The sequence below is a fragment of the Chiloscyllium plagiosum genome, unplaced genomic scaffold, assembly GCF_037043375.1.
Source record: "Chiloscyllium plagiosum isolate Xiang-an unplaced genomic scaffold, Cpla_swu_hap1 HiC_scaffold_22, whole genome shotgun sequence".
Taxonomy (NCBI): Eukaryota; Metazoa; Chordata; class Chondrichthyes; order Orectolobiformes; family Hemiscylliidae; genus Chiloscyllium; species Chiloscyllium plagiosum.
This window is the reverse complement of record NW_028270160.1, coordinates 14,201,470-14,345,648: the sequence shown is the minus strand read 5'-3', so window position 1 is coordinate 14,345,648 and position 144,179 is coordinate 14,201,470. Positions and strand designations below refer to the sequence as shown.

Here is a 144,179-nt window from a genome sequence, read left to right as displayed (position 1 = left end):
ATCACCTTCCTCGAAAGATGATATACTTGCTTCAACATATAAAGCTGTAATATTGAGTACTTTAACATCTCAGCTCTCTCATCCTTACAGCAACTTGCTTCAGTTTAGTTCCTCTCTCTAAGTGACCAAATCCAGGCTTAACTAGTTGTACAGAGCTGAGCAGTGAACAGTCAATGGACACACACAGTCAAACACAGAACCATGGAAAACCATGTTCATTGCTGAACTATCAGAGGATCAGACTTTACACCAATCCCGTTTGCCTGATCAGCAGGAGACTGTTAGAGGTAGCAAAAATGTGTTATTTTTCTGAGGCAGAGCGGATCTGCAGATGAACATTGTACATGCTGGAGGCCAGTGTCAGCAAACCTTGTACAAACGAAACAACATCAGCGAGGCTGTGGGGTTAGAAGACAGGGAGGGGACAGCCTGTTAAGGAATGGGGCAAAACAGTAGCAGGCTCGGAGAAGATGAATTGGCCCTTGGTTGAGTGAAGGTGGCATTCATGACATTAGTACACACAGCCTGTGACCGAGTCCAAAGGGACAGAAGATAACTCCAGGAATTCCATGCCTGGTATTGTTAACTTGCAGTCAGTTTCAGAGGGACGATGATGACAACCACTCACAACTCATCAAACATCCCCTTCCCTGTCTCTCATAAAATCTATCCCCACAACAGCTGAACATTTTTACACAATGGTTGGCAGTTGCTCAGCCAGTCCATCTTGGGTTTAGGTGCCTCTCCAGTGACCTAGGCATAAATATCTGGATGGACAATGCCGGTGTGGTACTGAGGAAACGCTGAGGACAGTGGTGGATGCACTGCCTTTGGATGAGACATTAATATGAGACACCATCTTCTCTCTCAGGTGGATTAAAAAGATTGAATGACCACTAGAGGCAAGATAGAGCAGGGGAGGGGGTTTCCTGACCTCCTGACTTTATTTTTAATTCCTCAAACAACCTTCCAAAAAACAGATCACCCACTGATTATCACATTTTGGATTGTGGGACCTTGCTGCGTCTAAATTAACTAACGTGTTTCCTATGACAATGACTACTTCTTCAAAGAGCACTTCTGAGGTAGCCTGAGGTTGTGAAAGGTGCTAGACAAATTCACACTCTTTCTTGCTGCAAAGTCTTCCATTCGATCACCTCAACATCTCCTTGTCAAAGACAAATCCAACTTATTTACTCCCGCAAACTCAAATGATCAATGCCTGAATGTTTACAAGGAAATAATCAACTAGGAGAAAGTGAGGACTGCTGATGTTGGAGATCAGAGTCGGGAGTGTGGTGCTGGAAATAATTCCTGATGAAGGGCTTATGCCTGAAACGTCAAGTCTCCTGCTCCTTGGATGCTGCCTGACCAGCTGTGCTTTTCCAGCACCACACTCTTGACGAAGGAAATAATCAAACAGATTAATTATTGGTGTTAATGCTGAGTTAATCTCTGAGAGGCACATGCATCAGGCAGTCAGTGTTTCATTGGAATAAATGCCCCAGATCTTTATGCTTCCAGTTACCAACTCCCAGGGCTGTTCATTATCACTGTTCATTCTCATTGTTTCAATCAGGGTTTCCTGCAGCCACATATGGAAATTACCTTTATTCCATTCAGAATTTCATTCATTAATTTCATCCTTTGGTCCTTGTGTTTCATGTTGCTCATCTGTTGGAGTAAAAGATCAGGTTAACATTTGTTTTGCAAGTTGCCATTGTTTTCAAAGATTCGCCCAACACTAATAATGCAATGATCATTAGGAGTGATTTAAGAATGATTTTTGTTTTGCTCTTGTTTTCACCATTTTTTATTCGGATATGAAGTCTTGCATCTACCAAAGCTGGTCATTCTATCATATTGGTCCAAGCTGCTTTGATGCTCTCTTCCAAACCTGTCTCACCCACCTGAGCAAGTGACCAAGTGACCCTGAGCAAGTGAATACTGAACACCTCACATGAAGAAGAACTGATTATTCTAATGGTCAGGACAGTATTGCCCACTCAACTGATACCACAATAACTCAACCCAGTTACACGATCACTAACAGCAGGAGATTACTCAATTCCTTGAGCCCAGAATAGGACAGAAAACCATTCAACTCATCGAGTGTGTGCTGTCTCTTTCCACCCTGTCAAGACTATTCCAAGAACATTAACAAAGCTTTTCATCAAGTTGCCTCTTATGCTTTTACCAATGACCTTCAATCTGTGCTCTCAGTTGATCCTTAGAGTCATACAGTCATACATCACAGAAACAGACACATCAGTCCAACTCGTCCATGCCTACAAAGTTTCCCAAACTAAACTAGTCCTGTTTGCCTGTGTTTACTGCTACTAACACCTACACTTCATCTCAATTGCTCCTCTACTATTAATACGTACACTTCATTTCTATTGCTCTACTATTAACACCTGCTCTTCACTCTATCACTCCTCTATTATAACCCTCTAAACCTTTCCTATTCAAGTACCTGTCCAAATGTTATAACTGTACCTGAATCTATCACTTCCACCGGCAGTTCATTCCATACACGCACCACCCTCTGTGTGAAAATGATGCCCCTCAGGTCCCTTTTAAATCTTTCTCCTCTCATCTTAACATTATGTCCTCTGGTTTTGATTTCCCCTGCCCTAGGGAAAAGTCCTTTGTTACTCACCTTAACCTGCCCTTCACGATTTTATAAATCTCTATAATGTCACCCCTCAACCTCCTGCGTTCCAGGGAAAACGTCCCAGCTATCCTTATAGCTCAAACCCTTCCAGTCCCAGTAGCATCTTTGTAAATCTTTTCTGAAACTTCTCCAGTTTATTAATACCCTTCCTATAGCAGATCCTTCAGACAGTGGAACCATTTTCTCCCTATCTGAACTGCTCATGATTCAAACAACTCTCATTACCTCTCAAACATGTGTTATCAGGTTACTGACTCTCACGGTCAGTGAAGACATTTCTCTTCATCTACTCAATCAAAATTTTTAAATAAATCTCCTCTCCCCTCTGAGGAGAAGAATCCCAAACTCTCTCTGCACAATTCCTCCAACAAGACACAAACAGCAACTTGTGCATTTATGTCGTGCCTTTAACATGGTTCAAGGGGCTTCCCAGAAAGATTATCAATCAAATTTGAGACCAAGCTCCAGAAGAGGCTGGGATGGGAGACCAAAGCTCAGCTGAAGAGGTTGGTTTAAGGGAGGAGAGTGAAGCAGAGGGATGGAGACGTTCAGGGAGGATTTTCCATTCAACGGCCTCCTTTGTATAGGTGAAGTAAATCTTCACTTAATCTTGTCAGCTCTGAGGAAAACAGTCCCAATTTCCCTAGTAATAAAAGCAAGATACTGTGACTGCTAGAAATATGAAATAAGAACAGAAGATGCTGGAGGAACTCAGCAGGTCTGGCGGCAAATGAGAAGAGAGAAACAGATTTCACATTTTGAGTCCAGTGATCCTTCTTCTGAACTGAAGTGACTGCAAAAATGATGGCTTTTATGCTGACGACAAAGAGGGAGGAGGAGTAAGTGGAACACATGCTGAGAGTGAAAGACAATAAAGTAGAGGAGCGATAGAGATGAAGAGTAGGTGTTAATAACAGCAAGTAAGGCAGCTCTGCTGGTCCCAAGCCTAGTAAAGAAGATACTGTGAGGTGGGGAATGGAGTGTGATCAAAATCATCCATGTGCTAATGTTGGTAATAGATCATTCTTCTGTACCCTCTCCAAGACCCTTTGGACTAACTTTGGTAAAGAAGGCTTTGAGAATTGGCATCTCGTTACCTGTAGGTTCTTGATTTTGCTCATCAGTACCCCATTGATGGGGATCAGTAGGATCATGATTGCCAGACCGGCCAAGACCGAGGGCCCCAGCTCCTGCCACAGGAAAACAACCCCCACCAAAATCTGCAAAGGAGCCGACCACAGCAGATGGATGAAGTTTGTGACATCGTTGAATCTCTGTGCATCCACAGCCATCAAGTTCACAATCTCGCCCATCGTCGATTCCTTGCGGGCTGTGTTGGATATTGTCAGGGCCTGTCGGAGATTGGGAGAAAGGTCAGTTCCAATGTTTACATTGTGTGAAGTTACACTCCCCTGCTACCCATACCTCTTCTCACCTTGACCTCCCCCAGCACAATCACATTATTGTCGATCTGTGCCGATTTGGGCCCTGGTTGATGGAGTGATTGGACCTCCCAGAATCTGAGTTCCCTGACTGGGGCTGTTAACCGGGTCCAATCAGGGATCCCTGGCTGACGGATTTAAACAGGAGTGTCGGGGGTGGGGGGGGTTCTGCTCACTCTAGGAGCTGGTTCTGTCCTAGCTGGGCCAGTGTCATGTCCTGTGCATGTGTAAATAAGAGGGTGACCTGGTGACGGGATACCAGACTCTGTGGAGTTATTTCCGATGTAGGCTTTCTGGGAGCGAGCAGGTAACAGGCTATTTATGGAAATGGTGTGACATTCCCAGAAACAGCTTCAGAGGAAACCAGGAATCATTCCCCTCCCCCCCACGCCCCGATACCACCCCCTTCACCTGTGGAGAAGGCTGCGGAAAGGGGTGAGGGGTTAATTTGGTGGAATTCCTTCAAACAACACTGGACATGTTTCTGGACAGAGAGAAGATCACATTTCACAGGGGCTTCAAACAGTATGGTATAAGTCAGGATCAGAGTGTACTCCTGCATGTGTGTAGATACTGTTCAAGGATTGGGGGACAGGGTAGTGGCTTACTAAGAAATGTTTCCCATTGATCTGCTCTGATGTTTTAATCTTTAATCAGATCATCCCAGTTATCTGTCATTCCCCCCACCCCTGCTCACCTGCTCCCAATCCATCAAAAGTCTCATAGCAACATAGAAAGTAAGGCCATTCTGCCCTTCCAGCCTGCTCCACCATTCATAATGATCATGGCTGATTATCTAACTCGGTGCCCTATTCTTGCTTTCACCCCACAAACTTTGATCCCTTTAGCCCTCTATCAGTAAAACCCTCATCTTCGTTTTCAAAATTCTCCACCCCTCTGTGCTCCCTCCCATCCTGCAATCCCAATAATTCTGGATCGTTCAAGTCCTGGCTTTAAATTTCAATCCCACGATTTCTACCGTTCGCTATCCCAGTGTTCTCAGGTACGATACCTTCTTGTAGACAGCTGCTATGATTGCCGTCCGCACTCGCATCCCCAACAGAAAGCAGCACTGGAAATACTGCTGCAACAGGAGAGACTGAAACAAGGCAACGATAAACAGCAGCACGGCATACAGATACCCCATCCACTGGTAAACCGACATGTCCTCAGTAAAGGAAACCATTAGCCTGTTCATTAAAAAGAGGAACAGAAAATATGGGGGTTTAAAGTTGGCAACTGAAAGAGAAACGCTGAGCATTGTTCTGTAATTCACCTCCTGACTCCCACAAAGCCTGTCCACTATCTATAAGGCACAAGTCAGGAGTACTCCCCACTTGCTTGAATGGGTGCAGCTCCAACAACACTCAAGAAGTTTGACACCATCCAGGACAAAGCAGCCCCCATTCATAAGCATCCACTCCCTCCACCACTGACAATCAGTAGCAGCTATGTGCACTATCTACAAGATACACTGTAGAAATTCACCAAAAATCCTTCGACAGCACTTTCCACACCCACAACCACTCCCATCCAGAAGGATAAGGGCAGCAGATACAAGGGAACACCACCCCTTGCAAGTTCCCCTCCTAGCCACTCACCATCCCGGCTTGAAAATATATCCACATTCCTTGAGTGTCATTGGATCAAAATCCTGGAATTCCCTCTCTAACAGCATTGTGCATGTATCTGCAGCACATGGACTGCAGCAGTTTAAGAATATAATAAATTCTGGCTCAGCTAGCAACGGCCAAGTGCCAGGAGAGAATAAAACAAAACACAATTGTCTGTCTATTGCTAAGCACCAATTTTAATGTAAGAAATGTCCCTTCCACAGGAGACTATCAAATAAAACTTAGAAAAATGGAAAAATAGGAACATGTGTAGACCGTTCAGCCCTTTGAGTCTGCTCTGTCATTCAATATGATCATGGCTGATCATCTAACTCAGTCCCCTGTTCCCACGTTCTCTCCATACCTTTTGATCCCTTTAGCCCTAAGAGGTATACACTTAACGGTAAGGTCCCAGGGAGTGTTGCTCAACAAGGAGACCTTGGAGTGCAGGTTCATAGCTCCTTGAAAGTAGGGTTACAGGTAGATAGGATAGTGAAGAAGGTGTAGGGTATGCTTTCCTTTATTGGTCAGAGTATTGAGTACAGGAGTTGGGAGGTCATGTTGCAGCTGTACAGGACATTGGTTAGGCCACTGTTGGAATATTGCGTGCAATTCTGGTCTCCTTCCTATCAGAAGGATGTTATGAAATTTGAAAGGGTTCAGAAAAGATTTACAAGGATGTTGCCAGGGTTGGAGGATTTGAGATATAGGGAGAGGCTGAACAGGCTGGGGCTGTTTTCCCTGGAGCATCGGAGGCTGAGGGGTGGCCTTACAGAGGTTTATAAAAACATGAGGGGCATGGATAGGATAAACAGGCAAAGTCTTTTCCCTGGGGTCGGGGAGTCCAGAACTAGAGGCATAGGCTTAGGGTGAGGGGGAAAGATATAAAAGGGACCTTAGGGGCAACTTTTTCACGCAGAGGGTGGTACGTGTATGGAATGAGCTGCCAGAGGAAGTGGTGGAGACTGGTACAATTGCAGCATTTAAAAGGCATCAGGATGGGTATATGAATAGGAAGGGTTTAAAGGGATATGGGGAGAAAGTGAGGTCTGCAGAGAAGGCCTGAAGAAGGGCTTATGCCCGAAACGTCGATTCTCCTGTTCCCTGGATGCTGCCTGACCTGCTGTGCTTTTCCAGCAACACATTTAAAGGGATATGGACCAAGTGCTGGCAAATGAGACTAGATTAGGTTCGGATATCTGATCAGCATGGGCAAGTTGGACCGAAGGGTCTGTTTCCGTGCTGTACAGCTCTATGACTTTATAACTATAACTAACTCCTTCTTGAAAATATCCAATATTTTGGCCTGGATTGCTTTGTGTGGCAGACAATTCCACAGGCTCACCGCTCTCCAGAATGAAGAAACTTGGGTCACATTAGGAGATGTTGGAACAGGAGACCACTAGCTCAGCCAAGGAAGGAGAAGTTTTAGGAGAGTCTTAATGGAAGTGGGGGGGGAGAGGGAGAGAGAGAGAGAGAGACAGAGAGAGACAGAGAGAGAGAGAGACAAAGTGATTTAAGGAGTTAATTCCAGAGCTACAGACTCAACATGTGAAGGCGTTGCTGCCGATTGTGGTGTGTTTATAGATCATAGAACATTACAGCACAGTACAGGCCCTTCAGCCCTTGATGTTCGGCCAACCTGTGAAACCAATCTGAAGCCCATCCAACCTAAACTATTCCATTTTCATCCATAAGCCTATCCAATGACCATTTAAATGCCCTTAAAGTTGGCGAGTCTACTACTATTGCAGGCAGTGCATTCCACACCTCTACTACACTCTGAGTAAAGAAACTACTTCTGACATCTGTCCAATATCATCATCACCCCTCAATTTAAATCTCTGTCCCTCATGCTAGCCATCACCATCCGAGGAAAAAGGCTCTCACTGTCCACCCTATCTAGCCCTCTGATTATCTTGTACAATTGGGAGATGCAGAAGAGAAGAGAATTGGAAGAGATCTCAGAGAACTGTGGGTTGGAGGTGATGAGAGATTGGAATCAAAAGGTGAGGCCATGCAAGGGTAAACAAGGATATGAAGTTTAAAATCATTTTAAATTAAAACAGCTGCCCAGGCCAGAGCTGGGGTGTTGGTCAATGAGGATGGGGGTGACAGATTGAAGGGGTTTGTCATGAATCAGTCATTGGACAGCAGACTTTTTGGATCCATGGATATTTATGGAATGTAGTCGGGAAAGAATTTGGAATTTTCTAGTCTGGAAGTAATAAGGTATGGGCTCGACAGAAGAGCCGAAACACAGAGGTTTGGAGAAAACAGTGAGAGACAAGGTGTTAGACGTCCACAAATGCGAAATCCCACTCTCAGATTCCAGCACCAAAAATCCAAACTGACCCTCCAGTTTGGCACTGAGGGGGCTCTGCATTGCCAGGGTTGCCATGTTTGAAAGGTTGGCTTAACCAAGCTCCCATCTGCCTGTTCGACTGGATGATCCCATAGCATTATTACAAAGACAGCAGAGCAGATCTCTCTGTCCACCACCATCATAGAGCATCTAGTCATCATCACATTGCTGTTTGTGGGATCTTGCTCTGCACCAGTTGACAGTTGTGTTTCCCGTAGCGCAGCACTTCAAAACGTGTTCCATTGGCTGAGCCATCCAGCAGTCTTTTGATCATTTCCAGTTTTTGGCATCTTGCTCTCTTGTGATAAAGGCCAATATTCAGGTTCTTAAAGAAAAGCAGGTTCTGAAGAGGGGAGATGGAGAGAAGATGATACCAGCTTTTAGGGGAAACTGAAGCCTAGAGCTTGAAGACAGTCACAAATAAAACGAGCAGTGAATTCAGAAGCACTCCCTTTACCCAGAGAGTGTGAGAATACAGAGGGAGTCGTAGGGGTGAACAGTGCTGATTAATTGAAGAGAAAGCTGAATTAACACAAGAATGAAAGGATATGTGGATTGGGTGAGATAGAGAGAGATGGGAGCGGAGGTTTGTATAAAGCACTAACAACAGCATGGAACTGTTGGGCTGAATGCCCTGTTCTATATCTGTAAACACAGTGCGACGCCACTCACTTTAGCAGTTGTGGATTGACAAACATTAGTGTGTCATGGAGCAGTTTAAAAATGACTCCCTTGATGAGGATGTGTCGATAATTTTTAAGCATTGACAGCACCAGCCACCCCACAGGCACTGTTGGTGTGGCTTTCAGTTTCTCAGGCTTTTTCTTTTTGTCTTTCCTGGTCTTTTCTTCCTAAAGAGAGAGAGAGAGAGAGAGAAAAATAGTTCAAGGTGCACTTAGAATCACAAAGGTGTTAACGCAACCGCAGGTCTGGTGCTCCTCACAGACAGAGGTACTGAGCTTCCAAGCAGAATAGCAATGGGTTCCTTCAGGAATACGTCTGAGGATCTGGGCGGTGTGCTTACTCAGCATAACCACACAACCATTCAGAATCGATGCTTAAACACCAGTACTGAAACTCATGATGAAATGAGGTTTTGCCTGATTGATTGATTGATTGATTTACTGTCACGTGTGTCGAAGTACAGTGAAGAGCTGTGTTTATGAGCAGTACTGGGAGATCACAGTAAACAAGGATGCACAGATCAAAAAGACTTAGACAGGGACATGCAGGTTACATGGTTTATCGAGGCTAGTGAGTCCATTCATCAGTCTAATAACGGCCGGGAACAAGCTGTCCCTGAACCTGCTGGTCTGTGTGTTCAAGCTTCTCTATCTTCCGTCTGTAATGTGATGTCGCCAATAGAAATGGCTACAGATGGCCACTCATCACTGCCAGTTCCCCACCATCCTGACCTGGAAATCCATTGCAATTCCTTCAGTGTCACTGGGTCCAAATCCTGAATCTTCCTCACTGACAGCACTGAGGCTGTCCCTGCTGCTGAAGGACTACAGCAGTTGCCCACCCCCTTCCCCAAATCAATAGGGATGGGCAATAAAGGCTGGCCCAGCCAGAAATACCCACATGCTGTGAAAGGACAGAAACATTGAAAGTACACAGTGATGGGGCTGGATGAAGAGCACTGAGAGGAGGCTATCTCTTTGTATTCTTCTTACTTTTGTTCATATGATGTGGGGTCCATCCCTAATCGCCCTAACTAAAAAGGGTGTGTGAGCTGCCTCCTTTAACCTCTCCAGTCCTCGGGGTGACCCACAAGGCTGTTATTGCAGCCATAAAGTCATAGAGCTGTACAGCACGGAAACAGGCCCTTCAGTCCAACTCGTCCAGATATCCTAAATTAATCTAGTCCCACTTGCCAGTATTTGGCCCATATCCCTCTAAACCCTTCCTATTCATATACCGATTTGAATGCCTTTTAAATGTTGTAATTGTACCAGCCACTGGCAGTTCATTCCATACATGCTCCACCCTCTGTGTGAAAAGGTTGCCCCTTAGTTCCCTTTTAAATCCTTCCCCTCTCACTTTAAACGTATGTCCTCTTGTCCTGGACTCCCCCATCTCAGCGAAAAGACCTGATCTATTTATCCTATCAATGCCACTCATGATTTTATAAACCTCTATAAGGTCACCCCTCAGCCTCCGACGCTCCAGGGAAAATAGCCCCAGCCTATTCAGCATCTCCTCATACCTCAAACTCTCAAGGTAATTCCAAGGTTTTGACTCAGAGACACTGAAAGAACGGTGATATATTTCCAAGTCAGGATGCTGGGGTACATAGAGGAATGGTGAGACAGTTCCAGGTCAGTCTGGTGTATACATAATATTATGGAAAATGTTTTGCTCTCCTTCCAACACATTTAGGACAGATTGTTTCTTTCATTGATTGGCTAGTCAGAAATGCAGAATTAAAAAGCAGATTTTTTTTCTAGGAGGGGCCTTTGGTCAAACTTTGCGTCTTTTTTTTTAGGAATCGAGTATTGGAAGAGATCTGTACAATCGCAGGGAAGAGATGTCTAGATATTTCCATGGAGTCAAAAAGGTTCCGTTCTTTTCTCAGGTCATGAGGATAAACTCCACGGATGTCTGCTGTCTTATGATGCACTCCCCAAAGTGGAGAAGATGTTTATTTGGATTCAAACGCAAGGTTTGCTGGAGAAACTCAGCAGGTCTGGCAGTATTTATGGAGAGAGAGAAAAATAGATAATGTCTCCAGTCCAGTGTGACTCTTCTTCAGAACCTTGTGTTTATTTTAGAGATCCTGCATTCACAGGATTTTCGGATCATTTATTAAAAACCACTGGTCACCTGTTTAAGACGGAGATAAGGCAAACCGTCTTTCTCTCTGACAGTTGAGTTTTTGAACTCTCTTTCTGTAAAGGTGGTGGAAGCTGAGTGATTGAATCTCTTTAAGGTGGAGGTTCTTGTTAAACTAAGGGGGTGAAAGGTTACCAGGGGCTGGCGGGCATGTCAATTGGATCAAATCCATGATCATATTGTCTGCTAGAACAGGCTCAAAGGGCTGAAAGGCCTATTCCAGCGCTTAGTTCATAAGGTGTGGAGTTCTGGATTTATGCTCAACATGATTCCAGAGGGGTCTCCTGCCCTTAAGGTGATTCTAGAGGGGTCTCCTGGCCTCGAGGTGATTCCAGAGGGGTCTCCTGCCCTTAAGGTGATTCTAGAGGGGTCGCCAGGCCTTGAGGTGATTCTAGAGGGGTCTCTCAGCCTTGAGGTGATTACAGAGGGGTCTCCCGGACTTGAGGTGAGGCCTGGGAATGGTCTGGAGTCAAAGCCCAGTGTGGGTTGGAGGCTAGATTCCAGTATGGACTGAGTCAGAAGAACTGTTATTCTGAACTTTTTACTTCTCTATTTTATAATTTATTCCTATGATCTGGAGTTTTTAGTTCTTAATTTTGGTCATTGTTTTTTTGCCTGAGAACTTGTGCTGAAAATTCTGTACCTAGGATCGAAAATGGCACTATAAGTGGCGACTTGTCAGCTTTGCTCTGTACTCATGCAACAATGAAGCTCTTTCAATTCAATTCAATTCAACAATTGATCACTGAAGACACAAATGAGACAGACCTTTATGAACACAGTCTATGTCACAGGATAAACTCAGATGGTTCTCCTTTGGGCACAGAAGGTGAGGGTGAGAGTTATCAGAGATCTTCAAAATTACACAGGGTTCTCATGAAGTAAAATGAGGAGAATTTGTTTCCACTTGAAGAAGTGTTGGCAACCAGAGGATACAGTCAAAATCAGAGCGTCACAGATTCATACAGCAGAGAAGGAGACCCTACGGCCCAACCAGTCCCACCAACCTGCTCCTGACCCTTTTCTATTCATGTATCTATCTAAATGTTTTTTAAACGTTGTATTTGTACCTGCATCCACCACTTCATCAGGAAGTTCATTCCACATACAAAACACCCTCTGTGTAAAATACTTGCCTCTTATGTTGTTTTTAAATCCCTCTCCTCTTAGCTTAAAAATGTGCCCCTTCGTCTTGAACTCCCCCTTTCCAGGGAAAAGACAACTAACATCAACTCTACCTATACCTCTCATTATTTTATAAACTCCTATCAGGTCACCTCTCAACCTCCTACACTCCAGTCAATCGCCACATGAACCAGGGGGAGATGAGGGGGTTTATTTTATACAGTGGATTATGATGTGAAACGTACAGACTGATGGTGGAAGTGGTCCAACAGGGAGACGAATATGGATTTGAAATTGCAAGCAAGGCTGTGGGAGGGTGAGCACTGCAGTATAGCCTGCAAAAGACCAATTGTTTCTCTCGCTACAATCTGTCATATCAATGAGAGCATCCCAGAACCATTCGCTTTAGTCTTACACTCAGCGGTACACGGTCTAAACGGGGTCTCTGTGATAGGACAAGTAACACTGACTCATTGCCAGTCACACACGCTGGTTTTAAACAGGGGTAAGGTTGACAGGAGAGCCCTGCTCTCACCGATGCACCCACATAGTTGGTATTGTACCCCAGTGTGCATTCCTCACCTCAGCTGACCAGCTAAACTAGGTGAGAGCATCATCAACTTCCTCTGGTGTTGATAGGGGATTCTCCACTCACTGAGCGCACGGAGTCCGATACAATTCAAGAGGCAGATCGTCCCAGTTAGAGGACACTGGCTCTCAGGATGCATCCAAAGCAATTCTGTGACAAAGCGGACTTATGTCAGGTCACCTCACAAAAGCAAGTAACATCCCATAATAAGCAAGCCTTGTTGCAAATTGCTTATAGTACAAGTGATTGGCACAACATAGAATCCCCACAGTGTGGAAATAGGCCCTTCAGCCCAACAAGTCCACACCCGACCCTCCAAAGAGCAACCCACCCAGACCCATTTCCCTACCCTATTATTCTACATTTACTCCTGACTAATGCACCTAGACTACACATCCCTGAACGCTATGAGTAATTTAGCATGGCCAATTCACCAAACCTGCACATCTTTGGACTGTGGGAAGAAACCAGACCATCCGGAGGAAACCCATACAGACACAGGGAGAATGTGCAAATTCAACCCAGACAGGTGCCTGAGGCTAGAATCGAACCGGGTCTCTGACACTGTGAGGCAGCAGTGATAACCACTTAGCCACCGTGCCGCCCAACTGCACCTGATTCTTGGCACTTTTAAGAAAACATGTGTCTTCACCCATGAGATCAAAACGATTGCACAATGTAACACTGCATGCTATGTAAGGTGAGGTCTTGTATGCTACCTACCATGACTAAGATGTCCTGACTGGTGCTCCTGCTAAAGCCATTCATCTGTTCTGTCTCTTTGTGAATTTCCTTGTTCCGCTTTCCTTCCATCTTCCTCTGTGCCTCCTTCAGGCCTTGCATCATGTGTCGCTCAAACTTGGTGTAAATCGTTTGCGGTTTATCAACATCATTCAACTCCCACAGATGTTTAGCCTCCAGGGGTTTTCTGTATCCCTTCAGCATCATGCTATTGGTAGATGTTAACATATTAATGTAATGCAAAGTTCAAAGCATGATAAAACTCCAATGTCTGGATGCATTTCCTGTGTTTACCAATTCTCTTTCGAAAGATACAGCTGAATTTGTCCCCTACCAATGTTTAATCCCAACAACTTTTGCTAACAATGTGATCGTCTTGTATTCCTAAAAATTCCCAGAACCTAAAATTTGAAGGGTTTCCCTTACCTGGAAAACCAGTGGAATGTTATTTCACTGAGGAAGGATGCAGATAACTGTGGATTCTGAAAAAAAGGAAGATAATATTTGTACTTTACAGAAGTTGAACTTAAAGACAACTCTCAACACATGGCAGCACAAAACAATGAAGGTAGACTGACATTGCCAGTCAGGTGGGACCTATACACCACCAAGGAGTTCAGTGGAAATTCGTCACAAATTGGAAATCTGGCTAATCCACGGTTCCTCTTCAACTCACCAACCTGGATTAGCTCAGTAGTGTGCAGGGAACTTTACTCTCTATCTAACCCCATGCTGTACTGTAGTGTTTGATGGCAACAGTGTTGGGAAAGTCTTACTTTCAATTTTTAAAAAATGGAGGTTAATTTATTCACCCTGTGCTGTACCTGTTCTGGGAGTGTTTGATGGGAACAGTGCAGAGAGAGCATTATTTTCAATTTTAAAAAATGGAGTAAGCTTTACTGTGTATCTAACACACCTGTTCTGGGAGTGTTTGATGGGGACACTGTAGATGGAGCTTTACTTTGTATCTTAACTCATGCTGTACCTGTCCTGTAAGTCTTTGATAGGGTCAGAGTACAGGAAGCTTTACTTCCAGAACGAAGGCATAAAAGCAGTTTTACCTTATGGTTAAAAGAGTAGGGTGAGCTTTACGCTGTAGCTCACTCTGTGCTGTACCTGTTCAGAGAGTGTTTGATAGGAGCAACATAGAGGACACTTTACTTTCAGTTTAACAGAGTAGAGGTAGCTTTACTCTGTCTAGCCTCTGTGATGGGAAACTTCGAGAGCACTAATTCCCTCACACGAAAAGTTTAAAACTGACCTTCTTTGCAGCAGCTTTAACTTCGGAAGATATGTCAGAAATGCAGGAGACAATGAAGGAGATCCACTGAAGACAGTAGGAGATGCAGAACAATGAGAAACGCGGTAGATCAGGAGGGCTTCCCTACAGAGAGGTGAGACAGAAGGGGAAAACAATCAGCAGGTTAACATTGTCGCTGAGAATTGAAACATCGGCAGAGCACACACATCACAAACACTGTTAGTTGCCCCTTTCCCAACCCCCATGTCACTGAGCACACTGTGTAGATGGCCCCTCCATCTGGAACGCAGAATTTACTTTCTTGAGAGGACAGGACGTGGCAGCAGTGATGTTTTTCAGCTGATCCAGACTTGGTGTGCAGTCTGTCAAGGTTGATTGCTGCAGATTTGCCTGAATGCATCATGGAGCTGGCTTCAAGAAGGACACTGGAGTTTGTTTGACAGTTCCTCTCAATTTGGAGAATGCGGTAGAGGTGTTGCTGATGGAATACTTCACGTGCTCTTATATGTCACTGAGACAGAGTCGCACTGCAGTTTGCAAGTGTAGGGGATTGGTTAACTCAGTTGGTTGCTTGGCTAGTTTGCAATGATGTCAATAGCGTGGGCTCAATTCCCACACCAGCTGAAGTAACTATGAAGGACTCGACTTTACAAGCTACACGGTGGCTCAGTGGTTAGCACCGCTGTCTCACAGCGCCAAGGACCTGGGTTTGATTCCACCCTCGGGTGACAACTCTGTGTGGAGTTTGCACATTCTCCCCGTGTCTGCATGGGTATACCCCCCGGGTGCTCCGATTTCCTCCCACAATCCGAAGATGCGCAGGTTATGGTGGATTGTCCCATCGTGTCCAGGGTTGTGAAGGAAACGTGGATTAGTCATGGAAAAGATGGGGTGGGTCTGGGTGGGATGCCCTTCAGAGGGTCAGTATGAACTCGATGGGCCAAATGGCCTGCTTCCAGACTGTTAGGATTCAATGGCTTGCAACCTCCCCCATTGCCTGAGGTGTGGTGACCCTCAGGTTAAGGCACACCAGTCTTCTCTCTCTATCTCTCTCTTGAATGCGAAGGCTGCCCTATGGCTTCTCCTAGTTAGGAGCGTAGTAATGATAACCATGATGCAGAGGCCCCTATTATCATGTCGGCTGGAATGACATGATCGATTGCTGGTTACGTGACTGGGTCGGCAGCTCAGATGGTGCAGTGGCAGTGAGCTTGTCAGAGGCAGTCATCTCACCACAGCCCACGTTATGAACCTCTGCCACTGCCAAACATGGAAATCCCCTTCCCACATTTCAGCCACACTCCCTTCCCCTCCCCCTCCCAACCCCCCCCCCCCACAGTAACCATGGTCATACCTCTCTAATAGCCAGTCTGATTAGAGTCTGCAGTGTAAAGACACCACACAGAACGGACAGCAGCCAGAATACGAAGAGGTAAGGGGAGTTCTTATCATTCGCTCGCTTTCCGCTCTCATGGACGAGCAACACCATCAACTATAAAAAGAAGAAAGGAGTCAATGAACGGGAAGTCCCAGTCCTACTGATAGAGTCCACCCTAGCCCTTTACCCACAGAACTTCAGAGAAAATGGCTGGGCCTTCATTAGAATAATACCCTTCCCTCTCTAACTCTCCCCTCACTGAGGGGTGGTGACCCCCAGGTTTAACCACCACCCATGTCAAAAAGATTGGCACTGGAAAAGCACAGCCAGTCAGGCAACATCCAAAGAGCAGGAGAGTCAACGTTTCAGACATAAGCCCTTCATCAGGAATCATTCCTGATGAAGATCTTACGCTCGAAATGTCATCTCTCCTCCTCCTCAGATTCTGCCTGACCGGCTGTGCTTTTCCAGCGCCAGTCTTTTTGAGTCTGGTCTCCAACATCTGCAGTCCTCACTCTCTCCTAGTTGATTTTAACCACCATCAGTCATCCCTCTCTCCAATGAGAGAGAGCAGCCCCAGGGTCCTTTGGGACTATGGTGACTTTACATTAATTTCACATTCCCACGCAGAAGGAGACTGTTGGATTTCCCATGCCTCTGAATATGCTCTAATTAGACCGACACACCCTCCATCCCTGCCCTTCCCCAACCCTTGGTTTCTCCCACCTTATCCACTTCCCTTTCAAAGTTACTATTGACTTAATTTCCACCATTCCGGGCAGCACATTCCACATCCCATCAGATTCAGTGCTTAAAAAAAATCTTTCACCCAAATAATTTTGCCAATTATCTTAAAGCTGTTTCCCCAGGTGGTCCACTCTCCTGTCAGTGGAGACAGTTTCCATTTATTGACCTAATCATTTGGAAAATCTCTGTTCAATCTCACGTTAGCCTTCTCCACTGTATGACAAGTTCTCCAGTCTCCACATTACTGAACTGGGTTGTTAAGAAGGCGTTTGGTGTGCTGACTTTCATAGAACATAGAAACGTACAGCACAGAACAGGCCCTTTGGCCCATGATATCATTAGCAGGGGATTCAAATTTAAGAGTCGTGAGGTTATGCTGCAGCTTTATAGAGCCCTGGTTAGACCACACTTGGAATATTGCCTTCAGTTCTGGTCGCCTCATTATAGGAAGGGTGTGGAAGCTTTAGACAGGGTGCAGAGGAGATTTACCAGGAAGCTGCCTGGACTAGAGGGCATGTCTTATGAAGAAAGGTTGAGGGAGCTAAGGCTTTTCTCATTGGAGCGAAGAAGGATGAGAGGTGACTTGACAAAAGTGTACAAGATGATGAGAGGCACAGATAGAGTGGATAGTCAGATACTTTTTCCCAGGGCAGAAATGGCTATCATGAGGGGATATAATTTTAAGGTTTAGGGGAGATGTCAGAGGTCGGTTCTTCACACAGAGAGTGATGAGTGTGTGGAATGCACTGCCAGCGGTGGTAGTAGAGTCAGAGACATTAGGAACATTTAAGCGACTCTTGTATAGCCACATGGATGATAGTACAATGAAGGGTATGTAGGTTAGTTTGATCTTAGAGTAGGATAACAGGTTGGCACAACATCGCGGGCCGAAGGGCCAGTACTGTGAAGTATTGTTCTATGTTCTAACTTGGTCAACCTGCCCTGCACCTTCTCTGAGTCATTTCTGTCTCGCTGTTTCAAAAGACAAAAAATGGGTCAGACAGACCTGGAGAGACTGTGCAGCACATTGCAGACTATACCTGAGCAATCATCTCTCTCAGCTCAGAGTCAGAAGGTTGTGCGTCAGATACTAAGCCTGACAAAACTTGAAAGGGTTCAGAAAAGATTTACAAGGATGTAGCTAGGGTTGGAGGGGTTGAGCTGTAGGGAGAGACAGAATAGGCTGGGGCTGTTTTCCCTGGAGCGTTGGAGGGCAAGGGGGGACCTGTAGAGGTTTATAAAATCATGAGGGGCATCGATAGGATAAATAGACAAGGTCTTTTCCCTGGGGTAGGGGAGTCCAAAACTCGAGAGGTCTAGGGTGAGAGGGGAAAGATTTAAAAGGGACCGAAAGGGCAACGTTTTCTTGCAGAGGTTGTGCGTGTATGGAATGAGCTGCCAGAGGATATGGTGAAGGCTGGTACAATTGCAACATTTAAAGGCATTTGGATGGGTATATGAATAGGAAGGATTTGGAGGGATATGGGCCAAGTGCTGCCAAATGGGACCAGATAAGTTTAGGATATCTGGGCAGCATGGACTGGTGGACCAAAGGGTGTGTTTCCATGCTGACATCTCTATGACTCTATGACTAGAGTTGATAATCCAGCCTGAAATTCCAGCAGATTACTGAGGATTCACAGCGGCGGGATTTTCCAATTTGCGATAAAACCCAGTTGTGATGTATCCTTAAGAGGAGCTGTCGGTGCTGTTCCTGTCTTTGAGACACATTACATGTAACACCAGATGCTTCTTACCCAAGTTGCTGTGTAAATGGAAGGGTTCACATACAGAACCAGAGGATTCAGCGTCTCAGGTGTGGGGTCTCTGTAGTCACTGTAGTCTTCCAACAATGTGATAATCAACCCGATGGCGGAGGTCAGCAGCAGCGAGCAAGCCAGGGCCTATTGGAGGAGTCAAGAACACATTCACGAAACATTTAAATATAAACATCTCTGCTCTCAGTTGTGGAGAGCTGCAGAGCCAGGTGCTACAGTGACTTACCCCCCTCCAGCCCCTTGTCCTAGTGTGAAGACACTGAGGCTTGGCCACATCTAGTACCAGAGGCAGTTTAGGAATTACGGTGCCTAGTTTAGTGAACATTCTTTCAAGTGCTTCAAGGAGACGGTGCAGAAATCCCATGCAGTGTGTTCTGGGGACAGGGTAGGTGCAGTTTTACTCTGTATCTAACCCCATGCTGTACCTTCCCTGGGAGTTTTTGATGTGGACAATATAGATGGAGCTTTACTCGGTATCTAACCCTGTGCTATACCTGTCCTGGGAGTGTTTGATGGGGACAGTAACCAGGGAGCTTTAAGGTCAGTCTTAAAGAAGTAGTGGGAGCTTTAATCCATAATTAACCTGAGCGCCATCCAATATCAAGTGAGTTTTGTTGATGCTTGGAGATGTATGTAGAATGAAGTGCTGAATTTTAAATCAATGCATTAAATCCTGATGCCTGCTGCTATTTTATCCCATGATGAAGAGTGACTGCTCCATGTTACAGTGAGGGTTACAGTGACTGCCCAGTGTTACAGTGAGGGGTTACAGTGACTGCTCCATGTTACAGTGAGGGGTTACAGTGACTGCTCCATGTTACAGTGAGGGGTTACAGTGACTGTCCAGTTTTACAGTGAGGGGTTACAGTGACTGCTCCATGTTACAGTGAGGGGTTACAGTGACTGCTCCATGTTACAGTGAGGGGTTACAGTGACTGTCCAGAGTTACAGTGACTGCTCCATGTTACAGTGAGGGGTTACAGTGACTGCTCCATGTTACAGTGAGGGGTTACAGTGACTGCTCCATGTTACAGAGAGGGGTTACAGTGACTGTCCAGAGTTACAGAGAGGGGTTACAGTGACTGTCCAGAGTTACAGAGAGGGGCTACAGTGACTGCTCCATGTTACAGTGAGGGGTTACAGTGACTGTCCAGTTTTACAGTGAGGGTTACAGTGAGTGACCAGTGTTACAGACAGGGGTTACAGTGACTGTCCAGTTTTACAGTGACTGTCCAGTGTTACAGAGAGGGGTTACAGTGACTGTCCAGTTTTACAGTGACTGTCCAGTGTTACAGAGAGGGGTTACAGTGACTGTCCAATGTTACAGAGAGGGGTTACAGTGACTGTCCAGTTTTACAGTGACTGTCCAGAGTTACAGCGAGGGGTTACAGTGACTGCCCAGTGTCACAGAGAGGGGTTACAGTGACTGTCCAGTGTTACAGAGAGGGGTTACAGTGACTGTCCAGTGTTACAGAGAGGGGTTACATTGACTGTCCAGTGTTACAGTGAGTGGTTACAGTGACTGCCCAGTGTTACAGAGAGGGGTTACAGTGACTGCCCAGTGTTACAGTGAAGGGTTACAATGACTGTCCAGTGTTACAGAGAGGGTTTACAATGACTGCCTAGTGTTACAGTGAGGGTTACAGTGAGGGTTACAGTGACTGCCCAGCGTTACAGTGAAGGGTTACAATGACTGTCCATGTTACAGAGAGGGTTTACAATGACTGCCCAGTGTTACAGTGAGGGTTACAGTGACTGCCCAGCGTTACAGTGACTACCCAGTGTTACAGTGAGGGGTTAGAGGACTGTGCAGTGTTACAGTGAGTGTTACAGTGACTGAAAAATGTGTTGCTGGAAAAGTGCAGCAGGTCAGGCAGCATCCAAGGTGCAGGAGAATCGATGTTTCGGACATAAGCCCTCCTGAAAAAGGGCCTATGTCCGAAATGTCGATTCTCCTACTCCTTGGATGCTGCCTGACCTGCTGCACTTTTCCAGCAACACATTTTTCAGCTCTGATCTCCAGCATCTGCAGTCCTCACTTTCTCCATGTTACAGTGACTGTCCAGTGTTACAGTGAGGGGTTACAGTGACTGTCCAGTGTTACAGTGAGGGTTACAGTGACTGTTCAGTGTTGCAGTGAGGATTACAGTGACTGCCCAGTGTTACAGTGAGGGGTTACAGTGACTGTCCAGTGTTACAGTGACTGCCCAGTATTATAGTGACTGTCCAGTGGTGCAGTGAGGGGTTAAATTGACTGTCCAGTGTTACAGTGAGGGGTTACAGTGACTGCCCAGTGTTACAGTGAGGGTTACAGTGACAGCCCAGTGTTATAGTGACTGCCCAGTGTTACAGTGATGGGTTACAGTGACTGTTGAGTGTTAGAGTGAGGGTGTATCATGTGCACACAACAGTGAGTGTGACATTTTTCACCATGAGATTTCTGAACCATGGCATCTTCACCTATTTTTCAAGTTGCCATGATTCACTCCCACTCTGCCCTTCTGATATTCCTCAGCACACCCGCCAGACCTATCTTTTGTTTCTTTACTGTCCCCATTACCTACTCCGTTTTCTCCCATTAGCCTATTTTTCCATTTTATCTAGAGTCCTATCATCATAGAGAGGTACAGCATGGAAACAGACCCTTCGGTCCAACCCATCCATGCCGACCAGATATCCCAACCCAATCTAGTCCCACCTGCCAGCACCCGGCCCATATCCCTCCAAAGGCTTCCTATTCATATACCCATCCAAATGCCTCTTAAATGTTGCAGTTGTACCAGACTCCACCACTTCCTTTGGCAGCTCATTCCATACACGTACCACCTTCTGTGTGAAAAAGTTGCCCCGTAGGTCTCTTTTATATCTTTCCCCTCTCACCCTAAACCTATGCCCTCTAGAGTCATAGAGTCATAGAGATATACAGCATGGAAACAGTCCCTTCGGTCCAACCCGTCCATGCCGACCAGATATCCCAAGTTCTGGACTCCCCAACCCCAGGGAAAAGACTTTGCCTCTTCCCTCCTATATCCCTGTTTCCTGTCTCTGCCCTTGTGCCCAATCTGTGTAATCTCTATCAGTTCTATGAGAGATCACAGACTTGAAACTATAACTTTGTTTTTCTGTTCCACAGATGCACCCAGATTTGCTGTTTATTTCTAACAATTTTTTTGCTTTTCTTTTGTGCATTTAGTTAATTTGGGGTGTAGGAGGGTACAAATATTTATAAAACAACATAGTTTTCTGGGTATTGCTTGTGGTACAAGATTATTTCACCAAATCTATTGTTTAAACCTATAACTGACATTTTAAAATGACTTTTATTGTGAGTGAGACAGAGGGTGAGAGAGAGATGAAGTGAGGTTACCTGCTTTACTAGGTAGAGTTTGGAATTTCTGATCCCTCTCTGTTTGGACTTGAATAAAGGTGGGAGTTGCCATGGTGCACAGACCCAGAAAAATCCCAGAGGAATCCACACCAGGACAGTCTGCTCCAAGCAGACTGGCAAGTCAGGATCTGGTCTGTCCAAGTACGAATCATTCTGAAAGAGAAGAATCATGCCATTATAAGACCATAAGAAACAGGAACAGGGGTAGGCCATTTGGCCCATCGAAGCTGCTCTTCCATCCAATAGGATCACGGCTGATCCGACATTCCGCATGCCCACTTTCCTGCCCTTTCCTTGTAACCCTTGATACCCCAAACTGATCAAGAATCTATTTCAACCTTAAATTACACTAGGGGCAGCACAGTGGCTCAGTGGTTAGCATTGCTGCCTCAGAGATCTGGGTTTGATTCCAGCCTCGGGTGACTGTCTGTGTGGAGTTTGCACATTCTCCCCGTGTCTGCGTGGGTTTCCTCCGAGTGCTCCAGTTTCCTCCCACAGTCAAAACGATGTGCATGTTAGATGGATCGACCAAGGAAAATGCAGGATGATGAGGTGGGTTTGGGTGGAATGCTTTTTGGGGGGGGGGGCCGGTGTGGACTTGATGGGCCAAATGGCCAGCTTCTGCAATGTAGGGATTCTTTGACTCTGCCCCACGGGTCCCTGTGGTAAGGACTTCCAAAATCTCACAACCCTCTGAGAGAAGAAGTTTCTCCTCATCTCAATCTTAAATTGGCGCCTCTTTGTTCTGAGACTATGCCCCTCTGGTCCTGGATTCTCCCGTGAGGGGAAACATCCTCTCAGTATTTACTGTGTCAAAACCCTTAAGAATCCCATATGTTTCAATGAGATCACACCACATTCTTCTAAACTCCAGTGAGTAGAGTCCCAAACTGTTTAGCCTTTGCTTATTAGACAATCCCTCCATACGAGGATTCTTACAGTAGAGTAGGTGATAATATTGAGTCTACAGTTTTGTGACCAGGCCATTCAGCTCCACAGCTCAACTCAAGGCCTCTTTATCTTGCCCTTTCACCCAACGGTTTAATTCTTTAATGCCCCCTCCTTGCGTTTCTCCAGATTGGTTCTAAATGGATCAATGCCATTTCCCCCACCTGCTCCAACTGGTTTCACATTCTCACTGGTCTCTGTAAAGAGGCTTTCCTTAAATACTCTGTTGGATTTATTCGCCATTTGGATTTATGCCTCCAGTTCTGATCTTATCGGAATCGTTTATCTGCACATCTTTCCTATCAGACCCTTTCATTAACCTGAAGGCCTCCATCAGCCCACCCTAAGAGCTTAGAATCATTTCTAAGGAGGAGGCCTTAAGTCTTTCAACCTGTTCCTCCACGTAATGAGATTGTGGGGGCTCCTGAGCACTATCTCTTCGCTCCAAATCCCTTCATATCTTTGGCTAATGAAAATCTATGAACCTCAGATTTAACTGTAAAAGCTGATATCTCATTAACTGCCACTGGTGGAAGAGAGCTCCAACTGCTTGCTCTTTGGCTGGAGGTGATGGGGTTTCGGCCATCAGCTTGTGAGGCACTGAAGGGGCCTGCACCACATCACATTCAATTCAGGCAATTGACAGGGCAGCGGCAGGCCTTTCCTGGGATCAAGGACCCCGGGGCAAGAAGTCCCTCCAACTGAGAACCCCCTTTCAATCAGAGGCTGGCAGCATCATTGGACAACAGCGCCATTGGGGAGATGGTGGCCGCTGCCAGTACAACATCTGCCCAAGGCCTCAGAGTATCAATGGAACCACAGACAGAGGTGGTGGTATTGGAGGGGGTAGATCACAGCAAGCTGAAGGATGAAGACAATAAGGACAAAGGAGTGTCTCTCAGCAGGCTTCCACCTTCCCGGCTTTGGTCCCTTGGTCAGGCACCTGAAAACAAGCAGCCATCACCATACCCATCCTCACAGCCCACAAGTTAATCCCAAGCAGAGTCACTCTCTATGTGATACATTGCTGTTGGGGTTAACTGTAGGGCAGTGGCAACTGGCCACTTGACAGGCCTCAATTGGCAGGACAGCAGGAAGTCAGCCACCCACCTACCTACCCACCTACCCATGCTTGATCTTAAGATACCTTTACCTACAATCTCTAAGTGAAGTTTGCTCTAATGATGTCACTATTACTCACCATGATAAAATGAAATAGTCCCTCATTTGCTAATCTAATTCACAAGGTTAATGACCAGTTAGTGTCTATTGACAGTGTCAATCTGAATGACTCATGGACTGAGCATTAACTCCACCAAACGCTAACGACTCTGGCGGGCTATCAAAGATACACCTTGACTGTTAAATGTGTATATTGGAGCAGTACAGTTAATAATGGAAGTCAATGACACATTTAGATTTGAACTTAAATGATATCACTGTGACCTCACCAGTGATCTCTGTCAATGCAACAGGTTCAGGTCAGAAACTCATTGCAACATTAATGCTCCCTTGGATTAATAGAGAAGGTACATCTGATGGAGGCATTCAAAATAATCAAGGATTTTGACAATGATAAAGGAGATGTTTTAACGTTTGATAAACAAAACATACAGATTTCAAGACAACTGGGAAAGAACGAGAGAGATTCAGAGAGATGAGAGTTATTTATAACTCAGAATGCCGTTGAGGTTCAGAATGCACTGAGTGAAAAGGTAGTGAAAGCAGATCCAAGAGTAACTTTCAGAAGGAAATTAGGTACAGACTTGAGGAAGAATGAATTGTTTTATTGGAGAAATGGGGAGGAGACTGGGATCAACTAGGCAGCTCTACCAAAGCTGAAAATGTGTTGCTGGAAAAGGTCAGGCAGCATCCAAGAAGCAGGGGAATTGATGTTTCGGGCATGAGCCCTTCTTCAGGAATGAGGAAAATGTGCCAAGTAGGCTAAAATAAAAGGTAGGGAGGAGGGACTTGGGGGAGGGGCATTGGAAATGCGATAGGTGGAAGGAGGTTAAGGTGAGCGTGATAGGCCGGAGAGGGGGTGGGGGCAGAGAGGTCAGGAAGAAGATTGCAGGTTAGGAAGGTGGTGCTGAGTTTGAGGGTTGGGACTGAGACAAGGTGAGGGGAAGGGAAATGAGGAAACTGGAGAAATCTGAGTTCATCTTTTTTTTTGGTTTGGTGGTGGGAGGTGGGGTCATGGTCAAGGGGGCAGTAGGAGGAGGTGTCTGCTTTTTTTTGGTTTGGTGGTGGGAGGTTTTTTTTGGTTTGGTGGTGAGAGTTTTTTTGGTTTGGTGGTGAGAGTTTTTTTGGTTTGGTGGTGAGAGTCCATCGTGCTTGCTAGCTCTACCAAAGATGGACTGCTTCTGTACCATAACATTCAATGGTTCCGTACATCACAAGATCTGAGCCATAACCCAGACTGGTATTACACTGTGGTACTGATGGAACATCACATTACATAGGAAACAAAAACAGAAATTGCTGGAAAAGCTCAGCATGTCTGGCAGCATTTGTGGAAATAAATCAGAGTTAACCTTTCGGGTCAGGTGACCTTTCCTCAGAATTGATGGTAGCTCGGAAAAAGTTGGTTTAAAGGCAGAAGAGAGGGTTGGGGGAGGGGGTAGAGAGTAAATGACAGGTGGGGATGGAGACCGAAGGTAGAGAAGAACATTTGGACAAAGGAGGGATAACGATCTGGCTAGGAGGGTGAATAGCTATTAATGGGGACTATTTGTGGCTAACAATGGGTTGTGTGTGATAGCAGACTGTGTGATAACATCAACGAGGTAAAAACAATGACTGCAGATGCTGGAAACCAGATTCTGGATCAGTGGTGCTGGAAGAGCACAGCAATTCAGGCAGCATCCGAGGAGCTTATGCTGCCTGAATTGCTGTGCTCTTCCAGCACTACTGATCCAGAATGTGTGATAACATCCCCTGGTGTGTGGGGGTGGGGTTAGAAAAATGGAAGAGCTGAAGCCTTGAAGCTATTGAACCCAATATTGAGTGTGGGGGCTGCAGGGTCCCCAAGTGGAAAATGAGGTGCTTTTCTTCCAGCTTACGCTGAGCTTCGCTGGAGCACTGCAGCAAGTCTGAGACAGGGATGTTGGCCAGGGAACAGGGTGGGGTGTTCATGTGGCAGGCCACTAGAAGCTCAGGGTCTTTTTTACAGGCAGAATGTAGATGTTCTGCAAACAGGTCACCCAATGTATGCTTCGTTTCCCTAATGTAGAGGAGACCACATTGTGAGCAGCGAACACAGTAGACTAGATTGTGTGAAGTGCAGGTAAACCTGGAAGATACGTTTGGGCCCTTGGATACTGAGGATGGAGGAAATTGTGTTTTACTAAATGGTCTTGTCTTCTTTATCTGGTGGGTGTTGAAGAGCCCATATCAGTATCGCAAAAATAGCCTCAAATTTCTCCTGAATACTGGTAACATTCCCACCTCAGCTATGAAACTGGGATTCACCTCATTGCTATTTATGGGATGTTACCAGGGAATGTAGCTGCTGCATTTTTCTGTATAACATCAAAACACATATCCTCATGAGAAGTACTTTGAGATCTTTCAGTGTGTTCAGGTGAGATTAATAGATTTTACTTGGGCAAGGAGCAAATGGTGTTAAAGTACAAATCAGAGATGATCCACCTGAACAGTGGAACAGGCTCAAGGGACTGTTTGGACAGAGGATCAATTCTTAGACGATCTTGGGGTTTACAAGAAAGTGCTGAAAGTTCAATACATGGACCAGGCCTAACACATTGGGGATAATAGGAGGACAAAGCCAGTAGTTTATTCAAACAATTTACTAATAATCCAAGGATAATCATCTCATCAAGAGGTTGCTGAAGGAAGTCAACGACAGGACTTTAACAATCTAAGTTATAGGGAAAGGTAATAAAATTGTAAGTTGAGGCGACATGGTGGCTCAGTGGTTAGCACTGCTGCTTCATAGCACCAATGTCCCCGGTTCAGTTCCAGCATCAGTCGACTGTCTGTGTGGAGTTTGCACATTCTTCCTGGGTTTGTGTGGGTTTCCTCCCACAGTCACAAAGATGTGCAGATCAGGTAAATTGTCCGTGTTAAATTGCCCATAGTGTTAGATGCATTAGTCAGAGGGGGTGGGTTGCTCTTCGGAGGGTCAGTGTGGACTTGTTGGGCCGAAGGGCCTGTTTTCACACTGTAGGGAATCTCATCTAATCTAATCTAAGTCTGTTTCCCTTGAGAAAAAGTCATATTCCTTCGATTGCTCAGTTAGGAACAGGACGAGACCATTCTGCACCTTGAACACATTATGTTGTTCAATGAGTTCATGGTTCATCTGTATCTGAACTCCATCCATCTGCCATAGCCTCATATGTTTTCATACCCTTGGCTAGCAAAAATATTGGATGATTTCAGATATTAAATGGTTTAATTCTCTTCCTGTTATTAGATGTTCTTTCCTCAAAGAGCAACCCTTTCTTAACATATGCCTTCAGGGAGCTGATTTCGAACATCAGTCAGAAACGACATCTTGAGAGGAATTATCTTTTATTCAGTCATGAAGGACTCAGCTGTTTAGAGGTACATCAAGAAAGACATGGTCTCCTTATGATGTGGAGTTACCACTTTGAGAGAGGTCTCCATGCACAGGGTTGAGTGGGACTCAACAATTCACCATTGGGAGAGGAAGGAAAGTCGAAAGACTAAACCAAATGTTAAAGAGCCACCTTCAATCCTCCTCCAGCTTCCCAGTCAACTGGAGAGCAGGCTGGAGATCATCTCTGTCACACCTTTCACCATCTCAAAGTGCATGACAACTAATCACCCTTTCGATGGGAATCACTGGGCTGTACGGTGGGGAAGTGCAGCAGCTAATTCGCACAAAATTAGGTCTTAGCTATTGAACGGTTAGCCTGTTCCTGTGATGTTCCATATCTGACAGATATATTCATGAAACAGGAGACTGGAGAGAACTCTGCGGATTATGGCATAGCATTACCAGATTCATTTGTGGGGGAGGCTGGTTCCATGGAGGCATTCAAGAGGGGGCATTGGATGATTATTTGGATAGAAATGGCTTGCAGGAGTATGTGGAAAAGGCAGGAGATTGGCTCTAGAGGATAGAATGCAGGCATGACGGGCCAAATGGTCTCCTTCTGCACTGTAACAATTTTGGGGCAGCCACCAACAGCATAGTAAAAGCCATAGGTTCTCACCTGAAAGGCAGCACCTCTGACAGTGCAGCACTCCCTCCAAGGAGCAAATTCAAAATCATTTTGATGAGCAAAGGCTTTTCAGAAGATCCAATGTAGGGTTAGGGTGAACAGAATAAGATTGCCCCCAGTGATGAATGGATCTAGAAGTAGGGGCATCGATACAGGTTTAACCGCAGTGGGACTGAGGACAGCAGAAATATCTTGGCACAGATAGAGTCGCCTGACCATGGAATCACATTGTGTGACATATCCAGGCAGAATCTGTGTCAACAAAGGCACTCAGACTTAACAAGCTGACGAAGGAAAAGGGGAATTAATGGACCTAGAAAGCAAAATGATTGGACTATCAACCCAGAGGCAGAATCAACACAAACAGAGATTGAAATAGCTGGAGTGATATCTTCCCGGCTTGTAATTTTCATGGGCCCAGAGAGACAAAAAATACAAAAACCTGTTTGGTTTCATTTTCCTAAAGATGTAGTGAACAAAATAAATCAACAAGGAATAGTCATTCATTCCAGCAAACTCACTGTCCAAGTACACTCGACACCAATGTGGACCTTTCTCCATCCATTCCCTTTCCCGGTGTGGGCATATGATTATGAAGGAGTTCATTATTAGATTAGATGATTAGATTCCCTACAGTGTGGAAACAGGCCCTTCGGTCCAGCAAGTCCACACCAACCCTCCGAAGAGTAACCCATCCGGACCCATTCCCTATATTTATCCCGAACTAATGCACCTAACACTATGGGCAATTTAGCATGGCCAATTCACCTGACCTACACATCTTTGGACTGTGGGAGGAAACCCACGCAGACACGGGGAGCATGTGCAAACTCCACACAGACAGTCACCGGAGGCTGGAATCGAACTCTGGTCCCTGGCGCTGTGAGGCAGCAGTGCTAACCACTGAGCCACAATGCTGCCCCATATTTGCACCATCTGCAGTGGCAGGATCTGAACCTGGGTCCCCAGAACATTATCTGGGTCTCTGGATTAACAGTCCAGTGATAATACCACGAGGCCATTGTTGAGAAGTAAAGGAGAGGCAAAGTCTAGTCCAGAAAACGAGAACCAGAAAATGCTGGAAATATTTTGGTTGTTAAACCTTTCTGACCGAACACATGAAGTGAAGGGTGTGAGATGGCCACTCAGTTTATCGGGGCCTCACCTGTGTACCCCCAATACAACTACTGATTTATTCAACAACCCCTGAGGAAGGGAAAACCATTGCATATTATTTGTTTTTATTCATTCACGGGATGAGGGCATCACTGGCTAGGCAGCATTTATTACCCATCCCTAATTGCCCAGAGGGCAGTCACGAGTCACCCACATTGCTGTGGGTCTGGAGTCACGTGGTCATCATTAGACTCTGAATTCCAGATTTTTATTGAATTCAAATTCCACCATCTGCTGTGCTGGGATTCGAACCTGGGTTCCTGGGACCTTACCTGGGTCTCTGGATTAATGGTCCATCACCTCCCCTCTACCCCCTGTGTCCAATTTGGTGAACCCAGTATTGAGTACCACAGTACCGAGGGATCATGGCATTGTTGAAGATACCACCTTGCATGAAATATTAAAGTGAGATCCTATCTGACCTCATAGTTAGATGGGGGAAAGAGCATGGGGAAGTCTCTCCATGTGACTATTCAACCCACATCACTAGTACAAATAATCTGGTCATTGCACGTTGTTGTTTGAAGGAGCTTGCTGTGAGCAAATTGGCTGCTGGGGTTCCCACATCAAAACTGTGACAACATGAATCCTTCATTGGCTGGAACACGAAATGTTCTGAGATAGTTGCTGGATTAGTGAAAGGCTCAATGGAAATACATTTTTTTTCAAATAAGTAAATCAATGTAAACCCTGACTAAAGCCAGGGATTGACATTGAAGGGAAACACCAAGTGGAGTCACTTACCCAAAAGGTGGAACCACAGTATTCATCCAGCGCTGATGACATGGCCTGCTCTCTCTGGGTGGCGTGCTCAGAATGAATACTTCACAGCAGCCCTCTCCAATAAAATGACTTGACACCAAAAATAACTGCAAGGTAAACCGTGAGTCGGCAAAAAAACGAAAGCAGAGTGGGAGGGGGCAATGTGGAAACAACGGGAGCAGATCTCCTGCCTGAGGGCTGTTGCACACGGTATAGTGAGCAGAGTCTAACAAGACCGAAGCCACCTCTGTTAATATTTAATTGCAGCCTCTTCATTTTATATAATTTACTATTTTGTTTTCGAGAGGGTGGTTTCATTACATGGGGCGGAAGGAATGATTACCTTTCTGTTTGTCTCCCACAGCCCAGCGACAAAATGGCGCAAACCATTACTTTGAAGGAGCTAAGGATGGGTTTTGTAGGTCCATCTCACTTTAGATTGATTCTTTTCAAACAAAATCTATGCCAGCTGTGGCTGAATCAACGATATGAGGTTAATTATTAGAAAACATTATCTTTTTCTTTTGTCAATTTCTCTGTTGTAATCTGCCTGCACTTTCAATTGGACTTTAAAACCATGGCAAAGTTGGAACATTGGACATTACACTTTCTGCCTTGTAAACCAATTCATAATCAACGTCTCAACAAATTAACATTTGACTTGAGGTAAAATGTAGGATCTAGTTCCCTTTCATGCGGAATATGGGAGAGAGAGAGAGAGAGAAACAGATGAAGAGGTGCAGGAAGTTCCCTGGACATGCACATACCAGTGATCTGGTCTGGGTGCCCATCATCTCAAGCCCTGAATAGTGTAAATTGCTATTAGATGGAAGGAATCAACAATAATGAAGTCAACTGTAAAGAAAAATAAGCCAGCTGGAAAATAAAAATTAACGTATGATTCGGAAATTAGCTGTACATTCACACTTTGTTTCCTACATTTCACTGGAAGAGGAAAGGTGTTCAAACTACATCTCGTGTGCCATCAGCAGGACCCAAGCCTTCACAAACTTCAACATGTCCAGACAAATTAAGCACAAAACTCCTTGTGTTTGCCCTATTTCGAAATGTTGGCCTGGGTGTTTAAAGGACATTTGTCTCATTGGTGGATATTTGCTAATTCAGAAAACCAAGGTCACTGATCAAACAAATTTATATACAGCCGTTGAATCTCCACAGCGAGCTCAGGATAAAAAAATTGACACTTTGTTGCAATCATTTGAAATAACCCTCTCCCTCCAAATCTCCCTCTTCCCTCTTTAAGATGCTCTTAAAACCCATCTCTTTGATTAAATGTTCAGTCATTTGGCACGTTTTTCAATTTAGTATCTCATTTTTGATGGAAATCATGACTATGAAATGACTTGTGTTAAGCTCCAAGCAGATGTTATTACCAGACAAGTCAATCCCAAACAGAAAATGGCTTGAAAGACCATATTTTGATTTACTTTGGTTTTGATAAAACGGTCTCTTGCTGAAAAATCAGCAGTCAATGTTGCAGGTTTTGCTTTAACGATAAAACAAAAGTTAATTAACAAAATAAATAAAGATTAAATAGAGTAAATCAAACCATCTAATTATAATACAATGCCAAGATTTTTAAACACGTGATAAATGTGGGCGGCACGGTGGCACAGTGGTTAGCACTGCTGCCTCACAGCGCCAGAGACCCGGGTTCAATTCCCGCCTCAGGCGACTGACTGTGTGGAGTTTGCACGTTCTCCCCGTGTCTGCGTGGGTTTCCTCCGGGTGCTCCGGTTTCCTCCCACAGTCCAAAGATGTGCAGGTCAGGTGAATTGGCCATGCTAAATTGCCCATAGTGTTAGGTAGGGGGTAAATGTAGGGGTATGGGTGGGTTTCGCTTCTGCGGGTCGGTGTGGACTTGTTGGGCCGATGGGCCTGTTTCCACACTGTAAGTAATCTAATCTGTAAGTAATCTAAAAAAATAAATGTATGAACCTATTAATTCTAAAGTCTGGCCTCAACTGACTAATATAAAATCACCAAAGTTACTTCTGAGAAATACTTACATGGTAACCATTAACTTCAGACACAAAAAAACTCACTGGTTACTACCTCAAAAACAAGAAACCCAAACGTACAATAAATGATAAAAAAGAAGTCTCACAGGTTACACCACATATTCCCCTAAAGAAGAATGGAAGTGTATCTTCAAAAGTCATTTTCATTATTCATCAAAAGACATATTATCACTATGTCCACATTATACAAACACTAATTACATGTTAATATTAGTTAAACATTGAGGTACACAGTAACCATTTTTTTAGATATTTTTATTGAACATTTAACATTTTTACAAGTTTCCAAAATAAAAAAAACCCCAAGTATAAACATTGATATACAATTAAATCTTAAATAAATAATAACCAAAATTTAACAAAAAAAAATACCGAGAAAAAAAACAAAACTCAACTAACTACTAATCTAACCTACAACTAATTAAGTCTCTTACATTATTCAAATAAGAGGAAAAAAAAACAACGGATAACACAGAAATTGGGTAGTGAGATACATGCTCGGAATGTATTAACATCAAATCGTAACAAAACCCGCATTCGTGCGGGATTCCTCTCCCAAGGGGCCCCGGACCAGCCAGGTTCGCTATCTCAATTAAATAAAAGCCCTTGTTAGGATGGTCGAAATATCTGTATTTGTGTAATTCAAGAAGGGCTGCCATATTTTATGGAATAATTCGGTCTATTGGTACACCACATTTGTAAGGAAGTCAAGGTGAATACATTCCATAATTAGTCTGTGCCAATTTGAAAGTCCAGGGGGGCCCTCAGCCACCCAGTTTACCAAAATATTTTTCCTTGCACAGAAAGAGAGAATAGAAAATAATCTCTTCCCGTACATGTCCAGGGAAGGTAAGTTCGAAAAGCCCAAAAGGAGAGATACAAGGTCCACTCTAATTTCCGTTCCTAAGATTTCTGTCAGAGCACTTGCTACTTTAGTCCAATATCTATGGATCTTATGACAGGTCCATAGGCAATGTACAAGAGTGCCCACCTCTATCTTACATTTGGGACACATTGGAGATGCTCCTGCCTTAAATTTTGTCAATCGATCCGGTGCTATGTGGGCCCTATGAAGTATCTTCAGCTGGATAGCCTGGGTTCTGTTACAGATAGTAATTCTTCGAGTGTTTTCCCAAATATCATTCCATGTTTCTATAGAGATTTCTAGTCCCAAATCCTGATCCCATGTTTTAAACAGATTGTCCATATCTCCCGATACTTCATCATGTAGTAAATGAAAAATAGTACTAATGGAAGATACTCCCATTTGCCATAGCACTCTACATTCTCTATCTGATTTATAAAGACTATCTAATAACATAGTCTTCTTCTGTATGTAATCTAGAATTTGGAAGTATCGAAAGAGGTCTCCATTAGGTAATCCGAATTTCTGACGCAGCTGTTCAAAAGACATCAGGACCCCATCTTTAATTAGGTCCCCTAGTCTTGAGATACCCCTGGATCTCCAGAGTTTAAAAGTGACATCTGTAAACCCCGGTTGGAATCCCCTTGCTCCCACTATCGGTGCATAGGGGGATGTTTTATGTGAATTACCCTCATTTTGCCGCATTATATTCCAAGCTTTAATTGAGTTTAGTATTATAGGGTTTTTACAGTGATCTGTAATGATTTTCCTCTTGTCTGAGAATAAAAGGTTAATAAGTGGGTATTTTACTTGAGAGGCCTCGATGTCCAACCAGATTGATTGTGGATCAGACAAGACCCAATCAGCTATGTAACTTAATAGGGAACTTAACTGATATTTCCTAAAATCTGGGAAATCCAATCCTCCCCTTGCCTGTGGAAGCTGTAGCTTCTTCAGCTTAATGAGGGGCAGTCTATGATTCCAGATAAAGGAACCCAGCCAGCCATATAATTTACGTAGAGCCGTCCTCGGCAGCATCACCGGAAGCATTCTCATAGGGTATAGGAGACGGGGCAGGACATTCATTTTAATTAGTGCTATTCTACCTAGCCAGGAAATTGGAAGGTCTCCCCATCGCTGGAGGTCCTTCCTTAACCTTTCCAGTAAATGCACAAAGTTAGCCTTATACAACTGACCAAATACTGAGGTAATAAAAATGCCTAAATATAAGAAACCCTCCAGGGACCACTGAAAGGAAAAGTGGGATCCCTCCAATAAGTGGGACATACTAGTGAGGCCACCCATTGGCATAGCCTCCGATTTTGAGAAATTAATTTTATAGCCTGAGAATGCGCTAAATGTATTAACAACTTGGATTAAGCGAGGCACGGAGATCAGGGGATTGCTGAGGATTAGAAGAACATCATCTGCATAAAGGGTAATTTTATGTTTATCTGTACCAATCCTCGGGGCCGTTATATTAGGATCAGCCCATATAGCTTCTGCTAGTGGCTCAATTATTAGCGTAAATAGCAATGGCGAGAGGGGACATCCCTGACGGCAGCTCCTATCCACATTGAAGCTATCCGAGCCTAATCCATTGGTAATCACAACTGCTTTGGGATCACTATACAGTATTGAGACCCATTTGGTAAACACCTTTCCAACGCCAAACCATTCCAATGTGTAAAACAAATATGATCATTCAACCCTGTCGAATGCCTTTTCCGCGTCTAATGAAACTACTACTCCTGGTATCTTTCCCTGATGGCAGGCTTGAATCACATTCAAAACCCTTCTAACATTATTGGATGATCTACGGCCCTTAATAAACCCCGTCTGATCCTCCTTTATGATATGTGGCAATACCCTTTCTAGCCTCAATGCTAACGTTTTAGGGAGGATTTTAAAATCTACATTTTGCAAGGATATTGGTCTGTATGACTCACAATCTTCTGGATCCTTTCCTTTTTTAAGGATAAGAGAGATATTTGCCTCTTTCAGCGAAGGCGGGAGACAGCCCTGACTATATGCATAGTCATACATGCCCATAAGTGGACCAGCCAATATTTCTGTAAATTCTTTATAGAATTCAGCTTGAAAACCATCTGGGCCAGGTGCCTTACCGCTCTGAAGTTGCCTGATTGTGTCAAGTATTTCTTGGATTGTTAGGGGAACATTCAAGACCAATACCTGTTCCGGAAAGGTAAAGTTTTTAAAAAATGACTGCATCCTCCTAGTCCTGTCTTCACAATCCTGCGATTTATATAAATCAGAATAAAATTTTCTAAAGATTGCGTTAATCCTTTTATGATCATGAGTCAAAATACCCGTACTTTCCTTGATAGACGTGATTGTTTGAGGGGCCTTTTTTTTCTTTGCGAGAAATGCTAAGTATCTACCCGGTTTGTCGCCAAATTCATATAACCTTTGTTTTGCAAATAATATTTCCCTCTTAGCCGTTTGGGCAAGCGTGGTGTTTAGAGCTGTCCTAAGGGCCGTAATCCTTTGCAATTTAATAATAGAAGGTCTATCAGTGTATGCTGTTTCAGCTGCTTTTAAGCGAGCTTCGAGCAGACGCTATTGTTCTCCCTTTAATTTTTTCTGGGTCGCTGAGTAGGAGATGATCAAACCTCGCGCGCAAGCTTTGATGGTCTCCCACATCATTGATGGGTTGCTAGCCATACCTAAATTAATTTCTAAAAAAGTTTTAAATTCTTGAGAGAAGTACTTTACAAATTTATTATCTTTCATCAGGAAGGGATCCATACGCCAATGCCGGGGGATGTCTCATTGTTCCTCGCCTTGATTTCCATATATACAGCAGCGTGATCAGAAATTGCTATAACTGCCTATTTTATGGGATGATATGGAATTTTAAAAAATCGAGGGGGCAAAAACATATCGATTCTGGTATGACATCTATGTGGATTGGAGTAAAAAAAATCTCTGCCCTGTGGATGGAGACATCTCCATACATCTACTAATCCTAATTCTTTGTTCAGATCCACCAATTGTCTAGATCTGGGAGATACTCCTGCAGTACTCTTGGGAATCCTATCTATTTCCGGATCCATAATACAATTAAAGTCTCCCCCTGTAATTGTATGACGAGCACCGAGAGCCATCAATTTTGAGAAGGCTTCCGTTATAAATTTAAAAGGATGTGCCGGGGGGCAATACAAATTTAAAATCCCATATTCCTCTCCATTTATAAGGGCTTTAATCAAAATATATCGTCCAGATTCGTCTTTTATCTGATTTAGGATTTTGAAAGGGAAATTCTTCCGAACACGAATAACAACTCCCCTGCTTTTTGAGCTAAAAGAAGAAAAAAAGGCCTGATCAAATCCACCCTGTCGTAATTTCAAGTGTTCTTTATCCGACAGGTGTGTCTCCTGTAGGAGAGCTATATCAACCCTTTCTTTCTTCAGGTTTGATAATATTTTCTTCCTTTTGACTGGCGAATTACTCCCCTTGACATTCCAGGTGCACCACTTAACCGACTGATCAACCATAATCATCCGGGCAAATCCGACACCCCTCGGGAGGGGAAACCCTATCCAGAACATCCCGAACATAGAGCATATAAAATTCACAAAAATAAAGGCTCTTTAATACACTCACAACAATATAATAAAAAACTATTTCTAAATGAACACAAATACATAAAATGTATTTAAGTGGAGATTTTCCCCCTTGTTCCAGGGGGTACCACTTCCTTTCCAAAAGTCCATCGTATCCTCTCCCAACCAATGCCCCACCCTTGACCCAGGCGCTCCTCAATAGGATGAAGAAAATTCAAATATACTCCAGAGCTAGAGTTAACAGTGAGCACCCTACCCTCACCCCCCCACCCACACCAATACCTGGATATATTTGGTAATTGTTAATACCACGTATAAATATATATAACTATAAAATTACAACCTCAACAAGTAATAATTAAATATAATAATACAAAATAACAAGGGAAAACAACCCCGCTCCTAGAGTCAGAGGTAAAATAGAATAAGGTAACCACTTCCCCCCACCAACATTAACTAGACTCTCCGGTGTGTGTGTGTGTGTGTGTGTGTGTGTGTGTGTCCACCCCCCAAGATAATATTAAACAGTAAGGTTAAAAAAAAGGATTAATATATTTAAAAAAAGGGGAGGGGGGGGGATGTAAACCGGAGTGGGGAGAAAGCCAACCAATATCAATTATCTCTTACAATTTATCTAAGAGAGTCCAAAAATTCCTTGGCCTTTTCCCGCGATCCGAAGTTATACACAGACCCTTCATGGTTAAAGTGTAGCGTCACTGGGTAGCGTAAGGAGTACTGAATATTTAAGTCCCTTAAACACTTCTTCGCCTCATCAAACGCCTTCCTCTTTTGGACCAGAGCTGGGGAAAAGTCCTGGAATAACATGATCTTGGATCCATTATAGATCATGGCTTGGGGATCTTTTCCAAGACTTCTGGAGGCTTCTAAGAGTATCTGCCTCTCCTTGTAGCTCTGCAGCCAGAACAGGACCGATGGGGGAAGCTGGTTCGAGCCGGGCCAGTGTATTGCAACTCGGTAGGCCCATTCTATCCTTACCTGGCCTGATCCAGCTTCCAGATTTAAAAGCTGTAGAAGCCACTGTTCAAGGAACACTGTAAGCTGGCCTTCCTCGTCACAGTAACCATTTTGACACACCACAAGGAGTGCTTTCGATAAAGCGTTTGTGGTGGCATTTTCTGAAATAACTCCACAGAGGGCAGCATCCCATCACCAAGTCATCCTTTACAGCACATCGTACTTGACACTAATCCAGCTCCCTCAGCGCCAGCTCTCAGAGTAAACAGATCTTCTGACATTCCTGTTTATTTATTTTTTTTCCCTCTGGCATTTCTATTTGTTTTTTTTATTTTCTTAAACCCCCACACTACCGCCTAACTGCGGTAGTGCTTATTTTTTCCCCCGCACCCATGTTGTGTGTGTGCAGCTGTGAGACACAGTGAGAGACACAAAGTGCACAAATCTTTATTCAAATTTTCACCACCAGGAGAATAGAAAAATGCCTGAATGGCCAGTGACAAGCAGTGCCCTTCACATCAAAGGACAGTGCTGTGTGATCAAACAGTGAACGGGAGGGCAGGGATTAAATCAAAATAGAGTTGGAGGTGGAAATAATGCACTCCACTCCCTGCGGCGCCCACCTCTCCCTGAACAACTCCAGGGTGTTGGTGGACACCGCGTGCTCCTTCTCCAAGGACACCCGGGCCCTAACGTAACCGCGGAAGAGGGGCAGGCAGTTTGGCCAGGCCCAGGAGCAGACCCACGAGGAGGTCTTCAGACCTGCCCTCCCTCCTCCGTACTGGGTGCCCGAAGATCAGGAGCGTGGGACTGAAGTGCAACCAAAAGCAGAGGAGGTTTTTAAGAAAATTAAAAAAGGGAGTGCAAACACCCACACCCAATATACACGTGGTCCACGCAGTTGGGCTGGGAGTCCGTGAACCACCGCAACCTGCGGTTGCAGGGGACTGCTGCGTGCAGCACCCTCCACCCCAGATCCCCGAGAGAAAGGGGGAGGACTCCCGCGTAGAGAGCCCTCCACTGGGGATCCCCACCGCCTGGTGGCAAATGGGCACGCCAAGGCGTGTCCAGACGGTGGATGAGGGAGAAGAGATGGACGGTGTGCAGCAGCAGTCTATACAGGGCCCACCTTTTTACTCCCTGGAAGGGAACAAAATTAAAATTCCGGAGGCAGCTCAGGTTGCGGGGCACGGGCTCCCGCGGGACATACAGGACCTTGGGGCCAATGTGAAATTCCGTCCGGGCTGGGGTGAGCGCGGACGGGATCCCATCGCACACCTGAGCGTCCTCCAACTGGTGCACTACGTCGGGTCCAAGCACCGCCATTTTAAAGGTGTCGGATGGCAGTGGCCACGTACCGGACGCCTACCGCTGCCCTGCCTGCTATGTCCTGTGGCAGCGTCCAGCCCAGGCCCCCGGCACCCAGCACGTCCCCGACCCTGGTCACCCTCGCCGCCACGGCCCTCCCCTCCGACAGCCACTCGAACCCGCGAGTACGGAGGTGCGGATTCCTGAGCAACGGCTCCCTGACGACAGCCGCTACTCCAGCCGGAGGGTAGGCGCGACGCGATTCGACCATGTTCCAGACAGTGATCAGGTCCTGGTAAAAGACAGGCAGCGTCTTGAGGGCGACCTCCAAACCGTCACAGTCGACGAACAGGAGCTGCGTGTCGTAGTTGAGGTTACGCACCTGGCGGAATAAATACATCGCCAGGGCGCACCACCTAGGAGGAGGCTCGACGTAAAGGTATCGCCGCAAGGTCTGAAGACGGAACGTCGCAACCTGGGTGCGGACGCTCACCAGCGACTGACCGCCCTCCTCAATAGGGAGACTCAGAACCTGCGCAGCGACCCAGTGCATCTTTTTGTCCCAGAAGAAGTCGACCAACGTTCTCTGGATGTCAGCGACAAAGCCAGGAGGAGGGACCAAAGTGACCAGCCGGTACCACAGCATGGCAGCCACCAGCTGGTTTATGACCAGCACTCGACTCCTGTAAGATAGCACTCGGAGCAGTCCTGTCCAGCGGCCTAGGCGAGCCGAGACTTTGGCCTCCAGCTCCTGCCAGTTGGCCGGCCAGGATTCCTCAGCCGGGCTGAGGTAGACCCCCAGGTAGAGGAGATGGGTGGTACTCCAGCTGAACCCCCATAACTCCTCCGGCAGAGAGTCCACCCGCCACGGGCCGACCAGTAGTCCGGAACATTTGGCCCAGTTGATCCTGGCGGAAGACGCCGCCGAGTACACGGCCTGGCACTCGCGCATCCTCCCCAGGTCAGCCGGGTCGGTGAAAGTGAGGAGCACGTCATCGGCCGAGAGGACCACCCCCGTGCCCACGCCGCGCAGAACCAGCCCCGACAACCTCCTCCGCAAGAGGCGCAGGAAAGGCTCCACGCACAGGGAATACAGCTGGCCGGACAGGGGGCAGCCTTGACGCACTCCTCTCCTGAAGTGAAGGGGCGCCGTCAGGGACCCGTTAACTTTAACCAGACACTCTGCGGCGGCGTACAAAAGTCGGATCTGGGCGACGAACTGCGTCCCGAACCCGAATGCCCGCAGAGTCCCGAGCAGGTACTCGTGATTGACCCTGTCGAACGCCTTCTCCTGGTCGAGAGACAGGAAGGCGCTCGGCAGACCAGCCTGTCGACAGAAATGGATCAGGTCCCGGACCAGGTGGACGTTGTCGTGTATTCTCCGGCCCGGGACCGTGTAGGACTGGTCCGGGTGAATCATGTGGGCCAGCACGGAGGCCAGGGTACAAGACAACACCCTGAGGGAGACCGGACGCCAGTTCTTTAAGGAACGAAGGTCCCCCTTCTTTGGCAGTAGGATGATGACCGCCCTGCGCCAAGAAAGGGGCAGCTGTCCAGCATTTAGACACTCCCCCAGGACCTGTGCGTAGTCGCTCCCCAGGACGTCCCAGAACGCCCTGAAGAACTCCACAGTCAGCCTGTCCAGCCCCGGGAACATTCCTGTTTATATCTGTCAGCCAGGGCTCCTTAATTGGATCAGGTTAACAGTGAACTCATATTCTATGAAGTTCATCTGGCTGACTTCATTACAATCTCTACATTTTCTTTTTGGTCGATTTTGAAATTATACAGCTGAAAAATGAAGCTCCATTGAAATAATCGTAATTTCTTGTCCTGAAATGTTTCGAATAAAAATCACAGGACTATAGCCCACAATAACAATTCTCCCAACACTATTAATCATTCATATTTCAAAATAATGTACAGCCAGCAGAAGACTCAATGTCTCTTTTTTAACAGTTAAATATTTTTATTGATATGCAGTCAGTTTCTTTGAAAAATAACTAGCATGCTTTTCAATTCCCATCTCAGCACCTTGTAGTAAAATAACCCTCACACTGATGTCATTGGTATCAACAGCCAGTTTCACATAATTAGGTCCAGTTCACACTGGTGTCATTGTTGACACAGCTTTCGCATTTTCAAAGGCAATTGAATGCTCTTGTTTCCATTCAAATTTACTATCTTTTTTCCAACAGGTTTTATCAATGGATGCAACAAAAGTGCTAGAGTTTGAAACAAACTTGCAATAGAATCCAAGATAATGTAAAATTTTCATTTGGCCTTAAGTGGAGGAAATCCAAAACAGTCTGTACTCTTGCATGGTCCCACAATATGACCCAAATAAGTCATCTGGGCTTTGGCAAATTTGCTCTTAGCCAAATTTGTAACCAAATTGGCTTTTTGTAGCCCTTCGAACAGTTCACTCAATAGATCTTGTGTTTCCCAGGTTGGGTTAAGAACAGCCAATTGTCAATGTAAACAATAGGAATATCAGGCTCTGAAATGTTGCTGGTGCATTTTCATTCCAAGCAGCATGACTTGCCCTGATCAAATCAATCTAGTGTTACAAAAGTTGAGATTTCTTTACAAAAACAGAAATTGCTGGAAAAGCTCGGCAGCTCTGGTGGCACCTGTGGAGAGAAATCAGGGCTAACAGATTGGGTCGAATGACCATTCCCCAAAACAGGTCTGAGGAAGGGTCACATGACCCAAACCGTCAACTCGGATTTCTCTCCACAGATGCTGCCAGACCTGCTGAGCTTTTCCAGCAATTTCTGTTTTTGTTTCTGGTTTTTAGGATCCACAGTTCCTTCAGTTTTTATTGAGATTCTTCAACTCTCTCCATTAAAGGGACTTGCCAATACCTTTCTCACTGAACTAAAAGGTTCGTTTTCAGATGTTTTGTCACCATACTAGGTAACATCATCAGTGAGCCTCCAGTGAAGCACTGCTGTTATGTGTTTAGGTTTCCTTGGGTCGGTGATGTCATTTCCTGTCGGTGATGTCATTTCCTATTCTCTTTCTCAGGGCTTGGTAGATGGTTATGTGTTTAGGTTTCCTTGAGTTTGTGATGTCAATTCCCATGGTGATGTCATTTCCTGTGTCGGTGCTGCCATTTCCTGTCCTTTTTCTCAGAGGTTGATAGATGGTATACAAATCAACGTGCTTGTTGATAGAGTTCTGGTTGGAATGCCATGAGTGGGTCATGTCTTTTTGTGGCTAGTTGTGGCTAAAAGACATGATCCACTATCACTAGTATCCTTACATACAGAGGAGGAAGGACACCATTTTGACTGGGATAACACAGCCATCCTAGGACAAGTCAAACAGAGACACAGACGAGAATTCCTAGAAGCATGGCATTATAACCGGAACTCTATCAGCAAACACATTGACTTGAATCCCATTTACCAACACCTGAGAAAAAGAACAGGAAATGACACCACCAACCCAAGGAAACCTAAATACATAAATAGAAAGAAGGACATAACACCAGTGCTTCACTGGAGGCTCACTGATGATGTTACCTAGTATAGTGACTAAACATCTGAAAGCAAGCCTTCCAGAACCTCAACCTGAGCTACTAATCTTCTCCAAACTTGCCAATATCTGTTTAGATTCTTGTAACAAAGTAGGTATGTTCAATTCATTCAACATAATCCTCCATTTGTGGTATAGGACGAGTCCATCTTTGTTACCATCTCAACTTTGTGCTAATGAATACAGATCATTGTGACCACTCAATTTTGGTGCTATCATATAGTTGAGAAAGGCAACAACACAGTGTTATTGGCATGGTAGCTCAGTGGTTAGCATTGCAGGATCAGAGCACCAGGGACCTGGGTTCGAATCCAGCCTTGTGTGACTCTGGGTGGAGTTTGCACATTCTCCCCATGTCTGTGTGGGTTTCCTCCAGTGCTCTGGTTTCCTCCCACAATCCAAAGATGTGCAGGTTAGGTGAATTAGCTACGCTACATTGCCCATAGTATTCAGGGATGTGTCGGTTAGGTGCATTAGTCAGGGGTAAATGTAGAGTGATAGGGTAGGGGAGTGTGTCTGAGTGGGTTACTCTTTGGAAGGTCGGTGTGGTCCCTGGTGCTGTGAGGCTGCAGTGCTAACCACTGAGCTTCCGTGCCAACAATACTGTGGTGTTGCCTTTCTCTGGGAAACTATTAAATGCAAAGTCCACTGGACTCTATCAGATTAAGAAAAAACTCAATGATGTGAATTAATTGGTGTAGTCTAGACAGGCGAATGAGTCAGAGAATGTGTCATACTATTGTTGGGCCTAATGGCCTCTTTCCACACTGTAAGGATTCTATAACACTAATACATTGTATCCCTGTTTCATGGATTCTTTTTCTTCCTGTCTAATTCTATGGGCCTGAGATCTAGTCATGACACGGTCAAGAAACAATTAGGATGTTCCTCTTAGAATCATAGAATCCCTATACTCTGGAATCAGGCAATTCAGCCCATTGGGTCCACACTGACCCTTCAAAGAGCCGCCCACTCAGGCCCACCCTATCCCTGTAACCCTACATTTCCTGTGGCTAATCCATCTAGTCTGCACATCCCTGGATACTATCGGCAATTTACTGTAGCCAATCTACCTCTTGTAGCACTTCAGTATCTTTACCTGCAATGGTTCTTCTCCAACCTTGCTGAAGTCAATATTCCTGAACCTACCGGGATATTTCTCAAAATAAAGTCAGTTCCCTCTTGGAAAGTATTTTTGCTATTCCTACTACAACTTTTCCATTTACCAAGTCACTCTTTAATCCAATTCTGTATAATGAGACTTGTAACTCCCTCGTAGCCCTACACACAGAGGAAAAGAAAACCACCATTTCGACTGGGACAACACATCTATCCTGGAATAGGCTAAGCAAAGACATGCCAGAGAATTCCTAGAGGCCTGGCACTCCAACCATAACGCCATAAACAAACGCATAGATCTAGATGCCATCTATCAACCCCTCAGAAAATGAACAGGAAATGACATCACCACAAACCCCAGGAACCCCATCCAGGAGAAAGATATAAATAGAAAGCAGGAGACAACAACTTCGCTTCACTTGGAGGTCGCCACTGATGATGTTACCTAGCCAGGTAATGAAACGTCTGGATATCAAACCTACAGCTCAGCGAGCAAACCTACACCCTAAACCTCAACCTGAGCTACAAACCTTCACAAACCTTGCAAAAAACTTGTTGTAACCTCCATTGTAGATCTCCAATTAATACTTCATCCTTCATTAAGCTCTTTGGAAGACACAATTAAAGCTGAGGAGACAAAAAGTGTTAGGAGAGCATTGAGACACCATATCAGAGGGTAGGGAGGGATTTCTGATCGGGTGACGTAGCTTACTATATGAGAGAAGGGCTTAGGGAATGTAAAGGGCCAGGAAAAGTTATTGGAAATGACAGGAAAGTGTCCACAATAAAACATAGGAATAAAGACTATAAAGGCACACTTCACATGGATTGAGGGGCTGAGTTATGAATTTTTCAACTCCAAGAATGTGGAAGAAGGTGTTAATGATGATGTACTAATGGATCCTACAATTTGGAAGCACAGGGCAGGACTTGGAGCTCAGGAAATACAAACTGACATATTAACTGATCGTGAAGAACATGCAAAAGCAATCACATTGTGGGGTTCATTTACCCAGAACAGGTTCATTGATAATTTACTGATCAGTAGAAGCAGAGTGTGGCCATGGTCGGAGATATATGGGTATAAATACTGGTGAAACACTCTGCCCAGATTGATGTGACAGTAAAGTAAGTATAAGAATACTTCTACTTCCTTAGGAGGCAAGGGAAATTTGGCATGTCTATAAAGACTCTTACCAATTTTTATAGGTGCACCATAGAAAGCATTCTATGCAGATGCACCATGGGTTGGTATGGCAAATAGCTCTGCCCAAGACTGTTAGAAACTACAGAGAGTTGTGAACACAGCCCAGACAATCAGGCAAGCCAACCTTCCAGCCATTGATTCTATCTATGTTTCTCATTGTCTTGGGAAGACAGCCAACATCATCAAAGACCCCTCCCACCCCAATTATACTCTCTTCCAACTCTTTCCTTGGGCAGAAAATACAAAAGCGTAACTACAAGAACCAACAGGTTCAAGAACAGCTTCTTCCCCACTGTTACCAGACTTCTGAATGGACCTCTCAAATTTTAAATTTAAGGCTGATCTCACTCTTTGTCCACCTTCTCTACAGCTGTAACTTTGTATTCCTCGCTCATATATCACCCTAATGCACTTTGTATGATATGATCTGCCTATACTGGATGCAAAACAAAGCTTTTCACTGCACCTAGGTACATGTGACAATAATACAAGAAATTGAATCAATTTGAAAAAATAGTTAGGGACCATGGATTGGAGCAGGAGTTATGAAAGTGGTGAACTGGGAAATGTACTTCCAATATAGATTCCAGGGATACTAGAATGGTGTAGAGAGGATTTATCTCAGACATTCTGTTAGAAATAATAAAACAAAGGACTGTGGATGCTGGAGATCTAAACCTGAAACAGAAATTGCTGAAGAAACTCAGCAGGTCTGGTAGCATCTGTGGGAAGAAAGCAGAGTTAACATTTTGAGTCCAGTGAACAGTTCTGATGAAGAGTCACTGGACTCAAAAGGTTAATTCTGCTTTCTCTATTCAAATGATGCCAGAACTGCTGAGCTTTTCCAACAATTTCTGTTCTTGATTCTGTCAGGATTAGTCCAGAGAGATCTCAACAAGAGTAAAGAAGCATTTGGAAAGCTTGGGCAGCAGAGAGCTTTCTAGGAAAATGGATAAAGGTAGAAGTTCCTAAGATAAGGAAGTGTTTGTCGATATGAATAGAATGGAAGATAGGGTGGCAAAACTAAGAATTCAAGGACTAGGAAGAATTTGGAGTATATCTGAAAGTTGTTGATGGAGGCCCACTTACTTTGTCACACAGATGGATCTGCACAGAAAAGATCCTACTAAATAGGAATTCTAAGGCCAAGGCAAGATACTAAAGGCTTTGAGTATCTTTTGGGGGAAAGAGAGATACCCATGGCTGGATAAGTAATTTTGAAAATATGTTTGGCCATTTTAACTACCTTTTCTGGGAAGTGTATAGAGAGATATATAGAGATATCAAAGCGGGATCCCTTCAGGATAAACTGCTTGAGAGGGCTGTATTCTTACAATGCCCGAGAAGCACAGGGGAGGTGCTCTGTATAAACACGTTTGTATTAAATGATATTTCACGTGTGTGTGATTTTTCAGTAAGGGCGGTTCTGTTAACAGGAAGCTGTCACAACTGAAGGCAGACCCAGCAATGTTCTATTGCCACTATAATGGAAAATATCTGGGCTTTTTATGATACATGTGGATGATGTTTTGTAAGGGGATACCCATGACTTTGAAAAAGAGATTATCAATTGAATTAGGCAGGTGAATTAGTTATGATAGATTAGGAGATGTTACTTAAAAGGTTGACGGTAGGAGGGCAATGCCAAACATTCAACGATCACATGGGTGAACTGCAACACTTGTTCATTACTGCCTGGGGCAAAAGTGAAGTGGGAAAGGTGGCCAAACTATGGCTAACAAGGAAAATTAGAGATCATATTGTATCCAAGGAAGAAGTATATAAATTAGCTAGGAAAAACACGATGGACCTCAGGAATGGGAGCAGTTGAGAATTCAGCGAACGAGGATAAGTGGAGAGAACAACAGGAATTATAGACCAATGACACGATGTTAGCAGTGGGGAAAACAAAAAGTTCATTCTGAAAGATTTAATCACTGAGCCCTTGCAAAACATAGTAAGTGGAATCAGACACAGTCAGTACTGAATTATGAAAGGAAAATCACGCTTGATTAATCTTCAAGGATGTAACTAGTAGAGTTGATAGGGGAGTCAATGGATGTAGCTTATTTGGATTTTCAGAAGGTTCTTGACAAAGTCCTGTAGAAGGGATTGGCACATAGAATTAAAATGCACAGGATTGGGAGTAGTGTATTTCGATGAATAGAAAACCATCTGGCACACAGGAATCAAAGAGCAGGAATAAATGGGTAGGCAGTGACTAGTGGGGTACCAGTAAGAATCGGTGTTAGAAACCCACGCTTTTCACAATGTATAAATGAGTTAGGTGAGGGTACTATGAATTGTGTGGAGGATGCAGAGATGTTTCAATGTAATTTGGACAAGCATGTGGCACATGCAGTATATTGTGGTTAAATGTGAGGTTATCCACTTTTATAGCAAAATCAGGAAGGCAGATTATTATCTGAAAGGCTGTAAATTGAGAGAGGAGAGTGCAACAAGACCCGTGTACCAGTTTCTGAAGATAAGATACAAGGTACAGCAGATGGTAAAGGAGTAAACTGTACCATGACCTCCTTAAATGGAGGATTCCAGTACAGGAGCAGGGATGCTTTACTACAATTATCCGGGGTGTTGGTGAGAGCACTTCTGGAATACTGTATACAGTTTTGGTCTACTTGTCTAAGGAAGGATATTCCTGCTATACAGGGAGTATAATGAAGGTTTACCAGACCAGTTCCTGGGATGGTGAGATTTATGTACAAGGAGAGGTTGAAACTATTAGGATTATATTCACTGAAGTTCAGAAGAACCACTGGGGAGCATAGGAGGTTAGTTGAGGGGTATCTTCATAGATATTTAAAAAATCATGAGGGACATAAAGTGGATAGCAAAGGTCTTTTCCCCAGGGTGGGGGAGTTCAAATCAAGGGGGTATATTTTTAAGCTGAAAGGAGAAAGATTTCAAAGGGACCTGAGGGGCAACTTTTTCCACACAGAGGGTGGTTTGTATGTGGAATAAACTGTTAAAGGAAGTGGTGGATGCAGGTACAGTTCCAACATTTAAAAGACATTTGGACAGGTATATGAATGGGAAAGGTTTAGAGGGGTATGGACCAAACGCGGGCAAGTGGGATTGGCTTGGTTAGGGAAACTTGGTTGTTACGCTTGAGTTGGACCGAAGAGTCTGTTTCCGTGCTATATGACTCTATCTCATATAAAAGTCTGACAAGGTTAAACAGAATAGATGAAGAAAAGAAGTTTCTCGATGGTGGTGAAGTCCAGAACCTGGGGTCAGAGTCTAACGATCTGGGGTATTTCTTCACCCAGAGAGTGATGAGCCTGTGGAATTCACTATCACAGTATATTCACTATCACAATGTTTGGTCAAGGCCAAAACATTGCCTGATTTCAAGAAGGATTTGGAGATAGCACTTGGGGCTAAAGGGATCAAAGGAAATGAGGGAAAAGCAGGAACAGACTGTTGAATTGGATGATCAGCCATGATCATGATGGCCTACTCCTGCTCCTATTTTCTATATTTCAATGTTAAATCAGTCTTCAATTGCAAGTGTGAAGCAAAAACAAAGATTTCAGATAGCCGGCTTAAAGCAGATGTTGGAGAAGAAAGAAATCTCAAAAGTTTTGAAGGATCAATACTACTCATCAACTACCAATTGCTGCACTAGAATAAAAATTGTTCAAGGTTCTGGAAGGATGATTTGCTACGTAACAGTGGGATTCTGAAATTGTGCTTTATTTACATCTATGTACCCGTGTATGAATGCATTTGTTTTCATAAAAGAGAGGAATTCTGTCAGAAATGCAGGTGCTTTAAGGCTCAAATAGAACAGTCTCAAAGTTTATTGAATGCAAGGGAAACATGTTTTATTGGGAAAATGCTAGTCATTGGACTATTCCCTGGGTGTTTTAGGGGGAGGAGGGGGCAGGTTAGAGGGGCCCTTACTGTGTATATAAAACCCTGTTTTGTAGCTGCCTTGGGAGTGTTTGAAAAGAGTGAATTGTTGTTGAACTTTACCAATCCCGGTTTATTCTTCTCAATCAGTGAGTTTTACAGTTTGGAAAGAGGTCCTTCAACCCACTGTGTCTGTGCTGGTCATCAGGCGCCTGTCTACTCTAGTCCCATTCCCAGCACTCAGCTGTAATCAAGTATTCTTGAGCAATTTAAGCATTCATCTAAATACTTAAATGTTGGGGTGGCTTCCCATCTCCACCACCTCTTTACACAAAGAGTTCCAGACACCCACCATCTCTGGGTGAAATAATTCATGCTTAAATCCCCTGAAAACATTCTGCTGCTCTATTTTAAACCTCTGCGCCCTAGTTTCATTTAAACGGAAACATTTCTCCCTACCTACCCTGTCTAAGCCCCTGAGAACTTTGTATATTAAATTCCCTCTCAGCCTTCTCTGTTCTAAGGAAAACAACCACAGCCCAGCAAGTCACGTTTCATCACTGAATTGCTTCAGCCCAGGCAAAATCTCTTCTGCACCCTCTCTAGTGCAATCACATCCTTCCTTAGTGTGGTGACTAGAACTGCACAAAAGTACTCCAGTTATGGCCTAATATCTTACACAACTACATTATAACAGCCCTACTCTGTGTTCATTGTCTCATCTAATGAAGGCAAGAATTCAATGTTACATCTTATAAAGTAAATAAGAAGAAAACGTTGAATACTAAGGAAAGAGAGAGAGAGAGAGATGGAGATATACATATATAGAGAGAGAGAGATAGATAGTGATAGATAGATAGACTGATAGATAGATAGACAGACAGACAGACAGAGAATGGGACCTAGATCAGAGCAGGAGAAGCTTTAAGATGCTTAGTAACCAGAGTCCACAGGTTTACAGCAATTGGCAGAAGATCATAAGCCACATGAGGAACAATGTTCTTACATCATGAGCTGATGGTGCAGGCATGATGGGCTGAATAGCCTCTTTCTGCGCCATACCACTTCTGTGGTTCTGACTTTATTGGGATCTGGAATGGGCTGCCTGTGTAGGCGATGAAGGTAGGTACAACAATGGCTTCCGAAAGCAAGCTGGAAAGACAACTGAGAATGAACGAGGGGGGAAGGGGGCACAATTAGATAGCCTTACCAGACAGTGACAGAAACAAAGGGGGCTGAATGATTTTCTTTGGCGCTGCCTCATAATATACATTTTTACACAACCTTGACTATTCAACCCATTTGCTCATTTGCACAACTCCATTCCCCTGTTCAGATTATATTCCTACCTGTGATTCTCACATCTGAGTGGTATCCGCCGACACACTGTTGTATTTGTCATTTATCACCCACCCAGCTACTACTGTCCATTGTGATTTAATGGTCCTCTTACCCTGCTCCATTTCAGTGTGGACCAGTCAATTACTGAGGGCCGACCACACTCTCAGGAATTGGTGCTGGAAATCACAGACCTTAATAAAAGCTTGCATAGTCTCTCAGTGTTGTTCATGGAGATTCACAATCAAAAAACTTCCTGTTTTTATAGAATCAATCACACCAGCTGGGCAGAAAATTTAAATATTTAAGAACAGCTTTTTGCTTCATTATTCTCTTCCATTTTTCTGAGGAATATTTCAGAATAACAGGGAGGTCATCTCAGGCAAGCGAATTGGGCCCCTCAAAGATCAGCAAGGCGGCCTTTGTGTGGAGCCACAGAAAATGGGGGAAGATACTAAATGAATATTTTGCATCAGTATTTACTATGGAAAAGGATATGGAAGATATAGACTATAGGGAAATAGATGGTGACATCTTGCAAAATGCCCAGATTACGGAGGAGGAAGTGCTGGATGTCTTGAAATAGTTAAAGGTGGATAAATCCCCAGGACCTGATCAGGTGTACCTGAGAACTCTGTGGGAAGCTAGAGAAGTGATTGCTGGGCCTCTTGCTGAGATATTTGTATCAACGATAGTCTCGGGTGAGGTGCTGGAAGACGGGGGGTTGGCAAACGTGGTGCCACTGTTTAAGAAGGGCGGTAAAGACAAGCCAGGGAACTATAGACCGGTGAGCCTGACCTCAGTGGTGGGCAAGTTGTTGGAGGGAATCCGGAGGGACAGGATGTACATGTATTTGGAAAGGCAAGGACTGATTCAGGATAGTCAACATGGCTTTGTGCATGGGAAATCATGTCTCACAAACTTGATTGAGTTTTTTGAAGAAGTAACAAAGAAGATTGATGAGGGCAGAGCAGTAGATGTGATCTATATGGACTTCAGTAAGGCATTCAACAAGGTTCCCCACGGGAGACTGATAAGCAAGGTTAGATCTCATTGAATAAAGGGACAACTAGTCATTTGGATACAGAACTGGATCAAAGGTAGAAGACAGAGGGTGGTGGTGGAGGGTTGTTTTTCAGACTGGAGGCCTGTGACCAGTGGAGTGCCACAAGGATCGGTGCTAGGTCCTCTACTTTTTGTCATTTACATAAATGATTTGGATGTAAGCATCAGAGGTACAGTTAGCAAATTTGCAGATGACACCAAAATTGGAGGTGTAGTGGACAGCGAAGAGGGTTACCTCAGATTACAACAGAATCTGGACCAGATGGGCCAATGGGCTGAGAAGTGGCAGATGGATGTGAGATGCTGCATTTTGGGAAAGCAAATCTTAGCAGGACTTATACATTTAATGTTAAGGTCCTAGGGAGTGTTGCTGAACAAAGAGACCTTGGAGTGCAGGTTCATAGCTCCTTGAAAGTGGAGTCGCAGGTAGATAGAATAGTGAAGACGACATTTGGTATGCTTTCCTTTATTGCTCAGAGTATTGAGTACAGGAGTTGGGAGGTCATGTTGCGGCTGTACAGGTCATTGGTTAGGCCACTGTTGGAATATGGTGTGCAATTCTGATCTCCTTCCTATCATAAAGATGTTGTGAAACCTGAAATGGTTCAGAAACGATTTACAAGGATGTTGCCAGGGTTGGAGAATTTGAGCTACAGGGAGAGGCTGAACAGGCTGTGACTGTTTTACCTGGAGCGTTGGAGGCTGAGGGGTGACCTTGTAGACATTTACAAAATTATGAGGGGCATGGATAGGATAAATAGACAAAGTCTTTTCCCTGGGATCGGGGAGTCCAGAACTAGAGGGCATAGGTTTAGTGTGAGAGGGGAAAGATATAAAAGATCTAAGGAGCAACATTTTCACGCAGAGGGTGCCAGAGGATGTGGTGGAGGCTGGAACAATTGCAACATTTAAGAGGCATTTGGATGGGTATATGAATAGGAAGGGGGTTGGAGGGATATGAGCCGGGTGCTGGCAGGTGGGACTAGATTGGGTTGGGATATCTGGTCGGCGTGGACAGGTTGGACTGAAGGGTCTGTTTCCATGCTGTACATCTCTATGACTCTATAAAGGAATAATTCCTTCACTCACAGGCTGGTGCATTTTTGGATTTCTCCACTACAGGGCTATGTCATTTCAGTCACTGAGCAGGTTCAAGACAGGAATAGATAGATTTCAGGAAGGGAAATGGGCTTTGGGCAGGAAATGGTTTTTAGAAGGAAGATAGCCATGATCCTGAATGGCAGAGCAGACTCCAGGGGACAAATGGCCTGCTCCTATTCCCTATGAAATAATTAGGTAATGGGACATTTTAAAATTCACTCATGGAGGTGAGCATCGCTGCCTGGGCCAGCATTTATTGACTGTCCCTAGTTGCCCTTGAGAATGTGTTGGTGAACTGCCTTCTTGAACCACTGCAGTCTATTTGGTTAGGTACACCAAGAATGTTCTTAGCCAGGGAGTTCCAGGATTTTGATTCAGTGACACTGAAGGAACAGCGATATATTTCCAAGTCAGGACGGTGAGTGGCTTTCAGGAAGTGGTGTTCCCATATACCACTGCCCTTATCATTCTAGACGGAAGAGATAGTGGTTTTGGAAGGTGCTATCTAAATGGCCTTTCTGAATTTCTGCTGTGCATCTCATAGATGGTACACACTGCTGCTTGTATGTATGTTTGTAATATGGTGCCAGTTAAGTGGCTGCTTTGTTCTGGATGGTGTCAATCTTCTTGAGTATTGTTGGAGCCGTATCCATCCAGGCAACTGGGGAGTATTCCATCACACCCCTGACTTGTGCTCTTATAACTTGTAGTCAGGCTTTGGGGACTCAGGAGGTGAGTTACTCATTGCAGGATTCCTATCCTGTGACATGCTTTTGTAGCCACTATCTTTAAATAGCTTGTCTTGTTCAGTATCTTGCCACAATTACAATACTCAGCCACCAGGGGAGCAATGTCCTCATTCAGAAATTGAGTCAAACAGAGCTCAAGGTTGCGGAACCAGGATTGCTACAGCTGATGACAATGGGCTAGAGAGAGGAAACTGGCCAAAGGTTCCAATTCCTGCCCATTATTCAGCAATCTGCACTGGGAGGTACAGGATGTGAAGATGTCAAGTGGAGGGGAGAACTGCAATGGTGCAACCAACATTGGGAAACACTCAATGATTAGGCTCACATTGAGTCAGATACCAAAATAGAATTATACCCAAGGTTTCGAGCACTAAGGAGCGAGAAGAAAAACGATATTGAAGAAAGTAACTGGAGCATTTGATCAACAAATTTTAATTTCTACAAAAGTAAGCTGCAATCACTGGGAGCCAATCACATTCCCTGTGTTTTGAGTCTGTATGGAGCTCCTACTTCCCACGGCTTGACACTGCGAGTAAGGATTCTGGTTGCATTGATTTGAAAACAGAGTCGATCATTTGTAACATACAAAAGTGATATAAAAAGGTTCCTTGGCCACAAGTCTTTAACGAATTGTGTTCAACGCAAACCTCTTGTTTGTTCTTCTTGCAGTTAGTAAACAAGTCACAATAGTTGGACTGTTCAGACCCGTACACGATCAGGTAAATGTTTGTTTGTTTTGCTAAATGGCAGTATTTATTCCCTGGTTCTCTTGGTTGCTAGATTCTCAGTATTTATACAATGTCCTTTGCAATAGCAATCATTGTTTTTAGTTTGCACGTATCTGTCACTTTCATACTGTACTCTGGCATAGTGAGCGATGCTCCCATGGAAACAGAGGGGTTTCTAATGAGAAAAAGAAAAGAACACACATGACATCTAACACAATTCATCTCTGAGTGTTGGAGTATTGATCATTATCCCAGCTCGCATACATATTAAGCTCGCATACATCAGCTTTTTCTGCAACAGCTTGGTGCAACCAAGTGGCTTGCCAGAGAGACACCAAGAATCAACCACCACATTGTGGGGCTGGACTCGCATGTAGGCCAGAACAGATTTCCCTCTCTATAGGATATTAGTGAAGCAGATGAGTCTTTTTGGACATTCTGAGAACTTCACAGTCAGCATGACTGACTTGCTTTTAATTCTAGATTTAAAAACTAGTAGTTTAAATTTCATCAGCTTCCTTGATGGGGTTTGATTTCTTTTCCTCAACTTGTGCCCCTTGGTTAGCAGGGCAGTAATATTACCACCACGCTGTGATCCAGCTTTTACTATATAAGCTGAGTTTACAAATTCTGTTTAGGAAGACTGCTGGAACAAGACGGTTAGAGAGCATAAAGCCAGTAGATCTAATTATAGGGCGAGAGATTGTATTAAACAATCATGTAATGAAATACTGAAGTACAGTTATCTAAGAGTAATACAGTTAAAATATATTAAAAATAATTGTTTAAAAGCTATCTAGGCCTAAATATAGAATGTTTTGTTACAGAATTTATAAACTCTCATCACAACAGTTAAAGCTAAGGTTGCCATAATCCCAGTTGGTTGCTCTCTCATTGGAGAGAGACAATTAACCTGACCAACAGTTTAACCCGAGGGCCACCACACCTCAGGTGAGGGCTGAGGTTGAGATGGCGGGGCCATTATAGGATTGAACCCATGCAGTTGACATCACTCTGCGTTGCAAACCAGCTGACCAGCGACCGGAGCTAACTGACTCCTTATTGGAGTCTTAGAGATGTACAGCATGGAAACAGATCCTTTGGTCCAACTCGTCCAGATATCCTAAATTAATCTAGTTCCATTTGCCAGCATTTGGCCCATATCCCTCTAAACCCTTCCTATTCATGTAGCCATCCAGATACCTTTAAATGTTGTAATTGTACCAGCCTCCACACTTCCTCTGGCAGCTCATTCCATAAACACACCTTCCTTTGCATGAAACATTTACCCATTAGATCCCTTTCGAATCTTTCCCCTCTCACCTGAAACCAATGTTTTGGACCCCCCACACCCAACCTTGAGAAAAGAGCAACTACTGGAAGAAATACACTAAGACTGAGCAGGAACAATTATAAATAAGCGTGAATAATTTCACTAATCATTTGTAATAAGTTGATGGAGATGAGCATCCTTCTCTATTACATCACCTCGAGGCAATTAGTCTGGGTGACCTACCTAAACTTCATTAAAGAGTCTCGAGAGGACCGGGCAGAGCAGTGAAACTCCTGGACCCCAGAACCTTCCAGAATCCTCTGCACATTTCTCTCTGTTATCCCTCCCCCTAAGAAACACACAAAGATAAAAGATACAAATTTTGATTAGAAAAAAAATCTGCATTTTCAGAATACTGCTTACAATCTCAGCCAATGAAGTGCTCTTGAAGGACAGTCAGTGCCATAATGTGGAAAATATGCCAACCAACTTATACACAGGAAGCTTAAACAGCAAAATGGTAACGAGAGATAATCAGACGATTGGTCCAGGACACCAGAGAGAAGTCCCTGTTCTTATGAACATACAAACTAGGAGCATTAATAGGCCATTTGGCCCCTCAAGCCTACCCACCATTCAATTAAATCATGATTTGTTTGTGTTTCGAATTCCACATTTTCATCTATGCTGGGTAACTCCTTAACAAGAATCAATCTACTTGTGCCTTAAAAATACTCAATGAACTACTCCCACCTTCCCTTCCAGAAGAGGCACAAGCCTCAGAAAGGAAACAAATCTCATCATCGTCATTAAAGGATGGCTTCTCACTTTGAACCAGTGCCCCCTGGTTCTGGTCTCACCCACAAGAGGAAATGTCCTTTCTAAATCCAGCTTACCAAGATGATTCACTTCAAAAAGTTATCCTTCACTCTTCAAAACTCCTGTGGAAACAAGCCCAGCCTGTCCAACCTTTCCTCATAAACAACCCACTCATTGGAGTAATCAATCCAGTAAATCTCCTCTGAACTATCTCTAACACATTTATATCCTTCCCCAAATCAGTAGACCAAAACTACACATTCTATTCAAGATATTGGATAAATGAAGATTGAAATCTTTAGTTTTATGTTCATTCCTCTTATGGGAAAGGATAACTTTACTTGTACTTCTGAGAGTGCAACACTCCCACAATACTGCATTTGGAGTGTCACCTTAGATTGTGTCTCTGGACCAGGACTTGTGCATCAGAAAATTGTCGGTTCAAGGAAGAATGCTACCAGCTGATCCACAGTTTATTCCTATCTACTGAGAATCATGATTTTGCAGTATACATATTAATACACAAGAGGACTTTCAATAACTTGGTGGCTATATTGAGGGGGTGGCAGGCACACTGAATGAAAAGTGAGGGAATAATCAAGTCGTTGAATCAGACTCCCTACAGTGTGGAAACAGGTCATTCGGCCTATCAAGTCCACACCAACACTCTGAAGAGCATCCCACACAGACCCACTCCTCCTACCCTATCCCTGCAACCCTGCATTTCCCATAGCTAACCCACCTAGCCTGCACATCTCTCATCACTAAGGGCAATTTAGCATGGCCATTCTACCTAACCTGCACTTCTCCGGACTATGGGAGGAAACTGGAGCACCTGGATGAAACCCACGCAGACATGGGGAGAATGGGCAAACTCCACACAAGCAATTATCCGAGGATGCAATCAAACCCAGGTCCCAGGCACTGAGGCAGCAGAGCTAACCACTGAGCCACTGTGCTGCCCCAGTCTCTAGACACTGGCTTTAAGAGGAACAGCAATATCATCAACACATAACTGAAAACGATCAAAATGTCACACAAGAGATTAACATTAAAGATAAAGGCTCACGGATTGATGGGAATATTTTAGCATAGGTGGAGAATTGGTCAATGGACAGGAAGTAGAGACTAGGGATAACCAGCATACTTTCAAGTTGGCAGGTTACAACCATGATCAATGCTGGGCCCTCAGCTATTTACGATCTATTTTAATGGTTAAGACAAAGAGATAGGAAGAGATACAGCAGCTATGTTTTACTCACAAAGCAGACTTACTGTCACAGCTTTTTAGCTTGCAATTAACAGGATACTTGCTACAAGCTACACATATTCATACACAGGAACCTGAAATCTGCAAGCAAAAGAAACAGGTCCAGGCATTGAGCCTTTCTTGAACTAATCAAAATTGTGGGAACAACAGATCACTAAGATATTCTCCATGCCAGAGTCAACTTCCCAACCAATGAATCAACATTTTTCTCATACAGTATAAATTTATTACATTCTTTGCAATTTGAGATTCATGCATGTATCCTGATGAATGCAAGATGGAAAGCTTCAACAAAATGTCTCCTTTTTTCACTATTAATCAGATTTTTGCGTTGCCAAATGACTAAACCTAATGTTGCTGAGAAAACACTGCTTGTCAGGGATATAATCAGTGAGGACCACACAAAGAAACCTAAGAGAAATACAGGATAGAAACTCATATTTTGGACAAGTTGCTAGAAGAAATAACATGAGGAAATGTGATTTTATTCAAATAAAAATAAAATAATGCAGATGTTGGGGGTGTGAAATGAAAATTGGAAGTGCTGGAGAAATTCATCAGAGTTTCATCATGTGGAGAGTGAAACGGAGTTAGCATTTCAATTCCAATAGGATTCTATTCTATTCTTCTTTGGGATCCAAATTCAGATTAGTTCCTGGTTGAGAGAGATGTCATATGATCAGAGACTGAGTAAATTTGGCCTGTACGCTCTGGAGTTCAGAAGGATGAAGTATAAAAGATCTGAAGGGTTTTGACAAGGCAGATTGCGAGATACCCTTGGCTGGGAAATCTGGAACATGGAGGCAGGGCCTCAGAATAAGGCTGTATCATTTAGAACTGAGGTAAGGAAAAATTTCTCCACTCAAGACAGATTATGAATATTCCGGCATTGAGGATGGCTAAAATGATTAGATTTTTGATCAATAAGTGAATCAAAGGCTATGGGGAACAGGTGAGAAAATGGACTTCATGGCAGATCGCCTGTGATCTTAAATGAATGGTAGAGGAGATTGAGACATCAGCTCCAATTTCTTATGTGCTTAAGTCATATATAGAGTCAATAGAGTTACACAACACAGAAATAGACCCTGCAGTCAAATTTCTGCAGACAGGTGCAATGTGGCAGACTTGATAAGGGAGCTTAGGAGGCAGTGACCATAACACAATAGAATTTCCGCTACAATTTGAGAGGGAGAAGCTGGAATCAGATAGAACAGTATTAGAGTTGAATAAAGGCAACTACAGAGGCATGAGGGAGGAGCTGGCCAGAACTGACTGAGAGAGGAGCTAAGCAGGAAAGGCAGTGGAACAGCGATGGCAGGAGTTTCCGGGGGTTTTTCGGGAGACACAGCAGAGATTCATTCTGAGGAAAAAGAAGTGTACTAAAGGGAGGACCAAGCATCCATGGCGGTTGAGAGAAGTCCGGGAAAGCCAAAAAGAAAACACAATGTGGAGAACGAGAGTGGGAAGCAAGGGGATTGGGAAGCCTCCAAAGACCAACAAAGGACAACTAAAAAAAGAAATAAGGAGGCAGAAGATTAAATAGGAGGGTAAGCTAGCCAGTAATATAAAAGAAGATTCCAAGAGTTTCTTTAGAAACATCAAAGGACAAAAGAGAGGCAAAAGTAGACACTGGGCTGCTGGAAAATGATGCTGGTGAAGTAGTAATGGAGAATAAAGAAATGGTAGAGGAACCGGACAAGTACTTTGTGTCAGTCTTCATGATGGAAGATACGAGTAACATTCCAAACATTCAACAGAGTCTGGGGGGCAGAGGTGTGTATAGTGGCCAACTCCAAGGAGAAGATGCGAAAAAAACTGAAAGGTCTAAAAGGTGGGTAAATTACTTGGACCAGATGAACTACACTCAAGTCCTGAAGGAGATAGCTAAAGAGATAGTGGAGGCGTTAGTGGTGATCTTTCAGGTATCACTGCAGTCAGGAGGGTTCCAGAGAACTGGAAACACGCTAATGTAACCTCGCTAGTTAAGAGAGTAAGGCAAAAGACAGAAGATTACAGGTTGATTATCCTGAACTCAGTCATTGGCAAGATTTTGGAATCCATTGTGAAGGATGAGATTTCTGAATACTTGGAAGTGCATGGTAAAATAGGGCAAAGTCAGCATGGTTTTATCAAGGGGAGGTTATGCCTGACAAATCTGTTAGAATTCTTTGAGGTAACAAGCAGGTTAGACATGGGGTGTCAGTGGACATTATCTACTCAGACTTCCAGAAGACCTTTGACAAAGTGCCGCACAGGAGGCTGCTGATTAAGAAAGGAGCCCAAAGTGTTAGAGACAAGGTATTAGCATAGATAGAAACTTGGCTGTCTGGCAGAAAGCAGAGAGTGAGAATAAAAGAGTGCTTCTCAGGATGGCAATCAGTGACTCATGATGTTCCACAAGGGTGATTCTTGGGACCACAACTTTTCACTTTATACATTAATGATCTTGATGAAGGAACTGAGGGCATTCTGGCTAAGTTTGCAGATGATACAAAGATAGGTGGAGGAACAAATAATATTGAGGAGGCAGGAAGGCTGCAGAAGGGTTTAGACTGGTTAGGAGAGTGGGGAAAGAAGTGGCAGATGGAATACAATGTGGGAAAGTGTGAGGTCATGCACTTTGGAAGAAAGAATAGAGGTAAAGACTATTTTCTAAATGGGGAGAAAGTTCAGAAATCTTAAGTGTAAAGAGACTTGGGAGTCCTAGTCCAGGACTCTTAAGGTTAACTTGCGGGTTGAGTCAGTAGTTAGAAAGGAAAGTACAATGTTGGCATTTATTTTGAGAGGATTAAAATATAAAAGCAGGGATATACTTTTGAGGCTTTGCCTCAAATGTGGTCAGACCACATTTAGAATACTGTGAGCAATTTTGGGCCCCATATGTCAGGAAGGATATACTGGCCCTGGAGCAGTTCCAGAGGAGGTTCACAGGAATGATCCCAGGAATGAAAGGCTTAACATGTGAGGAATGTTTGAGGACTCTGGGTATATACTCGATGGAATTTAGAAGAACGAGAGGGGGATCTAATTGAAACTTACGGAATATTGAAAAGCCTGGATACAGCAGATGTTGGGTAGACGCTTCCATTAGCAGGAGAGACTAACACTGGAGGGCACAGCCTTAGAGTAAAGGGAAGATCCTTTAGTATGGAGATGAGGGGAAACTTCTTAGCTAGACAGGGGTGAATCAATGGAACTCATTGCCACAGAAGGCCGTGGAGGCCAGGTCATTGAGTATATTTAAGACAGAGATAGATAAGTTCCTGACTATTAAAGGGATCAAGGGCTATGGGGAGAAGGCAGGACAATGGGGTAGAGAAACTTATCAGCCACGTTTGAATGGTGGAGCAGATTTGATGGGCCAAATGGCCTAATTTCTGCTCCAATGTCTTACGGTTTTATGGTCATATAAAAAATATTTTACTGGAACGTTGTAAGATCAACTGTCAATCAGATAGTGCCTTGTATCGTCTATAATTCTAGTCCAACCCCTGTTAGACAAAGCCTCAAAGCATATAAACGGCTACCATTTCAGGCAACAGTTGGGGCTAAGTCACTCAGGCAAGGTACAGGATGGTCACTAATCAGGGAAACGTCGCCAATGATCGTGTAAGGTTAGCACACTGTGGAAGAAGCTTTAGTTTGTGTGTAATCCTCTTGTACTTAAGAATGCTACAGGCTCTGGTCTTTATTGGCAGTATAGGTGTGTTTCATTAGGCCACTCTTAACTTTTAAATAAGTGCTTTCTCCTTCCCACCGTATTCCAGATCTGGAGGATACACGAGCAAACAGATCAAAGCTTTGAGAAGATTTGTAGCTCAGGTTGAGGCTCTGGATGTAAGTTTGCTCACTAAGCTGCAAGGTTTGTTTTCAGATGTTTCGTCACCATACTAGATAACATCATCAGTGAGCCTCCAGTGAAGCACTGGTGGCATGGCCCACTTTCTATTTATGTGTTTCGTTTTCCTTGGGTTGGTGATGTCATTTCCAACACATTGACTTTGATCCCATTTACCACCCCCTGAGAAAAAGAACAGGAAATGACGTCACCACAGGAAATTACATTGCCGCAGGAAATGACATTATTCAATTATTCAATTTTTTGAATAATTGCCTCCAATATCAATAGAATTACAGCCCTCCAGATTCTGGTCTCCACACAGACACGAAGAACAATTTGAATCCCAAGGTAACTGAAAACACAACAGGAAACTGTATTACCTGGTACGACAATGATCCTTTGTTTTGCCTGAATGATGTAAATGGAAAAAAAAACATTAGAGGCTAAAGGAAGGGAGTGCTAGTTACTGCAATACATACAAAATATTTAGAACGAGTTTTAGAAAAGATAGCAGGAGAAATTCCTTCATGAACATCTATGAGAATGTGGAATATACTTACGGGATCGGTGGTTTAGCTGTCAGAAATATTGCACTGGTAAGTGTATACACCGTAACACTAACACACACACACACACACACTCTTCTAGAATGTTCTACTGCATCTTTCCCATCATAAGAATACTCTACAGCTCCCTGCACCCTGATCCCACATTAGCTCCCAGTCCCTAGATTTCAAAGTCTTCATCCTTGCTTGCAAATCCATCCATTGCTCTGCTCTCCTTACTTCCACAGCTGCCTCCATTTACCAGTACTTCCTGCCTCCTATTCCTTAGTCAATTTTGAATCTAAATTATCAAATTTCCTTCAGTACTATTTGATTCTATTTTCTTTTGCCTTTATATGGGATGTGAGTGTTGTCAGCAATGCCAGCACCTGTTGCTCACCCCTAAATGCCCTCGAATTGAACAACTCACGAAAGCACTTCAGAGGGCATGTAAGCAGCAAACATGTTGCTGTGGGTTTGGAGTCACCTCTTGGTCAGATCAGGAAAGGAGGGCAGATTTCCTTCCCTAAAGGAAATCAATGAAGCAGATGGATATTTTCCGATTACTCTGTGGTACTTCTTAAATGCCTTTTAGAGTCATGAACATCTACAGTACTGTTATCATCAACCCTCACTGCTACTTTACCAAAGAATTCAATCAGGTTAGTAGTTTAGTAGTCTTTAACAAATCTGTGCTAGCTGTCACTTATTAGCATACGTTTTTTCAAGTAAGAATTAACTTTGTCCTTGACAAAACAGTTTTCCTGCCACTAACATTTCTGCAGGCCTGTAATTATCATGTTTATTCTTCGCCCCACTTTTCAATCATTCAAAATTTTCTAGCATTGAATTATATCGTATTTGCAGTCTGGAAATGGCCGTTTAGCCTCACAGGTTCACCCTGACGTTTCCATTTGGTGCTGAGTACCAAACCGTCTCTGTACCAGCAAAGACAACATTGGGCACATTTAAAATGGTTGCTGCCTAAACCACAAACTCACTTGTTCTACCAGGCGCTTGATGGTAGGTAGCCCCTCAAGTGCCGTGCTGTCACATCCGCTGGTGAGAACCCGCTCAAAGCCCAAAGCGATGAGGCACTCCAGGGAGATCATGGGGTCACGCACCATATCAAATGCTGTGGAGGCACAAATAACAGCTGGAATCAGAGGGTCACTGGCCTCGCAGATGGAGAGAAAACAGGGAACTGTTATTTAACTGATCAACCGCAGCACCCCCTCTCAGTCACAAAATCTATACAACTGGAAACTCTATCCAAAAGCTTTAATTGTATGATGGAAAATGCTTGTACTCATTCTGAAGCTTAAAAATAATTTAACAAAACTCAAGATTATTAATTCCATTTGCAGCTTCACTATTCAACTGTAGATTGTCTTGAGTAGAACTACAGTACAGACAGAGGCCATTCAGCCCAACTGGTCTATGCTTGTGTTTAGCCTTCACAGGAGATTACTTCCATCCTCCTCCAACTCATCCCATCAGCATATAGAGTCAGAGATGTACTGCACGGAAACAGACCCTTGGGTCCAACCCATCCATGCCAACCAGATATCCCAATCCAATCTAGTCTCACCTACCAGCACCCAGTCCATATCCCTCCAAACCCTTCCTATTCATATACCCATCCAAATGCCTCTTAAATGTTGCAATTGTACCAGCCTCCACCACTTCCTCTGGCAGCTCATTCCATACACGTACCACCCTCTGCATGAAAATGTTGCCCCTTCGGTCTCTTTTATATCTTTCCCCCTCACTCTAAGCCTATGCCCTCTAGTTCTGGACTCCCTGACCCCATGGAAAAGACTTTGCCTATTTATCCAATCCATGCCCCTCATAATTTTGTAAACGTCTACAACGTCACCCCTCAGCCTCCAATGCTCCAGCGTAAACAGTCCCAACCTGTTCAGCCTCTCCCTGTAGCTCAGATCCTCCAACCCTGGCAACGTCCTTGTAAATCTTTTCTAAACCCTTTCAAGTTTCGCAACATCTTTCCGATAGGAAGGAGACCAGAATTGCATGCAATATTCCAACAGTGGCCTAACCAATGTCCTGTACAGTCGCAACATGATCTCCCAACTTCTGTACTCAATACTCTGACCAATAAAGGAAAGCATACCAAACGCCTTCTTCACTATCCTATGTACCTGTGATTCCACTTTCAAGGAACTAAGAACCTGCACTCCAAGGTCTCTTTGTTCAGCAACACTCCCTAGGACCTTACCATTAAGTGTATAAGTCCTGCTAAGATTTGCTTTCCCAAAACGCAGCACCTCGCATTTATCTGAATTAAACTCCATCTGCCACTTCTCAGCCCATTGGCCCATCTGGTCCAGATCCTGTTGTAATCTGAGATAACCCTCTTCGCTGTCCACTACACCTCCAATTTTGGTGTCATCTGCAAACTTACCAACTGTACCTCTTATGCTCGCATCCAAATCATTTATGTAAATGACAAAAAGTAGAGGGCCCAGCACCAATCCTTGTGGCACTCCACTGGTCACAGGCCTCCGATCTGAAAAACAACCCTCCACCACCACCCTCTGTCTTCTACCTTTCAGCCAGTTCTGTATCCAAATGGCTAGTTCTCCCTGTATTCCATGAGATCTAACCTTGCTAATCAGTCTTCCATGGGGAACCTTGTCGAACGCCTTACTGAAGTCCATATAGATCACATCTACTGCTCTGCCCTCAATCTTCTATGTTACTTCTTCAAAAAACTCAATCAAGTTTGTGAGACATGATTTCCCATGCACAAAGCCATGTGGACTATCCTGAATCAGTCCTTGCCTTTCCAAATACATGTATATCCTGTCCCTCAGGATTCCCTCCAACTACTTGCCCACCACCGAGGCCAGGCTCCCTGGTCTATAGTTCCCTGGCTTATCTTTACATCCCTTAAACAGTGGCACCACGTTTGCCAACCCCCCGTCTTCCAGCACCTCACCCGTGACTATTGATGATACAAATATCTCAGCAAGAGGCCCAGCAATCACTTCTCTAGCTTCCCAGAGAGTTCTCGGGTATGCCTGATCAGGTCCTGGAGATTTATCCACTTTTAACCGTTTCAAGACATCCAGCACTTCCTCCTCTGTAATTTTGTAAGATGTCACAATCTATTTTCCTACAGTCTATATCTTCCATATCCTTTTCTACAGTAAATACTGATGCAAAATATTCATTTAGTATCCCCCCATTTTCTGTGGCTCCACACAAAGGCCGCCTTGCTGATCATTGAGGGGCCCTATTCTTTCCCTAGTTACCCTTTTGTCCTTAATATATTTGTAAAAAACCCTTTGGATTCTCATTAATTCTATTTGCCAAAGCTATCTCATATCCCCGTTTTGCCCTCCTGATTTCCCTCTTAAGTATACTCCTACTTTCTTTATACTCTAAGGATTCACTCGATCTATCCTGTCTATACCTGACATATGCTTCCTTCTTTTTCTTAACCAAACCCTCAATTTCTTTAGTCATCCAGCATTCCCTATACCTACCAGCCTTCCCTTTCACACTGACAGGAATATACTTTCTCTGGATTCTTGTTATCTCATTTTTGAAGGCTTCCCATTTTCCAGCCGTCCCTTTACCTGTGAACATCTGCCTTCAATCAGTTTTCGAAAGGTCTTGCCTAATACCGTCAAAATTGGCCTTTCTCCAATTTAGAACTTCAACTTTTAGATCTGTTCTATCTTTTTCCATCACTATTTTAAAACTAATAGAATTATGGTCGCTGGCCCCAAAATGCTCCCTCACTGACACTTCAGTCACCTGCCCTGCCTTATTTCCCAAGAGTAGGTCAAGTTTTGCACCTTCTCTCGTAGGTGCATCCACATACGGAATCAGAAAATTGTCTTGTACACACTTAAATTCCTCTCCATCTAAACCTTTAAACTATGGCAGTCCCAGTCGATGTTTGGAAAGTTAAAATCCCCTCCCATAACCACCCTATTATTCTTACAGATAGCTGAGATCTCCTTACAAGTTTGTTTCTCAATTTCCCTCTGACTATTAGGGGGTCTATAATACAATCCCAATAAGGTGATCATCCCTTTCTTATTTCTCAGTTCTACCCAAGTAACTTCCCTGGATGTATTTCCGGGAATATCCTCCCTCAGCACAGCTGTAATGCTATCCCCAATCAAAAATGCCACTCCCCCTCCTCTCTTGCCTGCCTTTCTATCCTTGCAGTAGCATTTGTAATGAACACAACGCACAACATGGAGCTCGAACCCACGACCCTGAGATTAAGAGTCTCATGCTCTACCAACTGAGCTAGCCGGGCTTAGAGTCATAGAGATGGGGGTACTGCACAGAAACAGATCCTTCGGTCCAACTCATCCATGCTGACCAGATATCCCAACCAAATCTAGTCCCAACTGCCACCACCCAGCCCATATCCCACCAAACCCTTCCTATTCATATACCCATCCAAATGCCTCTTAAATGTTGCAATTGTACCAGCCTCCGCCACTTCCTCTGGCAGCTCATTCCATACAGGTACCACTCTCTGTGTGAAAACGTTACCCGTAGAGTTCCTTTTCTATCTTCTCTCTTTCAATTAAATAGTTTCCCTTCAACTGGGCCTATGTTTCTTTGACTCAACTATCCCGGAGTTCTGCATCCTCACCATTCTGAGTAATGATATTTCTCTTGAATTCCCTATTAGACTATTTGTGACTGTCTTGGGATGGTAGCCCTAATTCCAGTTTTCCCTACAGTGGAAAGATCTCCTCCCTGTTTTTTCCCTTAAACTCTTCCAAATTTTAAAGATCTCTATCAGTCTTTTTGTTTTTGCAGAAAGGAGTCCCAGGATGTTCAGACTTTCCTGATAATGGTAACATGTCAATTCTGGTATCATCTTTCTGCAAATTCTGTCATACCTCAATGTTCTTCCAGAAACAGTATGTTCCTCCTTCACGGTCTCGCCCTTGAAATAGTTGGTCACTTTTTCCTATCTTATCCCAACAGTCACTCCCTCTTTATTCAGACATACTCACCTCTGTGAAAAGTCACAGACAGAGGTCGTGATTCAGCTGCAACAGAGGAAGCAATGTTTAGACATTCTGAATACTCACCATCTTACGTTAAAAAAGGAAGTTCAATATAAGCACCAGAATTGGTTAATCTGCTGAACAAATCTTTATTGTTGGCTATCTCCCCAACGTCCCTTCCCTTCCTCTGCCTGACAAAATCACAAATTGAATGGTGTCAATTTGAAATCACTCTTAATGTCCTCAAAGCTTTCAAAATCATCTTACGGCCAGAGAGGTACTTTTGAAATGTAATCACTGCTATAATATAGGAAATGTGGCACTCAATTAGTACACAGCAAGCTGCTACAAACAGTAATGAGATTATGATGAGTTCATCTGTTTTGAGTGATGGTAGTTGAAGGATAAGTATTGTCCTGGGCACTAGGGAGAACAGCTTGCTCATCTTTGACATAATGCCATGGTAATATCTGTCCTGAGAGGACAGACTGGAGTTTCAGTTTAAATTCTCATCTGAAAGATACCACCTCAACATTGCTATCCTCCTTCAGTACTGCACAGGAGTGCCAGCTTTGCTTTGGATTTGAACAACTAGGAGAGAGTGAGGACTGCAGATGCTGGACAGTCAGAGTTGAAAAGAACAGCAGGTCAGGCAGCCTCAAAAGGGCAGGAGAGTTGATGTTTCAGGCATTAGCCCTTCATCAGGAAATGACAACCCATGAACTTAGTGTCTCAGAAACTGATGAACAAAAGTTGGCTGCCATATTTCATACATTACAATGGTGACCACCATTCATCAAGTACTTAATTGTCTGTAAAGCATCTTGTGACATCTGGTGATAGGGGGAAGTGCAAAAGAAATGCAAGTTTTTCTCTTTTCTTGTGGACTGATGTATGAGAATTCAGTTTCACAAATTTGCTCCTCCATCCAATTAGATGATAGAAGGTTTGATGTGGAAACAAGGAAAAGGTAAACAAAGGTGGTTTCCACAACTAGGGAGGACTATCCCAACGTAAGTCATCACCTCAAAAAAGGGAGGAACACACTGGAAAAAAATCAAATGGGGAACTAACACCCTAATAAAGCACTTGAATGCCTTATGGTACAGAGGAAAATGCAACAGGAGAGCCCATTCAGTGCCCCCAAGCCATCCTCCAATTAGATCACAGCTGATCTGTATCTTAATTCCATCCATCAGTCTTGGTTATGTAATTGTGTAATTCTGATGTTTTCAACTGACCCCAAGAATAAATAGCTTTTTTTGTAGGAGAGTTCCAGATTTACACTGATCTTTATTATGAAGGCCGGTTTGTGGACTTTCCACCAATCAGCGTGGCTCTAATTGTTTAGTTAATGCCCCTCTCTCATTCTGGATCCCTCTGCAGACAGGGCTGCTAACTTAGCCTGGATGTATTTCTGGAAGTTTTATCATAACACTCTGCCCCCTCCCTCAACAAACTGATTTTTAACCCCATCCCCAGGAGCTTTACATCCAATAAATGGAAATGAAAGAGTTGGCAGCCCCCATCACCAAATAAAATAGTTTTTTTCTCACTGCTGCCCTTTGATCGTTTTAAACTCCCTATTCAGATCATCAAAGTATGAAGCTCATACCGATCAAATCCATGCATACTTCAGTGTTGACTCTTCCATCCTCTGTCAGAACCCCAAATACAGTTCCATCCGCTCCATTGGCTTTGACCATCTTGATGTCAGCCTTCATGACCTCAATCTCGCTGTCGGAGTACAGGAAGTCCCCTCCTCGCGGACGTATCATGGCAAACACCGGAATCCTCACGTACTGTTTAACCAACTGCAATAGACCTGCCACAACCAACCAGTATCAAAAAACACACAACAAATGAGGGACGGCTACTTTGACTCATAATAGAAATATTCTCTATTGCCTTAGTCAGCTCATGAAGTAAACCTATATATCCCAATCCTTCAAATTTCTGCTATTCAACTGCAGATGCTTACATTCCACAGATGACATGATCCAAACAGTCATGGAAACTTAGGATATAGAAAGGAGTCCTTTAGCCTACCATGACTCTTCTTTCCAATTTAGTTCCACATTCCAGCTTTTTCCTGACAGCTCTAAAATTCACTTTCTTCAAGTGTCTGTCCAACCATTCAAATAATAATCCACCTTCCTGTTTTTGCTCTTGTTACGACATGGGGTAAACTCTCCTGCTTACGTAAACCAGCAACACAGAAAAGATTTATCCCATGCAGTAATCTGTGAAAATTCAAGAGGCCAAGAACTATTTGAAGTAAAAATTAACAACTTTATTTCTTGAAATATAACAGAGAATAACTAACTAACAACTATTTACAACTCCTCTCTAACCTATCTTTTACCTTCCCTTCTATAATATTAGTCTGATAAAATTCCCGATTATGATTTACAAAACAAAACTTCTTATCTCAAAGCCAGGCAGCTCGCAGTTTTCTCTGTATTCTGGTCACCTATTCTTCTTCTTGGAGATTCTGCTTCACAGGATACTGATTGATAAAGGTATCCTTTTCATTGTTTCAGACAGTCTTTAGATGCGGGCTGCTTGGCAGTCCTCCTCTCAACTGTTCAATTCTCTCCCCCCTCCCCCTTCCCGGTCTTATACCTCAAAGCATCAGATTGTGTCATTGGCTTTTAAGATTGTCAATATACTAAATTCAAACTGGATTGGAGTTTGGTATTTTCCATGGTATAATTTAAACTGATTGGCCTAATTCAAATCTGTTTTGTTGTTTCCAGGCAACCAGCTATCTTAGCTACCCCAGTAGCTGGAGCACCTGTTACATTATATCTTTTTTCAGAACACCTGGTGCTATCAGGTAGTCTTTGCGAGCTTTTAACTCTCTTAAAAGGTACAGTACACCCACATCTTCATAACACTCTCAAAGTGGATAACCTCACATTTATCCACATTATATTGAATCTGCCATGCACTTGCCCAAATCACACTGACATATCCCTACATCCTCCCCACAGCTCACCCTCCCACTTAGCTTTGTGTCACCTGCAAACTTGGAGACATTACATTTAGTTCTCTCATCTAAATCATCAATATATATTGCGAAGTCAGTACTTTTGCAACACTATCAGAAACTTAGAAAAAACTGGAAGAAGATTGCTCAAGCAAATCTCCATCAGACATTTTGCTCAATATTTTGTGTGAATCGCTTTGGCCACAGCAGTCACCACTAACAAGCTTGCAGAGCAGCCACTTCTTCTGGAAAGGCTGTGGATAATTCCTAATTGTGAAGCAGGGACAGTTACTAACTTGTCATCTGGCTACTCAGGTTTCAATAGCCAGAACAGAAAACAGTGCAAATCCTCAAACCACTAGGTAACCACAAGGAGGGGGAGAGGAAAAAGAGAGGGAATCACACCAAGTCTACAGCAAAGAAACAGGCCATTCAGCCCATCTGTGCTATGTCAGCCTTCATGTTCCATCTGGCAGGCGTATTTGTGAAGAGTGAAAAAAGAATGCAGTACAGTTACAGTGCTGAAGAATCATATTAGACTCAAAATGTTAACCCTGTTCCTCTTCCCACAAATGCTATGAGACCTGCTGAGTTTCTCCAGCTTTTCTGTTTTTATTTCAGATGTTCAGCATCCATAGTGGTTTAGTTTATTTGAATACATTAATGCCTGGAGCTGATGTGATGGATGCCCTAACAGCTTGATGAGGTCAATTATTGGTGTGGACTGCTGTGTTAGATAGTGACAGAAAATCTTTCAGCATAGATTGGACCAACATTTACTAAACAGCATCACCGAATGGCGTTGTTTTATCCTGTTCTCAACAGTTAGAAACAGTGGAAACTCCAGCACTCACCGATACTGGGAGTGATGCCTCCTTCCATTAGGCTGGAACACAGTTCAATCCGACATGCTCCTGAAAACAATCACAACCAATTAACTGTGGGAGAGTGGGAGTCAAGGCAACTCAAAGAGGGAGTGGCCAAAAGAAAAGCTGCAATTTCTAGCCAATTCGGCAAACATTCAGCAGGTCAGACAATAATTAGACTGATTCTTCACAGAGGCCAAAGGAAACCAGCTAAGATGTTAATTATATAAATGTTTACATAGAATCTACAAGAATAAAACATGTAATAAGGCACTACAGGACTATGCAGGTGTTTGTATTCCATACCAGCCACCTCCTAACTCTCTTAATCTAACTATAGCAACATGTTTTTCTATTGCTTTGTCCCTCATGTAGCTATCTAGTTTCCTCTTGAATACATCTGTGTATTCTACATGGACTCCAACAAAACTTTTGACAAGGTCTTGCATGGTAAACTGGTTAAGAAGGCAGGATCCACTGAGATCCAGGGCAAATTGTAAAAATGGATCCAAAGTTGTCTTCATAGAAGCAGAAGGCGATGGTCAAATTGTGTTTTTGTGACTGAAAGTCTGTATCCAGTGTGTACCACAGAGTTCAATGCTCAATCCCTTGCTGTTTGCTGTGTTCATTAATGATCTGGACATGAATCGAGGATGTATGATCAGTAAGCTTGCAGATGACATGAAAATTAGTGGTGTGGTATATAGAGAAGGAAAGCCTCTGAAGGCAACAATCTGATTGAAGTGTGTGAAGTTCTTAGGAGCATTGACAGGGGAGATAGAGAGAAGCATTTCCTCTCAGTAGAGGGGTCAAGAACCAGGGGGTACAGTTTTAACGTAACGAGTAGGTGGTTTAAAGGGGATTTGAGGAATTTGCTTTTTATCCAGAGGAGGGTGGGTATTTGAAACTCACTTGCTGAAATGGTGGTAGAGGTGGAAATCCTCAAGACATTTTAAAAACTATTTAGATGAGCACTTTAAAGCTGTGGCATACAGGGCTATAGGCTAAGTGCAGGAAAATGGGACTAGCAGAGAGGGATATTTGATGTATGGAACGATGGCCAAAGATCCTCCTTCTGTGCTGTAACGACACTGTAAAGCTGTGGTGTTCATGTCAACTACTGAGCCAAGTCTTGATTACTTGTAGACTTGACCAAATCTATCCATCTTCCTTGTTCCACAAGAGTTTACCAAAACTTGCCCAAGTTCCATTCACCCAAGCTCCTTAGTTAACATTGGCCACCAGTCCAAAAAAACCTCAGTTTTAAAACATTCCTCCTTTCCTCAAAATCCTGAAACTTCCTCTCTAACAGCACTGTGGATGTGCTGATAATACATGGACTGGAGAATGAAAGCAGCTCATCGCTGGTTTCTCAATGGCAGTTAGAGATGGACATCAAATGCTGACCGAGCTAGCGAGACCACATCACGTGACCACACGGAGGTTGGGGCAAAGTGAGAAAAGACTGAAAGTGAAAGTAACGTTTGATGGTTTAAGAAACACAGCCTCAGTCTAATATACAGTATAGGACCAGTGCAGTACATACCTCCCCTTTCAGCATTGATAGCAGATTCCACTGAATCTGCACACACCTCCATTAGAACACGTGTTGACATCCAATCCTATGGATCAAATAGATGATATTTTTTAAAATGACAAACAGCAGGTTCAGATGTACAGTTCAAGTGCAAGTAACACTTGTGCCACACAAATGCCAGGCAATGGCAATAAGAGACAATCCAACCTTGATATTCAGTAGCATAACCAGGACTAAATTTCCCACTACCAACATCTCAGGGATTATTACTGACCAGAAACTGATCTAGACTCGCCATAAAAATGTAGTGGCTGCAACAGCAAGTCAGAGGCAAAGAATACTGTAACAAATAACTCATCTCCTGACTCCCCAAAGTGTGTCTACTATCTACAAGTCAGGAGTTTGATAGGATGTTCTCCACTTGCCTGTATACTGCAGCTCAAGAAGTTAACAGCATCCAGGGCAAATCAGTCCATTTGATTGGCACCACATCCACAAACATTCAGTCATTCCATAACTGACAGTAGCAGCAGTGTGTACTACCTACAAGACGCACTGCAGAAATTCACCAAATATCCTTAGACAGCACCTTCCAAACGCACATCTACTACCACGAAGGAGGATAACGGCAGCAGATATGAGACCACCACCACCTGCAAATTCCCCTACAAACCATTCACCATACAGACTTGGAAATACAGACTTCAGTGTCATTGGGTCCAAATTCTGGAATTTCCTCCCAAATGGCAATGTGGGATTATCTATAGCACATGGGCTGCAGCGGTTCAAGAAGCAGCTCACCACTACCTGCTCAAGGGTAACTAAGGACGAGTAATAAATTCTGGTCAATCAGCAACTTCCATGTCCCATGAGTAAATTTTAAAAAGTTATGTAGGATGCAAATATTTCAATTACTCCATAAATAATCATCTGACCATCACAGCCATTGTTTCCCAACTGACTACTGATCAGTCTGAGAACCAGTCTCTTGTCTGAGAAGATGAATGCCCAAATCACAAGCTAATTTCCTGAGAGAAGGGATGCAAGTTAAGCCAGCTAGTAGTGGTTATGTGTGGATAACCTTGCATTTCACCGAGACTGTAGGAGGAAAAGGAAGTTTGAAGCCACTGCTGTTTGTCATTTTTATAAGTGACCTGGACCAGGGTGTGGAAGGATGGGTTAGTAAATTTGCAGACAACGCTAAAGTTGGTGGAGTTGTGGACAGTGCGGAAGGATGATGCAAGTCACAGAAGGACATAGATAAGCTGCAGAGCTGGGCTGAGAGGGGGCAAATGGAATTTAATGCTGAAAAGTGTGAGGTAATTCACGTTGGAAGGAGGAACACAAATACAGAGTACTGGGCTATTGGTAAGATTCTTGGTCGTGTGCATGAGCAGAAAGATCTCGGTATCCATGTGCATTGATCCCTGAAAGTTGCCACCCAGGTTGATAGGGTTGTTAAGGTGTACGGTGTGTTAGCTTTTATTGGTAGAGGGATTGAGTTCTGGAGCCATGAGTTCATGTTCCAGCTGTAAAAAACTCTGGAGCAGCCACATTTGGAGTATTGCATATAGTTCTGGTCACCGTATTATTGGAAGGATGTGGAAGGTTTGGAAAGGGTGCAGAGGACATTTACCAGGATGTTGCCTGGTATGGAGGAAGGTCTTATGAGGAAAGGCTGAGAGACTTGAGGCTGTTTTCATTAGAGAAGAAAGTTAAGAGGTGACTAAGTAGAGACATACAAGATGATCAGAGGATTAAATAGTGTGGACAGTGAGAGTGTTTTTCCTTGGATGATGATGGCTAGCATGAGGGGACATAGCTTTAAAACGAGGGATGACTGATATAGGACATATGTGAGAAGTAGGTTCTTTACTCAGAGAATAGCAAGGGCATGGAATGCCTTGCCTGCAATAGTAGTAGACTCGCCAATTTTAAGGACATTTAAATGGTCACTGGATAAATATATGGATGACAAGTGTAGGTTAGATGGGTTTCAGATTGGTTTCACAGATCAGCGTAACATCAAGGGCCTGTACTGTGCTGTACTGTTATGTGTTCTATGTCTGAGTGAGAATGTCAAATGTCGGAGGTCTGAAAGAATGAGTTACTGTAGGAGAGGGGTTTTGAAGCACCATAATGTCTGTAAGTTGTATCAACAACATGAACTTAGAGAGGGAGATTGATGGTCAGAAACTGAGTAGACAATAAAAAGTGATAGAATGCATGAGACAGAGAGAGAGAGAAAGAGAGAGAGAGAGAGAAGGGAGGGGGAGAAGAATGTGTGAAACAGAAACAGAGAGAGAAATTGAGAAAGTAGAAGAGAGAGGAGTGAGGAGACAGAGTGAATGAGTGAGGGAGAGGGAGAGAGTCAGTGAGAAAAAAAAAAGAGTAAGTGAGACATAGACAAAGACAGATCAGCCAATCAACCAACAAAATGTCAACTCCATTGGAAATAGATGGATCTAAACTCGGAAAGGCAATGCCTTAATAGTATTATCACTTGACTATTAATCTCGAAACTTAATGAATATTCTGGGGACCTGGGTTAAATCCTGCCATGCCAGATGGTGGAAGTTGAATTCAATAAAAACCTGGAATTAAAGGTCTAAGGATGACCATGAAACCATTGTTGATGGTCAGAAAAATCCATCTGGTTCACTAATGTGTTTTAGGGAGGGAAATTGCCTGATCAGGCCTGCATGAGACTCCAGACTCACAGCAATGTGGTTGATTCTGAACTGCCCTCTGAATAATCAGGGATGGGCATTAAAGCTGGCCTAGCCAGAGAAACCTGCATCCATTCAGTGAAAAATAAATGAGCCTAGGAACATGCACAATGGGAGTAGCTTGGAACCTGAGCAGAGCTCTGAATTGCTGTTTTCAAAAGGTGGGAAAATATATCACTAAATTAATACCTTTTACAAACAGTATATACCCTAATTATTAAAGTGTAGATATTAGCAGCATCCACTATGTACCTTCTATTGGAGCATGCACAGCTCTTCACAACAGTTCACTTGAGGAAACAATTTGGGGCTTTTTTTTTGCAGCTGCACAGAGAAACAGCCTAGATTACACTTACACTCATACTCTAGAGACAAAAATCTGCAGATACTGGAATCCAAGTTGGACAAGCAGGAGACTGGAAGAACACAGCAAGCCAGGTAGCATCAGGAGGTGCAGAAGTCACCATTTCTTCAGGACTAGGAGGTGAGGGTAAGTGGAGCCACAGATAGAGAGGTGGGGGAGGGTTTTGGTTGGGGAGAGGGGTGGAGTGGTGAGGTAGGGATAGGTGAACCCAGGTAGAGGGTATGGCCTCGTTCGTTGATAGGAGGAATGGATCCAGTTGGTAGCTGGAAGGAAGTGTCAATCAGAGGAATGGAAGGGGGGGGGGGTGGGGGGGAAAGAGACTGGTAAGGGAGTCAGGGGATGGAAGGGAGGTTATTTGAAATTGGAGAACTCAGTGTTGAGTCCTCTGGGCTGTAAGCTGCCCAGGTGAAGATGAGGCTTTGTTCCTCCAATTTCGTCGAGCATCTCAGCTGGTCCTACAGGGGTCAACCTGACCTCCCAGGTACCGCCCATTTCAATTCCCCTTCCCACTCCCTCTCGGACATGACCATCTCCGGCTTCCTCCATTTCCACAGCAAATCAGACTACAGATTGGAGGACAACACCTCATCTTCTGCCTGGACAGCGAACACAACACTGAATTCTCCAATTTCAAATAACCTCCCTTTCCAACCCCCAATACCTTTCAGCCCTCCGTGTCTTCCATTCCTCTGACTTACCCTTCCTTCCAGCTGCCAACTGGATTAATTCCTCCCATCCACCAACCAGGCTGTACCCTCTACCTGTCTTCACCTATCACTACCTCACCACTCTGCCCATCCAAAACCCTCCCCCAACCCCCCTTTCCGTCACCCCCAATCCTGAAGAAGGGTTACACCTGAAACACCCTCATACTAGGCAACCTTCTTCCAAAGTGTATCGGGTAATGGTGCTGAAAACACATTAGCTGTTAGTGAGGGTTTGCTATGCACAACTTGGTCACTGTATTACCCTGCAATGGCAACTGCAGGCTCACTTGAGAACCATTTTGCATTTCAAAGCACTTTGGGATGTTCTGCTGTCAGAAAAGGCCCTACAGCAACAGGATCCTTCTGAGATGCCTCAGCCTGGATTGAAAAGCTCTCATATAGCCACTGGACTGGTTACCTATCAGTACAGAAATTCTACTTGGCAGTCAATGTTACAGCTCTATTATCAAAGTCTCAGAATAGCTTTCGTGCAGAGACTAGGAATGGGTGCAACCATTCTGATCATGGGACAGGAACAAAACACCACCTTCAAATTAAACAGCAACACACAATATTTCCTGAGGTGAGAGTACCAGTACACTGGCACAGTTTGCTTCCAATCAACATCCAAACTATCTGGCCCAGCACCCAATGAAATATCATCTCAGCATCATCTGTGCTGCTCGTTAACTGGGATTATGTCATATTGCAATCCACATGTCTCAGCCAATGAGCTCCTCCATGTTGAATATCACTTGGAGGAAGCACTGAGGATAGCAAGAACAGAGAATGGACACTGGGTCAGGTTCTTCAGTGGCTATCGCCAAGTGGCTCAACAGCACTACAATTGACTAAGCTGGCCAAATCTTAAAGGACAATTTTTTTCCCAGGGTTGAGGAATGGAGGACTAGAGGGCATCAATTTAAGATTAGAGTCATAGAGATGTACAGCATGGACAGAATAAAAGGGAACCTGAGGGGCAACATCTTTTACACAGAGGGTGGTACACATATGGAATGAGCTGCCAGTGGAAGTGGTCGAGGTGGGTATATCAACAACATTTAAAAGGCATTTGGACAAATACATGGCTAGGAAAGGATTAGAAGGATATGGGCCAAGTGCAGGGAAATGGGGTCAGCATGGGCAGACATTTTGATCAGCATGGACTAGAGTCAGAGATGTACAGCATGGAAACAGACCCTTCGGTCCAACCCGTCCATGCCGACCAGATATCCCAACTCAATCTAGTCCCACCTCCAAACCCTTCCTGTTCATAGATCCATCCAGATGCCTCTTAAATGTTGCAACTGTACCAACCTCTATCACTTCCGCTGGCAGCTCATTCCATACACGTACCACCCTCTGTGTGAAAATGTTGCCCTGAAGGTCTCTTTTATATTTTTTCCCTCTCACCGTAAACCTATGCCCTCTAGTTCTGGACTCCCCGAACCCAGGGAGTCTATTTATCCTATCCATGCCCCTCAATTTTGTAAACCTCTATAAAGTCAGCCCTCAGCCTCCAACGCTCCAGGGAAAACAGCCACAGCCTATTCAGCCTCTCCTTATAGCTCAAATCCTCCAACCCTGGCAACATCCTTGTAAATCTTTTCTGAACCCTTTCAAGTTTCACAACGTTTTTCCGATAGGAAGGAGACCAGAAATGCACACAATATTCCAACAATATTCAAAAGGACCTGTCTCTGTGCTGGAGGTCTTTATGACATTGCTGTTAGATGGGGTTTGTGGCAGATATTGAGGGAACACAGAGGATAAAAATCTATTTTACCTCATTTTTACCATTAATTTTGCAAAAATATGCAATACTTTATTCATAACAAATCATTACTGAAAAAGCAATAAAAACAACTCTTCTCCTTTGTGCATTATTAGGTGCCACAACCCATGGCATTTACCATACACATTCAGTGACAAGCATTCAACCCCAGTGCTTCAAACATTACCAGCCTCTCGGTACACTTTGTCTGAAAGGGCTGGGACTGTGGCCTTTCCCCACTGCACCTTTGGCCTTTCCCCACTTCTGAGGGATAGCTATCCCAAGCTATCCCTCAGCATGTGGTCCTGGACTTTGGAATGTGCCAGTCCCAAACAGTTGGTCAAGGTCAACTCCTTGCACTGGAAGGCCAGCAAGTTTCAGGCAGTCCAAAGAATGACTTTCATCAAGCTGATGTCTTCTCAGTGGATGTCTCAACAGCCCGTTTCGCAGCATCGTGTCCCATGTCATGGAGTTGCTGGGAATATGCCTCCACAAAAACAAATGTGTCTCTATCCAGCCCTTCCTTGTAAAGGCACATTCCAGACGAAGATGTGCAATGGTCTCTTCACTACTGCATGACTCAAGGGCAGCACTGAGAGTCCAGGCAGGCATGAATGATCTGGTGGGACTGCTCTTCAATCGGAAAGTATTTATTTAATAATTAGTTTTTGTTCATTTATGATGAAATAATCAAAGGCTATTAATCGGTTAGCCTACTCTTACAATTTTGTGACAAACAGTTCTGAGGAAGGGTCACTTGACTCGAAACATTAACTCTAGTTTCTGTCCACAGATGCTGCCCAACCTGCTGAGCTGTTCCAGCAATTACTATTTTTATTATTTGAAAGTTTTCACCTCATTCCAAATGTGGAGGTGTCAGTGTTGGACTGGGGTGGATAAAGTCAGAGTTGAGAGTGTGTTGCTCTCAACCCTGATCTCCAGCATCTGCAGACCTCACTGTCTCCTGGACAAAGTCAGAAGTCACACAACACCAGGGTATAATCCAACAGGTTTATTTGAAATCACAAGCTTTTGGAGCGCTGCATCTTCGTCAGATGATCATCACTGTTAACAGCCAGAAATTGACCACACATCCCTTGAACAATTAGAAATTAGCCTTGCCTCACGTAAACTGATCAGAGTACATTAACATTACCGATCACATTATGGGTATGGCTGCAAGTTTTCAGTGACCAAAACACATATCAAGTTTGAATCTGAAGGTCAGAGTCTGCTGTCGCCAAAAGCAGAAGACCACAGAAAAAAAGTGACAGGGAGAGAACGGAGACAAGGTGTTGCCTGATCTCTTATTTATGTCGAGAAGCAATCATTGTGTTGGGTCTGTAAAGTTGCTGTCTAGCTCTGTTAAGTATTGCTTTTATTACTGAATAAATACTCACAGGATTTGCATCACCAAATATCTGGAGTTGCTGGAATAGTTCAAATCTCACATTAACAAATAAGCATTCAATGAGTGTAGACTCAATCTTTGGTTTTAAAATGAAAGGTTACACTTCCTACCAGCAGCCAACTGCTTGGTGTTTGTTTGAAAGTTCTGGTGATGATGCATTCTGCCAAATGATTTTGACAATCTGCTCATAGATACATCCAAAAGGATCAACCGTCTCCAAACATTGCACGGCATTGAGGAAGTTACATTCCTAAAACTACCTGATAAACTCTGATCAAAGGTTTTTTCTGGACAAGACCATAACACTAAGACCATAAGACTGCAAGGTGTAAGAGTAGAAGCCTACTTTTCAGCCCATCGAGTCTGTTCAGTTATTCATTGTGATCATGGCTGATCTGATAATCCTCAACTTCATTTTCCTGCCTTATCCTCATAACTCTTGATTTCCTTATTGATTAAAAACCTGTCTATCTCAACCTTGAATATACTTAATAATCAAGTCTCCACAGCCCTTTTTGGTAAAGAATTCCACAAATTCACTAGTCTCTAAGAGAAAAAAAATCCTCAAGGTCTAGACTCTTTCACAAGGGAAAACAACCCCTCAGCATCTACCCTGTCATGGCCAAGAATCTTGTATGTTTCAATAAGGTCTTCTCTTATTCTTAAAAACTCCGTCGATTACAAGATCAACCTAACGAACCTCTCCTCAGAAGAAAATCCCTCCGTACTTAGAATCAATCCAGTCACCCTTCTCTGGACTGCCTCCAATACCTAAATATCTTTCCGTAGATAAAAGGGACCAAAATTGCTCACAATTTTCCAAACATTTTTACAAGGAATACAATTTATCCTACTAATTTAGAGTGTTTTGCAGCAATCTGGCTAGACCCAATCTACACAACACTATGTTCAGGTAGAACGTCAGGGTGTAGACATGTTTAAAGCTTGTCCTCACCAATCTACCTGTTGCAGATGAAAATGTCCACCACATTGCTGGTAGGGGTGACCACTGAATTGTTTTTGAGGAGCTAAAGTTCCATCTTTATACTGAGGTTATCCTCCATCATTTGCAAGAGATAAGGTGAAAGTGTTTGCAACTACTTCAGCCCAAGGCCCTGTGTGGATGATCCATTTTACTTCCTCCCAAAGTTCCCAGCATCATAGACGTCAGTCACCAGTTGGTTTGATTCACTCCAAATAGGCAAGAAAGGGTTAAAGGGATTTGATATAACAATAGCTACAGGATTTGACAATATCCTGGCTGTGATTTTGAAAATTTGCACTTCAGGCATGAAGGCCGCTTTGATTTGAACATGTCATTAAGGAGTCGTAGTTGAATTAAATTCAATGGGGATCGTGGGAAAACTCACCATTGGTATCAATCATACCTACCACAAAGGAGGATGGTTGGTATTGCTGGAGCCAGAGAATATTGCTATAGATGCATAATGCTTAGACCCAACCATCTTCAATGAGTTTATCAAGGACTTTCCGTCTAACAGAAGTAGGGATAGTCACTAATGATTGCAAACAGTCAGCACCATTCAAAACTCAAATATTGAGGCAGACTTGGATAACATGCAGACTTAATCATATTAGCAATATTTACGCCATTCATGTGCCAGGCAATGACCATTTCTGACAAGAGAGAATCTAACCACATCTCCTGATATTCAATAGCATTACCATCACAGATATCCCACCAGCAATATCCATAGACCAGAAATCTAACTGGAGTAGTCACACTAATAATGAATACAAATAGAGGTCAAACTGAGCCACTCATTTCTCGGGTTTCCCAAGCCTACCATTTGCAATGGTTGAGAATGCAATCCAATACTCCCCATTTGCCTGGATAAGACTAGCGCCGACAACATTTAAAGAAGCTCAACACCATTCAAGATAAAACAACATACAGTTGGCACACCATCCGCTACCATAAATACTGTATTCGTTCCATCCATCACTGACACTCATCCACGGACTCCATCAACCAATACATAGACCAAGAGCCAACATTCCAAGCGTTACAACAAACTACTAGAACCAGCAACTGGAAACAGCAGGGATGGAACCAAATAAATTCCAGAAGAGACCGTAAAGCAGCACTTCACAGGAGGCTCCAAAGCACTGAAGATGTCACCTAGATGGAGAACGAAACATCTGCAAATCAACTTCCCGGCTTGGCGAACACAACCACGGCATCCATCACCGATGCTCAGTTGTAGCGATGTGTACCATCTACAAGATGCACTACAGTAAATCACCAAGGCTCCTTCCACAGCACCGTCCAAAGGCATGACCTCTATCATTTAGAAGGACCAAGGCAGCAGGGATATGGGAATAACACCCCCCAACAAGTTCCCCGACAATCCACCCACCATCCTGACTTGAAAGTTTATCGTTGTTCCTTTGTTGTGGCTGGGTCAAAACCCTAGCACTCCCTCCCTAATGGCACTGTGGGTGCACCACTGGCAATATAAAAGACAGCAGCAGTTCAAGAAGGCAGTTGGTCATCACCTTCCAAATCACAGCTAGGTACAGGCAACAGACATCGCTTCAGGTGCCTTGGTCTGTGTAAAGGCGGTCAGGAAGCCCTGGGGTTGTCAACAAGAAGCCAGCCGGTTGGTGGACACAGGGCAGCCAGTGCAGAGGCTCTATGTGAGTCCAGGCCCACAGCTGGCAGTGCTCCTGGGAGGAAGGGGGGAGGATGGCGGAGCAGGCATCGCCATGGTAACGGGGGGTTCGGCAATACCACCCGGTGCCAGCAATAACCCTCTCCCCGAGAATGAAATAACATTAACGTCGTGCCTCAAGATTCAACACCCTCCCCTCAGCAGGTCTACCAGATGCTGCTGCATGAATCGGAGTTAAATCACAGTTTAATCGATACTCACTTTAGCCCCAGCCTGAGGTAGGCCCGAGTCACGTGACTACGCCCTCACACACTCTCCGCCCAAACAGAAAATTCAAGGGCTCCGAATTATTTTGTAATCCTACTCTCCCAGTTATTCCTCGGCCTCCGCTATTATTTTGTTGACTTTTTTGCCTGTGTTTGTGATCGGATTCACTTTTGTTTCGGGTCGGGTTTGACCTCTGCCCTTTCACCCTCCGGTAGCGGGTTTCTGATTGGTCACTGCGGCTGACCCCTGACTAGGGAGATGCTGCTGAGCGGATGGTGCGGCCGCTTTGGCCTCAGGGCGACCCGGGCCTGGGCCTGGAGCTGCGTTTGGAACGGGAGCCGGGCTAACTCGGTGAGGAGAAGGACTGGCTTTTATATAACGCCACCCGGTGTGGCGGGAGGCGCTCTGCGAAGGGCCGGCTGAAGAAGTTGCATTTCTGTAGCGCCCTTCACCCGATATTCCGCTCACGCACTTCCCCATTCCGCTCCTCCACACCCCTCTACGTCCAACCGACGCCCTCCTCCCCCCCCCAATCGTCTCCCCCTCCCCAATCGTCTCCCCCTCCCCAATCGTCTCCCCCTCCCCAATCGTCTCCCCCCCCCAATCGTCTCCCCCCCCCAATCGTCTCCCCCCCCCAAATCGTCTCCCCCCTCCCCCAATCGTCTCCCCTCCCCCCCATCGTCTCCCCTCACCCCCCCATCGTCTCCCCTCACCCCCCATCGTCTCCCCTCACCCCCCATCGTCTCCCCTCACCCCCCCATCGTCTCCCCTCACCCCCCATCGTCTCCCCTCACCCCTCCATCGTCTCCCCTCACCCCCCATCGTCTCCCCTCACCCCCCATCGTCTCCCCTCACCCCCCCATCGTCTCCCCTCCCCCCCCCATCGTCTCCCCTCCCCCCCCCATCGTCTCCCCTCCCCCCCATCGTCTCCCCTCCCCCCCCCATCGTCTCCCCTCCCCCCCCATCGTCTCCCCTCCCCCCCCCCATCGTCTCCCCTCCCCCCCCCCATCGTCTCCCCTCCCCCCCCCCATCGTCTCCCCTCCCCCCCCCCATCGTCTCCCTCCCCCCCCATCGTCTCCCCTCCCCCCCCCCCCCGTCTCCCCTCCCCCCCGTCTCCCCTCCCCCCCCCCGTCTCCCCTCCCCCCCCCCGTCTCCCCTCCCCCCCCCGTCTCCCCTCCCCCCCCCGTCTCCCCTCCCCCCCCCCGTCTCCCCTCCCCCCCCCCCGTCTCCCCTCCCCCCCCCCGTCTCCCCTCCCCCCCCCCGTCTCCCCTCCCCCCCCCCGTCTCCCCTCCCCCCCCCGTCTCCCCTCCCCCCCCGTCTCCCCTCCCCCCCCCGTCTCCCCTCCCCCCCCCCCCGTCTCCCCTCCCCCCATCGTCTCCCCTCCCCCCCCCATCGTCTCCCCTCCCCCCCCATCGTCTCCCCTCCCCCCCATCGTCTCCGTCTCCCTCCCCCCCCAATCGTCTGCCCTCCCCCCCCCCCCCAATCATCTGCCCTCCCCCCGATCGTCTCCCCTTCCTCCGCCCCCCCCCCCACCATCGTCTCCCCTTCCTCCGCCCCCCCCCACCATCGTCTCCCCTTCCTCCTCCCCCCACCATCGTCTCCCCTTCCTCCTCCCCCCACCATCGTCTCCCCTTCCTCCTCCCCCCACCATCGTCTCCCCTTCCTCCTCCCCCCACCATCGTCTCCCCTTCCTCCTCCCCCCACCACCGTCTCCCCTTCCTCCTCCCCCCACCATTGTCTCCCCTTCCTCCTCCCCCCACCATCGTCTCCACTTCCTCCCACCCCAACATCGTTCTCCCCTTCCTCCCCTCCCCTTCCGCCCCCCCCGTCTCCCCTTCCTTCCCCCCACCATCGTCTCCCCTTCCTACCCGCCCACCATCGTCTCCCCTTCCTACCCCCCCACCATCGTTCTCCCCTTCCCCTCCCCCCCCGTCTCCCCCCCCCCGTCTCCCCCCCCCCGTCTCCCCTCCCCCCCCGTCTCCCCTTCCCCCCCCCCCGTCTCCCCTTCCCCCCCCCGTCTCCCCTTCCCCCCCCCGTCTCCCCTTCCCCCCCCCGTCTCCCCTTCCCCCCCCCGTCTCCCTTTCCCCCCCCGTCTCCCCTTCCCCCCCCGTCTCCCCTTCCCCCCCCGTCTCCCCTTCCCCCCCCGTCTCCCCTTCCCCCCCCGTCTCCCCTTCCCCCCCCGTCTCCCCTTCCCGCCCCGTCTCCCCTTCCCCCCCACCCCCGTCTCCCCTCCCCCCCGCCTCGTCTCCCCTCCCCCCCCCCCACACCCCCGTCTCCTCTTCTCCCCTCCCCCCCCCCCACACCCCCGTCTCCTCTTCCCCCCCCCCCCACCGTCTCCTCTTCCCCCCCCCCCGTCTCCTCTTCCCCCCCCCACCCCCGTCTCCCCTTCCCCCCCCCACCCCCGTCTCCCCTTCCCACCCCCCTCCCCGTCTCCCCTCCCCCCCCCAATCGTCTCCCCTCCCCCCCAATCGTCTCCCCTCCCCCCCAATCGTCTCCCCTCCCCCCCCAATCGTCTCCCCTCCCCCCCAATCGTCTCCCCTCCCCCCCAATCGTCTCCCCTCCCCCCCAATCGTCTCCCCTCCCCCCCAATCGTCTCCCCTCCCCCCCAATCGTCTCCCCTCCCCCCCCAATCGTCTCCCCTCCCCCTCCAATCGTCTCCCCTCCCCCTCCAATCGTCTCCCCTCCCCCCCCAATCGTCTCCCCTCCCTCCCAATCGTCTCCCCTCCCCCCCCATCGTCTCCCCTCCCCCCCCATCGTCTCCCCTCCCCCCCCATCGTCTCCCCTCCCCCCCCATCGTCTCCCCTCCCCCCCCATCGTCTCCCCTGCCCCCCCATCGTCTCCCCTCCCCCCCCATCGTCTCCCCTCCCCCCCCATCGTCTCCCCTCCCCCCCCATCGTCTCCCCTCCCCCCCCATCGTCTCCCCTCCCCCCCCATCGTCTCCCCTCCCCCCCCATCGTCTCCCCTCCCCCCCCATCGTCTCCCCTCCCCCCCCATCGTCTCCCCTCCCCCCCCATCGTCTCCCCTCCCCCCCCATCGTCTCCCCTCCCCCCCCATCGTCTCCCCTCCCCCCCCATCGTCTCCCCTCCCCCCCATCGTCTCCCCTCCCCCCCCATCGTCTCCCCTCCCCCCCCATCGTCTCCCCTCCCCCCCCATCGTCTCCCCTCCCCCCCCATCGTCTCCCCTCCCCCCCCATCGTCTCCCCTCCCCCCCCATCGTCTCCCCTCCCCCCCCATCGTCTCCCCTCCCCCCCCATCGTCTCCCCTCCCCCCCCATCGTCTCCCCTCCCCCCCCATCGTCTCCCCTCCCCCCCCATCGTCTCCCCTCCCCCCCCATCGTCTCCCCTCCCCCCCCATCGTCTCCCCTCCCCCCCCATCGTCTCCCCTCCCCCCCCATCGTCTCCCCTCCCCCCCCATCGTCTCCCCTCCCCCCCCATCGTCTCCCCTCCCCCCCCATCGTCTCCCCTCCCCCCCCATCGTCTCCCCTCCCCCCCCATCGTCTCCCCTCCCCCCCCATCGTCTCCCCTCCCCCCCCATCGTCTCCCCTCCCCCCCCATCGTCTCCCCTCCCCCCCCATCGTCTCCCCTCCCCCCCCATCGTCTCCCCTCCCCCCCCATCGTCTCCCCTCCCCCCCCATCGTCTCCCCTCCCCCCCCATCGTCTCCCCTCCCCCCCCATCGTCTCCCCTCCCCCCCCATCGTCTCCCCTCCCCCCCCATCGTCTCCCCTCCCCCCCCATCGTCTCCCCTCCCCCCCCATCGTCTCCCCTCCCCCCCATCGTCTCCCCTCCCCCCCCATCGTCTCCCCTCCCCCCCCATCGTCTCCCCTCCCCCCCCATCGTCTCCCCTCCCCCCCCATCGTCTCCCCTCCCCCCCCATCGTCTCCCCTCCCCCCCCATCGTCTCCCCTCCCCCCCCATCGTCTCCCCTCCCCCCCCATCGTCTCCCCTCCCCCCCCATCGTCTCCCCTCCCCCCCCATCGTCTCCCTCCCCCCCCATCGTCTCCCCTCCCCCCCCATCGTCTCCCCTCCCCCCCCATCGTCTCCCCTCCCCCCCCATCGTCTCCCCTCCCCCCCCATCGTCTCCCCTCCCCCCCCATCGTCTCCCCTCCCCCCCCATCGTCTCCCCTCCCCCCCCATCGTCTCCCCTCCCCCCCCATCGTCTCCCCTCCCCCCCCATCGTCTCCCCTCCCCCCCCATCGTCTCCCCTCCCCCCCCATCGTCTCCCCTCCCCCCCCATCGTCTCCCCTCCCCCCCCATCGTCTCCCCTCCCCCCCCATCGTCTCCCCTCCCCCCCCATCGTCTCCCCTCCCCCCCCATCGTCTCCCCTCCCCCCCCATCGTCTCCCCTCCCCCCCCATCGTCTCCCCTCCCCCCCCATCGTCTCCCCTCCCCCCCCCATCGTCTCCCCTCCCCCCCCCATCGTCTCCCCTCCCCCCCCATCGTCTCCCCTCCCCCCCCATCGTCTCCCCTCCCCCCCCATCGTCTCCCCTCCCCCCCCATCGTCTCCCCTCCCCCCCCATCGTCTCCCCTCCCCCCCCATCGTCTCCCCTCCCCCCCCATCGTCTCCCCTCCCCCCCCATCGTCTCCCCTCCCCCCCCATCGTCTCCCCTCCCCCCCCATCGTCTCCCCTCCCCCCCCCATCGTCTCCCCTCCCCCCCCCATCGTCTCCCCTCCCCCCTCATCGTCTCCCCTCCCCCCTCATCGTCTCCCCTCCCCCCCCCATCGTCTCCCCTCCCCCCCCATCGTCTCCCCTCCCCCCCCATCGTCTCCCCTCCCCCCCCATCGTCTCCCCTCCCCCCCCATCGTCTCCCCTCCCCCCCCATCGTCTCCCCTCCCCCCCCATCGTCTCCCCTCCCCCCCATCGTCTCCCCTCCCCCCCATCGTCTCCCCTCCCCCCCCATCGTCTCCCCTCCCCCCCCATCGTCTCCCCTCCCCCCCCATCGTCTCCCCTCCCCCCCCATCGTCTCCCCTCCCCCCCATCGTCTCCCCTCCCCCCCCATCGTCTCCCCTCCCCCCCCATCGTCTCCCCTCCCCCCCCATCGTCTCCCCTCCCCCCCCATCGTCTCCCCTCCCCCCCCATCGTCTCCCCTCCCCCCCCATCGTCTCCCCTCCCCCCCCCCATCGTCTCCCCTCCCCCCCCCCATCGTCTCCCCTCCCCCCCCATCGTCTCCCCTCCCCCCCCATCGTCTCCCCTCCCCCCCCCATCGTCTCCCCTCCCCCCCCATCGTCTCCCCTCCCCCCCCATCGTCTCCCCTCCCCCCCCATCGTCTCCCCTCCCCCCCCATCGTCTCCCCTCCCCCCCCATCGTCTCCCCTCCCCCCCCATCGTCTCCCCTCCCCCCCCCATCGTCTCCCGTCCCCCCCCCATCGTCTCCCCCCCCATCGTCTCCCCTCCCCCCCCATCGTCTCCCCTCCCCCCCCATCGTCTCCCCTCCCCCCCCATCGTCTCCCCTCCCCCCCCATCGTCTCCCCTCCCCCCCCATCGTCTCCCCTCCCCCCCCATCGTCTCCCCTCCCCCCCCATCGTCTCCCCTCCCCCCCCATCGTCTCCCCTCCCCCCCCATCGTCTCCCCTCCCCCCCCATCGTCTCCCCTCCCCCCCCATCGTCTCCCCTCCCCCCCCATCGTCTCCCCTCCCCCCCATCGTCTCCCCTCCCCCCCCATCGTCTCCCCTCCCCCCCCATCGTCTCCCCTCCCCCCCCATCGTCTCCCCTCCCCCCCCATCGTCTCCCCTCCCCCCCCATCGTCTCCCCTCCCCCCCCATCGTCTCCCCTCCCCCCCCATCGTCTCCCCTCCCCCCCCATCGTCTCCCCTCCCCCCCCATCGTCTCCCCTCCCCCCCCCATCGTCACCCCTCCCCCCCCCATCGTCACCCCTCCCCCCCCCATCGTCACCCCTCCCCCCCCCATCGTCACCCCTCCCCCCCACATCGTCACCCCTCCCCCGCCCCATCGTCTCCCCTCCCCCCCCATCGTCTCCCCTCCCCCCCCATCGTCTCCCCTCCCCCCCCATCGTCTCCCCTCCCCCCCCATCGTCTCCCCTCCCCCCCCATCGTCTCCCCTCCCCCCCCATCGTCTCCCCTCCCCCCCCCCCATCGTCTCCCCTCCCCCCCCCATCGTCTCCCCTCCCCCCCCCGATCGTCTCCCCTTCCTCCGCCCCCCCCCACCATCGTCTCCCCTTCCTCCTCCCCCCACCACCGTCTCCCCTTCCTCCTCCCCCACCACCGTCTCCCCTTCCTCCTCCCCCCACCATCGTCTCCACTTCCTCCCCCCCCCCCCCAACAACGTTCTCCCCTTCCTCCCCTCCCCTTCCGCCCCCCCGTCTCCCCTTCCTTCCCCCCACCATCGTCTCCCCTTCCTACCCCCACACCATCGTCTCCCCTACCTACCCCCCCACCATCGTTCTCCCCCCCCCCCCCCCGTCTCCCCCCCCCCCCCCGTCTCCCCCCCCCCCCCCCATCGCCCTCACCCACCCCATCGCCCTCACCCACCCCATCGCCCTCACCCACCCCATCGCCCTCACCCACCCCATCGCCCTCACCCACCCCATCGCCCTCACCCACCCCATCGCCCTCACCCACCCCATCGCCCTCACCCACCCCATCGCCCTCACCCACCCCATCGCCCTCACCCACCCCATCGCCCTCACCCACCCCATCGCCCTCACCCACCCCATCGCCCTCACCCACCCCATCGCCCTCACCCACCCCATCGCCCTCACTTTATGGTTCCTAACCTCAGTTAGGATTTTAAAGGGAAGCTGTGCATTTCCCCTCAAAATCTCTGCGTCACGTTTTACTCGCTTACAGAATGATGAATATTATTGGATTTAATATTTAAAAAGTTTTTGCTATTATAATGATTATAATGGATCGGGCGAAGCTGCTTTCACTAGTAGGTTGGTTAGTGACCAGAGCTCCCTGATGTACAAATGATTTGGATGTGAACATAGGAGGTATAGTTAGTAAATTTGCAAATGGCAGTCCACTACACCTCCAATTTAGGTGTCAAGAAGGCTACGTCAGAGTACAATGGGACCTTGACCAAACAGGCCAATGAGCCGACAAGTAACAGATGGAATTTAATTTGATAAATGCATTTTGGAAAGGCAAATCAGGGCAGGACTTATGCACTTAATGGTAAGGTCCTGGGGGGTGCTGCTGAGCAAAGAGACCTTGCAGTGCAGGTTCACAGTTCCTTGAAAGTGAAGTCACAGGTTGATAGGATAGTGAAGAACGCGTTTGGTATGCTTTCCTTTATTGGTCAGAGTATTGAGTACTGGAGTTGGGAGGTCATGTTGCAGCTGTACAGGTCACTTCTGAAATATTATGTGCAATTCTGGTTTCCCTCCTATCAGAAGGATGTTGCAAAACTTTGAAAGGGTTCAGAAAAGATTTACAAGCATGTTGCCAGATTTGGAGGTTTTGAGCTATAGGGAGAGGCTAAATAGGCTGGGGCTGTTTTCCCTGGAACATCAGAGACTGAGGGGTGACCTAATAGAGGCTTATAAAATCAAGGGGCATGGATAGGACAAATAGAGTTGTACATCTGACTCTTTTATGACAATTGGCAGAACAGCAAAAGAATTAAGTAACAAAGGTGAATGCTGTAAGATTTTAAAATAAAAATAAGTTGCTGGAGAAATTCTGATGTACCAGCATCTGTGGAGAAAGATGTGGAGGTGCCGGTGTTGTATTGGGGTGGACAAAGTTAAAAATCTCAACACAACATCTCTGAAAGGACAAGCTTTTGGAGCACTGATCCTTCATCAGCTATCTGGCGAAGGAGCAGCACTCTTCAAGCTTGTACTTTCAAATAAACCTGTTGGACTATAACATGGTGTTGTGTGATTTTTAACTTGGTGGCGCACGAAACAGAGCTAACATTTCAAGTCCAATATGAGTAGGTTGGAACTGAGGCAGTTGCAAGATATCATGTAGGAGTTGAAACATAAACTCTGTTTTTCCCTGCAGAGGTGCTGTCAGGCCTGTTGAGTTTCTTCAACCCTTGAAATAGGGAAGTTGTGACTTGGAATGTGGTACCTGAAAAGTCATAGGAAGGAATTTTAAGAGTAGCTTTCAAAAGAGGGACAGATACTTGAGAAAACTTGCAAACTTTTGGCAGAAGAATAGATTAGGCTGTAATTCAATAGCTCTTCTAAAGGTCATGCAGCTTCATCTGGTTCGTAAAAGGGAGTTAGTCATGTTGTTTTGTTAAATCTTCTTTTCAGCTAAGTCAGTCTTGGAAACAATGGGGAGTGAGGAAGGGAGTAAGTTCTGTTGTTACAAAAGTATCAGCACATTCCAGGACAGCCCGTGTGCCCAGTGTCATCACCGACCGAATCCTGGGCAAATGGATGATTGTGTGCAGTGGAATGGTTGTGGGTGCTGTAGTCCTTGGTGGAGTAACCAGGTAAGTGAAAATCTTCTGTGATTAAAAGCAACTGCTTCCACATTAAGTTGTGCTTATTTATTCATGGCCCATTTGTGATTCTGGCTAGGCCAATATTTGATGTTCATCTTAATTGACTTTGCTCATTGCTACCTTCTGAAACCTACAGCATGGAAGCAGGCCATCTGACCCATCGAGTGCACACCAACGCTCCGAATAGCATCCCACCCAGACCCACTCCTTCCATTCTGTCCCTGTGATTAAAAGTAACTGCTTCCACATTAAGTTGTGCTTATTTATTCATGGCCCATTTGTGATTCTGGCTAGGCCAATATTTGATGTTCATCTTAATTGACTTTGCTCATTGCTACCTTCTGAAACCTACAGCATGGAAGCAGGCCATCTGACCCATCGAGTGCACACCAACGCTCCGAATAGCATCCCACCCAGACCCACTCCTTCCATTCTGTCCCTGTGATTAAAAGTAACTGCTTCCACATTAAGTTGTGCTTATTTATTCATGGCCCATTTGTGATTCTGGCTAGGCCAATATTTGATGTTCATCTTAATTGACTTTGCTCATTGCTACCTTCTGAAACCTACAGCATGGAAGCAGGCCATCTGACCCATCGAGTGCACACCAACGCTCCGAATAGCATCCCACCCAGACCCACTCCTTCCATTCTGTCCCTGTAACCCTGCATTTCCCATGGCTAATCCACCCAGCTTGCATTAGTATCCCTAGATACTATGGGTGATTTAACACGACCAATCCACCCAACCTGCACATCATTGGACTGTGGGAGGAAACCAGAGCAGCTGGAGGAAACCTACACAGACACGGAGAATGTGCAGACTCCACATAGATAGCCGCCTGCGGGTGGGATCGAGCCTGGGTCCCTGTGATGCAGCAGTGCTAACCACTGAGCCATTGTCCTGCCCAACTGTGCTGGGAAGGGTCTTTGATTATGTTGGTTGCTTTCGCAAGGCAGCGGGAAGTATAGATGGAGTGAATGGGTGGAAGGTTGGATTGCGTGATGGACAGGGCTATGTTCACAATTCTGGAGTTTCTTGCCGTCTTGGGATGAGCAGTGTCATATCATGCTGTGATGTATCTAAATAGGATGCTTTCTACAGTACATCCGATAAGCATTGGTAAGAGTCTTCGTGGACATGTCTCCTGAGAAAGTATTGTTGTGCTTTTTTGTACAATATTGGATGTAGTACTGCTGGATTTGATGAGAATAATAGGAGGAAATGTGTCGGAGATCATTTCATGACAAAATGACTTTTAACTCTTTTCCAAATCTACATTGATTAAAGCTCGCACTGGTACTGTCCAAGTAGGATGAGATGAAGAATGTTTGCTGAGCACAGAGAGAGTACTTTAAGGGCTTTCCGTAATTACCCACAGGCTGACCGAGTCTGGCTTATCGATGGTGGACTGGCACCTCATCAAGGAGATGAAACCCCCAAAGACTCCAGGGGAATGGGAAGCCGAGTTTCAAAAGTACCAGCAGTTCCCAGAATTCAAGATGTAAGTAACAATGGTAATATCTCTGCCCTTCACCATGTTGGTCGACAATGCTGTGTCGATCACTCTGGCTTTAATCAGTGTTGGATGTGCTCTCTTTTGATATCTTTCCTCTGGCTCAGATGATTGTAGGTTCACTCATCATTCCAGAGATTTGAGCACATTATCCAGGTTTGAAAATCTGGACCCCCGAGAGGGGCCTCTCACTTCTGCGATTGGTCAAATAAACACTAGCAGCTCAGTCTCTTTTAGCAAGTTTTAACAATTTATTACATCACTGGGCATAGCAGGGGTTAATCACCTCTGTGTACTCTGGAAAAGCTGCACACAATCTTAAAACATAGACAACTTGTATAGGTCGCCGAACAAACAGAACAGTCTTAATTGCAAAATTAATCCAATAAAATGAAATGATATGACAAATTGGCTTAATTTTATGTCTATGATATTTCCTGGGAACTGACTTGTTTGCACTTCTTTATCTCCAGGACACCTGGTTTCCAAGGTCAATTTAGGATACTTTAGTAATGTCATATCTTACTTAGTTAATTCACACTATGAACAGGGCATTTTTTGCTAATCTCTGAATTAGTTCAGGAATGCAGTTTTCAGCAGAGTTAGATGCCATTGCTCCTGGAAGCCATTTTGTTATTTTATGTTACTTGCATTAAGAGACCATTTTGTAGTTAGTAAAAGCATGCATTAAATGGTTGCTTCTGACAACGGCCTAAATCCAGATTTTAGATCCTCGGGTTGAAACCCCCAGTGCACTACAGGGGAGTGCTGCACTGTTGGAGGTGCAGTCTTTCAGATGAGATTCAAAACCAAGCCCAAGATTAAAAAGATCTCATCACACTATTTCTGACAATGTCGGGATAAGTAGTTCTTCCTGATTTCCAGGTCATCGTTTACTCCTCAACTTTGTCAAAGTTTTCTGTGCAAATTGGTTGCCTCGTTTCCTGCATTGAAACTGTGACTTCAAAAGAACCTCATTAGTTGCAAAGTGCTTTGGTAGATCCTGAGGATGAAAAGAGCACTACAGAAATGAAAGCCTTGTTTTTTTTAAAAACCAGTGTGATTTCTTTTTAGTTTCCCGCAGTGGTTATATCTGTAGCCAATTCTTGTTGCAACGATATTCTCATCTGCTCAGATCTGAGTTGAGACAATAAGATCTGATTTTGCCCATAGTTCCTTGGTCCTTCCCTTCTGTTTATGAATAACAGGTTGAAGTTTGTAGATATTAAGGTGGAGTGGATGGTTTGATATTCTCTGGTCTGAATTAGTAGCTACTTGTGCTCTAGCTATGGTAACAGCTGGTCTGTGACTCCTCTGCATCACCTGCTTCTGTATTCCTTCCTTCAGATTAAATCATGACATGACCTTAAATGAGTTCAAGTTCATCTGGTACATGGAGTATTCCCACCGGATGTGGGGCCGTGCAGTGGGACTGGCCTACGTCCTGCCTGCTATTTACTTTTGGAGGAAGGGCTGGTTCTCCAGGAGCTTGAAGCTGCGGGTGGCAGGCCTTTGTGGATTAGTGTGCTTTCAGGTAGGTGGAACACTGTAATACGGCTGAGTGAGAGGCCAGCTTCCATCTTGAGAGATTGAAAAGGGAAGCCTGGTAAATCTGCAAATGACATAGATTAGAACTGAGAATGCTAGAAATATTCAGGTCAGGCAGCATTCCTGAGGGGGAGAGAAAGAAAGTTGATATTTTAGGCCTTTGGGTTGAACTCTGACAGATCATTGTTTGAAGTGTTAATTCTATTTCTTTCTCTACACCTGCCCACTTCAGAATTGAAGAAGAGTCATATCAGACTCATTACCTCTGTTTCTCTCTTCATAGATCCTGCCAGACCTGCTAAGTTTCTCCAAGAAATAATGGCAGCTTGTTAAAGGGGTTCAGCAGTTATCACAGGCAGTCCTGCATGTACATTAGGAAAAATCAGATGGCACAAAGCAGTCTAGATGAGGAATTCATTGAATATTTGGGCAATTTCTGTCTAATTTTCTGGGTGCTGGCTGACCTGTTTTTGCTTTCACAGTCCTGCTCTCTCCAGGGTTTTAGAACAAAGAACAAAGAAAATTTATAGCCCAGGAACAGGCCCTTCGGCCCTCCAAGCCTGAGCCAATCCAAATGTACTGTCTAAACCTGTCGGTCAATTCCTAAACCCAAAGAGAAAATGCTGGAAAATCTCAGCAGGCCTGGCAGCATCTGCAAGGAGAGAAAAGAGCTGTCGTTTCGAGTCTAAGCTTTGGCAAAGCTTTGACAAAGGGTCAGTTAGACTCGAAATGTCAGCTCTTTTCTCTCCTTACATCTGCTGCCAGACCTGCAGAGATTTTCCAGCATTTTCTCTTTTGGTTTCAGATTCCAGCATCTGCAGTAATTTGCTTTTATTTGGTCAATTCCTAAGCATTTGTATCCCTCTGCTCCCCACCTACTCATGCATCTGTCCAGACGTATCTTAAATGAATCTACCGTGCCTGCCTCTACCACCTCTGCTGGCAACGTGTTCCAAATGCTCACCACCCTCTGTATGAAGTAAAGTTTTAGTACCTCACCTTGTTGTTTCTCCTCAGGGTTTGCTGGGTTGGTATATGGTGAAGAGTGGTTTGGAGGAGAAGGAGGATTCATATGACATTCCCCGGGTCAGCCAGTATCGCCTGGCTGCTCATCTTGGATCCGCACTGTTACTCTACTGTGCCAGCCTGTGGACTGGTCTGTCCCTGCTTCTGCCCCCAAACCAGGTAATCCTCCTCCAACAAAACCAGTGTCTCTGGCTTTCAAAACTATTGCTTTTAAATAAAATGCAGCTAAGGATGGTGTTTTCATAGGTCAGAGCTGATGAGGCAAGAATGTTCATTTTAAGTTCATTCTGTGGATGTAGGTGGCATTGACATTTATTGTTTATCCTTAATTGTCCTGGAAGTGCCGATAGTTTGCTATCACCTTGACCTGCTGTGGTTGTGCTTTTCAGGACGCAGATCTCAATGTATTGACTCAGGGCCAGTGAAGGAACGGCCAGTGCATTTCCATGTTGGCTGGTCAGTGTAGACTTAGAGGAGCTTGCAGCCCATGCTCCCCTTGTCCTTTCAGTAACATGGAAGATGCTGTCAAAGGATTCTTGGTGAGTTGCTGCAGCACATCTTGTAGATGGTCCAGTGTTGCTGCTGTGCATCAGTAGTGGAGGAAGTGAATGTTGACAGTAGGGGATGGGGTACCAGTCAAGTAGACTGCTTTATCCTGGGTACTTTCCAGTTTCTTCAGTGTTATTTGAGCTGCACAGGCAATGGCACTCCTGAATTGTGCCTTTGTGAATGCTGCTTGTTTTATTATAGAGCATAAAAGTTTGATCTTTATGGGACAGACCGTCTGGAATGAAGCAGTGATGAATCAATTTACAAAGTTCTCAGAGTTGATTCATAGAGATAGGCAGGTAACAGGAATAACACCATATTCTAAAGTTGGGCATCAAGCCAATTTGTATTTCTATGCAGTCCCCCATCAATGTGTGCTTGCCCCATTGTCAGTGAGCAGCTTCCATCAGTTCTTTATTCCGTATACGAATTGTGGCCCCTGAGTGAGGCTGGCAATCAGAACTGTGTTACAAGGTGAATTTAAATATTTGGCTTTCACTTAAACATGTTGCAGTCAGGTATGCACACATTGCTTTTAATTCAAGCTTTTTGTTAACACAGATACCCAACACCAATCGGATGATGCTGTTGAGGAGATTTGCTCGTGGAACTGGGGGCTTAGTGTTTGTTACAGCGCTGTCAGGTAAGGAACTGGCCTCAGGTGATTGGCCAAGCTGTAAAGAGACAAAGTAAAGTTGGTCTTCAGGCAACGTGACATCAGGCTGAAGGCTGTGGAGGGATGTACAAATGGAGTTCAAGAGTCTGGGAATGCTCGAGAGCCAGCTGATGGATTTAAAATAGAGGGAGAGATTAAATAATACAAGAGCTGCATCTTGGTCAGGTTGTGGGGTCAAGTGAGGGATACATGGTCAGGATGCAAGAAGTCTTCGTTATTACAAAGGTTTGCAAACAGCTCCAAGATACAGAGGAATGACTGGCAATGTCTAGGGAGTTGAGAAGACAATTCTTGTCTAAAGTCAGTGTTGAGATCAGTGATAGAACTGTTTGAATTGCCTTCATCAGTAGAACCTTAATGTCCCCCAACCTCTGAGTGATATCCAGTAACCAATCCACCGAGGAAATACAGGTGTGTGAATGGATGATGCTCCGAAAGAAGCCATCCCAATGTCTGTTAATAAATTACAGCTACATGTTGTTACAAATACAATACAGTGGTAAAGTTTTACTTGGCTCTCCAGGGTGAAATGGAGAGAAACTGTTTAGTTGGGAAATCAGGATTAGGGGATAGAGTCTGAAACTAAGAGCTCGAATGGAATTACGCAGCATTTGTAGATGCAAAAGATGATAGGAGTTTGGAACTTCTACAAACAGCATTTGATGCAAGATCAGTTGTTGAGTTTAAATCTACAATTGGTAAGATTTTTATTAACTAAAGATATGAAGAGTGAGGTATGTGGAGTTGGATTGTAGATCTGCCATGATCAAATTGAAGGCTGGAACAGTCTCAGTGGGCTGAATGGCCATGTTAGAATTGGTGCCTTCCACAGAGAAATTTAAGAAATTAGTGAAAGTAATTAAATTCAGAGGAGGGAATCTGCTCTTGGATTAATTACGCCATATATTTGCTTGTACTGGTTTTTTTATTCCATCAACTGAAGACAAAACAGGAATACAGCACTTTAGCGTCCGACAGGTTCCTACACTTATGTGCTGATGGGATCAAAAACTACAAAGAAGGTTTAATTTAGCTTACTGCTTTCTGCACCTCCTCCCAGCCCCAAAATCAATCCTTGTTTAAAAATGCCAATAATAAATCCAAACTGCCCCCTTGGACTGGACGTGAGCCATCCTTCCCAGCGTGCAAGTATGGATGACAATGTTGTGACTGCACCTATCCAGGGGAGGGGTGATTTTCCATCACATGCCTGATTCTAGCCTGGTACGTGGTCAAGAGGCTTTAAGAACAGCAGGTGGCAAGTGTCAACAGAGTATCAGTCACTGACCTACTGTAGTGGGACAATGTTGAAAAGATCATTCCAGTTAAGCCTCTGAATGATGTGATCTTCAACTAATTGATGAGTGTAAACTGATCAGTGTATTGTGTGGAACCAACTTATCCAGACCTGGATGTTGGCCAGCTGTGGGCTGCTTCACTTTCACTGAGTTGTAAATGAAGCTGTGCACAAAATTATCAGCAAATGGCTTATGAATTTGTGATATTTGGACCAAGGATACTGTCCTGAGGAATTCCTCCAGGTGATGTAACCGTTGGTTTCCCAGTAATCTTAATTTCTGTGTATTCCTCTGTGCCACACTACAGGAGGGATTTCTTTTCAACTCCATTACTATCAGTTTTAGAAGGCTCTTTGTATAATGGTGGTATTGGGGTTCTGTTACACGGCTAATGATCCATATTGTGAGTTCAAATTCCACCATGCAGGCTGGGGAAATTAAGTTTACTTAATTAATCTGCAATAATAACTATTCTCAATAATGGTGACCGTGAAACTATCGTCAATTTGGTCATTAATTACCTTTAGGGAAGGAAAACTGCTGTCCTTACTGAGTCTGACCTACATGTGACTCCAGACCCTCAGCCCATTTAAGGTCGATTCTTAACTGCCCTTTGAAATGGTCCAGCAAACTACTCCGCTTTCTAGGAGATGACTCACCATTGCATCCTTAAGACATGGTTAATAAATGCTGCTTTTCCAATTGGTGCTGCTTGTTAAATTGCTTCTGAGAAATAGTACTGAGCATATAAATTCTGAATATGGTGGGCACCTTGTCTTTGGAAGCTATACAACATAGCAATTTTGTGGTAGCTTGAATAATTAGGTTTTCTCTTCAATCTTTGTGCAGGTGCCTTTGTAGCTGGGCTGGATGCTGGGCTTGTCTATAATTCCTTCCCCAAGATGGGAGAGCGTTGGTTGCCTGATGACCTTTTGGCCTTTTCCCCAGCTCTCCGAAACTTCTTTGAGAATCCAACTACTGTTCAGTTCAACCACCGAGTCTTGGTAACTGTTTTCAAAGTGAATGTAATCTTCATCCTAGATTCTCCTATTACTGATTAACACCCGTGCAGTTCAATTCCGGAATTGTGGCGTGGGGGATTAGGCCCCAGAAGGACAGCATGAACCAATACCTTCTGGATGTTGTTTTTAATCTTCCAAGCCTGCAGATGGTATCTCATTTCTTTTCCTACTCTGACCTGAGTTAGCTGCTTCTGCCTAGACTGACTGGTGGAGGCACTACGGCTGTCTTCAGTCGTGTACTGGAGAGAGATGTGATCAGTTCGGGATCTTGCTTCTGATCCCTGTTTAGCCAATGGCTGCTTGTGGGCACGCTTGGCTTGATTAATGCATTGCAGTGGTTTGAACCAAAAGGTTTCTTAAAATAAGAAAGTTGAACTAACTCCACAAAGGCTGGTATCCCGTTACCAAGTCACTCTTTATTTACACGTGCATAGTACATGACACTGATTCAGCTAGCACAAAGCCGGCTCTTACAGTGAGCAGAACCTCTGACACTCCTGTTTATTTTTTATTTTATTAAACGATACACAGTTTACAAAACAGTTAACATTACCAGCTGTATACAGAGAAACAGCAATTTTACAAGGAAGAGGAATGGCAAAGCCAGGCCCCAAACCCTGACATTCAACCGGTTTTCAGGGAAATGAGGACAAACCTCAAATCCCACTTTCAGTCATCACAAAACAGGGCACTCCTGTATATGTCTGTCAGCCAGGACTCCCTGATTGGGTCAGGATAACAGCCCTAATCAGGGAACTCATTCTGTAAGGTCCACCTGGCTAACCTTGTTCTAATCACCTACAAAAGTAATAACTTCAATGTTCTTGTTCATGCAAAAATGTCCCCTACTGCTGCAGCTCTTTGTTGATTTGAATACACTTATAAACAGATTCATGAACAGCTTCCTCCCCACTGTTATCAAACTTTTGATTGGACCTCCCAAATGTTAATTGTGATCTCTCCCTACGCCTGCTCTGCAGCTGTTAACACCAAATTCTGCACTCCTATCTGCAACCCTAATTGACTTTGTATGATACCATCTACTTATGGCACTGTATCTCCCTTTACCTGTGACAACAATAAATCAAACTCAATCTCGGTAATGTGCCTTGCATTATATACAAGCTGGGTAGAAACAATGGGAACCTCAGTTCCATAATCTAGAAGTCAGGTAATTATGTATTCCAAAAGTATATTCCAAGTTGTCACAGAATGCTTTTTTAAAATATCAACAAAAACAAGTGCATTGTAGCTGGTACATAGAGTCGCAGAGATTTACAGCACGGAAACAGACCCTTCGGTCCGACCCTTCGGTCCAACCCGTCCATGCCGACCAGATATCCCAACCCAATCTAGTCCCACCTGCCAGCACCTGGCCCATATCCCTCCAAACCCTTCCTATTCATATACCCATCCAAATGCCTCTTAAATGTTGCAATTGTACCAGCCTCAACCACATCCTCTGGCAGCACATTCCATACACATACCACCCTCTGCGTGAAAATGTTGCCCCTTAGGTCTTTTTTATATCTTTCCCCCTCACTCTAAGCCTATGTCCTCTAGTTCTGGATTCCCCGACCCCAGGGAAAAGACTTTGCCTATTTACCCTATCCATGCCCCTCATAATTTTGTAAACTTCTATAAGGTCACCCCTCAACCTCCGACGCTCCAGGGAAAACAGTCCCAGCCTGTTCAGCCTCTCCCTGTAGCTCAAATCCTCCAACCCTGGCAACATCCTTGTAAATCTTTTCTGAACCCTTTCAAGTTTCGCAACATCTTTCCGATAGGAAGGAGACCAGAATTGCATGCAATATTCCAACAGTGGCCTAACCAATGTCCTGTACAGCCGCAACATGACCTCCCAACTCCTGTACTCAATATTCTGGCCAATAAAGGAAAGCATACCAAACGCCGCCTTCACTATCCTATCAACCTGTGATTCCACTTTCAAGAAGCTAAGAACCTGCACTCCAAGGTCTCTTTGTTCAGCAACACTCCCTAGGACCTTACCATTAAGTGTATAAGTCCTGCTAAGATTTGTTTTCCCAAAATGCAGCACCTCGCATTTATCTGAATTAAATTCCATCTGCCATTTCTCAGCCCATTGGCCCATCTGGTCCAGATCCTGTTGTAATCTGAGGTAACCCTCTTCGCTGTCCACTACACCTCCAATTTTGGTGTCATCTGCAAACTTGCTAACTGTACCTCTTATGCTCGCATCCAAATCATTTATGTAAATGACAAAAAGTAGAGGACCCAGCACCGATCCTTGTGGCACTCCACTGGTCACAGGTCTCCAGTCTGAAAAACAACTCTCCACCACCACCCTCTGTCTTCTACCTTTGAGCCAGTTCTGTATCCAAATGGCTAGTTCTCCCTGTATTCCATGAGGTCTAACCTTGCTAATCAGTCTTCCATAGGGAACCTTGTCGAATGCCTTACTGAAGTCCATATAGATCACATCTACTGCTCTGCCCTCCTCAATCTTTGTTACTTCAAAAAACTCAATCAAGTTTGTGAGACATGATTTCCCACGCACAAAGCCATATTGACTATTCCGAATCAGTCCTTGCCTTTCCAAATACATGTACATTCTGATCCTCGGGATTCCCTCCAACAACCTGCCCACCACCGAGGTCAGGCTTAGTGGTCTATAGTTCCCTGGCATGTCTTTACCGCCGCCCTTAAACAGTGGCACCACGTTTGCCAACCTCTAGTCTTCCGGCACCTCACCTGTGACTATCGATGATACAAATATCTCCGCAAGAAGCCCAGCAATCACTTCTATAGCTTCCCACAGAGTTCTTGGGTACACCTGATCAGGTCCTGGGGATTTATCTACTTTTAACCGTTTCAAGACATCCAGCACTTCCTCCTCTGTAATCTGGACATTTTGCAAAATGTCACCATCTATTTCCCTACAGTCTATATCTTCCATATCCTTTTCCACAATAAATACTGATGCAAAATATTCATTTACTATCTTCCCCCATTTTCTGTGGCTCCACACAAAGGCAGCCTTGCTGATCTTTGAGGGGGCCCTATTCTCTCCCTAGTTACCCTTTTGTCCTTAATATATTTGTAAAAACCCTTTGGATTCTCCTTAATTCGATTTGCCAAAGCTATCTCATGTCCCTGTTTTGCCCTCCTGATTTCCCTCTTAAGTATACTCCTACTTTCTTTATATTCTTCTAAGGATTCACTTGATCTATCCTGTCTATACCTGACATATGCTTCCTTCTTTTTCTTAACCAAGCCCTCAATTTCTTTAGTCATCCAGCATGAAAAGTAACAGATTAATGTTTCATAATACTGAGTGGCTTTCAGACCCTGTGTATTTGCCAAATGCTGCAGTATGCTAAGTAGGGCCTGCGCCCTAGACCTCAGTTAATGATCTCCTTCCCATTTTCTCAAAACACCTGATGTGGTGATTTGAGTTAGTGAATTTTGAGACCTTACATAAAATATGTTTTAGTCTAATATAGCTGACTTCCACATGTACTGTCCAGCAGAGTAACAAGGGGCAAAAGGCCTTCCTGATACTTGCATCTGTTCAATAGGCTCTAACCTGAAACATTATGCCATCTCTCCAGTTCAGTCACTCAGTTCTGTGTGTGTGTGTTTGTATTGTAGGTTTCTAGTCTGGCTCTGAAGTGATTTGCTGTGGTTTATTTGTGTCACAACTAGAAGGCTAGTTCTTCCACTTCTGGTTCTGTCCCTTTTCTCACTGTAGTTCTTGATGTGCCTTGATAGGGTATCGCCTCAGTGACAGCAGTGACCATTCTCTACATGCTTTCCCGGAGGATACCTATGCCACGGAGGACAAAGATTGCAATATCGTCTTTGCTAGCAATGGTTTACATGCAGGTAACGGGGGCAGTGACAGTCTTCGGTATTAATGAATTAAAAATTAATACTCAGGATGTGGACATCACTGGTAAGGCTGGTGTCTATTGCATTTCCCTAATTGATATAACTGTCTCGCTGGGCCACTTCAGAGTGTTAAGAGACTACTGTATTGATGTGAAACAATTCACATATTGGTCAGCGCCACAGTCCCTTCCTAAAGGTACAGAGGGGGTTTAACACAACCTGACGTCTTCACAGCATCTGAAGAACTGTTGTTTGCCAACAGATGCTTTTAGAAGTAAATTCAAATTTGAAGGTTTACAGTATAATCTGAATTTGTGATCTCTGGATTATTATTTCCAGCAACGTAACCATTGCTGGATTGCAAAGTAAGTGTTGCGGCAGGTCTCTGTATTCTAGCACATGGCGCTTAAAGTCGATCCCTACGTAGTGATGATGACCTGCCAACTGTGGAACTGAGCGGTGAGGATCACTGGTTTCATCCCTGAGCTTTGACGTTAACTCGACTCCAACTGGTTTCGGTACCTGAGTTCAAAGACAGTTTTGCAAGAGTTTCCACTCATTAGTCAGCGAACCACTGCGTAGACTTTCATCTGGTGTGAGCCAGAACAATTTTGATTTTTAGTTGAACTGATCAGTTGTACTGAAGAAAGGAGATGAAAGTCATGAGGATCTATAACTGCGTGTGTGTCTCTCCATACCCCCACTCCCCATGGCATCATGATGCAATGTTGCAAGGTATTTGCATTTTACTTCCAGGGTTGGTTTATTAGAATATACAGAAAAAACCAGGAATTGATTGACCTCATTTTTCATGTCACTTAGCTTTTCATTCCATTGCCAATCTATCCCCACCAAGCGGAAATGCTGGCAATGTTAAATACTGCAAGAACAGACCAACAGCACAACGTAACTTTGTGCCAATTTCTGAAGCAAGGAACTGAAAGGATGGAGTTGACAACTGATGAAACAAGTTAATTATTAGATTCTCTACAGTGTGGAAACAGGCCCTTCAGCCCAACAAGTCCACACCGACCCTCTGAAGAATATCCCAGCCAGATCCATTCCGCTACCCCCTATATTTACGCCTGACTAATGTACCTAACATTGGGAAATTTAGCATGGCCAATTCACCTAACCTGCACATCTTCGGATTGTGGAAGGAAACTGGAGCACACCGAGGAAACCCATGCAGACACGGGGAGAATGTGCAATCTCCACACAGACAGTCACCCAAGGCAGGAATTGAACCCAGGTCTCTGGCACTGTGAGGCAGCAGTGCTAGCTAGCCACTGTGCCACCCAATCTGGGTCAGATTATATTTGCCTGTAACATTAATTGGCCATTTTGGGCAAAGTTGGCAGAACATTGTTGCCACTTGTTTTCAAAAACAGGAGAGTAACTTGGAGCGGGTAATTTTCATTGAAATAATTTGCTCACTCTACCAATAACGAATGTGATTTTGTCCTGTTTTAGGCTGCTCTGGGAATCACTACCCTACTGCTCTATGTCCCAACTCCTCTGGCAGCCACACACCAGTCGGGATCCCTCGTGCTGCTCAGCTTGGCGCTCTGGTTGATTCATGAGCTCCGCAGGATTCCAAAGTGAAGTCAGAAATTAACTGAACCTGATCCCTACCAACATGCAAGATCTGACAAATTCCTACAGCAACTGTCAAGCACTTTTGTTCTACAAAGTTTATTTTCAATGCCAATGATAGGTTGAATTGTTTATTCAGTATTCAAATATTGTATATTTGATTGAGATCTTCATGTAGACCGTGTTAGTCTGATTGAAAGGTTGACCATTATTTTCCCTGCTGGATGTTAACTCTTATTATTCAGCTCTCATCCCTGACAATCATTCCCTTTTACTTTTAAATCCTTTCTGTAATGAAGGTGCCTAAAACTGTGTGAAATACTCTGGTTACATTGGTATATATGGTCTATCTCCCTCTCCCTAATTTTGCATTCTATGCTTCGAGGGTGAGCCCTGCCTTTTGTTAGGTTGGTGGGGTGTGGGGGAGAGAGAAGATATTATTGCTTTTAATATCTTTACCATCAAACCATTAACCAACACCTTTGTGTGAACTGTTCTGTTGACCAGAAGTAACATGGATGTGTTGCTGAACTAATTAATTTTAACTTAGGTAATGTTAGTTACTATTATTGGGTACAAGGTTTAATTCAGTTGTACTGTATCAGTACTCAATAATGACAAGCCTTACCTGTTTAAATATCGATGCTTTCAAGCCAACCCAAACTGCTTCATTGGTCCTCGCTGCTGTTCCCACTAGTAAAATACCCAGATATTATCTTCAAACAATATGCAACTTTATTACAATGCACAGTTTCAGAAATGTGATACGCCACAGTTTTTACAAAAATCTAACAAACGTCCAAGGGTTAATCAAGCAGAAAGCAACCAGAAATCAATCACTCCAGTGCTGTTTTTGGATGTTTCTTGTATATTATGAATAACCTAACATTTCAAAATCAACATTTCTTTGTAAATTAAAACATTCTTCCCAGTATGCTCTTTGTTGTGGGATTGTTCTAAGCTGTTTTGTCTTGGCTTTCTGACTGTCAGCAATAGTCCCTTAGTATTTCCAAAAGTAAGATGCTACAACTGCTGGTGACCTCCAAATAATTCTTGAAAGTGCTGGACATACTCATCAAGTCAGAGGGACATATGGTGTGGATACAGAATCTGATCTTTCATTAGAGCTCTCTGTTCTAAGTCTGTACCATCTTTAACACCTTTAAAAATGGACTTCGTAGTAATAGGCACTGTGGCTTTGTGAGGCAAAAGTTATGTCTCAGACTCGACTGAGTTTTTGGAGGAAGTGACAAAGAGGGCAGAGCAGTAGATGTCTATTTAGACATAAGCAAGGCTTTTGACAAGGTCCCTCATGGCAGGCTGATACAAAAGGTGAGATCCCATGGGATCTGTAGTGACCTGATAAGATGGATAGTGAACTGACTTGGCCATTGAGGATAAATAGTAGTGGTGGAAGTGTATTTTTCAGATTGGAGATCTGTGATCAGTGGTGTTCTGCTGGGACCCCAAATGATTTGGAAGAGAATGCAGGTGGCCTGAGTAGTAGGTTTGTGGACTACATAAAGATTGGGGGAATCTGTGAAGTGAGGATTCCCAGAGGATATAGAGTTGAAGAGTGCGATGCTGGAATAGCACAGCCAATCAGGCACCATCCGAGGAGCAATAGTATCTCTGAGGATAAAAAGAAAGTACTCACTTTCTCCTGCCAGAGGATACAGAGGCTTGTGACTTGGGGAGGGAAATGGCAGATGGAGTTTAATCCAGACAAACGTGGAGAATGCATTTTTGGGAGTTCTAATGCAGGAAGGAAGAATACAGCAAATGGTAGAATCCTTAGCATCTGCATACAGAGGGATCTGGGCAAACAGGTCCCCAGTTTCATGAAAGTAGCCATGCAAGTGGATATGGTAGTCACAAAGGCATATGGCATACTTGCTTTCAGTGATTGGGGCATAGATTATAAAAATTGCCAAGTGGTGTTGTAGCTGTATGGAACTTTAGCTAGACCACATTTGGAATTGGTGAGTTTTGAGAAGATTTGTAGCTCCAAATTTATTCCTGATGAAGGACTTTTGCCCAAAACATCGATTTCGAAGCTCCTTGGATGCTGCCTGAACTGCTGTGCTCTTCCAGCACCACTAATCCAGAAAGGACACTTGACAGTCATTTTAAATCAAAGAGACTACATTGAGAAAGCGAATGCACTACTTGCAGATACCAACACCTAGCAACAAGTGGCGATAGACCCGACCCCACAACTAGAGAACCGAATCACAGCCCTACTCAAAAAAACTTCTACAGATTACCCAAAATTCATAAACCAGGAGCCCCCCTCAGACCCATAGTCTCGCCTCTTGGCGCTACGCCAAAGACTAAAACACTTTGTAAAAGACTCACGCCACTCCATCCACTCCACACAAGAATTCCTGAACATCATCAAAGACGCTAAGATTGAAGAGGATGAAATAATGGTCTCCTTTGATGTAACAGCCCTATTCACATCCATCAACATCAATCTGGCCAAGGAAATACTGACTACATTAATAAAAGAACCAAAGACACAACACCAAACACCACCAACTTCATTGGCAAGGACAGTATCGTCAAGCTGGTGGACGTATGCCTGACCACCCACTTCACTTTCAATATCAAAACCTACTGACAAACCAAATGAACACCCATGCGATCTCCGATATCAGGGTTCTTAGCAGAGGCAGTAATGCAGAGACTCAAACAAATAGCGCTGCCAACCATCCAACCCAAACTTTGGGTCCATTACGTGGATGACACCTTTGTCGTCTCTAAACGAAACAAATTAGAGGAAATCTTCAAGACCATTAATAATCCCCTACTGGCATAAAATTCACTAAAGAGGAGGAAAACAACAACAAACTGCCATTCCTAGATGTCACACTGGAGCGAACAGCCAGTGGGGAACTTCAAACCAGCAGCTACAGGAAAACAACACATACAGATGAAATATTGAACTTCAGAAGCAATCATCCCAACACCCTCAAATGAAAGGGCATGAGAACATTATTTCAACGAGCCACCACACACTGCAGCACAGAGGAACTACGAAGAGTAGAGGAGAATCATCTATATAGTGTATTCAAAAAGACTGGGTACCCAGTCAACACAGTCCATCGATTTCTCAGCAGAAAACCCAAACAAGCAGATAAAATACGTCCAGCCACTCTTCCCCACATCAGACACCTCAGAAATGACTGCCAGATTACTCTGACCTCTTGGCATCATGGTAGCCCACAAACCCACCAACACACTAAAACAGCTGCTAACAAACTTAAAAGATGCTATTCCGACAAGCAAAACTAACATTATTTACAAAATACCTTGTAAGAATTGTAACAAACACTACCTTAGACAAACAGGCAGAAAACTAGCCACCAGAATATATAAGCATCAACTTACCACAAAAAGACATGACTCACTCTCACTAGTATCCTTACATACAGATAAGGAAGGACATCACTTCGATTGGGACAACACATCCATCCTAGAACAAACCAAACAGAGAGACACACAAGAATTCCTAGTAGCATAGCATTCCAACTGGAACTCTATCAACAAACTCATTGACTTGGATCCCATTTACCACCCCCTGAGAAAAAGAACAGGAACTGTCATCACTAACCCAAGGAAACCTAAACACGTAAATGGAAAACAGGCCACACCACCAGTGCTTCATCCGGAGGCTCACTGATGATTGTTACGGTAGCGAAATGTCTGAAAATGAACCTTCCAGCTCACCGAGCAAACCTACAGTCACACATTTGGAATATTATGTATAGTTCTGGTGGCCACATGACCAAAGGCTTTGGAGAGGGTGGCCTGGATTGGAGGGTATTGAGTATGAGGAGAGATTGAACAAACTTTGTTTTCACTTGAATGTGGAAGGATTTAGGGTGACCTGATAGAAGTTTACAAAATTGAGGCATGGATAGAATGGATAGTTGATGTCTTTTTCCCAGGATAGAAATATCAACTACTAGGGGACATAAGTTGAAAGTAAAAGGCAGTAAATGTAAAGGAGACAAGAGACATTTTTTTTACACAGGGTGATTGTAAGAGCTTGATATGTGCCTTCAGAAGTAGTGGAGGTGGATACAATAGCAATGTTTAAGAGGCATCTTGACATATCTGAACAGGATGGGTATAGGGGATACAACAGAAGCAAAAGGCTTTTAAGTTTAGAAAGACATGATGTGTCAAAGAGACTGTTCCTGTACTGTTCTGTTCTTCATTCCTTCGTCATCTCTCTTCCCCTTAAGGAGAAAGTGAGGATTGCAGATGCTGGAAAATCAGTCAAAAAGTGTGATGCTGGAAAAGCACAGCCAGTCAGGCAGCATCCAGAGGAGCAGGAGAATCAACGTTGACTCTCCTGTTCCTCAGATGCTGCCTGACCTGTTGTGCTCTTCCAGCGTCACACTTGTTGACTCTCTTCCCCTTAACCTTCTCAGATTCAGTGAGAAAAAGACCAAATATGTTCATTTATTTTTCCAGAACTGACAGCTCTCATCCCTGGTAACATTCTCTGTATGGAGGTCTCCTGTTTAAGAACATCCAAATTAACACTCAGACTTGTGAACGTGATCGGACAAGGGTGTAATTTTAAAGATCTGACATTGAACGTTTCCAGGGCTTACGAATGGTTATTTTACATTGTTCTGCACTGTGTTCCAACCTGTGTACAAACTGACTTGCGAACAGACTCCAGCACAGAAGCTGTTCACAATTCAGTGACTGCCTGTATTTTTTAAATCACTTCTGGAATGAAAGTACCCAAAACTATATGAAATATTCTGGCCACATTCCTAACTATGTTCCATCTCCCTGCTTTTGCATTGTGTGCTTCCAGGACCAAAGTCAAGGACTCTGGTCTGTTTAACCACTGTCATGTTAAATATTGTATGTCTGTGCATTAAGGTCACTTAGCTTAACAAATTAACATTTTCTGACAGAAGGGACTTTGTCATTATTTCACTTGAATTATTATTCCACAAGTGGGTGCTTCTGTTTTCAGATTCAGTATTAAACCTTGAACCAGTTTTGTACTATGTGCCATGCCCAAGGAACGCTGACTCAGGTGCTGCCATTTCTCTCACACCACACCTTTTAGAATTCAGCTTTTGCTGAAATAGCAAAGGGGATCACGGTTCCCTTAATTCACAAGTGGTAAAATTCATTGTATTTTGCTTATCCTAGTCTTGGCAATGTTACATTAGAAATGGGAACAGATCACTTACCAATTCAAGCCTGCTGTGCTTTTCATTAGGATCCTTTGGTCAAATCCTTTAATTAACCAAAATACCTCTCCCATCATGGCATCGTACATTGCTCTTGAGAATCTACTGAACCTTCTTGCACATCCTGGGGGAGGACTAAGGAAAGATTCTGGAAGGGCTCCAGCCATTCACTGGGCTGAATCCTGGGATGGTCCAATGATGAGAAATTAAATGAGTCAGCCCCACATTCACTAGAGTTTAGAAAATTGCCAGTTGATAGAACGAGACAGAAATTTCTGAAGTAGCTTGACAGGGTAAATGCTGAGATGATGCTGGCTCTGCTTGAGGAATCTCAGAATGAAGGACGGCCATTTTGGTGGAAGGAAGCCATTTCTTCCCTATGAATGGTTATAATTCTCCACCTTCGCAGAGGTATGGACACTCTGTTGTCGAACGTATTTAAGGTAGAAGTGAACAGATTTGGGGGGATTGAAGGGGTATGGGGTTGGTGTGGGAGGATGTAGCCAAAGGCACATAATCAATCAGGACCTGATGGGATAGCCCAATAGGGCCGAATGGCCTACTACTGCTCCTCAACCACGATGATGGCAGGGGGCTGGGGTTGGCGAGATCGCTGGTGCCAGGAGGTACAGGCAACTCTGCACCTTTGTCAATAATTAACTGAAGGGAAGGTGGGTTAAGGGACACAATGTCGATAAAGCCAGGCTGTATCAGATGTAGTCACAGGCTGACTTTCTCACGTACTCCTGTTAAATTATTGATGGCAAGATACTAAAATACAAGCAACCCAGTGCGGCTGGAGCGATGTGCCTGAATGGAACTTTGATCCTGTGTGACTGGGAAAGCCTTTCATTCTTCATTTGAAAGCTGGTTTAAAAATTGCACCTTCTCGTGTTGCACTCTGTTCAACTCCCCAGTGAGCAAGGGACTGATTCAGCAATAATGTGGAGCTGCTCCTAGTGAGGGATACTCAGGCACCCGACCACACAGACCAATGTCGCCGCGTCTAAACGTATTAAGAGGCTGACACGGTAAGAACCAGGAGGATGAAACAAGTGCCTATGGAGGTGAGCGACCTCTCGACTGACCCGAGATAATTCTGCACAGACCACGCACTCCTCGGTGTTTGACTGAAGTCACTTGATTTCAAGTCCACCTCAATCAGAATCTCTCAGACTGAACACATTCCAGGGCCAGCACCACCAAATTCTGGAACAGAAAGAAAGCTGCTAGCCTTTGGGCAGGTCCGTTCTTAATAGATATTTGTAAGACTGAAATTGCTGACTTGCTTCTTGTGCATTTTGTACTTTGCTCAAATCTTACTGGCATTAATATTTGAATGTTTTGCTCAAGATAATCAGCTGTCACTTAGCAACAGACTGCTTTCAACTTTACAGAGGCTGGTTTTTCTGCAAGGTAAAAACAATGACTGCAGTTGCTGGAAACCAGATTTTGGATTAGTGGTGCTGGAAGAGCACAGCAGCAAGCCTGTATTTATTAACAGTGACAGATAGCTGAATCAAATCTGCTTTCCTACCTCTGTACTCGGCATGGTGGCTCAGTGGTTAGCACTGTTGCCTCACAGCTCAAGGGGCCTGGGTTGGAATCCAGCCTCGGGCAACTGTCTGCTTTCCTCCCACAATCCAAACATGTGCAGAGTAGGTGAATTGGCCGTGCTAAATTGCCCATGGTGTTTGGGGATGTATAGGTTAACGGCATTAGTCAGGGGTAAATGTAGTGGATTGGATCTGGGTGGTTACTCTTTGGAGGGTCAGTTTGGACTTGTTGGGCCGAAGGGCCTGTTTCCACACTGTAGGGATTCCATGCAAATATTCACAACACGGTAAAAATAAACCATTGGCAGTCGTAGTATTTCCTGCCAAATATTCACTCCATTGGTCCCTAACCAGATATTTGAATAGTGTGTCCCAGTTTGCAAATAATTACCTTTCAGGCAAGTGTTTTATATCTTAAACAAAAAAGTCTTAACTATTCATTACTCAGTAACTTTAGCAGAAAGAAAATCAAACAACACAGTAATCTAATTAATGTCTGTGTGTTAAACAGGAATCATTTGGTCTCAGTCCCCATTCACATGAAAGACGGACAAGTACAATAAAGTGAAGGGATAAATAAGATAACAATCCTGGCTAGATTACTTCAATGGCCTTCACAATGCATTGTTTCACATGTATAAATGTGGACTTCTTGGCTGGTTTTTCTGGAACGTTGATCAGGATCATCTCAGTTCACCCAGACAAAGGCAGTAAAATTTCTACCTCAGTTTTCTATTCTCTGGGCTTTCGGAAGCTGGTTTAGGAGATTAGGTAGGGAGCTTTCGATCTTCAAAAAAAATTCATCCGAACCTATCTCCCTCTGAACTGGTTGCACTCCATGCTGTCAGATCCAACCCTGACTTTGTAATGGAGCCAGCAGATAAGGTGCTGTTGTTGTCTGGTGTACTGACCTCGATGTGGCAGAGTCTGAGTGCTAATTCTCAGATACCTCCTCCTATCTCCCTCTGGACCATGACCCCACCATGAAACACCAGGCTGCTGTGTCCACAATTGTTACTAATCTCATTTTGTCTGGTAATCTCCCCAAAGATCACTGCCTCCAAGCTCATAGCATCCCAACCCCACGCAGCCCTTCTACCTCCTTCTCACAAACAGGATTGCCTGCCCAGACTCTGTTTCTATCTGCTTCTTCCTACCTGGACTTGATTTTGTTCTCCTCTTGTTCAGTCCCTGCCACCTATATCTGTGATTCCTCTAATGCGTTACATCCGTTTCAGAATTTCCAGTTCGCATGCTCCAGCAGCCTCCTCTTTACCATAGATGTGCAATCCCTTTACACATACATTCCCCATCAGAGTGTTCTCTGGGCTGTCTGCTCTGTCCAGGAAAATAGGCCTGAACCATTCGCATCCACCACCACCCTCCTCCGCCTGGCTGAGCTTGTCTTCCCCCTGAACAGCTTCTCTTTTAACTCCTCTCAGTTTCTTCAGGTGAAAAGGGTGGTCAATGGTACACGCATAGGCCCCAGTTATGCCTGGGTACATGGAACATTCCGTGTTCCAGTCCTAGTCCCGCCTCCCACACGCAGGTCTTTCTCCAGTAGATCAATGACATCATCAGTGCTGCTTCCCTTTCTTGTCTGGAATTGGAAAAGTTTATCCATTTCACTTCCAATTTCCGTGTCGCTCTCACCTTCACCTGTTCCATCTCTGTTTCCATTTCTGGGAATAGGCTGGCCATCGATCTCCACGGGGAGAAAGTGAGGTCTGCAGATGCTGGAGATCAGAGCTGGAAATGTGTTGCTGGAAAAGCGCAGCAGGTCAGGCAGCATCCAAGGAACAGGAGAATCGACGTTTCGGGCATAAGGGCTTATGCCCGAAACGTCGATTCTCCTGTTCCCTGGATGCTGCCTGACCTGCTGCGCTTTTCCAGCAACACATTTCCAGCATCGATCTCCACTACAAACTACAAGAGTACTACAGCCTCAGGCGACTGTCTGTGGAGTTTGCACATTCTCCCTGTGTCTGCATGGGTTTCCTCAGGTGCTCCAGTTTCCTCCCAAAGTCCAAAGATGTGCAGGTCAGGTGAATTGGCCATGCTAAATTGTCCCTAGTGTCAGGGATATGCAGGTTAAGTGCATTAGGTGGGGTAAATGTAGAGTAATAGGGTAGGGGAATGGGTCTGGGTGGGGTACTCTTTGGAGGGTCAGTGTGGATGTGTTGGGCCAAATGGCCTGTTTCCACACTGTGGAGATTATATGATGATGATTCTATGATGAGTAGATTGGAATGGGAGCCTAGCAGGGTTTCTGGAGGTAATTCGGGAGGCACAGCAGAAAATTATCCCAAGGAAGAAAAAACATACTAGGGGGAGGATGAGGCAACAATGTCTGACAAGGGAAGTCATGGAGAGCCTAATGTTCAATCAAAAGGAAAACCATACCAAGTGTTAAAGATTAGTAGGAAACCTTTAAAAAACAGCAGAGGATAACTAAACAATAAGAGGGAGAAGATGAAATGTAAAAGGAAGCAAGTTAGTAATGTAAAAAAAAATTGCAAGAGATTTTTTTAGATATCTGCAAGGTAAGAAAGAGTCTGTAATGAGTATAATGAGGTGAGCTAGGTGGACCTCATTTAATAGACTTCCCTGTTTGGGACTGTTCATCCGGTCTGATCAGGGAGCCCTGGCTGACAGGTATAAACAGGAGTGTCAGGGGTCCTGTTCACTCTAAAAGCTGGCTCTGAGGGAGCTGGATCATTGTCAAGGACTCTCCATGTGTAAATAAAGGGTGACTTGGTGACAGGATACTGGCCTCTGTGGAGTTATTTCATTGCAAGAATGGACATTAGACTGCTGTAAAATGAGGCTGGAGAAGTAGCAATGGGGAATGAAGAAATGGAGGAGGAACTGAATAGATACTTTACATTCGTCTTCACAGTGGAAGAGACCAGCAACATACCTGAACTTCAAGAGAGTGAGGATGTGGAGGTGAGAGTCATGGCCATCACTAAAGGGAAGATGCTGGGGCATCTGAAAGGTCTGAAAGTGGATAAATCACCCAGACCACATGGACTACCCCTCAGAGTTCTGTAGGAGATAGCTGAGGAGATTGAGGAGGCATTGATGTTTCAGGAATCACTGCAGTCAGGGAGGGTTCCAGAGGACTGGAAAATGGCTAATGTACAATCCCTGTTTAAGAAAGGAGGGAGGCAGAAAATGGGAAACAATAGGCCAGTTAGCATGATCTCAGTCATTGGTAAGATTTTTGAGTCCATTATTAAGGATAAGACTGTAGAGTACTTTGAAGTGCATGGTAAAATCAGGCTGAGTCAGCACAGCTTGGTCAAGGGGAAGTCATATCTGATGAATGATAGAATTCTTTGAGGAGGTAACAAGCAAGTTAGACAAAGGAGAGCCAGTGGGATGTAATTGATTTTGATCTCCAGAAGGCCTTTGACAAGATGTTGCAAGGAGGCTGCTGAATAAGATGACATACCATGAAGTTAGGGCAAGTTACTGGCACGGATAGAGGATTGGCTGACTGGCAGAAGGCAGAGAGTAGGGATAAAAGGGCCCTTTCAGGGATGGCAGCCAGTGACTAATGGAGCTCCTTAGGGATCCATGATGGGACCACAGCTATTCACATTATACTTAACGATCTGGATGAAGGAACTGAGGGCATTGTTGCTAAGTTTGCAGATGACACAACGATATGTGTTGAGCAGGCAGGGAGGCTACAGAAGGAGTTGGACAGCCCAGGAGAGTGGGCAAACTGATAGATGGAATCCAATGTGGGAAAATCTACGTTTATGCTCTTTGATAGGAAGAATAGAGCAGTAGACTTACTGAACAGGGAGAGACTTTGGAAATCTGAAACACAAGGAGCCAGGATGTCCTAGTTCAAGATTCTCTCAAGGTTAGCAGGTTCTCTTGGCAGTTAGGAAGGAAAATGCAGGAAAAAGGAAAATGTCCTCTTCATTTGAAGAGGATGAGAATACAAGAGCAGAGATGTACCATTGAGGCTGTGTAATTCTCCATTCAGACTGCATTGGGAATATTGTGAGCAGTTTTGGGCCCTGTATCTAAGGAAGGAAATGTTGGCATTGGAGGGGTGCCAGAGCAGCTTTACAAGGATGATCCTGGGCATGAAGGGCTTGTACTATGAGGAGTGGTGAGGACTCTGGGTCCATACTCTATGGAGTTTAGAAGGATGACAGGAGAATCTGATTGAAATTTACAGAATACTGGATCGAGTGGATGTGGAGAAGATGTTTCCACTAGTAGGAGAGACAAGGACTGGAGGGTACAGCCTCAAAGTGAAGAGCCAACCCTTTAGATCTGAGGTGAGGAGGAATTTCTTCAGCCAGAGGGCGTTGACTCTGTGGAACTCTGTGGAACAGAGGGCTGTGGAGGCAAAGTCATCGAGTGTATCTAAAACAGAGAGAGGTTCGTTTGATTGAAATAGGGGATTAAAGGTAATGAGGAGAAGGCAGGAGAATGGGATTGAGGCACATATCAGCCATGACTGAATGCACTGGAGCTGAGATGACTGACCTCCAACAATCACAATCACAAACAATATGTGCCAGGAATGACTCCAACCAGCAGAGTTTGCCCCCAATACCCATTGGTTCCAGCTTTGCTCTGGCTGTTTGATGGCACACTCAGTCAAATGTGGCCTTGATGTCAAGGGCTGCCACTCTCCCCTCCCCTCTGGAATTCAGCCCTTTCGTCCATGCTTGAATCAAGGCTGTAATGAGGTCAGGAGCTGAGTGGCCCTGGCGGAACCCAAACTGGGCATCACTGAGCAGGTTATTGCTGAGCAAATGCTGCTTGATAGACTGTTGATGACACCTTCCATCACTTTACTGATGATCGAGAGTACACTGATAGGATGGTCATTTGCTGGGTTGGATTTGTCCTGCTTTTTGTGTATAGGGTATACCTGGGCAATTTTCCACATTGTCCAATAAATGCTAGTGTTGTACCTGTACTGGAACAGCTTGTCTAGGGGAGCGCAAGTTCTGGAGCACAAGTCTTCAATGCTATTACCAGAATGTTTTCAGGTCCCATAGTCTTTGCAATATCCAGCCTCCTACCATTTGTTACTCAATGAATCAAATTCACTGAAGACAGGTATGTGTGATGCTGGGCATCATTGGAGCAGGCAATCACCCCCTTGGCATTTCTGGCTGAAGACTGCTGTGAATATTTTAGCAATATCTTTTGCACTTCAGAGTTTGCCCCCGATTCCCATTGATTCCAGTTTTACTAGGGCTCATTAATAACACCATCAGTCTGGCCCAGGAGGTCACTGATTGTGCTGGAATACAATCCTGCTGTCGCTGAGGGCCCACTATGATTCACGAATGCACCATGAGTTGCTAGATCTGTTCAAAGTCTGTCCAATTTGACATAGTGACAGTGCCACACAACGTGATGCAGAGTATTCTCAACGTGAAAATGGGATTTCACCCCCACCAAAACTGCACAGTGGTTACTCTTCTCAATACTGTTGTGGACAGATGCCTTTGTGAAGGTAGATTAGTGAGAACGAGGCCACATATGTTTTCTCCTTCACTTGACAAACCTAGTCCTTGAGAACTTAACCAGTTCAATCAGAGGTGGTCCTTCTGAGACACTCTTGTCGATGGACATTGATGTTCTTCACTCAGAGCACATGGTCACCCTCACTGTTTCCTCCAAGTGATGCCCAACATTGAGGAGTACTCTTTCATTAGCCATGGGGTGTGGTATGCAGTAACCAGAGGGAGGTTTCCATGTTTGACCTGATGCCATGAGACTTCATGGGGTGCAGAGTCAATGTTGAGATCTCCCAGGGTAACTCACTCCTAACTGTACATCACTGTGTTGCCACCTGTGCTGGGTCTGTCCTGCCGGTCTGTGAGGTATGCTTCCATCTGACTCTTATCAGGCTCTTGTTTGTTGAGTCTGTGAGATAGTTCTCCCAATTTTGGTTCAAACCCCCAGAAGTTGGGAAAGAACCTTCTGGCAATCTCAGTCCTGCTGACCCTGCAATGTCAATTCCGATGCTTAGGTTGATGCCAGGAGGTCGGTCCAGTTTCACTCCTTGCCTTAGGCTTTGAATATACCTGAGCGACTTGCTCAGCCATTTCAGAGGGCAGTTAAAAGTCAAGCACTTTGTTGTGGGTCTGGAGTCGTGTGTAGGCCCAGACCAGGTAGAGATGGCAGATTTGCTTCCCTACTGGACATTAGCAAACCCAGTTGATATTTACAACAGTTGACAGTGGTTATATGGCTGACATTAGACAGACCTTTAATTGCTGACTTTGTTGAATTCAGGTTTCACCATCTGCCATGGTGAGATTTGAACCCATATCCCTAGAGCATTAGCCTGGAATTCTGGATTACTAGTCCAGTGACATATTTCAATGCCTCCACCTCCTCATTGGGAGAGAGGATTAGTGGGGTGGACTGGACTGGGAGTGCATGACTGACAGAGGAAGCAAACTGGAATCATGATCGTCGACTGGTGGATTTAGGCTCCAATCATAATGTAGAGTAAAATACTGCGAAAAGACGGGAAATCTTGGGAGAATGCAGCAATTATCTGCAGAGTGCAAAGTATGTTGGACTATGTTATGAGAACCCGGGTTGAATAATCAACATATTGGCTGCTTCTTTTAAACTAATGCTTGTTTGATTAATAAGTGCTTGCTCACAGTGTCATTTGTGGATCAACTACACCCTGGAAACTGAAAGCACTTAGTAACCAACTTTGAAACCAAACTCTTTGTATGTTACTAGGAGAAAGTGAGGTCTGCAGATGCTGGAGACCAGAGTTGAAAAATGTGGTGCTGGAAAAACACAGCAGGCCAGGCAGCATCCGAGGAGCAGGAGAATCAACATTTCGGGCATAAGCCTGATTCCTGAAGAAGGGCTTATGCCCGAAACGTCGGTTCTCCTGCTCCTCGGATGCTGCCTGGCCTGCTGTGCTTTTCCAGCACCACATTTTTCAACTCTTCTATGTTACTACTCATTACTGCTCCTATAAACTAAAGAATGTGTTTTTCCATATGGGGTGTTCCTGGATTACCGATAGTACTATTATGTCTGATAGTTACACCTTTTACACCAAGGCTACATAGTTCATGTCCTTTATGATTGATTATCACTGAGCAAGTTCTGCTGCTTGTGTTGATACTCCAGCAACAGCGGTCCAGAAAATGAAACTGCCGTGTCCCTATTAGACAAACATGAAGATATTCAACAGGTCTGACAGCATCTATGGTGAGAGATACCAGAACTCATATCACAAGGGGGTGTGGGATAGAGTCCTGAAGCCTTTATTCAGTTATTCTCTTTCAGCAGAGATGCACATTGTATATAATGTGTATCTCCCATCAGTCCGGCCCTCTTTCAGCTTGCTCCTGAGCACTTGTCAGTTCTCCAAAACATCCACCTCAACATTTTCAAAGAGCTAACTGATAATCAACGTCCAAATGCTACAAGAGCTGGATAATATCCAGGGGTTTTATAGTGAGAGGGCAGGTAAGTGGAACCGAAGCCCAAGAGAAGATCAGCCATGATCTTATTGAGTGGTGGAGCAGACTCAAAGGGCCAGATGACCTACTCCTGCTTCTAGTTCTTATGTTGGACTCACAAACGGCAAAAAACATTTGTGCCAAATGAGTGCCAAGCAACTTCCATCTTCAATAAGAGACAATTTAACCACCATCCCTTGATATCCATCACTGACTCCCCCACAATCAACATCTTGGGAGTTACCATAGACCAGGAACTGAACAGGACTTGCCATATAAACACAATGGCTGCAAGAGCAGGTCAGTGGTTAGGAATACGATGATGAGTAACTCACCTCCTGACTCCCCAATGCCGATCGACTATTTGCAAGTCACAAGTCAGGAGTGTGATGGAATACTCCCCACTTGCTTGGATCAGTGTATCTCCAACAACATTCAAGAAGGTACAAAGTAGCCCACTTGACTGGCACCACATCTACAAACATCCACGCTCTGTACCACCAACGCTCAGTAGAAGCAGTGTATAATATGTACAAGTTACACTGTAGAAGTTCACCAAAGCTCCATAGATAGAAGCTTTCAAACCCACGACCACTACCATCAATAGAAGGACAAAGGCAGCAGATACATGGAAACATCGCCCCTACAAGTTGCCCACCAAACCACGAACCTTCCCTATTTGGAAGTGTATCAATTGTTCCTTCAGTGTCACCACAAGAGCAAATAGGGATGGCAATAAAAGCTGACCCAGCCAACTACGCCCACATCCTAGGAACAAATTTTAAAAATGAATATGCAAACAATACAGATTTGATATTTGATACCACTTACGTTCCTGTCTGCTGTGCTAGAGAAGTCACATTTCTGAAGTTAAGAAGGTAGAGAAAAGAATGGATTGTTTGACTTTTGGTGATACTGTGTATGGGGCAGTTTGCTGTGCACAATGAGGCTGCTGTTTCCTGCATTACAATAGTGACGACACTTTTAAAAAAGTGCTTCATTGAACCACTTTTAGTTGGCCTGGGATTGAAATGTGTTATACAAACACAAGTCTATCTTTTTTATGTATGAATGAGGAGCCTTCCAGCTCAGCGAGCAAACCTACATCCTATTTTTCCCTGTCTATGCTTGTGTGTGTGTGTGTGTGTGTGTGTGTGTGTGTGTTATAGGGAATTTAGTTTTAATTTGTACTGTTTTAGGCTCATGGTTTGTAACAATTTACTTGTAACTAGAGTGTAATTACTTGTAATAAGTAACAATTATTGTCAAGTATAGAAATCTGGTCCACACTTTCTATCAATTTGGAACTGAAAATCAGTTAATTTGGGGAATGCTGCATACTTTTTAAAGTCTATGTACTGTAACAATTCTGGAAATACCTTATTCCCATGAAGTATGACAATTGCAGCCAGAAGTGTTACTTAAGCATCCTCCCTTCGTCTACTCCTAGAGCAGCCAGACTTTAAACGGGTGGCATGGTGGCTCAGTGGTTAGCGCTGCTGCCTTCCAGCACCAGGGTCCTGGGTTCGATTCCTGCCTGTCTGTGTGGAGTTTGCACATTCTCCCTGTGTCTGTGTGGGTTTCCTTCCACAATCCAAAAGATGTGCAGGTCAGGTGAATTGGCCACACTAAATTGCCCACAGTGTTAGGTGTATTAGTTAGGGGTAAATCTACGGTAGGGGAATGGGTTTGGGTGGGTTTCTCTACAGAGGGGCGGTGTGGACTTGTTGGGCCGAAGAGCCTGTTCATCCACACTGTAGAGAATCTAATCTAAACAATGATTCCCCAACCCAGCACACTAGGTGTGTTCATGTCTATGCATCCGTTCTGGAAAGAACTGATGTTAACATCTTGTCATCTCTCCACGGAGCCAAAGCCTGGCCCCAGTCTCTCTCTCTCTCATGTCAATGCAGTTGATTCCAGCGATGATGGGAGCTGGTCCTAACTGGATCCTTTTATTGACAGAGGGCAAGGGGTTGAACACAGGAATTGGCTTCCTTTACCCATGAGCAAACGCGTGGAGAAAGAAAACAATTGTTGAACTAACTTTTTTTTGTAAATATTTCCAGTTTTCAGGCTGTGTTGACAGGATGAGGACAGCTCAGCACATAATCTGCTGCAGGAACAGGTAAAGCCAACGTTTTATACAGAGAACAGAAGAAGCTTTTCTTGTAAAACAAGAAACCAAGTGGGTTAGAAAGAGCAAAGGGTTCTTGGGATAATGGTGAATAAACAGCTTTGCAGTTCAGCCAAGGAATTACAATGCTAATGAAGCTCTGGGATTTATTTCTGGGGCGGGGTGGGGGTGTTAAATCCAAAAGCCGTGAAGTAATGTTAAATTTAAACTGGACACTGGTTGGACCACACTTGGGATAAGGTACTGTGTACAGTTCCAAACACACTAATGTGAAAAGGACACAAAAGCATTGGAGAAACTAGAACAAAACACAATGATGGTACTAAAATGAGAATGTTTTACAATTTAACATAAGATCATGAGATACAGGAATCGGAGTAGGTCATTCAGCCCATTGAGTCTGCTCTGCCATTCACTGAGATCATGGCTTTTCTGCTAACCCTCAACTCCACTTTCCTGCCTTTTCCCTTTAACCCTCGATTCCCTTATTGATTAGAAATCTATCTCAGACTTGAGACCCAGCTTCAACGACTCTCTGGAGTAAAGAATTCCATAGATTCACAATCCTCGAGATGAGAAAGAGTTTCTTCTCTGAAAGTCTCATTTTAAATCTGTGACCCCTTACTAGACTCTCCCGCAAAGGGAAATGACATTTTATCCACCCTGTCAAGTCCTCTAAGAATTTTGTGAATTCTTCTGAATTCAATGAGTGCTGACTGAACTTACACAACCACTCCTCTTGAGAGTCTGTCTATCCCCAGAATCAGCTGAAGGAACCTTCTCTGGTTTGTCTCCAATTGTCAGTATATCTTCCTTAGATAAAGGGCCCGGAACTTCACAGCATCCCAACTATGGTCTGATTAGTGGCTTGTACAGTTTTAACATTCTTTCCTCCTTTTATAATCCATTCCCTTTGAAATAACAGCCACATTCTATGTGCCTTTCCTTTTACCTGCTGAAATTAGACGCTAGCTTTTTGTGGTTCATGCATGAGGACTCCCAAATCACTCTGTTCTGAGTGTTGCTGGTTAGGCCAGCATTTATTGCCTGTCCCTAGTTGCCCTTGAGGAGGTGGGGGGTGAGCTGCCTTACTACTGCAGTCCATGTCCTGTAGGTACATACACAATGGTGTTAGGGAGGGGATTCCAAGGTTTTGACCCACTGACAATAAAGGAACAGCGATTTATTTCCAAGTCAGGATGGTGAGTGGCTTAGAGGGGAACTTGCAGGGGGTGGCGTTCCCATATATCTGCTGCCTTTGTCCTTTTGGGTAAAAGAGGTCGTGTGTTTGGAAGGTGCAGTTTGAGGAACAGACTCATTCTTTGTTGCATCACCCAGTGATTCAGTCTGAACATACGTTTGTTACTTTTTTCACTCATTTCCCAGTGAGAAAGAGATCGGGGAAGAGATTCAGAGGCATAGATCCACAACATCCCTGCAAAACCATTGAGAATCATACAGGGACTGACACAGAGACTCATCAAATTCAATCCCTAAAACCCTAGCAATGAATCAAGACCCTGGAATTTGAATGTTTTTCAGTTATTATAAAACAGTGCTGATAACTGCAATTCTGGGGAAATGTTTTGGAGATCTATTAACATTTTTCAGGAGAATGGATTCAGGTTTTGGGGTCCTGGATCTCCTACCTGGTCATCCTGCTTCATTCAGACTCTCTTTGTTCTTTCCCAGGCAGCAATCTCTGTTCACATCAGTCACGCTGTTGTCCCTCTGTTACCTGGTGCTGCTGTACCCTTCCTACCACAAGCAGCAGGATATCTGGAGATATTACAGAATGTCTGAGGAGCACGTTGTGGTAAGCTGCAGGTGCCGACCTGTCCAGTGAGGGTGAGGGCCAGCGCGATGGTGATTATTGGCAGAGTGAGGGCGATGAAGCTGAGGTCTGTGATGGTAGCAATGAGGGTGAAGGTGGTGAAGAGTGCATGCGAGGTTGGCGAATAAGGAGCGGCATGCGCACTGAGAAGACACTGCTTGCTGGTGACTGGCACTAACCTGCACGCTGCACTCTCTCTGCTCCATTGCCCTGAACATGCAGCCGTTGCAAAGCCCACACCTCTTACAGCCTTTAGACCCTTCAAAAAGGACAGTACGGTGGCTCAATACTTAACACTGCTGCCTCACAGCACCGGGGATCCGGGTTCGATTCCAGCCTCGGGCGAATGTCTGTGTGGAGTTTGCACGTTCTCCCCATGTCTGCGTGAGTTTCCCCCGGGTGCTCCGGTTTCCTCCCAAAGATGTGGTTAGGTGAATTGGCCATGCTAAATTGCCCCCCAATGTCCAGGAGTGTGGAGGTTAGGTGGAATTAGCCCCACAGGAAATGAGGGATTTCGAGGATATGGTTTGGGGTAGAGCAGACTCTCTTAGCAACACAGTCAAGATTAGAGTGGTGCCGGAAAAGCACAGCAGGTCAGGCAGCATCCGAGGAGCAGGAAAATCGGCATTTCGGGCAGGAGCCCTTCATCAGAAATCCTGCACCTCTCTCTGCACTGTAGGGACTGTATGATTTCATTAAAAAAGATTAAATAAGCGAATAAACCACTTAATCTTAAGAACCAACCCTTTCACAAATTTCACAAAAACTAAATTCCAAAGAAAACTTCATAAACTAAAGTTTCGGGGCAGAGGGTGGGAAAGCCCCTGTGGTGCCCACCTGTTGTGGAAGACCTGAAGCCTGTTTGTTATAGCTTTTATTTACAGAAGGAACTGAGTCCTCCATTTCAGGACAGAAACACTGAAACTAGGAGCAAGAGTAGGCCATTTAGTCCTTCAGGCCTGCTCCACTATTCAAAATGTTCGTGGCCGAACTCAGTATGCTGTTTTCTCCCATACCTTTTGATCCCTTTAGCCATAAGGACTATACCTAACTCTTTGAATACATTCAATATTTGGCCTCAACTACTTTCTGTGGCAGAGAATTCCACAGGATCATTGCTCTGTGAATGCAACTGTCTGTGTGGAGTTTGCACATTCTCCCCACATCCTCCGGGTGCTCTGGTTTCCTCCCACAGTTCAAAGATGTGCAGGCTGGGTGAATTGGCCATGCTAAATTGCCCATAGTGTTCAGTGATGTGTTGGTTAGGTGCACTAGTCAGGGGTAAATGTAGAGTAATAATGTGGGGGAATGGGTCTGGGTGGGTTACTCTCCAAAGGGTCAATGTGGACTTGTTGGGCCGAATGGCCTGTTTTCACACTGTTGGGATTCTATATAAAAAATTCTATAAAAATACTTCTCCTCTGTCTCAAATCAAAATAGCTGTGACCCCTGATTGTGGACTCCTTCCTGTGTTTACCCTGTCGAATTTTGTAGGTTTCTGAGATACCCCCTTATTCTTCTAAACACTAGCGAATATATTCCTACACGATCCAGTCTGCCTTCATAGGTCAGTCTTGTCATCCCAGGAATCAGTCTGGTAAACCTTTGCTGCATTCCCTCCAGTGCTAGAACATCCTTCCTCAGATAAAGGGACAAAACTGCACATAGTATTCCAGGTGTGGTCATGAGGCCTTGTGCAATGCTGCAAGACATCCCTATTCCTGTACTGGATTCCCCTCACGATGAAGACCATTGCCTCCTTCACTAGCCGCTGCACCCACAGGCTTACCATCAGAGACTGGTGTATGAGGAGTCCCAGGTCTCGCTGCACCTACTCCTTTCTTGATCTTTCACCATTAAAGATGCAACAAGACTTCTTGCCAAATCAGGGAACTCACCAAATGTCTCCAGAAACTCAAACAAGAGCTTTCAGACAATATATGCCCTTCTCAATGTGGTTCCCCATGAAAGACTAGGGTGGAAATAGATGTTGGTACAACATGTACCTCACAGGAGAGCATCTGGTCTCTGATGGCATTGATGGTCCAAATTGTGGTGCCATCCTTCTCAGCTGAATCCATCCCTAAATAGATTGGTGAATCCTGGGGGAAAACGTCACTGTTTCGGAGTTAACTCATCACCCTGGTCTGATAACTCCCTTTGACCATACTGTACTCCATAGAGGAGAAAGTGAGGACTGCAGATGCTGGAGATCAGAGCTGAAAATGTGTTGCTGGAAAAGCGCAGCAGGTCAGGCAGCATCCAGGGAACAGGAGAATCGACGTTTCGGGCATAAGCCCTTCTTCAGCCCTTCTTTCCTGAAGAAGGGCTTATGCCCGAAACGTCGATTCTCCTGTTCCCTGGATGCTGCCTGACCTGCTGCGCTTTTCCAGCAACACATTTTCAGCTCTGTACTCCATGGAACATTGTGGGTAACACAACTGCGGACTAGAACACTTAGCACAAATGTGAGCTATAACTTTCTCTTAGATTGAGATATAGATCAGAACAAGAGAGGGAATGTGAAGATTAGATGTTATTAAATGACAGAGCAACTTTGAGGAGGCAAATGGTCTTGTTTTGGACATTGGAAACTTGTGTGTAACCGGAAAGACAATGCTGTGCCTTAACCAAAAAGTCCTTTCTTTGGCTTTTCTTTAGCGCCTGCACAATCGAAGCCAGCGGATAGTCTCTGGTGCTTGCAAAGCAAACTCCAGCCGGTCCAAACTCTCTGTGCTGTATTCGGGGAAGCAGCTGGCCAGGATTCCTGTATTTGTGCAGAAAGAGATGATCCCACGTCCGGGCACCACATCTTACAGTCCGCCTCTGGGCTTCAGAGGTTGTGAGGAGCAGCTGCAAGAAGTCATGGAGATACTGCCACAAGCAGGGCTTCCAATGGGGGTGGCGCCGGGCAACTGCTTGAGGTGTGTTGTCATAGGGAACGGTGGCATTCTGCGAGGCAGCAGGCTTGGGGCCTACATTGACCAACACAACATAATTATCAGGTGATTAGAATCTCTCTTTGTTCAGGTACTGACTTTGTATATAGTTAGATATCTAAATGTCATTTCCAAACAATCTTTCACTGAGCTACTTCATAGACTTTCACACTCAACTTGACAGAGCGTAACCACTGCTCCTGTGCCTCGAGATTCATCTTTTGGTACTTCATTTGGAGGGGAGACCTGATTGAGGTGGATAAGCTTATAAGAGGCATGGGCAGGGTGGGGGTGGAAGAAGGCAGCTGTTCCCCTTCATCAAAGGAGCGATAAAAAGGGGCCAACATTTTAAAGTGGAAGCCAGGAGGTTTTAGAGAGGATTTGGGGCAACACCTTTTGGCCCAGAGGGTGGCAGGGGAATGGAATGCACTGCCCACAGTGTAGGAAACCTTTCAAAAGTATTGGATCAGTACTTGAAATATCATAACATTCAAGGCTATAGGCAGAACAGTGGGACTAGTGTAGGTTGTTGAATACTGTGGCTGGTACAAACTCAATGGGCTGAAGGTCCTCTTTTATTAGGTGTCATTTCATTCCATGATTTTTTGTTCTATTTCCACCATCTCCTTTTGTGTGCTACCATCTTCCCCTTTATCATTTAACCTCTTCTGCCTTCCACCCTATCACAGACATTCCCTTCTCTTTAATCCTCTTTCCCTTTCACTCTACTTATTTAAAACCTGTTTCATCGCTAACTAACTTCCTTTCCTGATGAGGGGTCACAGATCCCAAGTGTTCCATGAGAAAAAGGTGCAGGAGTAGGCCATTCAGCCTCTCGACACTGCTCTGACGTTCAGTAAAATCATGGCTGGTCTCCTATTTCAAATCTGGTTCCATTTCAGATTTTCAGAATCTGCATTATTTTACTTGTTGTACCAATATGACACTCTATTTACTTTCTCAATCCAAAACGTGTTTCAGTTCAATAACTCCAGAAAATGCAAGTCTCGCCCTGCTTTGAATATTGTTTCTCCATCTGGGGAGGTTCAGATTCTCGCTCTCATTCCTGAATATCAGAGAGTTAGCAGTTTGCTGTTGACAGAATGTGAGTATCACTCATCCGGCTTCTGTCTACCAGCTGTGGCCATTAATTATTAATGGGCTGAGTCATAGAGGTGTACAGTATGTAAACAGACTTCGGTCCAACCTGTCCATGCTGACTAGATATCATAACCCAATCTAGTCCCAGTTGCCAGCACTTGGCCCATATCATCTAAAACCTTCCTATTCATATACCCATCCAGACGCCTTTTATATGTTGTAATTGTACCAGCCTCCACCACTTCCTCTAGTAGCTCATTCCATACACGTACATGAAAACGTTGCCCCTGAGGTCCCTTTTAAGTCTTTCCCATCTCATCCTCTGTTCTGGACTCCCCCACCCCAGGGAAAAGGCTTTGTCTATTTACCCAACCCATGCCCCTCATGATTTTATAAACCTCTATATGGTCACCCCTCAGCCTCTGACGCTCCAGGGAAAACAGCCCCAGCCTACTCAACCTCTCCATACAGCTCAAATCCTCCAACCTTGGCAACATCTTTGTAAATCTTTTCTGAACCCTTTCAAGTTTCACAACATCCTTCCGATAGGAAGACCAGAATTGCACACAATATTCCAAAAATGGCCTAACCAACGTCCTGTACAGCTGCAAAGTCTTCTCTGAATTCCACATGCTCCAGCCAACATTCCCTTCCTCCATCATGCGATATTTCATCAGGAGTGTCAACTATAGCTCAGTGGGTAACACCCATACAACTGAAGTGCAGGGTTCTGTAGTCAAGCCTCACTCTAGGGTTTTTAACATCAAAGTGAAGGCTGCCACTTTAGTATACTACAGATGGAGTGCTGCATTGTTAAAGGCATGTACTGTCTTTGGATGACACATGTGCCTATTCAAGGGTGGAATTAATTCCTTGGCACTACTTTGAAGAAGGGTAAGTATGCTGTACATGGTGTTCTGGTAGATTTTTATCCATCAGTCAATATTGCCGAAGCAGATTGTCCAATCGCTAATTGCTATTTTGGAATCTTGCTGTGCAGAATTTGACTGCTGTGTTACCTACATTATAATTATAATCCCTTGTCCATAATTAAGGCTAAGATAGATCTTTGATTGGTCTTGGAACAATACTGGAATTTGGATGTCAGGAACTTTGGATCAGCCATGATCCTATTGAATGGTAGAGCAGACCTGAGGGTTTGAATGGCCTTCTCCTGTTCCTGTATCTTACTGTCTTGTAATAGTGACCTCAAAAAAAATTGCATTGCTCTATAGGTAAAATACTGCAGATGCTGGAAATCTAAAACAAACAGAGAACACTGGAGAAACTCAATGGGTCTGGTAGCATTTAATTCTTTAGTCATTCTGGGCTCAAATTTAACTGTTTCTATCTCCACAGATGCTGACGAGTTTCTCCAGCATTCTCAGTATTTGTTTCACTTTGTCCGAAAATTGCTTTAACACATCCAGTGGTTTTGATAAATATTATATAAATACAAATCTCTCTTGTTAAGATGCAATGATCTTAAACTTTGTGTATATGTGAAGTTGGCAGAAGTGGACTTTGGAATAGACCCTTTGCGGAAATAATTCAAATGCCTCTTTTTTGGTGCTCTGGACCTGATTAACATCAGGCTGAAGAATGGGTAAGGATAAAAGAAAGTTCATTGACAAAGCATGATTGAGGGTCAGATCACTGCAATGCCAGTAAGAGGCAACTTCTAAGTGAAGAGGAGAGACTGGGTTGGGGAGGGAATGATCAGAATGTAACTGCAGTGTTCAGTTATTCTGCATTTGATGAATCGAGTCTGTTCACTATTGATGCCAATGTGTTTGATTAGTTAAGGCTGGGTGTGGACTCAGAGAAAAGTCAATGAATTGGAGAAAGGGCTAGAATGAGAAGCATGAGGTAGACATTTTAAAACACTGGAAATTAGTATCACCTCAGCAGAGATCTGAAAATATATAATAGTAATGTCGACCCAAATCTTGGGAGCATCTACAAAAGAGGAGGAGTGCAGCGATTGTGTAGAGTGTATTCTTTGAATGAAGTCAGGGGGGCCACAGCTGCTCTTCCCCGTTCACCAGCCAGGTGAGTGTATTTTCATGACTCAGCATGTCAATTGTACTCCTTTTAAGAATTTCTAATGAGAGTCAGTGATTTCTACCTGATACCAGGAAGCTATTTCGAAGCTATTTGCCTCCAACTCATTCTTTTCCAAGCCTTAACACTTGGAATTTTGTTCTTTCCATTAGACTTCCTTTCCTCCTAACAATCTCTCCAGCGGCCAACAGATTTTGAGGCATTAATTATTGTAATTGACAGTTCTCTAGATTGACACCTACCTGAAGATCAAAAATATATTTTTCTCTTGCACACTAGAAGTTCATTAATACAGTTGTGAAAAACACTTCTCACATGTAACCATTTAATCAAGTTATTGTTGTGGTTCTGTTCGCCGAGCTGGAAGTTTTTGTTGCAAACGTTTCGTCCCCTGGCTAGGCGACATCATCAGTGCTTGGGAGCCTCCTGCGAAGCGCTTCTTTGATGTTTCCTCCGGTGTTTATAGTGGTCTGTCCCTGCCACTTCCGGTTGTCAGTTTCAGCTGTCCGCTGTAGTGGTTGGTATATTGGGTCCAGGTCGATGTGTTTGTTGATGGAGTTTGTGGATGAATGCCATGCCTCTAGGAATTCCCTGGCTGTTCTCTGTCTGGCTTGCCCTATGATAGTAGTGTTGTCCCAGTCGAATTCATGTTGCTTGTTGTCTGTGTGTGTGGCTACTAAGGATAGCTGGTCGTGTCGTTTCGTGGCTAGTTGATGTTCATGTATGCGGATTGTTAGCTATCTTCCTGTTTGTCCTATATAGTGTTTAGTACAGTCCTTGCATGGTATTTTGTACACTACATTCGTCTGGCTCATGTTGGGTATCGGGTCCTTCGTTCTGCTGAGTTGTTGTCTGAGCGTGGCTGTTGGTTTGTGTGCCGTTATGAGTCCTAGGGGTCGCAGTAGTCTGGCTGTCAGTTCCGAGATGCTCCTGATGTATGGTAGTGTGGCTAGTCCTTTTGGTTGTGTTATGTCCTCGTTCCGTGGTCTTTCTCTTAGGCATCTGTTGATGAAGTTGCGCGGGTATCCGTTTTTGGCGAATACCTTGTATAGGTATTCCTCTTCTTCTTTTTGCAGTTCTGGTGTACTGCAGTGTGTTGTGGCCCTTTTGAATAGTGTCCTGATGCAGCTTCGTTTGTGTGTGTTCGGGTGGTTACTTTCATAGTTTAGGACTTGGTCTGTGTGTGTGGCTTTCCTGTATACCCTTGTGGTGAATTCTCCGTTTGGTGTTCTCTGTACCATCACGTCTAGGAATGGGAGTTGGCTATCCTTTTCTTCTTCTCTCGTGAATCGGATTCCTGTGAGTGTGGCATTGATCATCCGGTGTGTTTTTTCTATTTCCGTGTTTTTAATGATTACAAACGTGTCATCGACATATCTGACCCAGAGTTTGGGTTGAATTTGTGGTAAGACTGTTTGTTCTAACCTTTGCATAACTGCCTCTGCTATGAGTCCCGAGATTGGTGATCCCATGGGTGTTCCGTTGATTTGTTCGTATATCTGGTTGTTGAATGTGAAGTGTGTTGTGAGGCACAAGTCCAGTAGTTTAAGTATGCCGTCTTTGTTGATAGGTTCAGCGTCCTGTTTTCTGTTCTGTATGTCCAGTAGGTTGGCTATTGTTTCTCTGGCTAGGGCTTTGTCAATCGAAGTGAACAGTGCCGTCACGTCGAATGATATCATGGTTTCTTCTTTGTCTATGTGTAGATTTCTGATGATGTCCAAGAATTCCTGTGTTGATTGTATAGAGTGTTTGGATCCGCTGACCATGTGTTTCAGTTTCTGTTGTAGTTCTTTGGCCAGTTTGTATGATGGTGTCCCTGGCAGTGATACTATAGGTCTGAGTGGGATGTCTGGTTTGTGTACTTTAGGTAATCCATAGAATCTGGGGGTGTTGTTGCTTTCCCAAACTCTGGGTCAGATATGTCGATGACACATTCGTAATCATTAAAAACACGGAAACAGAAAAAACACACCGGATCATCAACGCCACACTCACAGGAATCCGATTCACGAGAGAAGAAGAAAAGGATAGCCAACTCCCATTCCTAGACGTGATGGTAGAGAGAACACCAAACGGAGAATTCACCACAAGGGTATACAGGAAAGCCACACACACAGACCAAGTCCTAAACTATGAAAGTAACCACCCCAACACACACAAACGAAGCTGCATCAGGACACTATTCAAAAGGGCCACAACACACTGCAGTACACCAGAACTGCAAAAAGAAGAAGAGGAACACCTATACAAGGTATTCGCCAAAAACAGATACCCGCGCAACTTCATCAACAGATGCCTAAGAGAAAGACCACGGAACGAGGACATACCACAACCAAAAGGACTAGCCACACTACCATACATCAGGAGCATCTCGGAACTGACAGCCAGACTACTGCGACCCCTACGTCTCATAACGGCACACAAACCAACAGCCACGCTCAGACAACAACTCACCAGAACGAACGACCCGATACCCAACATGAGCAAGACGAATGTAGTGTACAAAATACCATGCAAGGACTGCACTAAGCACTATATAGGACAAACAGGAAGACAGCTAACAATCCGCATACATGAACATCAACTAGCCACGAAACGACACGACCAGCTATCCTTAGTAGCCACACACACAGACAACAAGCAACATGAATTCGACTGGGACAACACTACTATCATAGGGCAAGCCAGACAGAGAACAGCCAGGGAATTCCTAGTGGCATGGCATTCATCCACAAACTCCATCAACAAACACATCGACCTGGACCCAATATACCAACCACTACAGCGGACAGCTGAAACTGACAACCAGAAGCGGCAGGGACAGACCACTATAAACACCAGAGGAAACATCAAAGAAGCGCTTCGCAGGAGGCTCCCAAGCACTGATGATGTCGCCTAGCCAGGGGACGAAACGTTTGCAACAAAAACTTCCAGCTCGGCGAACAGAACCACAACAACGAGCACCCGAGCTACAAATCTTTGCACAAACTTTGAAAATCAAGTTATTCAACATTATTTTTGAATATTGTTTCAAACATTATTTTGGACATTAGACTAAGAAATAATGGGCATTAATTTTTTTCTAAAAGTATTATCAATTGTTTGTTTCACCAGCAAAATCTGGGCGTAAGCATCTGCACATTAGAAAATGTCAACATAGGATCTTCCCAGGGTAGAGGTATTGATGTAGAGGTTTTTCCCTTTTAAGTGTGACACGTAGATGAAGCTTAACAAGAGAAAGTGATGTCCGTGTAGTATTTTTGCAAGATTATTAATCCTGAGACCCAGTTAATGTTCTGGGATCTTGGCTTTTAATCTTGCCATGGCAGACAATAGAGTTTGAATTCAATAAAAATCTGGAATTAAGAATCGAACGATGATCTTGAGACAGTTATTAATTGCCAGGAAAAAAACCACCTGCTTCATTAATGTTCTTCAGGGAAGGAAACTGCCATCCTTACCAAGTCTGGCCTACATGTGACTCCAGACCCACAGCAATGTGACTGACTCTTAACTGCCTTCTGGGAAATTAGGAATGGGCAATAAATGCTGGCCTAGTCAATGATGCCAACGTCCTGGGAATTAATCAAAATAATGAGTTGATACAAAAGCTTTTTCATCATGGACAGCTGTACACACGTATACATATTTGCTCATATCTAAATGCTAGAGGTATCTGATCTGATACCCATTCTTTGGATTAATTCTTTTCTACCCATCAGGATGAATAATGGGCCTGTGATAGGTCACGAGGACGATGTGGGATGGAAGACCACATTGAGGATCGCATATCCAGAAAGTGCTCCCCTGTCTCCCTGGGAATATGATTCAAACTCACTTCTTGTGATGGTGACGTACAAAAGCACAGATCTTGCTTGGCTAAAGGCAATGGTCAGGAAAGAGTCGATGGTGAATAAGCATTTCCTTTCCCATTTCCAAATGTATACTTTTAACAAAATCTTGCAATGCTGCTGATGTTGTAATCTTTAACTGAAGGAAATGAAGGAAATCTCTTTTTACTTGCAATCCTTTCTGCAACCATTCTTGTTTTTCTCTAGCGTTGTAGAGTCATAGAGATGTACAGCACAGAAATAAACCCTTCGGTCCAACTTGTCCATGCCGACTAGATATCCTAAATTAATTTGTTCCATTTGCCAGCATTTAACCTATATTGTTTATTATGGACCAGGCCAGACCCCCACAAAACGTTTCAAGAAAGTAGCCTGAACCCTAGCTTTGTTAATTGTTTTAAGCAGGTGTAAAATGGATATTCCAAGAGGGATGCCACTGGCCCAACCACTTAGTTTTAAACAAAACAGAATTTATTTGCAAGATTACCGAATGAAACACAAACAAAAGAGAACAGAATACATAATAGCTTAGCCTGTCCGAAAACCCAGCAGATTATCCCAACTTAATGATGCTGTTCCAAATAGTTGCATTAATCCCAATAGACACCCTTTGGTACAAAAGGTAAAATCAAACACAGGGTCTTACTAGAGAGATGTCAAATAGAGAGAGATGTCATAGAGATTCACCATGGAACACCTTCTTTGACCAGCAGCCTCAAAACTGACTGCTTGCTCTAGTAACCAGATTGCTAAAACCAAAACCAAACTAAACCAGAGAAAAGTTGACCTCGGAGAACTGACCACTCCTCTTTCATTGCACAAGTTTTTCTTTAAACGTGAAAGCCTTTTACTGAGGCAATATCTGTTTGTTACAATCAAATTGGCCTAAAACTCATAAAAACCAGACCTCCTAGAGTCTCTGCGTTTACGAACACTCTGAAAAGTAAACCAAGGACAACATAACCTCGTTAAAAGAGCAGCACCATCACACGCTCTAAACCCTTCCTATTCATGTACCCATCCGAATGTTGCAATTGTACCAGCCTCCACCACCACTTTTGGCAGCTCATTCCATGCACGCACCCCCTCTGCATAAAAACACTGTCCCTTACATCCCCTTTAAATCGTTCTGCTCTCACCTTAAATCAATGCCCTCTAGTTTTGGACTCCACTATCCAGGGAAAAAGACCTTGGCTATTCACCCCATCTTTGCCCTTCATGATTTTATAAACCTCTATAAGGTCACTCCTCAACCTCTGACACTCCACAGAAAATAACCCCAGCCTATTCAGCCTCTTCCAAAGCTCAAACCCTCCAACTCTGGCTACACCCTTGTAAATCTTACTTTAACTTAGTTCAGAGATGGTCTGAGTCCTTTCTTTTCACATTACATAAGTACCATCATCACATACTCCCCCTCTCACTTCTTTTGATAGAACACAGTCTCCACTCTAACACAGTTCCACAAGTGCATAACTGTACTTCAGTTTGTTCCTTTAATGAAAGATAATATCAGAAAACTCTGGTGTTGGATAACTCTAAACCCATCACCTCAGTCAAACTTCAAGAGTGCTACTGAGGTGAAAGAGCACAATTCGACTCCATATTACAATTTATTGTGATAGTCACATTTTCTATTCAGAGATGGCTGGCAAATACTTCATTGGTCCATTACATTGAGGTGCATACTTACTTTACTGAATCCAAGAACAGCCAAGGACTGTTTTGAAAACCTAATACTCTTCGCGGAAGGAACTGTCATCCTTTCTCTACATGTGACTCCCATCCCATAGCAATGTGTTTGAGTCTGAACTGCCTTCTGGGCAATTAGGGTTTGAAAACGACTGGTGGCCTCGACACAGACATCCACATCCCATCAACAATTATTTAAAAAGTTTTCTTAGCTCTGTTTTTTTACATTTCTGTCATAAACTACAGGGTAGTTTTTGGTCCAAATTCTTGGATAAATTCAGATTATTGTGAAATAAGTTCTGCATTTCAGAGCAGGTAGCCAGTTTGAAGCATGCAGGAGTTGTCACAGTAAATACACAGAACTAGATGTGGATATATCATGCAGAAAGTTACCTCATTGAAAGGCACAGCACAGAGCAGAACATTCTCATGTGTCTGATGCAAACTGCACATCCATCTTGTAATATCACTTTAAGAGGAAACATGCTGGGGTGTAGAACATGTGACTAGTGACCATTCTCAATCTAACTTGCAACACCTAGTGAGGCTGTGCTTTCCCATAACTATAATTGTTGGGGTTCTATAATAAATCTGTCCACTGAGCGATCCTCTATCATATGCTATCAAATAATATCAAATATCCTCTATCAAATAAACAGCACCTATGTCTGCTCACTAGTCCTGGTGTGAGATCAGTAAGGACAAAGTGTGAGTAAGCACAAAACCACAACAATCTACAGGAGGCCAGCTTGGGTTTCATTAGCAAATAGGGTAAGGTGTTGTTTGCAAAGTGAAACCTTAGCATGAATTGTTCACATTTCCCTGTGTTACATGCTGATTTGTAGGAACATTTTGCAACCTTTGGAATTTCATTTGACTATTTTTTTCCGATAGAATCTTTGGCAGAAGATGTGGTTTTGGCAATCAGTGGTTCAGTCAATCCCTTTAGAACCAACAAACTATCGAGTATTAAATTTGGATATCGTCAGAGAAGCAACACTGAATCTCTTGGGCTTCCCAGAGCCTCACGACAATCATTGGAGATGGAAGCAGGTATGACTCTTCAACTTTAGCTTCTCGCCAATAAAGGTCCTTGCATCTGAATAGTCAAACCATTATCCAGTCTAAAGACCAAACTGCCATTCTGCCCATTTAACCTCTGCTAGCTTTTTGAAAAATTATCAAATCAGTTCCATTCCTTTGTTCTTTCCCCATAACCCTTCAAATCTCCCCCTTTCAGTATTTTCCAATTCCCTTTTGAAAGTTATTCTTGAATTCTGCTTCTACTGCCTTCTGGGTATAGCATTCCAGATCACAACAACTCGCTGTGTAAGAGAGGTTCTCTTCCTCTCTCATTCTGATCTTTTTCTAATTAACTGAAACCTGGATTCTCTGGTTATGGACCCTCTCACCATTGGAAATAGTTACTTCTCATTTGCTGTTCTCAAAATCACTTTGAGCTATGGAATAAAAACACAAAGTGCTGAAAATGCATAACAAGCTGACCCAGTGTTTGTAACTTTGAGAGACAATGTGTTGTGGAATTTTGAGAAAGTATAGGAAGAAGATAAAGGAAGATAAACAAAGACCTTCTGAGCAAAGAGAGAGGAGATAGCCTGCATATTGTGCTGGTAAACGATGGAAGTGCAGAGGGACAAAACATTCTAGAAGAATTGGGTAATTGGCATGAAGAGAAAATCCACATTACTGAGCAGCAGGGAGCTTTGTGAAAGGCTTAAATATGGCTAGGTAGGGATTGGATTTTAATGACAGCAACTGTAACATTGCTCCGATAGTTATGTTTAATCCAGAACCTGGTGAGTGCACAATTGTCATTAAGTTCGTTTAAGTATGAGGGATGAGAGATAGTTGCCAGTCCAGTTTACACGCTGCCTGATGTTCTTTCCCAATGGCTTTAATGGAAAGTTCAAAGGGGATATGAAAGGAGACAAGCTATTCCAGTAACCTTCTCCCATTAACCCATTTGGATTCTAATGGGAATTGTTCACTTCAAATCTTACAGTATGCTTCATCCAAACATGGATAGAAGATCAGAATTTCAGAGTTAAGTCACAGTGTTGACTTCAAGGAGCCCTTGATAAATTTTAAATTAGAAGGAATTGGGGGTAAACTGTCCACTGGTTTGAGTCATACCTGGCACGAAGCGCAGTGGTTGTGGTTGTTAGACATCAGTTATTTCCGACATCACTACAGGAGTTCCTCTTGGTAGTGTCCTAGGCCCAACCACCTTCAGCTGCTTCATCAGCGACCTTTCTTCCATCATAATGTGAGAAGTGGGGATGTTCACTAATGATCGCACAATGTTCAGCACCATTCACGACTCTGCAGATATTGAAGCAATCCATATCCAAATGTACCCAGACCTGACAATATCCAGAATTTAGCTGATAATTAAATCCATGCCAGATAAGGTGCTGAACATTTCTAATATGAGAGAATATAGTCATCTCCTATTCAATGGCATCACCATCGCTGAATCCTCCACCATCAACTTTCCTGAGAGTTATTGTTGGTCTTAAACCGAACTGAAGCAGCCATGTAAATGCTACAAGAGCAAGTCAGCTTGCACATTGTTCAGTTCCTTTGTCAATGTTTCTGATCATAAAGCCATTCCATGCTTCTGTACAGCAAAATTTGGACAACATTCACCTTTTCCTTTTACCCAATTTCATGATTAAATAGACTTATGGGGTCAATAATATAGAATTGGATAAAAGCCTATCCTTACCTATCCCTTCTTTTGAGATTCCTTTATTCCTACTACTTTACTGCATGTGTATTTCCTAACTGCAATCACCTTTTCACCCGAGGTGAGTTCAGTTCCATAAAGACTCGAGAAGCTCAACACCATCCAGGACACATTAACGGTTTTACCATCACTGAATCTTCTTTAACCATCCAACTCCTTCAACATTTACTCCCTCCATCACCAATGCACAGTGTGTACATTTACACGAAACACACTGCAGCAACTTGAAAACTTCCCAAACCCCCAACCACTACAATCAAGAGCAGCAGACACATGGGACATTGCCACTTTCAGGTTCCCCTCCAAATGACAGATCCTAACTTGGAAATTGTTTAGCGGTGAGTCAAACAGCTGGAACTCTCTTTGTAACAGCACTATGAATGAGTTACAGCAAATGGACTGCAGGAGTTCAAGAAGACAGCTCATCACCACTACCCTGAGAACAATTAGGGATGGACCTTGCTAGTGGTATTTAAATGCTGAGAATGTCTGTTGTTATGACACAGAGTAAACTCCTCTGCTAATTTAAACCCAACACAGAGAAGCTCACCTTGCACCATAATCTGTTACTTTTGAGAGGCAAAGAACTATCTCAGAGATCACTATTTAAAGTAAACATCAACAATTTTATTCTTTAGGTCCAACAGAGAATATTACAACAACAACTATTTACAACTCATTTCTCTTAAACCTATTTTACCTCCCCTTCTTTAATACTGGTCCGATTATTTTTAAAAAAAACAAATAAGATTTACAGGAAAAAAAATCACACTTCAAAACCAATCAACTTTGTTGATTCTCCTTTGTAGACTTTCCTCTGTATTTTCCTGGGTCATCTCTTCTTTGGTCTTCTTCTGCACAACTTTTCTTATGGTCAGGTACCTTTCAGAGAGCCATTCAACTAGCAGTCTGTACTTGTTGGTGCTCTTTGCAGTTCTCCCCCTAACTGTTCAAAATGTCCAGTTTTATACCCCAAAACATCAGATCATTTCATTGGTTTGATGTCACTCCAAACAGTAAAATTCACTGATTGGCCGAATTTGAATTTATTTTTGTTCTATGGCAACGCAATTCCAGCTATTTGTTTCAACCAAATGTTACATTTTTAAATTGTTCAGCACACTCTGTACTTTCAGTCAGTCCTTGCTAGTTTCCTCTCTCTCTTAGGGGTACAGTATACACACCTGGGATGGCACGGTGGCTCAGTGGTTAGCACTGCTGCCTCACAGCACCAGGATCCCAGGTTCAATTCCAGCCTCGGGCAACTGCCCGTTCTGTGTCGGCGTGGGTTTCCTCCAGGTGCTCCTGTTTCCTCCCACAGTCCAAACATGTGCAGGTCAGGTGAATTGGCCATGCTAAATTGCCCATAGTGTTAGGTGCATTAGACAGAGGGAAATGGGTCTGGGTGGGTTACTCTTCGGAGGGTCGGTGTGGACTTGGGCCAAAGGACCTGTTTCCATACTGTAGGGAATCTAATCTAACCTACATCTTCATAACACTGTTTAAAAGTAACACTATCCATCCTAAGATCCCATCCGTGTCGGAAATACACAATAGTGAATATAAGAAGCTGATTTCACAAACAAAAGGAGTCAAACAACTAATTCAGAAAAGAGTTGGAAGAATAGATTATAGTGAGTGTAGAATTTGGAAGTGGTGACCCTTACCCATCACCAATTCATTGTGTTAGGAGGATGAGGGATTTAAAGCTGGGAAGAACATGTTGCACTTTGGCTCCACCATTACTGGAGATCATTGAATTTTTAGACAGAGCTTTCCCTCAGGACATTAGGCAAAATCAACTAAGAGACTGCCTGTGAACAAAATGGACTTTTCCATAGGACTAAATGAACATTTCATATAGCATGGTTTCATAGAATTATATACAATAGAAGGAGGCCATGTGTGGTTTCCATGCCAGTACTTTGAAATATCTACTTGATTAGTTCTATTCTACTCCTTGCTTTTTCCTTTAACACTACATTTTTTTTAGTGGACCATGGTTGATCCTCATGCCCTTTGGAACTCCCCAGGAATTTGAGAACCTAGTTATAGAGTCAAGAGTCATACAGCACAGAAACAGACCCATTGGTCCAATCAACCCCATGTTGACCATAATCCCAAACAAACTAGTTCCTTTTGCCTTCTCCTCAACAACATCTCAGCCAACCAGAGTTGACTTGCCAAACCAATCAGCACATTATCTCCTGCAACAGAAATTGCTGCGATCTTTTGAATGTTTATAATTGTCCTGATGTGTGCAAGATGAAAAGTTTCAGCAATGTGTCCCACTCATTTCAGCAAGGTCCAATTTTCATTATCTATTTGCATTTTGAAAGTTACTATTCAATCTGTTACCACACTCCTTCAGACTGTGCATTCGAGCTTAGGACTCGCTGTGTGATTTATGTTCTTCCTGTCATTGCTGTTTCTGTTGTTTTTGCCAGGTGCTTCCAACACAGGGAGTGATTTCCATCGTCACAGCCCTGTACTTGTGTGATGAGGTTAACGTTGCTGGTTTTGGCTATGACATGTCTCGGCCAGACCTGCCTTTACATTATTATGAAACAGTCCGGATGAATGCGATGAACGTTCAGGCTGTGCACAATGTGAATCGAGAAAAACACTTCCTGGTTTCTTTAGTGAAAGCCAATGTTGTTAATGACCTTACTGGTGGGATCAGCTGGTAGAAGAGTACTGGAGATCCACAGCCTACAGCTGAAGTCTCAATCCTTTAAACACTTAAAGCAAAGGAATATTTCAGCAACATTCTTCATGTTGCGCCAAACATCTTCAAGCACAGACAAATTCTAGACAAACTACACAGTGTTCTTCCTGCAGCATTTTCCAAACGAAAGCAATGCACACGACATTTAAGCAGAAATTTGTCGCACAACTGTTATGGAGGGGTGAGTTAACCAAGAGTTGGTATATTCGCAGGCAGTTGTCCCAGATAAGAAGGCCAAATTGAAGCAAGTTAATGGTTATCAAAGAATGAAACTGAAATCTTGATATAGAATATGATATATGGTTTTAAATATCTGAAGGTAAAGTGTTTAGGATACTTTGAATAAAAAGTATGCACACTGTTGAACGGTGCAAAGAACCCAACCTTGAGTAACTCAGATAAAAGTGGAGTTAAGTGCAGTTTCAGTTTTCCACTGAATATTGTGATGGCAGCAATGTACTTTTGTCACCAAGTGTTTGTTTAAGGGACTAAATGCATTCTGGGCAGGAGGCCGAATCAGGCATCCTGGATTCTTCCAAATGGGCAGCCTTTCTGTAACTAGGAATAAATAATTGATCATTTATTTTGTTTATGATATTGAGTCAAATGATTCATATTGGTGCTATCATTTCTATATTTCTACTAATAAAAGATTAAAGTCTGTGAGTCTTTGACCCTGGATGCTCAAACCTATTATAAGAAAGGAACAGGGGCCAAGTCTTTTATTTGTCAGAGCTCTCACTGTCAATAATGCAAGGTGTGGTATAGTATTGCACATCCATTTCAATAGGAAGGTACTAAATAATTAATATAGCCGGTACTCAGAAAGGTGAGATCCAGAGCATAGTGGAGGAAGACTGAGCAATAAACAGTCCTAGGCAAAATCATGTTGTCAGGTGTTAGTTCAGGGAGAGCCCATTTCAGCAGTAGTCCAGATTGATGAACATGTAACATTTCTAGAAGCAGAGAATCCTTGCTGCACAGCTTACTCTGCCAACATGCCTGTGCCAGCTCTTCAAAAACAAATCAATTAGTGTCACTCCCAATAATCCTGCAAGTCACTTCTCTTTGAGTACGTGCCAAACTGCTCTTTGAAAGTTCAGATGGAATCCAATTCCACCCATTTTCAGGTTGTGCGTTCCAGAATGTAACAATCTACAAAGACAATTCCTCTCAAAATCCTTTGCTAATTATTTGTGAACTTTAGTTATGAAATTGGGATGCTTATACTGTATGGTACCACTATCACATTGAGAAGTCAGAATTTCAAGGCAAATTAGAATGAAGAAGTGAGGGGAAATAATACACGTGCAGTACTGCATCCCTGCAAACATTTGAATTACCTATAGATACAACAGTGACATTGAACGTGGCCTGATATTTGTGCAGGAAAATAAGGAGTACTGGTGATATTATTGAATATAAAGGAGAGGGCACGTTTGAAGAGTGGTAAATTAAGAGTCAGCATCTTCCTAAGTCTGCAGCTAGCATTTTTTTTTACTGCGCTAAGGCATAAAAAGAAAATGAGTTTCTCCCAACATCAGACAGCGTAAACAAGCTCAACTGGAGCGTAGCTGATTAGTTAACTAAATTAACTATTTCAATCTAGCATGAAGATACACTTTTTCTTTTGTACTGTGGACTAAAAGTGGGACTAGATATTGATTTAAACCAAGGAAACTGTGAGAGATGTTGCAGTTTTAAAACAAGTTACTAGAACACATTGTGAGTCATATCTACAATGTTGTCTGATCCAAGCAGTGAGGGAGCATTCCTAATAGAACAGCTCCACATGTATGTATTCATGACATTTTTGCTCAGACAGCATTTTAATTGACTTTGCAATCAGGACCTGTTGTTCTGGGCTCAACTACTTGATTGGTTCCTAGGCAGGTCATTACAGCCCAACGTGTGAGCAACACAGCAGGACCATCCAGACTGTGGAAAACAAAGCATCCATATCACTTTGTTGCCTGTGTGGAGCAGTAAATCATCAGTAGTTAGCTACTATCCATCATTTTTCTCCATAGGTTGTTCACTCTGCAAAGCCCCACTGAAAAGATAAAAAGATAATCTTCCGAGGCACGAAAAGCGTGAATCCTCAATTACCGAATGAAAGACTGAAAATCCCTGGATCCATAACCTCATGTCATTAGCAAAGACTTGAAAAAACACTCATTGACATCTGTGCTCCAGGCTGGTGCCAGATCAGTCCGTCTCTGACACTTTCTTTCCTTCTCACCTGCAATATTTGTGTCTTGTCTTGTTTCTTCGTGGGTCTGATTGCAAGTGTGTGGGAATTTTAAGGAAAGGATTAGAGTTTTAAGTTGTAGATTTATAGGTTAGCAATTCAACTTGAATTTTTTTGCAATTGGTTAAAGGTTTTATTATAATTAACAACAAAATAATTTTATGTAAAATAATCCTGAGTGTTCACATTCTTTTAAGCTGAATTAGACAAGTAAAATTTTGTGGTTTAATCAAATTTTTCATGTTTGTGACAACACTGGGAATAAAAATATGTAGGCTCTTGTAACATGATGAGGTGTACCTATTGATACATTAACATTGTAATTCCTCAGAGATGTTTCTGCAATTTTGTCACAGCCTGTATGAGCAAACCAGGCCAAATGAGACCAGAAATCTGAATTATTAAGCGGTTTTATTTTAAAGCAAGTGAACAGAAGAGCAACTGTTACAATTGGATTCACTTAGTTCAATCAATCCATCTCTGTTTGCGCACAGCTAGAGAGGTAAGCTAGCCAGCTGAACAGTTAGGACCAGAGACTCATTGACACAGCAGTGGCAAGTTACTTTCTGATGACCAAGTTCCCTTATTGAATTGATCGTTCATGGTCTAATGTAAGGCATCTTCTATTTGTACATTGTTATGAACCTAGCTTTTAAGTTGGCAAGTCAGACCTTAGAATCAAACCCTACTTGAAAGATCTTAAATACTTCTAGTTAGTTAACGTGGTTAATCACTGAAACATGGTTACATATGGCTGCAGATGTTGTTTAATAAGTGTTTAACTGTAAGTTTCCACTTAGTGATTCATTCCAGTTTCTTGGCACCGTGCAGGCAATTTTACAATTTCTGTCTCAGCCTTTGGGCATGACCATTTCACAATTCTAAGGACCTAAACTTTTTTCAGTTCTAACAATTTGAAGGTTTCTACACAGGCTCTCCTGTTCTGGAAGCTTGGAAACATTTCTGCTTTGGTGAGTGGTTCCATTGACTAAACTGGTAAAGAACTGGTTTCCCTACCAGGAGAAATATTCTGAACTGAACTCTAGATTCTTCTGAACTGGACAAGGTGATTATTCTGAAGTCAAAACTAATTGCAATAATGTATTGACTTGCGTGACATAAACCCAGCAGTATAAATATTTTATCCATTGAGACCACAAGAGTCTGCCAGGCAGTTGGTTTAATTCATGTGATGTTTTTGTCACTGTTCCAGAATGACTTTCTGACCATTTAAAAAAATCTCAAAGAACTAACCAAAATCCCTGTGGCTCTGTTTTAAAATCTAACTTCCAAAACATTAAATATATATCTTATATATCTTTCATCACACCTTTGCAGTATCCAGTGCCTCTGGCCATTTCTTGATATCGTGAGGAATTAATCAAATTAATTGAAAACTGGGATCTGCAATACTGGGGGGCCTCTAGATGATTATCCAGTTGGCATTTCTGGCTGAAGATTGTTGTAAATGGTACAGCCTTATCTTTTGCACCAACGTATTGAGGCCCCTCATTATTGAGGCTGAGAATACTTGTGAAACCTCATCCTCTACTGAGTTGTTAATTGTCCACCGCTACTCACGATTGGAAATAGCAAAGACTGCAGATTGCTATTGGTTGTGTAATTACTTAGTTCCATCAGTTGCTGTTTGGCATGCAAGCAGTCCTGTTTTGTAATCTCACCAGATTGGCACCTCATATTTAGATATGTGCTGCTCCTGGCATGCCCTCCTGCACTCTTCATTGAATCCTCTGGTTGATCCCTTGGCTTAATGGTAGTTGTGAGGGCAGGGGATGGAGGTTGTGTATGTGTGCGTGCGCCAGGCCATGAGGTTGCAAGTATAATTCTGCTGTACTGATTGCCCACAGTGTCTTATGAATGCTTCTTCTTAGGTTGAAATTTATTGAAAGTCTATCCTATTAAGCACAGTAGTACCACACATGATATAGGGCATTCTCAATGTGAAGTCGGACTTCATCTTCTCAAGGGTTGTGTGGTGTTCCTCTACCGATACCATCATGGACAGATTTAGCTGTGGCAGCAGATTGGTGAGGATGAGGTGAAGAATGTTTTTTGCTTATTGCAGGCTGCAGACCCACTCTAGCAGCTAATTCCTTTAGACCTGACCTCAGTGATGGTATTGCCCAGCCACACCTAATGATGGACATTGAAATCTCCCATCCAGTGCACATTCTGGAGTCTTGCCACTCTCAGCACTTCTTCCAAATATTGTTCAACATGGAGGATGACTGATTAACAGCTGATGGGGTGGGGAGGAGGTTACATGGTAATCAGCAAGAGGTTTCCTTGCCTATGTTCCACATGATGTTGTGAGACATCATGGGGTCCAGAATCAATGCTGAAGACTTCCAGGGGAGCTCCCGCTGACTGTGCCACGAGGTCTCTGCTGGGTCTGTCTTGTCATTGGGATAGGAGAAGCCCAGGGATGGTAATGGTATTGTCTAAAACATAGCTACTAAGTATGATCATGTGAATATGACTATGTTAGGCTGTTGCTTGACATGTGAGACAGCCTGCCTTAGTAAACAGAACTTAAAAGGTCGGCAGAGCTGAGTTTACCATTGTCGTTTCCAGTCTTAGTTGATGCTGGTTGATCCATCTGGTTTCATTCAGTTTTTGAGACTTTCTAATTGTTGATATAACTGAATGGCTTTGAGGCTATTTCAGAGGGTATGTAAAAGTCAACCACATTGCTGTGGACTCGAGTCACATAAAGGCTAGACCAGCTAAGGATTGTGGTTTTCCTTCCCTGAAGGACAATAGTTCGTGAACCAGATGGGTTTACATGATAATTAATAATGGTTTCTTGATCATCATTAGACTTTATATTCCAGATTTTTATTGAATTTCAGCTCCACCCAAACTCTCGGAACATTACCAGGTTACTAAATGAGTGACAATACCCCTCGACTACAGCCTCCCCCTATTCACAATCAGTCCACTCATGGAGTAGTGCAGTTTGATTACCAGAGCCTTCCTCCCATCAGAGTGGTAACACTGTCATATTATTTATTTAACATGTCAACATGATAATTAATTAATTAACATGACAATAAGTTATTTTTTCTTCCTGTCTATTCACTATACAATTCATGTCATCGAGTTTCCTTTTGATTTGATCAATTCTACAGAACCTTTCTTTTATTAGCTCCCCTCAATAAATTACTAACACCTTGTTTAAAAAGCAACAACATTTCAAGTTTTGGCCATTTTATATCTATTCTGGTTTTCATTGTTTGTTGAGCACCTTTCAACTGCTTTATGTCTCACTCATACACTTTGAAACTTGAAACATGAGCTGGACTCTCTGAGCTTTGAGTTGAGAAAAATGTATATAGCAATCTAAAGCCATTAACTGTTTTAAAATCCTCTGGTCCAAGACAGAATGGAATGAAGAAAAAGAATCAAGGGGAAGAAACT

General features: G+C 44.8%; 4 protein-coding genes and 1 non-coding gene across 14 annotated transcripts in view; 2 read left to right on the top strand and 3 right to left on the bottom strand.

The window, feature by feature from the left end:
* abcc2 (ATP binding cassette subfamily C member 2) overlaps positions 1-30,298 on the bottom strand; it is a 72,076-nt gene extending 41,778 nt beyond the window's left edge. The window contains exons 1-11 of one of the 4 annotated variants that reach the window (XR_015760876.1): positions 30,021-30,298; positions 21,919-22,092; positions 18,531-18,677; positions 16,003-16,140; positions 14,649-14,771; positions 13,814-13,869; positions 13,370-13,595; positions 8,770-8,948; positions 5,132-5,309; positions 3,775-4,029; positions 1,609-1,674 (exon numbers count right to left, since the gene is read on the bottom strand). Coding sequence is in view for 3 of the 4 variants with exons in the window: in XM_043712958.2 (XP_043568893.2) it covers positions 1,609-1,674; positions 3,775-4,029; positions 5,132-5,309; positions 8,770-8,948; positions 13,370-13,595; positions 13,814-13,869; positions 14,649-14,771; positions 16,003-16,140; positions 18,531-18,677; positions 21,919-22,092; positions 30,021-30,062 (1,584 nt within the window). In the remaining variant the exon portion in view is untranslated. The remainder of the gene's footprint in view (positions 1-1,608; positions 1,675-3,774; positions 4,030-5,131; positions 5,310-8,769; positions 8,949-13,369; positions 13,596-13,813; positions 13,870-14,648; positions 14,772-16,002; positions 16,141-18,530; positions 18,678-21,918; positions 22,093-30,020) is intronic. The other 3 variants (XM_043712958.2, XM_043712956.2, XM_043712957.2) reach the window with 3 other exon arrangements.
* A 22,927-nt stretch (positions 30,299-53,225) lies between these two features.
* cutc (cutC copper transporter homolog (E. coli)) lies at positions 53,226-81,654 on the bottom strand. 3 transcript variants are annotated; one of them, XM_043712971.2, is made up of 9 exons: positions 81,579-81,654; positions 71,706-71,781; positions 70,148-70,207; positions 67,917-68,126; positions 66,308-66,343; positions 62,294-62,427; positions 61,128-61,155; positions 55,058-55,163; positions 53,226-53,716 (listed from the first exon to the last, which is right to left on the bottom strand). In XM_043712971.2, exons 2-9 carry the CDS (start codon positions 71,773-71,775, stop codon positions 53,605-53,607), a joined length of 756 nt encoding a protein of 251 aa, XP_043568906.1. In that variant the 5' UTR covers positions 71,776-71,781; positions 81,579-81,654; the 3' UTR covers positions 53,226-53,604. The 3 variants fall into 3 exon arrangements, with proteins under 3 accessions (XP_043568906.1, XP_043568907.1, XP_087854897.1); XM_043712972.2 differs by lacking the exon at positions 81,579-81,654 and adding an exon at positions 81,202-81,465; XM_087998771.1 differs by lacking the exons at positions 66,308-66,343; positions 81,579-81,654 and adding an exon at positions 81,202-81,483.
* On the bottom strand, positions 65,520-65,592 carry trnak-cuu (transfer RNA lysine (anticodon CUU)). The gene has a single exon. It is a non-coding gene; the product is annotated as a tRNA-Lys (tRNA).
* A 126-nt stretch (positions 81,655-81,780) lies between the features above and the next one.
* On the top strand, positions 81,781-104,034 carry cox15 (cytochrome c oxidase assembly factor COX15). Its single transcript, XM_043712963.2, has 9 exons — positions 81,781-81,935; positions 89,803-89,984; positions 91,378-91,500; positions 92,860-93,046; positions 94,078-94,245; positions 95,197-95,278; positions 97,459-97,613; positions 101,385-101,498; positions 102,978-104,034. The coding sequence occupies exons 1-9, from the start codon at positions 81,843-81,845 to the stop codon at positions 103,107-103,109; spliced, it is 1,236 nt and encodes a 411-aa protein (XP_043568898.2). The 5' UTR covers positions 81,781-81,842; the 3' UTR covers positions 103,110-104,034.
* A 4,720-nt stretch (positions 104,035-108,754) lies between these two features.
* Positions 108,755-141,781, top strand: st3gal7 (ST3 beta-galactoside alpha-2,3-sialyltransferase 7). Of its 5 annotated transcripts, none has more exons than XM_087998768.1 (7): positions 108,755-109,572; positions 119,441-119,499; positions 121,201-121,324; positions 124,004-124,347; positions 131,169-131,355; positions 133,884-134,042; positions 141,671-141,781. In XM_087998768.1, the coding sequence occupies exons 2-7, from the start codon at positions 119,462-119,464 to the stop codon at positions 141,728-141,730; spliced, it is 912 nt and encodes a 303-aa protein (XP_087854894.1). In that variant the 5' UTR covers positions 108,755-109,572; positions 119,441-119,461; the 3' UTR covers positions 141,731-141,781. The 5 variants fall into 5 exon arrangements, with proteins under 5 accessions (XP_087854894.1, XP_087854895.1, XP_043568903.2 ...); XM_087998769.1 differs by lacking the exon at positions 141,671-141,781 and adding an exon at positions 140,518-141,028 and having other exon boundaries at positions 108,756-109,572; XM_043712968.2 differs by lacking the exon at positions 141,671-141,781 and adding an exon at positions 138,207-141,028 and having other exon boundaries at positions 108,759-109,359.
* Positions 141,782-144,179: the final 2,398 nt, after the last annotated feature.

Bases quoted from the DNA above. Each gene is read 5' to 3' on its own strand.
- cutc (XM_043712971.2), bottom strand. From the start codon at position 71,775: ATGTCAACACGTGTTCTAATGGAGGTGTGTGCAGATTCAGTGGAATCT. The intron at 68,127-70,147 runs GTGAGTGCTGGA...TGGTTGTGGCAG, and splicing joins AGGCATCACTCCCAGTATCG to GTCTATTGCAGTTGGTTAAA. The intron at 62,428-66,307 runs GTGAGTATGTCT...GTGCCTCCACAG, and splicing joins GTCTGTGACTTTTCACAGAG to CATTTGATATGGTGCGTGAC.
- cox15 (XM_043712963.2), top strand. From the start codon at position 81,843: ATGCTGCTGAGCGGATGGTGCGGCCGCTTTGGCCTCAGGGCGACCCGG. The intron at 93,047-94,077 runs GTAGGTGGAACA...GTTTCTCCTCAG, and splicing joins GTGGATTAGTGTGCTTTCAG to GGTTTGCTGGGTTGGTATAT. The intron at 101,499-102,977 runs GTAACGGGGGCA...GTCCTGTTTTAG, and splicing joins TAGCAATGGTTTACATGCAG to GCTGCTCTGGGAATCACTAC.
- st3gal7 (XM_043712968.2), top strand. From the start codon at position 119,462: ATGAGGACAGCTCAGCACATAATCTGCTGCAGGAACAG. The intron at 121,325-124,003 runs GTAAGCTGCAGG...GCTTTTCTTTAG, and splicing joins TGTCTGAGGAGCACGTTGTG to CGCCTGCACAATCGAAGCCA. The intron at 131,356-133,883 runs GTGAATAAGCAT...TTTTTCCGATAG, and splicing joins TGGTCAGGAAAGAGTCGATG to AATCTTTGGCAGAAGATGTG.